General features: G+C 40.5%; 6 protein-coding genes and 1 long non-coding RNA gene across 7 annotated transcripts; 5 read left to right on the top strand and 2 right to left on the bottom strand.

The window, feature by feature from the left end:
- Window positions 1–430: 430 nt before the first annotated feature.
- On the bottom strand, window positions 431–2,966 carry LOC125378677. The gene is made up of 2 exons (XR_007220465.1): window positions 2,541–2,966; window positions 431–846 (listed from the first exon to the last, which is right to left on the bottom strand). It is a non-coding gene; the product is annotated as an uncharacterized LOC125378677 (long non-coding RNA).
- Window positions 2,967–4,793: 1,827 nt separating this feature from the next.
- LOC125371634 (heparanase-like) lies at window positions 4,794–12,363 on the top strand. The gene is made up of 10 exons (XM_048394570.1): window positions 4,794–5,023; window positions 6,020–6,150; window positions 6,522–6,695; window positions 7,652–7,811; window positions 8,247–8,297; window positions 9,454–9,651; window positions 10,049–10,160; window positions 10,761–10,870; window positions 11,542–11,685; window positions 12,135–12,363. The coding sequence occupies exons 1-10, from the start codon at window positions 4,809–4,811 to the stop codon at window positions 12,313–12,315; spliced, it is 1,476 nt and encodes a 491-aa protein (XP_048250527.1). The 5' UTR covers window positions 4,794–4,808; the 3' UTR covers window positions 12,316–12,363.
- Window positions 12,364–17,253: 4,890 nt separating this feature from the next.
- Window positions 17,254–25,113, top strand: LOC125378664 (heparanase-like). Its single transcript, XM_048394574.1, has 10 exons — window positions 17,254–17,486; window positions 18,522–18,652; window positions 19,208–19,381; window positions 20,336–20,492; window positions 20,857–20,907; window positions 22,314–22,511; window positions 22,901–23,012; window positions 23,421–23,530; window positions 24,312–24,455; window positions 24,901–25,113. The coding sequence occupies exons 1-10, from the start codon at window positions 17,272–17,274 to the stop codon at window positions 25,079–25,081; spliced, it is 1,473 nt and encodes a 490-aa protein (XP_048250531.1). The 5' UTR covers window positions 17,254–17,271; the 3' UTR covers window positions 25,082–25,113.
- A 6,723-nt stretch (window positions 25,114–31,836) lies between these two features.
- Window positions 31,837–39,536, top strand: LOC124116523 (heparanase-like). Its single transcript, XM_046477881.2, has 10 exons — window positions 31,837–32,062; window positions 33,020–33,150; window positions 33,728–33,901; window positions 34,859–35,015; window positions 35,451–35,501; window positions 36,547–36,744; window positions 37,147–37,258; window positions 37,839–37,948; window positions 38,716–38,859; window positions 39,305–39,536. The coding sequence occupies exons 1-10, from the start codon at window positions 31,848–31,850 to the stop codon at window positions 39,483–39,485; spliced, it is 1,473 nt and encodes a 490-aa protein (XP_046333837.2). The 5' UTR covers window positions 31,837–31,847; the 3' UTR covers window positions 39,486–39,536.
- An 8,155-nt stretch (window positions 39,537–47,691) lies between these two features.
- Window positions 47,692–58,637, top strand: LOC125378663 (heparanase-like). The gene is made up of 10 exons (XM_048394573.1): window positions 47,692–47,894; window positions 50,954–51,084; window positions 51,759–51,932; window positions 53,109–53,268; window positions 53,669–53,719; window positions 55,265–55,462; window positions 55,807–55,918; window positions 56,973–57,082; window positions 57,820–57,963; window positions 58,406–58,637. The coding sequence occupies exons 1-10, from the start codon at window positions 47,707–47,709 to the stop codon at window positions 58,584–58,586; spliced, it is 1,449 nt and encodes a 482-aa protein (XP_048250530.1). The 5' UTR covers window positions 47,692–47,706; the 3' UTR covers window positions 58,587–58,637.
- A 6,429-nt stretch (window positions 58,638–65,066) lies between these two features.
- Window positions 65,067–86,462, top strand: LOC124116508 (sodium- and chloride-dependent glycine transporter 1-like). The gene is made up of 14 exons (XM_048394564.1): window positions 65,067–65,136; window positions 72,479–72,733; window positions 73,180–73,311; window positions 73,866–74,157; window positions 75,010–75,142; window positions 75,848–75,982; window positions 76,579–76,682; window positions 77,646–77,770; window positions 79,097–79,209; window positions 79,916–80,047; window positions 83,915–84,014; window positions 84,481–84,581; window positions 85,392–85,562; window positions 85,691–86,462. Exons 2-14 carry the CDS (start codon window positions 72,613–72,615, stop codon window positions 85,808–85,810), a joined length of 1,779 nt encoding a protein of 592 aa, XP_048250521.1. The 5' UTR covers window positions 65,067–65,136; window positions 72,479–72,612; the 3' UTR covers window positions 85,811–86,462.
- A 3,550-nt stretch (window positions 86,463–90,012) lies between these two features.
- LOC125371721 (heparanase-like) lies at window positions 90,013–97,698 on the bottom strand. Its single transcript, XM_048394706.1, has 8 exons — window positions 97,560–97,698; window positions 97,338–97,497; window positions 96,181–96,231; window positions 95,703–95,903; window positions 92,689–92,800; window positions 92,178–92,287; window positions 91,377–91,523; window positions 90,013–90,239 (listed from the first exon to the last, which is right to left on the bottom strand). The coding sequence occupies exons 1-8, from the start codon at window positions 97,696–97,698 to the stop codon at window positions 90,059–90,061; spliced, it is 1,101 nt and encodes a 366-aa protein (XP_048250663.1). The 3' UTR covers window positions 90,013–90,058.
- Between the last annotated feature and the right edge of the window lie 3,297 nt (window positions 97,699–100,995).

Below are 100,995 nucleotides of genomic sequence, written 5' to 3' on the forward strand. Positions count from 1 at the left end.
CGGCGTTAAACAACTAACAACCAACCAAACCTAACCTATTACTCATTACAGTAATATGTGTGATTCTACAGAACTGTACATTTCAAACAAGTACATCATTCTTTGCGTTGAACATTACTGAAACCTCGCTAATGTATCTCCTATGTTTACCATCACGACTAGGAATATCATGCTGGCATATGCGTACATAAGACCATCACTACATTCCTAAACGCGAATTAGAATTCCTACACAATGTGAAACACGTCGTTGCACATCATTGCAAAGAGAACATTATGTACAACTTTCCCTTAGGAGATACGTGTATTTACCCAACCGAAACGTTAATATCCGGTCCATGTCACTCACACAAACACTGAACGCACGACATGCACAACTAACATTATTTTCAGTCATTACACCTCACCGACACAGATCAACACAAATCAACTCATTTATACACTGATTTAATAGAAACACAATGACTTCACACACGTATCCCAAGGAGGACCTTAAGCAAATGCACTATAAATGGACATGTACAGCCAGAGACGGGAGCAAAAGGACTTCAGCTGATACAATCTCGTACACCGAGTTAATAAGATATGTGACGAAGCTGTCACATGTTACAAAATATTATTATTTTCGGTGTCATTTTTCTTGAGCTTGATTCATGTTGTCAGTAAACAGGTCCAATTGAAGACTGTTGCAATACTTTCAATGGAGCATTGGAGACGATAATGCGATCTTGGCCTGAAAGGTAGCAGCTTCTCCCATAAACATACATCCATCCGGGTCCTCTGCTCCTTAGCCAAAGACACCACCAATTTAGCAGCCGGCTACTAAAATGTAAACCGGGAGTGTAATCTGAAATAGAAACAAAGACCAATAGTTTTATTATTCAAATAATCAAACGCATTTCTGTAACTGCGTTTCACTGTACTTCTACTGGATACTACTGTGATGTTTATTGCTGTTACCGGGGACAAGGGTGGCCCAGTCGTCTAAGGCGCTGTAATTCGCTGTGCAGTGTTGCGTCCCTTGGTCACGCCAGAAACGTATGATTTTGGGTTCGAATCCCGGTTCGCCCCGATTATATTTCAAGGTTTGTCAGCACCGTGCTCGTGAGTTTCGAAGTGGTAGACATCTAAGACCTGCATCACTTTGGGGTTTCCTCCTACATTATGCTGACAAGCCGCGATATAACTGGAATACTGTTAAAAGCATACCGAGATTCGAACCCACAATTTTAGGTTTCTGGCGTACCCAAGGGACAAAACTCTGCACAGCGAATCGCGGCGCCTGAGACGACTGGGCCACCCGTGCCCCCTACAATCGTGATGAACTGGACATGACACCACTTATCTTGCCATACCAGAAACGTTTGCAAGTGTCAGTAGTTCAGTCAGTGTCATTGTCTCACCACTTGCACAAAAATAAATTAAAATGGAACAAATACATTATTAGCACTTGTCAGTTGTGAAGAGTACATCGCGAAAGGACACATGTGCTGTATAAGCATCACTCTCGGTAACATGTGCCACAGTTGCTTACAATATGATCGTTTTCGAGGTGTTTCCACCCTGGGGTCCTTCTAAATAACCATATGTATTACTTCCGAACAGTTTGCTTCACCAATTAAAACACACAACTGACATCATCCTATTGTTTAAGGCGCCTTTATTTTTTCAGGAATGGACAATTAGTTGTCAATGACTCATTATTTTGAACTAACAACACAAACAGTAACTTACGCTTCGAACACACGGGATTATTACACTCGAGTGAAATTTCTAATTTTGTCGGAAAACATATTACCAGCGGGGCTCGAACCCGCATCGTATCACGTGATGTCATGTGATATGCGACGGCGACACATGACAGTGAATTGTGAAATAAACTACTGAATGGTTTCAAATATGTGTGTAAGCCTTTAAATGTGAGGTGAGGTAATATGGGGCTAAACGTCTTTCGCCTGTGTGTGCGTGCGTGCGTGCGTGCGTGCGTGCGTGCGTGCGTGCGTTCGTGCGTCTGTGTGTGTGTGTTTTAATAACACGAGTATGTGTGAAGAGTCTACTTCTCGTGGTTTTGAATCCACGAATCACGGATCACGGATGATGATGAGGAGGAGGAGGAAGAGGATGATGATGATGATGATGATGATGATGACGAGGAGGAGGAGGGTGATGATGATGATGACGAGGAGGAGGAGGATAATGATGATGATGATGATGCGGAGGAGGAGTGTATTGATGATGATGATGATGATGATGATGATGATGAGAAGGGTGATGATGATGATAACGAAGATGAGGAGGAGTGTGATGATGATGAGAAGGATGATGATGATGAGGAGGAGGAGGAAAATGATGATGAAGAGGAGGAGGAGGAGGAGGAGGAAGAGGAGGGTGATTATGATGATGATGATGATGATGATGATGGTGATGATGATATATTGCAATATAGCTTAACTGAAACAATACTAGATGTCTATAATATTACGAATAACTGGCACAAGAACAGATAAATCTAACCTAATAAATAAAATTTAATTTTCTTACCATTCCGTATTTCCGCTGTCGTTTTTTCCTCCCTGGGCGCTGGCCTCGCCACACATGTACTCAATGCAATACAACATAGAATCACAACGTAGTTGACGGGTTTCATGTTGCAAGTGTGTTACAGATCACTCTGTCCGCAACGGCGTCGGGAGTTGCAAATGGCGTCAGGCAGACGAATTCGTATATTACACATTGAGAGCCTCCAAAGCAAAGCAATTCAATTTATACAGCTGCACAAATGGCTCGATAACGTGGTTGTAGAAAAGGAACAAAGTTGGTCCTTATCTGATGTAAAGCGCATGGTATGTGTGCCTAGGCATTGACAGCCCCACCATGCAGAGCACATTCATAACTATTTGCATGAATCGTTGCTTGTCTCGACAACGCTAAGTGGTAGGGAGGTAACATTCTTGCTTACAAATCTTATTTATAGTAAGATCGTGATATAGACGTTTGTTTCATACCAGGAAGTAAAACTTGTCACGTTGACAGTATTGGGTGATACAAGAAGCATTGACAAAATTCATTGGAGGCTACGTGAAACCTCAGTTTGTATTTGCCGAGGATAGTTGCCTGAATGGAAACCCAGTACTGAACAAATGGATGTCTCTATTAAGGTACCAGCAAGCTATACACGTATGCCAAGACCATTCGAGGTTGGATTTTGTGTGTCACTTTACATATGCTACAGGTCCTATAGGAATATACAATCAATATATGTATAATCAATTTAGGGGAGCCCGGAAAAAAGGAAATATGAAGTATTTAAAATGTCATATCTGTATTCAATTACTTACTCTTAACATTTCAACTGAGACATTTACACGTGAAACACATTGTTAAAATCACAGGCAAACGTTTTTACAAATGTGTATTGTAAAGTGATCATGGTAACGTGATGTAACTGTCCACACTGAAAAGCAACCACAATGGAATTACAAAGACGTGGAAAGGAAACATGTGTACACTATCCTTGTCCTTTTTGCAGTGTTGTTTCTGAAATATAATATGTTTTCATTATGGCATGTTGTATCATGATTGCTTTTTGACAAACCCAAGTCAGAACACATGAACCTGATTGGTCTCACAGGAAAGTCCTATCTGCACTAACTGGTCATAGCATTCCCTCCCTACATTCATATTTACTTAACATTACGGACAGACCATTTTGACATTCGAGCTTATGGGGGCTCGGATTTGGTCGAAAACTATTTAGGGAGGCTTTGATTACACAGGGAACAGATAGATACACGTGGAAGCTGCAACTTTTTAATTTTCCCGCTATATAAGCTAAATTGTGGTCATGAACCTACATTATTTAAAAAAAGAGCAACATTTCAGTCATAAATACGCGCCTAAGTTAAATGTAAAGCCGTAAGTTATATTTCCATTGTCACCTTGGTATTTTGACGTCATAGTTCTCCTAAATGTTATGACGTCACGTAACTATATGTTACAACTTCATGTCTGTTATTCAGTTATGGCCTGATGAGACTCATACGTGGTACGAGTTGAAAGCGCTAGCCAGTTAAAACTGTGTTCAATCTTACTCCACTTATTCAATTATTACTTTATTGTGCCTGAGAGTTAGAACTTTACTGTGTTATATATATATATATATATATAATATAAAATATATATATATCAACGCTACAGTTGCACAATCAAAGCCTACTTTTTTTTGCGACAAAATTCCATCAGATATTTTGGTAATAAAAGCATTATCCTTTTTGCGACAAAATTCCACACCCACTACAACCCCACCAACACACCCACTCCCTCCCACACTCCCAGCCCTACCACAATATCGGTCCCTTATTCACTTTGTGCAAATTGATCTTGTTCACATCTGTCGAAACTGTACCATCACCATTCAACGACAAGGCATGCATCTGTTTGGTTCCTAAATTTTAAAAGTGCACGAGTTGTACTTAACGTTATGTAATGCGTTCCCTTTTAAAAATCGCGACAGATTAGACAGTGTTGACGAAAGCCAAACATGATGTTTCACAAGCCAATCCTTGAAGCCGAGGGGCAGAGAATCAGATGATGGGTCATGTGCTGCACAGGAATATAACTGCAACGGAGATACCGAAACAGGCACACACGAACCCGATCATGACATGAAAGCATGAAAGTTGCTGAATACTCGTGTCAAAATTTCGTTATCTGTTGTCACGGCTTGGCAACACCTGGTCTCTTCCAACACCACAGCTGACCTCCACACGTTGAGTAGTATTTAGCTTTGAAACAGTGATAAGCGACATTATGCTTCTACATTGGGTGACAGTCAGAATGTTCCGAGATGTAACCATCTTGTGGTTGTTAGGGTTGGCTTGGATACAACCGTTCAGTGTGTCCATGCACACAGAACATATCACGGTAAAAGTCGACCACGTCTTACAGGAAATTGATGATATGTTTGTTGGTGTCACCATTGACAGCAGTCAACTGAAATCCAATCTGACGACTCCAAATATCAGGTATACATCATAACATTTGTATAACTATGTGATTTGTTTGCAACGTAAATTGTTTTTTTCGGATAAGTGAAAAAAATCCTTGTCGGGAAACGAATAGATCAAATATATGTATTTTCAGAGTCAGCAGATTTTGGTAAGTTGTTTTTTTGTTTAACGCCGCACTCAGTAATATTCCAGCTGTATGACGGCGGTATGTAAATAATCGAGTCTGGACCAGACAATCCAGTGATTAATATCATGAGCATCGATCCACGCAATTGGGATTGATGACATGCTTCAACCAAGTCAGCGAACCTTACCACCCGATCCCGTTAGCCGCCTTTTACGACAAGCATAGTCAGAATGAGTTGCTGAAGACCTATTCTACCCCAGAATCTTCACCGGTCCAGAGTCAGCAGAATCCGTCAACTAATTTTTCGTGAATTCAGTTTTGTCACTGATTTATGTTATGTCTAGCTTATCCGTGACAACTTAATGATTGACAGAAATCAATTCCAATTATCACCTCTATCTTCACTGAAGACTTCGCTTACTTACAGTCTGTCGTCTCATAAGCGTGTCAGAAACATATGATTGTGGTTTCGTTTCCCAGATTCGCCAAGATATCGTTGCTGGGTTTGTTAGCATCATACCCCTGTTCGCTTATTTCACCAAAGTGGTCAACTTGCATGACCTCGGGCTTTCCTCGCACATCAAGCTGACAGGCCGTATTACCACCTGAATGCTCTTTAAAGTGGCGTTGAGCGCGACTCCTTCAACACATACTATCGCTTCAAGCGAATGGTAATGTAATGTAACGAGACGACATAAGAAATGGGGGACATGAAGCCGAATACGTCATGGGCATTATCAAGGGAGAATGCATTTTCAGCTTCTAGTTTCATATCCAAGATGTTACGGGTGGTATTATCTGCTAGATGAATAAAGTTTATTGAAGATGGTTATAGCAGTCTCATATATGAATGTAAGAATATATAAAAGAACCTTTTATAACAGGTTGCCCAAACTGGTGACTCTTGGAAAAGCCTTAGCGCCAGGGTATGTGCGAGTTGGAGGAACATCAGGGGATCGCTTGGTGTTTGACCCGAATTACCACATAGACCCTTCGCAGCAGTTTCATCTCCAAGGTGATAGCAGTATATTATACGATTTTTATATCTCCCTTGGTGTAATTGTCACCAAACGGTAAACCTAATTAAAAAGACCTGGCTAAACAATACAAAACATTCCACGTCTAAAAATAATTTATTCTTTTGGAATAACCTTTTTGGTATGATCACTCTCAGAAATTTCAGCTGCACATTGTTTCTGTTCTACTGATTGCCCAAGAAGAGTTCTTTGAGAAGTACCGGTTATATCGTACCTGTAGGGGTAAATGTTTTGGTTATTTGTTTCATGGTACAGTTATACATTTATTATTACAGTTATACATATATTATTGTGGAAAGTAAACATATTAAAACTGAACCAAAACCGACAAATTGAAACGTATTTTCAGCTAACACCTGGGATGCACTCAACGCGTTTGTTCACAATACGGGGCTGAAACTGGTGATTGGCCTCAACCTGCTGCTGCGTGATGGAACAAAGTGGAACCCATCAGATGCTAAGCAGTTGCTAAAATATTCCTCTGACAAAGGGTATCCATTTGCAGGGATTGAACTGGGAAATGGTAAGTTTGAAGGCATGTAGACGTCGCATCAACCAGACATAGACGACATATCTTTGGGCATTTTGGGTAGAAGAGGTCCCAACAATCTGTACTTGTGTTGATGAGACGATATATGGCCATGCTGGATAATTTGGATCAATGCGTGTCTTCACACCCTACCTCAATTGGATGTGGCTCATAATATCAATTATTACCTAACGGATCATAATTAGCCGAGTTAATAAATATCGTATGTGCACTAGTTCAAATATCACTTCTCGCACACCAGTGTATTGTTTCCGTCATCTAAAAGGCATTGTTGACGTCATTAGAATCTCATTGTGACGTAAGGTGGGATTAACGTCACACTAGAAATGACAACATAGCCGAAAATGGCTGACACATGTTGGTGTGATAGGACAGCAGTTGTGATCAGTGTACTTGTCTAAAGAGGAGCCCAAAAGGATAAAGAAATAGTGGGTAATAAATTTAAATTATTACACTCATATGTGTCATACTGACTTTACGAAACTCGTGTAAGAATTCATGTATTACCCTCGCTCTTGCTCGGAAATTCGTGATTCGAATTCGTGAAATCAGTATGACGCAAATGTTCGTATAATAATCTGTATTTATTAGTTTCCATAATCCAGATGTCATTATATCCAGCCCACGGTCACATAACAAACAAGACATATAAATATGGCATTATATGCTTCGTACGTTGACCGTCATTGGACTCACAAAACTATGGTGTCATACCTCTTTATACATGAATAATTATATGGTACTTTTGCGATCTGTATATGCAGTATGAGGTATATACATTACTTCAGAAAAAAATAACCCGTTTTTACATTCATTATGTTTTTCTTCATATGTGAAACATTTACCGAGCTTGATTCTCATGTTTATGTAGATATTTTTTGTTATCATACATGCCATATGTATTATCATTTTACGTATGTTTCATGAAGAACCGAACTTGTATTACCGACATCGGAATACTACTGTCAGTGACGCTCAGCTGGGGCGCGACTTCATGGAACTAAAACAAGTTCTGCAAGGAACGGTCTATAAATCCAGTCTCATCATTGGACCTGATATCGCCGATTATAACGACACGTTTATAAAAAAGTATGGATAATAAACATCGTTTACCCTATGTAGCAGGGAAAAAATAAGCTGTCTGGATTTTCTGATTGAAATTGAACGGAATCTCTGCTTACTTTGTGCTGCTGTTATTATTTCAAAATCTTAAACGAAGCATCGATTCCAGAACTAAAAAGGGGCATGGGTGGCCCAGTCGCCTAAGACGCCACGATTTGTTGTACAGTGTGGTTTCATGTAAAATTATGATGTTCAAATTCCGGCTTCCTGTATAATTATGATGTTAAAATCCCATGTTCGCCTTGATTATCTTTCAAGTTCTGAAAGCACCACACTTTTTCTCGAAGGATTCATCTGAGTCACTTCAGTCCAAGAAGCTGACATGGTAATGCACAAGTGATGCCCTGGTTCATTATAGTTATCTTCGATGAACATTTGTCCAATGTGACTTTGCATTTCCAGCTTCCTGTCTCACGGTGGAGCTAGTGTCATAAACGTCTTGACCTTCCATCAGTGAGTACCTTCCCTCAAGGCATGGGCTACCATACAGTTTTCATACCACGTGGAACACTTAAGGGTCGTTGATTACAGTCTAAAGAGTCTTCAAAAACACCGACACGTTGAACTATTAGGTAGAAGTAGCAATAGGATAGTAGCTGCTGTGGGGGTTTATGCAGAATTAGTTAAATAGATAACTGTTCACTGTGTTGAGCTTCGAGGTCAACCATTTGTTCTTGACCATTGTCAGAAAATACTGCAATTACTACTATTTTGACCTCAGATTTTCCCAGCAAAATTCGTTCACTAGACAAGCTGGATTGTCTGAAAAATGATGTAAATACTTTTTGGGGCTCTGTTTTAAAATAAAAGCAACACATCCCTTTTCCTAATCATAAGAAATCTCTGCTAAATGCAGAGTCCGTTTCATTTACGATTGCTAGTATATCTTACTATATCTTTGAAATCTTCGAAGTATGAGCAAGCCTAGATGTACCTCAGATGTTGTGAAATGTAGACAGCAAATGACATCAAACATTTGTCGTACAGAAAACAAATCTTTGAAATCTTCGTAGAAAGTGGCTGCACGACTGTACATCTAACGATGTGAAATATATAGACAGCAAATGCTTTAATATTGCTCGAAGGTAATCGGTTAGTTGGCCATAAGTGATGGACAACATATAATCGATGTACAAGAAGCATAGGTTTTTAACTTCTTGGCTAAACTGCCTATGTTGTGATGTTGATTATCTGAATAAGGTAACAGATCAGCATAGAAAAGGGCGCAGTTGATATACATGCGGTTGCCTACTTTTTCACATAGATGCTATCTATGCTATCCAGCATGTCAAATATTGTTTCTTCGGTAAATTCTAGATGACACGTGCTTTAACTTGTGACAAATTGTCTTGAACCGTTGAAGGTAGAGATGTATATATAACTATATATGTGGTCACCACATTTAGAGACAAAATGCACATGGGTCAAGAAATGATTTTTTTCTTTGCGTTTGTCGTTTCCAATTCCACATTAATTACTTTCATTTCATTAGAAATAATATCAAATAAGTGGACCAAATACTGAAACGAACACTTTGTATAGCTGGATGTCATCCTTTTTTGTACACGTGGCTTTAAAAATCCCTGTACAAATAGCTTACTCTTTTCAGATATTACTTTAATGGACGCACCGCCAAGCTGGAAGACTTTTCTAAGTATTCTATAATGAATCGCCTTACATCTACCCTGCACTCAGTGATGAATACAGTCCGAAGTCATCATGGTCTGGTGGCGTGGCTAGGGGAGACATCGTCCGGTTATGGGGGTGGCACTCCTGGCATTGCTGACAGATATGTGGCCGGCAACCTGTGAGGATGTCTACGTTACAGTGTCCAAATGAATTTGTGCTAAAGTTGAAAGTGTTCTGAATAAGTTTCTTTACTTTAAATACAACATAACAATTTCAGCCAGAGCATCAACTGGGATGCCAGCATGCGTTGATGTAAATGCAAGTTGCCTCTTCGTGCTGGTTAGAGGGTGATGATTGCTGTTTATGGTCAATTGAAGCTGGTTAAAACTAGAAACAATTGTTATTCCTTTCGCTCTGAAAATGTCTAATGTTGAAGCTCGTGTGTCCTGAAATATGATCTTCAGTACAATGGGACCAGTGAAAAATTTGCCTTTTTTGTTTTGTCTTGAAACAAGTTGAGCATTGAGAACTGCTCAGATAATTCATTAATATCATCTGTCATATCGCAATTTCAGGTGGCTTGATAAACTTGGTGTATCAGCAAAATATGGCCTAAAAGGGGTTATGCGTCAGGAAATCTTTGGTGGAAATTATGCACTCATTGACGACAACGGTGATCCTAATCCTGTGCGTGAACGTCTGTCATCTCAATTTTTTAACAATGTCATTTTGTCGAATGTCTGTTTGATCTTAGATATTGTCTCTGTGTTCATGCATATATTCATTGTCTGTTGTCTGTTTTCAAATGTGACCCAATAGACTGAGGCCCAGCATTTTGCTGTACAGAGTTGTGTTCCTTAGGCTTACCAGAAACCATTGATCGTAGATTCGAAGCCTTGGTTCACCCTGATTACGTTACTAGATTTGTGAGCACGATGCCCGTGCTCATGTGTTTCACCAAAGTTGACCTGCATCATTTTATATTTTCAACCAAATCAATATTATTGACATATCGTATGTGTACGTAGCGTTAAACTGAACTCATTCATACATGTATTTTCCTTTGTGGGAATTCCAAGTCATTATAAGTCACCTGTTCCACCTGCACTGCATATTAGGTGGCCAGGCTCAGTAACTTGTCTTATACAAACTCCCATTTCGACTATCCTACCATCAACCATCAGTTTGCACATCCAGACACATTTTACTGCTTACACTGGCACAAAATAACATGAACACCAACAGTGTCTTTCTCATATGGACACACATCACAACGTCTTTTGGCAGGACTACTGGTTGACGCTTCTTTACAAAAGACTTGTTGGCAACAAAGTATTTGATGTTCCGTCTTCATCTAACAACCTCCGACTGTATGCCCACTGTACAAAGCTGAACAAGTGAGTGGTTTCAGCATGTTTAATTCACAACCTGTCTGTACAAACATATACGTTGTCCAGCTTGCAGACTATGGACAAATACGAAGTGTAGACCTTTGATAGAGGTGGCAGGAACATACCGTCCCTTTTAAAGGACATCACATTAGAAATCGTCTAACAACCAGAATTAATACAAAGCCAATGTAACTACAACAATTGTATGTAAACAAATCCCACACGTTTAAAACTTTAATGTGCAGAATACTGTAATGATCTATATTGGTATAATAATGTGTTTATTTGACAACCCTGTCCCCGACAGGTTAGCTCAATATGGTAACGGTGAGTGTGAACAGAGCAAATGAAAAGTGACAAGATGCGACGTTACATCAACCATTACCAAACATTGAAATGTCATGGTTAAAGCGTTCGCTCGTCACGCCAAAGACCCTGGTTCGATTACCCGTATGGCTTAAATGTGTGAAGTCCATTTCTGCTATCCACCACCGTCCTATTGATGGAATATTGCTAAAAGAGGTGTAAACTCATACTCACTCACTCACTTCTTCAATGACAAGCATGCTTTTAATGAAATACGGCGACTATTCGTGTCAAATCAAATGGCTAGATTTCGAGTGATTTTTCTCTTGCATTCACTTTTACTGTTATCATTTCTTTTGTTTATGTTCCAGCGTGTACCATTACACGCCTGGCAGTATCACTGTGTATGGTCTTAACTTGCATGGAGACCACGTAACCCTAACCATATCAGAGGCGCACGGCAAAAACGTGGACATATTCTGGCTGACTCCTGAGGGAGGAGACTTGAAGTCAAAGTTTGTATATAATATGTTTCCTCTCAACCATTCAGTATAAGGATTTTGTCTTTGGTTCTTCAAGTTTCACAAGGTCATAGGTCAGTTCTTATATAACTGGTTCCTTGGCATTGTCGTCAAATGCAGCGGATAATGGTGAGACATATGTTGTCTCTGAAGCAGCAGATATAACAGAAGAGGGTAAGCATTTGATGATTTTGCTGCATTCAATCTGAACCAGACACGCGAACGGTATATGAGCAATGGTCCGAAATGACAGGTGGAAAACACACCTTTGCAAACACGACTAACTCCTAATCTATACTAAGTAACTTAAGACGAACTTGAACTTACAAACTTGTGCACATATTCAATAGTGGCAGTACAAGTTAGACAACGGTTGTTAGGTCAACGGGTGGTCAATACTTAACCTTCATACCAAAATAAACTTTGCCACATCTTTTTTTCAGAAAAGTAGAGGTCAATGGCAAAACACTGGAACTTGTCAACAACCAAATACCACACATTATGCCAAAATCTTTGGGAACTGGGACGATTGTAGTACCTCCGCACTCCTTTGGGTTCATCGTCATTCAAGACGCCAACATAGCGGCATGCAAATCACAAAGCCATGGCCCCATTATCGGATAATTGAACAAGTGTCCTGTAAGGATAAAAGCAGTAATAAATTGTTCACCATACGTTATGTTTGTTGCTTATAAATTGATAGTTAGTGTACCTGAACCTTCTGTTGGACGTGCGTTGACATACAATGGACAATGAAATATGAAAAACAAACACTCTGAAAACATTTAACTGATATTTAGACAAACAGCGTGTTTCAAAAATGGTTTGCGTGATGCAAATAACCAAGAGGAATATGTTAAGACGTTCTGTTAACCCACATCTTCAGAATGCCATTCGACAGAAAACACACTTGCGTGACACACCAGGATCTTTTATCTGACGAACGAACTGACCTACCAAGAATCATCGGTGCGTAACTAGGATTTTAAAACACATGCTCAATAGGCGAGTCTCGATGCACCTACTGTACACATCGAAGTTAGAACAGCCCACAATGGGGAATCAGAATACCAGTCATGGCCAGAATCCCAAGTACATCATGTGTTTAATTTAAGAAGCACTATCAAAAGATGACATCGAGTGATGATACGAGGTATTCGTGAAAAGGTGAGCGTGTCCTGCCCTATCAGAGTCAAGCACATGTGAAGGCAAGGGTTGCGTGTAAATACAAAAGACAAAATAATTTCCATAACCATTAGAAATCAGCTATTAGCAGAGTTCATTATACGTTCCCGACAAAATCATGAACATATGTTTATGAAATAAAAAATGAAATATCAAATGGTGGTTATACCAAGTATTCACGAAACAGTCATCGTATCCTGTGCAACATGTCGCACTATCACAAACACGTGCAAAGGCAAGTAAATTGTTCTCCAGAAAGGCATTGGAACATACGGTACAAGTCAAATAGGGTAATTGCATCAGTCATCATGCCTCACATTTGGACATATCTTCATGTCCTATCCTCTGTCTATAGATGTTAATGACATGGAAATCCATGGGAAATGTGGGAGGAAAGCCAAAAGTGATGCAGGTGTCAGACTTTTACCACTTGGGTGAAACCCACGAGCACGGGTGCTGACAAACCTAGAGACATAATCTGCGCGAACCGGGATTCGAACTCACAATTTCAGGCGTGTCCAAGGGACACAACTCTTTCTCAGCGAATCGCGGCGCCTCAGACGACTGGGCCACCTTTGCCCCCTACAATCGTGATGAACTTGACATGACACCACTTGTCTTGCAATACCAGAAACGTTTGCACGTGTCAGTAGTTCAGTCAGTGTCACTGTCTCACCACTTGGACAAAAATGAATTAAAATGGAACAAATACATTATTACACTTGTCAGTTGTGAAAAGTACAACACGAAAGGATATATGTGCTGTATAACCATAATTCTTGTTAACATGTGCCACAGTTGCTTACAATATGATCGTTTTCGAGGTGTTTCCACCCTTTTAAAAACTTTCTAAATAACCATATGTATTACTTGCGACATTTTGATTCACCAATTAAAACACACACCTTACATCATTCTATTGTTTAAACGCGCCTTTTTTTCCGGAATGGACAGTTAGTTGTCAATTACTCATTATTTTGAACAAACATTTCAAACAGTAAATCTACGCTTCGAATACACGGGACTATTATATTTTTTGACACTCGAATGAAATTTCAAATTTTGTTGGAAAGAATGTTGCCAGAGGGGCTCGAACCCACATCGTATCATATGATGACGTGTTATATGCGACGGCGACATATGACGGCGAATTGTGAATTAAATACTGAATGGTTTCAAATATGTGTGTAAGCCTTAAAATGTGAGGTGAGGTAATATGTGGGCTAAAGGTCTTTCGCCTGTGTGTGTGTGTGTGTGTGTGTGTATGTGCGTGTGTGCGTGTGCGTGCGTGCGTGTGTGTTGTGTATGATGGTTTTATTGACACGAGTATGCGTGAAGAGTCTACTTTCTCGTGGTTTGGAATCCACGAATCACCCAAGTTATGATATTTGGTGTTGTGGCCGTGGTTTCACTAAATTATTAAGTATCTACATGCTATGTCAGTTTCATCAGATATTTGCTGTGTTAAATAGCGGTGTTACTCCTCACTCAGCAGCTCACACGCTACTTGCAATATCTTATACTGTGTGGGGCGATGGCCTAAATCTATGTTGATTAAAGAGAAGAAGGGTGATGATGTTGATGAGGAGGGTGAAGATGATGATGATGATGACGAGGATGAGGATTAGGATGATGATGATGATGGTGATGAGAAGGGTGATGATGATGAGGAGGAATGGATGATGATGAGGAGGGTGATGATGATGAGAAGGAGGGTGATGATGATGACGAGGAGGATGACGAGGAGGATGAGAAGGGTGATGATAATGAGGAGGAATGGATGATGATGAGGAGGGTGATGATGATGATGAGAAGGAGGGTGATGATGATGATAAGGAGGAGGAGGGTGATGATGATGATGGTGATGATGATGTTGATGATGATGATGACGAGGAGGAGGAGGAGGAAGAGGATGATGATGAAGAGAAGGGTGATGATGAGGAGGAGGAAAGGATGATGATGAGGAGGGTGATGATGATGAGGAGGAGGAGTAGGAAGAGGATGATGAGGAGGAAGAGGATGAAGATGAGGTGGAAGAGGAGGGGATGATGGTGATGATGAGGAGGAAGAGGAGGGTGATGATGATGATGATGAGGAGGAGGAGGAGGAGGAGGAGGGTGATGATGATGATGAGGAGGAGGAGGGGGAGAGCTTGATGATGATGATGAAGAGGAGGGTGATGATGATGAGGTAATCGAACCCCGGACCTTCCGCTCACCGGGCGGATGCTCTACCATAAGACCACGGAGACCATCAAGATTGTTTGATATAAAAAATATGATTTATTTGTAATATATTGCAATATAACTTAACTGAAACAATACTAGATGTCTATAATATTACGAATAACTGGTACAAGAACAGATAAATCTAACCTAATGAATAAAATCTAATGTTCTTACCATTCCGTATTTCCGCTGTCGTTGTTTCCTCCCTGGACGCTGGCCTCGCCACACATGTACTCAATGCAATACAACATAGAATCACAACGTAGTTGACGGGTTTCATGTTGCAAGTGTGTTACAGATCACTCTGTCCGCACCAGCGTCGGGAGTTGCAAATGGCGTCAGGCAGACGAATTGGTATATTATACATTGAGAGCCTCCGAAGCAAAGCAATTCAATTTATACAGCTGCACAAATGGCTGGATAACGTGGACATACTGATCAGTGCCCTGAACACCTGGTCATTGTTAGTGCTCAAACATTTTTGAGAGTTTGCCTATGCATTTGTCGCCCCATTATTTGCATGATAGTCCACGAGCGTGACTGCCACTTGGCGTTTTGATACGCATGGTAGTAGAAAAGGAACAAAATTGGTCCATATCTGATATAAAGCGCATGATATGTGTGCCTTAGCATTGAGAGCCCCAGTACATTCATAACTATTTGCATGAATCGTTACATGTCTCGACAACGCTGAGTGGCAGGAAGGAAACATTCTTGCTTACAAGTCTTATTTATAGTAAGATCGTGATACAGGCGTTTGTATCATACCAGGAAGTAAAACGTTGACAGTATTGGTTGATACAACAAGCACTGACAAAATTCATAGGAGGCTACGTGAAACCTCAGTTTGTATTTGCCAAGGATAGTTGCCTGAATGGAAACCCAGGGCCCACACAGTTACAATCGATCTTAGGCGGCTACTGTTGACTTTATAATCACCATACAATTGTCCTATTTCACTTGCACAAACCGATCTAAGCTAAGATTGCAATCTTCAACGGTGGATGTACGAATATCTTAAACTCGACTCCTGTGTGCAGTTGTCTGCAAACGGGCATAGCTTGCTGCGCATACAATAAGTGGAACCGGTAATGACACACAACATGTACCTCCCAACATCGCACCTTGCGCAGTTTTAAGAAAGGTCCCAATTATTTAAAGGAAACGATTACTAGAATGATGGCATACATTCTTGTCGGCATTAATAATGTCGTGATTTAGGAATTATTTCCGATTGCAACTTGATAATTACCTACTCGTGTTTTTTATTAAAAGTATTGAAATACGAATAAATACATTATTCAGTGACACAATTGTTATGAAATAAAAATAAATAATAACGAAAATATTTCCGAATAACATAACACGTTAATACATGATCGTCATCTATTTGGGGGAGCTTTTCGTAAAACCCCTAAATATATCCTTCATGTTTTCGGTTCGTTGTCATAACAAAGGATCTTATGAGTACTTTAGAGTTGCTATATATATATATATGTATATATATATATGAATATGTGTATATATATATATATATATATATATATATATATCAAAGCTACAGTTGCACGATCAAATCAATTTTTTGCAACAAAATTCCATCAGATATTTCATCAATGAAAGCATTTTCCTTTTTGCGACAAAATTCCACAACCCCTACATCCCCACCCACACATCCACTCCGTCCCACACTCTCAGCCCTACCAGAATATCGGTCCCTTATTCACTTTGTGCAATTTAATCTGGTTCACAGTTGTCTTAAGTGTATCATCACCATTTAACGACAAGGCATGCATCTGTTTATCTCCTAAATGTTAAAAGGCACGAGTTGAACTTTAACGTTATGTAATGAGTTACCTTTTTAAAATCGTGACAGATTAGTGTTTACGAAAGCCAAACATGATGTGTCACAAGCCAATCCTTGAAGCTGAAGGGCAGAGAAGCAGATGATGAGTCATGTGCTGCACAGGAATATAACTGCAACGTAGTGCCGAAATAGGCACACACGAACCTGATCATGACATGAAAGCATGAAAGTTGCTGAATACTCGTGTCAAAATTTCGTTATCTGTTGTCACGGCTTGGCAACACCTGGTCTCTTCCAACACCGCAGCTGACCTCTACACGTTAAGTAGTATTTAGCTTCGAAACAGTGATAAGCAATATTATGCTTCTACATGGAGTGACAGTCAGAATGTTCCGAGATGTAACCATTCTGTGGTTGTTAGGATTGGCTTGGATACAACCGTTCACTGTGTCCATGCACACAGAACATATCACGGTAAAGGTCGACCACGTCCTACAGGAAATTGATGATATGTTTGTTGGTGTCACCATGGGAAGCGGTCAAATGAAATCCAATCTGACGACCCCAAATATCAGGTATACATCATAACATTTGTATAACTATGTGATTTGTTTGCAACGAAAATTGATTTTTTCGGATTAGTGAAACACATCCTTGTCGGGAAACGAATAGACCAAATATGTGTATTTTCAGAGTCAGCAGATTTTGGTTGGTTGGTTTGTTGTTTAACGCCGCACTCAGTAATATTCCAGCTATATGACGGCGGTCTGTAAATAATCCAGTCTGGACCAGACAATCCAGTGATTAATATCATGAGCATCGATCCACACAATTGGGATTGATGACATGCTTCACCCAAGTCGGCGAGCCTTACCACCCGTTCCCGTTAGCCGCCTTTTACGATAAGCTTAGTCACGTTTTAAGGCAAGCATGAGTTGCTGAAGACCTATTCTACCCCGGAATCTTCATGGGTCAAGAGTCAGCAGAAGCCGTCAACTAATGTTTCGTGAATTCAGTTTTGTCACTGATGTATGTTGTGTCTAGCTTATCCATGACAACCGAATGATTGACAGAAATCACTTACAATTATCAGCTCTACCTTCACTGAAGACTTCGCTTACTTACAGTCTGTCGTCTTTGAACCGTGTCAGAAACATATGATTATGGTTTTGGTTCCCAGATTGGCCAAGATAATGTTGCCGGGTTTGTTAGCATAATACCCATGATCGCTGATTTCACTAAAGTGGTCAACTTTTAAACCATGCATGACCTCAGGTTTTCCTCGCAAGCTGACAGATCGTATTACCACCTGAATGCTCTTCAAAGTGGTGTAAACGCGACTCCTTCAATCACATACTATCGCTTCAAGCCAATGGTAATGCAATGTAACGTGACGAGATAGGAAAGTGGGGGACACAAAGCCGAAAAAGGCAAGGGCATTATCAAGGGAATGATGATATTACACACTGGATAATGCATCTTCAGCTTCTAGTTCCATATCCAAGATGTTACGGGTGGTATTATCTGCTAGATGAATAGAGTTTGTGGAAGATGCTTATAGCAGTCTCATATATGAATGTAAGTATATATAAAAGAACCTTTTATAACAGGTCGCCCAAACTGGTGACTCTTGGAAAAGCCTTAGCGCCAGGGTATATGCGAGTTGGAGGAACATCAGGGGATCGCTTGGTGTTTGATCCGAATCGCGACCTAGACACTTCACAGCAGTATCATCTCCAAGGTGACAGCAGTATATTATACGATTCTTATATCTCCCTTGGTGTATTTGTCACCAGAAGGAAAACCTAAATAAAAAGACCTGGTTAAACAATACAAAACATTCCATGTCTAATTTTTTTTAATTCTTTTGAAATAACCTTTTTGGTATGATCACTGTTTCTGTTCTACTGATTGCCCAAGAAGAGTTCTTTGGGTAGTACCGGTTATATCGTACCTGTAGGGGTAAATGATTTGGTTATTTGTTTCATGGTACAGTTATACATTATTCACCCATGCCCCTTGAATCGCGTAACCCCATCTGCCGGGCATTACTACTGACGCTCACATGTGTGTAAAGAACCTTACTTCTTTCTGAGATTCGTTAGTCCCAGACATTCCGTAATCCGAGCGATTAACGGGGAAAGGTACCTTCATACACGGGTTGCCACTGAGTCTAATGAACCAATGTCTGACGGATTTCTATATTTACAAACCTTCGTCCATAAGTAGCTATTCAATATGTTTACTAAGCATATAGAAACTGAACCAAAACCGATCAATTGAAACATATTTTCAGCTGACACCTGGGATGCATTCAACGCGTTTATTCACAATACGGGGCTGAAACTGGTGATTGGCCTCAACCTGCTGCTGCGTGATGGAACAAAGTGGAACCCATCAGATGCTAAGCAGTTGCTAAAATATTCCTCTGACAAAGGGTATCCTCTTGCAGGAATTGAACTGGGAAATGGTAAGTTTGAAAGCATGTAGACGTCGCATCAACCAGAAATAGATGACATATCTTTGGGCATTCTGAGTAGAAGACGTCCAAACAATCTGCACTTGTGTTTATGAGGCGATCTATGGCCATGCTGGACAATTTTGATCAATGCGTGTCTTCACACCCTACCTCCATGGGATGTGGCTCATAATATCAATTATTACATACAGGATCATAAATAACCGAGTTAATAAAAATCGTATGTGCACTAGTTCAAAAACCACTTCTCGCACACCAGTGTATTGTTTCCGTCATCCAAAAGGCATTGTTGACGTCATTCGAATCTCATTGTGACGTAAGGTGGTATTAACGTCACACCAGAAATGACAACATAGCCGAAAATGGCTGACACATGTTGGTGTTCTAGAACAGCAGTGGTGATTAGTGCGTTTGTCTAAAGAGGAGCCCAAAAGGATAAAGAAATAGTGGGTAATAAATATAAATTATTACACTCATATGTGTCATACTGACTATACGAAACACGTGTAAGAATTCATGTATTACCCTCGCTCTCGCTTGGAAATTCGTGATTCGAATTCGTGAAATCAGTATGACGCAAATGTTCGTATAATAATCTCTATTTATTAGTTTCCATAATCCAGATGTCATTGTATCCAGCCCACGGTTACATAACAAACAAGACATATAATTACGGCATTATATGTTTCGTACGTTGACCGTCACTGGACTCATAAAACTATGGTGTCATTCCTCTTAATACATGAATAACTATAAGGTATTTTTGCGATCTGTATATGCAGTATGAGGTATACGTGACTTTAGAAAAAAATAATCCATTCTTACATTCATTATGTTTTTATTCATATGTGAAACATTTACCGAACTTGATACTCGTGTGTATGTAGATATTTGTTTGTTATGATGCTTGACATATGTCTATCATTTTACGTATGTTTCATGAAGAACCGAACTTGTATTACCGACGTAATGCTACTATCAGTGAGGCTCAGCTGGGTCGCGACTTCATGGAACTGAAGCAAGTTCTGCAAGAAACGGTCTATAAATCCAGTCTCATCATTGGACCTGATACCGCCGGTTATAAAGACACGTTCATTAAAAAGTATGCATAATAAACATGGTATACCCCATGCAGCAGGGAAAGAATAAGTTGTCTGGATTTTCTAATTGAAATTGAAAATCTTAAAGGAAGCATCGATTCCAGAACCTAAAAGGGGCATGGGTGGCCCAGTCGCCGAAGTCGCCACGATATTGTGTACAGTGTGGCTTCCTGTATAGTTATGATGTTCAAATTCCATATTCGCCTTGATTATCTTTCAAGTTTTGAAAGCAGCATACCTTTTTCTTGAAGGATTCATCTGAGTCACTTCAGTCCAAGAAGCTGACATGGTAATGCACAAGTGATGCCCTGGTTCATTATAGTTACCTTCGATGAACATTTGTCCAATGTGACTTTGCATTTCCAGCTTCCTGTCTCACGGTGGAGCTAGTGTCATAAACGTCTTGACCTTCCATCAGTGAGTACCTTCCTTCAAGGCATGGGCTACCATACAGTTTTTATGCCACGTGTTACACAAAAGGGTCGTTGATAACAGTCTAAAGAGTCTTCAAAAACACCGACACGTTGAAATATTAGGTAGAAGTAGCAAAAGGAGCGTAGTGACTGTACACCATGTGGGTGCATATGCCGAATTATATTTAATAGATAACTGTTCACTGTGTTGATTTTCGAGGTCAACCATTTGTTCTTGACCATTGTCAGAAAATACTGCAATTACTACTATTTTGACCTCAGATTTTCCCAGCAAAATTCGTTCACTGGACAGGCTGGATTGTCTGAAAAATAATGTAAATACTTTTTGGGGCTCTGTTCTAAAATAAAAGCAAAACATCCCGTTTCCTAATCATAAGAAATCTCTGTTAATGCAGAGTCCGTCTCATTTACGTTTGCTACTATATCAAAAGCATGTGTTTAGAAATCACTGCCAAACAGTAATGTGAGCATATCCTGCCCCATTGATGGCACCTGTCACAACCACATGCAGAGGCAAACCAATGTTCATGTTCTTTACCATATGGTACAACTCAATGCAGGTAATTGTATCAGCCATTATTTTGGTCACTTTCCATCACATTTGAATTCCACATGTTTGCCATAAACCTTTACGAAATGTTTACTGAAGCCTTTAATATGTAACCCTTATTAAAGTCTTTAAAATCTTCGAAGTATGAGCATGCCTGGCTGTACCTCAGATGTTGTGTAATGAAGACAGCAAATGGCATCAAACATTTGTCGCATGGAAAACAAATCTTTGAAATCTTTGTAGAAAGTTGCTGCATGACTGTATATCTAAAGATATGAAGTATATAGACAGCAAATGCTTTAATATTGCACGAAGGTAATCGGTAAGTTGGCCATAAGTGATGGACAACATATAATCGATGTACAAGAAGCATAAGTTTTTAACTTCTTGGTTTAATTGTCTATGTTGTGATGTTGATGATCTGAATAAGGTAACAGATCAGCATAGAAAAGAGCGCAGTTGATATACATGCGGTTGCCTACTTTTTCACATAGATGCTATCTATGCTATCCAGCATGTCAAATATTGTTTCTTCGGTAAATTCTAGATGACACGTGCTTTAACTTGTGACAAATTGTCTTGAACTGTTGAAGGTAGAGATGTATATATAACTATATATGTGGTCACCACATTTAGAGACAAAATGCACATGGGTCAAGAAATGATTTTTTTCTTTGCGTTTGTCGTTTCCAATTCCACATTAATTACTTTCATTTCATTAGAAATAATATCAAATAAGTGGACCAAATACTGAAACGAACACTTTGTATAGCTGGATGTCATCCTTTTTTGTACACGTGGCTTTAAAAATCCCTGTACAAATAGCTTACTCTTTTCAGATATTACTTTAATGGACGCACCGCCAAGCTGGAAGACTTTTCTAAGTATTCTATAATGAATCGCCTTACATCTACCCTGCACTCAGTGATGAATACAGTCCGAAGTCATCATGGTCTGGTGGCGTGGCTAGGGGAGACATCGTCCGGTTATGGGGGTGGCACTCCTGGCATTGCTGACAGATATGTGGCAGGCAACCTGTGAGGATGTCTACGTTTCAGTGTCCAAATGAATTTGTGCTAAAGTTGAAAGTGTTCTGAATAAGTTTTTTTACTTTAAATACAACATAACAATTTCAGCCAGAGCATCAACTGGGAATGCCAGCATGCGTTGATATAAATGCAAGTTGCTTCTTCGTGTTGGTTAGAGGGTGATGATTGCTGTTTATGGTCAATTGAAACTGGTTAAAACTAGAAACAATTGTAATTCCTTTCGCTCTGAAAATGTCTAATGTTGATGCTCGTGTGTCCTTAAAAATGATCTTTAGATCAATGGGACCAGTGCCTTTTTTGTTTTGCCTTGAAACAAGTTGAGCAATGAGAACGGCTCATGTAATTCATTAATATCATCTGTCATATCGCAATTTCAGGTGGCTTGATAAACTTGGTGTATCAGCAAAATATGGCCTAAAAGGGGTTATGCGTCAGGAAATCTTTGGTGGAAATTATGCACTCATCGACGACAACGGTGATCCTAATCCTGTGCGTGAACGTCTGTCATCTCAAATTTTTAACAATGTCATTTTGTTGAATGTCTGTTTGATCTTAGATATTGCCTCTGTGTTCATGCATATATTCATTGTCTTTTGTCTGTTTTCAAATGTGACTCAATCGACTGAGGCCCAGCATTTTGCTGTACAGAGAGTTGTGTCCCTTAGGCTTACCAGAAACCATTGATCCTGTCATTATAAATCACCCGTTCCGCCTGCATTGCATATTAGGTGCCCAGGCTCAGTAACTTGTCTTATACAAATTCCCATTCCGACTATCCTACCATCAACCATCAGTTTGCACGTCCAGACACATTTTACTGCTTACACCGGCACAAAATAACATGAACACCAACAGTGTCTTTCTCATATGGACACACATCACAACGTCTTTTGGCAGGACTACTGGTTGACGCTTCTTTACAAGAGACTTGTTGGCAACAAAGTATTTGATGTTCCATCCACATCTTCCGACCTCCGACTGTATGCCCACTGTACAAAGCTGAACAAGTGAGTTGTTTCAGCATGTTGAATTCACAACCTGTCTGTACACACATACGTTGTCCACTTTGCAGACTACAAAGTGTAGACCTCGGACAGAGGTGGGAGTCGAACATACCGTCCCTTTTAAAGGACATCACATGAGAAATTGTCTAACAACCAGAATTAATACAATATCAATGTTACCAGAACAATTTTATGTAAACAAATCCAACACGTTTAAAACTTTAATGTGCAGAATACTGTGAGCATGTCACTGAACAGTAATGCTGTCAGTAGAGATGCACATGACGTAACGATCTGAATGTTCCGTACATTTATCCATTGACTTATGTAATGGCTATTTCACTTCAAGTTCGCAAGTTATAATGATCTATATTGGTATAATAATGTGTTTATTTGACCACCCTGTCCCCGACAGGTTAGCTCAATATGGTAACGGTGAGTGTGAACAGAGCAAAGGCAAAGTGACAAGATGCGACGTTACATCAACCATTACCAAACATTGAAACGTCATGGTTAAAGCGTTCGCTCGTCACGCCAAAGACCCGGGTTCGATTACCCGTATGGCTTAAATGTGTGAAGTCCATTTCTGCTATCCACCACCGTCCTATTGATGGAATATTGCTAAAAGGGGTGTAAACCTATACTCACTCACTCACTTCTTCAATGACAAGTATGATTTTAATGAAATACGGCGACTAGTCGTGTCAAATGAAATAGCTAGATTTCGAGTGATTTTTCTCTGCATTCGCTTTTAATGTTATCACATCATCTGTTTATGTTCCAGCGTGTACCACTACAAGCCTGGCAGTATCACTGTGTATGGTCTCAACTTGCATGGAGACCACGTAACCCTAGCCATATCAGAGGCGCACGGCAAAAACGTGGACATATTCTGGCTGACTCCTGAGGGAGGAGACTTGAAGTCAAAGTTTGTATATAATATGTTTCCTCTCAACCATTCAGTATAAGGATTTTGTCTTTCGTTCAAGTTTCACAAGGTCATAGGTCAGTTCTTATGTAACTGGTTTTTTGGCATAGTTGTCAAATGCTGCTGATAATAGTGAGACATTTGTCGTCTCTGAAGCAGCAGATATAACAGAAGATGGTGAGCATTGGATGATTTGCTGCATTCAATCTGAACCAGACACACGAACGGTGTATAACATGAGTAATGGTCCGAAATGTCGGGTGGAAAACGCACCTTGGCAAACACGACTAACTCCAGGACTATATTCAGTAACTGAAGACGAACTTACAAACTTGTACACATATACAATAGTGACAGTAAAGGTGAGACAACGGTTGTTAGGTCAACGGGTCATCAATACTTTACCTGCATACCAAAATAACCTTCACCACATCTTTTGTTTCAGAAAAGTAGAGGTCAATGGCAAAACATTGGAACTTGTGAACAACCAAATACCGCACATTATGCCAAAATCTTTGGGAACTGGGACGATTGTAGTACCTCCACGCTCCTTTGGGTTCATTGTCATTCCCGACGCCAACATAGCGGCATGCAAATCACAAAGCCATGGTCCCATTATCGGATAATTGAACAAGTATCCTGTTAAGATAAAAGCAGTAATAAATTGTTCACCAAAACGTTATGTTTGTGGCTTTTAAATTGATAGTGAGTGTACCTGGACCTTCTGTTGGACGTGCGTTGACATACACTAGACATTAACATCTGAAAACAACCACTCTAAACACAATTAACTGATATTTAGACATACAGAGTGTTTTAAAAATGGTTTGCGTGTTACAAATAACCAAGAGGAATATGTTAAGACGTTCTGATCAGAGTTATCCCGCATCTTCAGAATGCAATTCGACAGAAAACACACTTGGGTGACACACCAGTTTCTTATAACTGACAAACGAACTGACATACCAAGAATCATCGGGGCGTAACTAGGCTTTTAACACACATGTACAATACGCGAATCTTGATTCACTAATTGTACACATCAAATTTAGAACAGCCCACAACGTTGAATCAGAATATCAGTGATGACCAGAATCCCAACTACATCATGTGTTTAAGAAGCACTATCAAAAGATGACATCAAGTGATGATACCAGGTATTCGCGGAAAGGTGAGCGTGTCCTGCCCTACCAGAGACAAGCACATGTGAAGGCAAGGGTTGTGTGTAAATACAAAAGACAAAATAATTTCCATAATCATTAGAAATCAGCTATTAGCAGAGTTCATTTTACGTTCCCGACTACATCATGAACATATGTTTATGAAATAAAAAATGAAATATCAAATGGTGGTTATACCAAGTATTCACGAAACAGTCATCGTATCCTGTCCAACATGTCACACTATCACAAACACGTGCAAAGGCAAGTAAATTGTTCTCCAGAAAGACATAGGAACATACGGTACAAGTCAAATAGGGTAATTGCATCAGTCATCATGCCTCACATTTGGACATATCTACATGTCTTATCCTCAAATTTAACATAGATGTTTGCGACGAGGAAATCCATGGGAAATGTGGGAGGAAAGCATGACTGATGCAGGTATCAGATGTTTACCACTTGGGTGAAACCCACGAGCACAGGTATGGTGCTGACAAAGCTAGAAACATAATCGGGGCGAACCGGGATTCGAACTCACAATTTCTGGCTTGTCCAAGGGACACAACTCTGCTCAGCGAATCTCGACGCCTTAGACGACTGGGCAACCTGTGCGCCCTACAATCATGATGAACTGGACATGACACCACATATCTTGCCATACCAGAAACGTTTGCACGTGTCAGTAGTTCAGTCAGTGTCACTGTCTCACCACTTTGACAAAAATAAATTAAAATGGGACAAATACATTATTAGCACTTGTCAGTTGTGAAGAGTACAACATGAAGGATGCATGTGCTGTATAACCATCACTCTTGGTAACATGTGCCACAATTGCTTACAATATGATCGTTTTCGAGGTGTTTCCACCCTTTTAAAAACCTTCTAAATAACCATATCTATTACTTCCGAACATTTGTGTGTGTGTGTGTGTGTGTGTGTGTGTGTGTGTGTGTGTGTGTGTGTGTGTGTGTGTGTGTGTGTGTGTGTGTGTGTGTGTGTGTGTGTGTGTGTGTTGTGTGTTGTGGTTTTAATGACACGAGCATGTGTGAAGAGTTTGATTGTCGTGGTTTTGAATCCACGAATCACCCAAGTTATGTTACTTGGTGTTGTGACCGTCATTTTAGGTTTCACTAAATTACTAAGTATCTACATGCTGTCAGTTTCATCATATATTTGTCGTGTTAAATAGCGGTGTTAGTCCTAAGTCACTAGCATACACGCTACTTTCAATATCTTGGCTGCATTGTAACTTAAGCTGTGTTGGCTGATGGCCTACGTCTATGCTGATTCAACAGGAGGTGGAGGAGGGTGATGATAATGAGGAGGGTGATGATGATTATGATGAAGAGGTGGAGGAGGAGGAAGAGGATGGTGATGATTATGAGGAGAAGGAAGAGGATGATGATGAAAAGGAGGAGGGTGATGATGATGATGATGATGATGACGACGAGGAGGAGGAGGACGAGTGTGATGCTGATGATTATGTTGATGATGATGATGAGGAGGAGGAGGAGGAAAAGGATGATGATGATGATGATGAGAAGGGTGATGATGATGAGAGGGCGATGATGATGAGGGGAAGGGTGATGATGATAATGAGGAGGAGGAAGAGGATGATGATGAGAAGGGGGATGATCATGAGGAGAAAGGTGATGATGATGATAAGGAGAAGGGTGATGATGATGATGAGTGAGTGAGTGGGTGAGTGAGTTTGGTTTGTTGCCGCTTTTAACATTATATCACGGCGTGTCAGCTTAATGTGGGAAGAAAGCCCGAAGTGATGCAGGTCTCAGACGTTTACCACTTCGAATTCCGCGAAACCCACGAGCATGGGTATGGTGCTGACTAACCTAGAAACATAATCGGGGCGAACCGGGATTTGAATCAACAATCATAGGTTTCAGGCGTGCCCAAGGGATACAACTCTGCACAGGGAATCGCGGCGCTTCAGACGACTGGGCCACCCATGCCCCCTTGATGATGATGATGAGGAGGAGTGTGAAGATGATAAAGAGAAGGGTGATGCTGATGATGATGATGATGATGAGGAGGAGGAGGAGTGTGATGATGATGATGATGATGATAATGATGATGATGAGAAGGGTGATGATGATGATAACGAAGAGGAGGAGGAGGAGGAAGAGGATGATAATGATGAGGAGGGGAAGGAAGAGGAGGGTGATGATGATGATGATGATGATGATGATGAGGGTGATGATGATGATGATGAGGAGGAGGAGGAGGAGGAGGAGGAAGACGATGATAATGATGATGAGGAGGAGGAGGAAGACGATGATAATGATGATGAGGAGGAGGAGGAAGAGGTGGGTGATGATGATGATGATGATGATGATAAGGTTTATGATGATGATGATAAGGGTGATGATGATGATGAGGAGGAGGAGGAGGAGGAGGAGGAGGAAGACGATGATAATGATGATGATGATGAGGAGGAAGAGGATGATGATGATGATGATAAGGTTTATGATGATGATGATGACAAGGAGGAGAAAGAGGATGATGATGAGGAGGAGAAGAAGGAGGAGGAGAAGGAGGAGGAGAGGATGATGATGACAATTAGGAGGGCGATTATGATGATGATGATGACGACGACGAGGAGAATGGGGGCATAATGATGATGAGAAGGAGGAGGAGGAGAGGATAATGATCATGATGATGATGATGATGATGATGATGACGAGGAGGAGGAAGAGGATGATGTTGAGGAGGAGGAGGAGAGGATGATGATGACGATAAGGAGGGGGTGATGAGGAGAATGGGGAAATGATGAGAAGGAGGAGGAGAAGGGTGATGATGATAATGAGGAGGAGGGGTGATGATGATGATGAGGAAAAGGGAGATGCTGATGATGATGATGATGAGGAGGAGGAGGAGTGTGATGATGATGAGGAGGAGGAGAAAGGGGAGAGTGATGATGATGATAAGGGTCATGATGATGATGATGACAAGGAGGAGAATGAGGATGATGATGATGATGAGGAGGAGGAGGAGGAGGAGGAGAGGATGATGATGACGATGAGGAGGGTGATGATGATGATGATGATGATGATGATGATGACGACGAGGAGATTTGGGGAAATTATGATGATGTCGGAGGAGGTGGAGGAGAGGATGATGAGAAGGAGGAGGAGGAGGAAAGGATCATCATGCTGATGAGGAGAGTGATAAAGATGATGATGTGAATGATGATGACGACGACGACGACGATGATGGTGATGATGATGATGATGATGATGATGATGATGATGATGATGATGATGATGATGATGATGACGACGACGACGACGATGACGACGACGAAAGTGGGGGAAATGATGAGGACGAGAAGGAGGAGGAGATGATGATGATGATGATGATATTGATGATGTGGAGGAGGAGGAAGAGGATGGTGATGATAAGTGAGTGAGTGGGTGGGTGAGTTGGGTCAATCCCGCTTTTAACAATATATCACGGCATGTCAGCTTAATGTGGGAGGAAAGGCCGAAGTGATGCAGGTCTCAGACCTTACCACTTCGGTGAAACCCACGAGCACGGGTATGGTCCAGACAAACCTTGAAACATAATCGGGGTGAACCGGAATTCGAACCCACAATCATAGGTTTCTGGCATGCCCTAGGGACGCAACTCTGCACAGCAAATCGCGGCGCTTTAGACGACTGGGCCACCCGTGCCCCCTTGATGATGATGATGATGAGGAGGAGTGTGATGATGATGATGAGAAGGGTGATGATGAGGAGGAGGAGGAGGAGTGTGATGATGATGATGATGATGAGAAGGGTGATGATGATGATGATGAGGAGGAGGAGGAAGTAGACGATGATAATGATGATGATGAGGAGGAGGAAGAGGATGATGACGATGAGGAGGAGGAGGAGGAGAGGATGATGATGAAGTTGAGGAGGGTGATGATGATGATGATGATGATGATGATGATGATGATGACGACGAGGAGAATGGGGGGAATGATGATGATGATGTGAAGGAGGAGGAGGTTGGAAGAGGATGATGATGATGATGAGGAGGAGAGGATGATGATGACGAGGAGAATGGGGGAAATGATGATGATGATGTGAAGGAGGAGGAGGTAGGAAGAGGATGATGATGAGGAGGAGGAGGAGGAGGAGAATGAGGAGGAGAGGATGACGATGACGATGAGGAGAGTGATGAATATTACGAATAACTGGTACAAGAACAGATAAATCTAACCTAATAAATAAAATCTAATTTTCTTACCATTCCGTATTTCTGCTGTCATTGTTTCCTCCCTTGGCGCTGGCCTCGCCACACAAGTACTCAATGCAATACAACATAGAATCACAACATAGTCGACGGTGTTACAGATCACTCTGACTGCAACGGCGTCGGGAGTTGCAAATGGCGTCAGACAGACGAATAAGTATATTATACATTGAGAGCCTCCAAAGCAAAGCAATTCAATTGATACAGCTGCACAGATGGCTGGATACCGTGGACATACTGATCAGTGTCCTGAACACCTGGTCATTGTTAGTGCTCAAACATTTTTTAGAGTTTGGCTATGCATTTGTCGCCCCATTTCGAGCGGATTATTTGCATGATGGTCCACGAGCGTGACTGCCACTTGGCGTTTTGATATGCATGGTAGTAGTAAAGGAACAAAATTGGTCCATATCTGATATAAAGCGCATGATATGTGTGCCTAAGCATTGAGAGCCCCAGCACATTCATAACTATTTTTGCATGAATCGTTACATGTCTCGACAACGCTGAGTGGCAGGAAGGAAACATTCTTGCTTACAAGTCTTATTTATAGTAAGATCGTGATATAGGCGTTTGTATCTCACCAGGAAGTAAAACGTTGACAGTATTGGTTGATACAACAAGCATTGACAAAATTCATTGGAGGCTACGTGAAACCTCAGTTTGTATTTGCCAAGGACAGTTGCCTGAATGGAAACCCAGGGCCCATTTGCACAGAACAATCTTAGTTACAATCGATCTTAGGCGGCTACTGTTGACTTTATAATCACCATACAATTGTCCTATTTCACTTGCACAAACCGATCTAAGCTAAGATTGAAATCTTCAACGGTGGATGTACGAATATCTTAAACTCGACTCCTGTCTACAGTTGTCTGCAAACGGGCATAACATGCTGCGCATACAATAAGTGGAACCGGTAACGACACACAACACGTACAGTTTCAAGAAAGGTCCCAATTATTTAAAGGAAACGATTACTAGAATGATGGCATATATTCTTGTCGGCATTAATACTGTCGTGATTTAGGAATTGTTTCCTATTGCAACTTGAGAATTATCTACTCGTGTTTTTAATTAAAAGTATTGAAATACGAATAAATACAATATTCACTGACACAATTGTTATGAAATAAAAATAAATAATAACGAAAATATTTCCTAATAACATAACACGTTAATGCATGATCGTCATCCGTTTTGGGGGAGCTTTTCGTAAAACCCCTAAATATATCCTTCATCTTTTAGGTTCGTTGCAATAACAGGGAATCTTATGAATACTTTAGAGTTGATATATATATATATATATATATATATATATATATATATATATATATATATATAAATGTATATATATATATATATATCAACGCTACAGTTGCACAATCAAATCAATTTTGGCGACAAAATTCCATCAGATACTTAACTAATGAAAGCATTATCCTTTTTGCGACAAAATTCCACACCCCCTACACCCCCACCCACACATCCACTCTCAGCCCTACCAGATATCGGTCCCTTATTCACTTTGTGCAAATTAATCTGGTTCACAGCTGTCTTAAGTGTATCATCGCCATTTAACGACAAGGCATGCATCTGTTTATCTCCTAAATTTTAAAAGTGCACGAGTTGAACTTTAACGTTATGTAATGAGTTACCTTTTTTAAAATCGTGACAGATTTAGTTGACGAACGCCAAACATGATGTTTCACAAGCCAATCCTTGAAGCTGAAGGACAGAGAATCAGATGATGAGTCATGTGCTGCACAGGAATATAACTGCAACGTAGATACCGAAACAGGCACACACGAACCTGATCATGACATGAAAGCATGAAAGTTGCTGAATACTCGTGTCAAAATTTCGTTATCTGTTGGCACGGCTTGGCAACACCTGGTCTCTTCCAACACCACAGCTGACCTCTTCACGTTAAGTAGTATTTAGCTTTGAAACAGTGATAAGCGACATTATGCTTCTACATGTAGTGACAGTCAGAATGTTTCGAGATGTAACCATATTGTGGTTGTTAGGGTTGGCTTGGATACAACCGTTCACTGTGTCCATGCACACAGAAGATATCACGGTAAAAGTCGACCACGTCCTACAGGAAATTGATGATATGTTTGTTGGTATCACCATGGAAAGCGGTCAACTGAAATCCAACCTGACGACCCCAAATATCAGGTATACATCATAACATTTGTATAACTATGTGATTTGTTTGCAACGAAAATTGTTCATTTCGGATAAGTGAAAAAAATCCTTGTCGGGAAACGAATAGACCAAATATATGTATTTTCAGAGTCAGCAGATTTTGGTTAGTTGGTTTGTTGTTCAACGCCGCACTCAGAAATATTCCAGCTATATGACGGCAGTCTGTAAATAATCGAGTCTGGACCAGACAATCCAGTGATTAATATCATGAGCATCGATCAACGCAATTGGGATTGATAACGTGCTTCACCCAAGTCGGCGAGCCTTACCACCCGTTCCCGTTAGCCGCCTTTTACGATAAGCTTAGTCACGTTTTAAGGCAAGCATGAGTTGCTGAAGACCTATTCTACACCGGAATCTTCACGGGTTCAGAGTCAGCAGAATCTGTCAACAAATGTTTTGTGAATTCAGTTTTGTCACTGATTTATGTTGTGTCTAGCTTATCCTTGACAACCGAATGACAGAAATCAATTCCAATTATCACCTTCACTGAAGACTTCGCTTACTTACAGTCTCTTAACCGTGTCAGAAACATATGATTGTGGTCTCGGTACCCAGATTCGCCCAGATAATGTTGCTGGGTTTCTTAGCATCATACCAATGGTCGCTGATTTCACCAAAGTGGTCAACTTTTAAAAAATGCATGACCTCGGGCTTTCCTCGCACATCAAGCTGACAGGCCGTATTACCACCTGAATGCTCTTGAAAGTGGCGTTAAGCGTGACTCCTTCAACACAGCCGAATACGTCATGGGCATTATCAAGGGAATGATGATATTATAAACTGGAGAATGCATCTTCAGCTTCTAGTTTCATATCCAAGATGTTACGGGTGGTATTGTCTGCTAGATGAATAAAGTTTGTTGAAAATGGTTATAGCAGTCTCATATATGAATGTAAGTTTATATAAAAGAACCTTTTATAACAGGTCGCCCAAACTGTTGGCTCTTGGAAAAGCCTTAGCGCCAGGGTATGTGCGAGTTGGAGGAACATCAGGGGATCGCTTGGTGTTTGACCCGAATCGCAACCTAGACACTTCGCTACAGTATCATCTCCAAGGTGATAGCAGTATATTATACGATTCTTATATCTCCCTTGGTGTATTTGTCACCAGAAGGAAAACCTAATTAAAAAGACCTGGCTAAACAATACAAAACATTCCATGTCTAAAAATAATTTATTCTTTTGGAATAACCTTTTTGGTATGATCACTGTTTCTGTTCTACTGATTGCCCAAGAAGAGTTCTTGTGTAGTACCGGTTATATCGTACCTGTAGGGGTAAATGATTTGGTTATGTGTTTCATGGTACAGTTATACATTATTCACCCAGGCCCCTTGAATCTCGTAACCCCATCTGCCAGGCATTACTACTGACGCTCACATGTGTTTAAAGAACCTTACTTCTGTCTGAGATTCGTTAGTCCCAGACATTCCCTAACCCGGGCGATTGACAGGGAAAGGTACCTCGATACACGGGTTTCAACTGCGTCTTCTGAACCAGCGACTGACGGATTTCTTTATTAACAAACCTTCGTCCATAAGTAGCTATTCAATATGTTTATACCTTTGTGGTTTGAGAAAGTACTAAACATGTAATAACTGAACCAAAACGGATCATTTGAAACATATTTTCAGCTAACAACTGGGATGCATTCAACGAGTTTATTCACAATACGGGGCTGAAACTGGTGTTTAGCCTCAACCTGCTGCTGCGTGATGGAACAAAGTGGAACCCATCAGATGCAAAGCAGTTGCTAAAATATTCCTCTGACAAAGGGTATCCTCTTGCAGGGATTGAACTGGGAAATGGTAAGCTTGAAAGCATATAGACGTAGCATTAACCAGACATAGATGACATATCTTTGGGCATTCTGAGTAGAAGACGTCCCAAAAATCTGCACTTATTTGTGTTTATGATGCGATCTATTGCCATGCTGGACAATTTGGATCAATGCATGTCTTTACACCGTACCTCCATGGGATGTGGCTCATAATGTATTTATTACCTACAGGATTATAAATAACCGAGTTAATACAAATCGTATGTGCACTAGGTCAAATATCACTTCTCGCACACCAGTGTATTGTTTCCGGAATCCAAAAGGCATTGTTCACGTCATTTGAATGTCATTGTGACGTAAGGTATGAATAACGTCACACTATAAATGACAACAGCCGAAAAAGGCTAACACATGTAGGTGTTCTAGAACAGCAGTGGTGATCAGTGCATTTGTCTAAAGAGAAGCGCAAAAGGATAAATAAATAGTGGGTAATAAATATAAATTATTACACTCATATGTGTCATACTGACTTTACGAAACTCGTGTAAGAATTCATGTATTATCCTCGCTCTTGCTCGGAAATTCGTGATTCGAATTCGTGAAATCAGTATGACGCAAATATTCGTATAATAATCATTATTAATTAGTTTCCATAATCCAGATGTCATTGTATCCAGCCCACGGTCACATAACAAATAAGACATATAAATACGGCATTATATGCTTCCTACGTTGACCGTCACTGGACTCATAAAACTATGGTGTCATTCCTCTTAATACATGAATAACTATATGGTATTTTTGCGATCTCTATATGCAGTATGAGGTATACGTGACTTCAGAAAACAATAATCCATTCTTACATTCATTATGTTTTTATTCATATGTGAAACATTTTATCGAACTTGATACTCGTGTGTGTGTAGATATTTTTTTGTTATCATGCTTGACATATGTATTATCATTTTACGTATGTTTCATGAAGAACCGAACTTGTATAACCGACGTAATGCTACTATCAGTGAGGCTCAGCTGGGTCGCGACTTCATGGAACTGAAGCAAGTTCTGCAAGGAACGGTCTATAAATCCAGTCTCATCATTGGACCTGATACCGCCGGTTATAAAGACACGTTCATAAAAAAGTATGGATAATAAACATCGTTTACCCTATGCAGCAGGGAAAAAATAAGCTGTCTGGATTTTCTGACTGAAATTGAACCGAATCTATGCATACTTTGTGCTGCTGTTATTATTTCAAAATCTTAAACGAAGCATCGATTCCAGAACCTAAAAGGGGCATAGGTGGCCCAGTCGCCTAAGACGCCACGATGTTGTGTACAGTGTGGCTTCCTGTGTAATTATGATGTTCAAATTCCGGCTTCCTGTATAATTATGATGTTAAAATCCCATGTTCGCCTTGATTATCTTTCAAGTTTTGAAAGCGCCTCACTTTTTCTCGAAGGATTCATCTGAGTCACTTCAGTCAAAGAAGCTGACATGGTAATGCACAAGTGATGCCCTGGTTCATTATAGTTATCTTCGATGAACATTTGTCCAATGTGACTTTGCATTTCCAGCTTCCTGTCTCATGGTGGAGCTGGTGTCATTAACGTCTTGACCTTCCATCAGTGAGTACCTTCCTTCAAGGCCTGGGCTACCATACAGTTTTCATGCCACGTGTAACACTAAAGGGTCGTTGATTACAGTCTAAAGAAACTCCAAAAACACCGACACGTTGAAATATTAGGTAGAAGTAGCACAGTAGTGGCCATAGGACAGTAGTGGCTGTACACCGTGTGGGGGTATATGCAGAATTAGATTTAATAGATAACTGTTCACTGTGTTGAGCTTCGAGGTCAACCATTTGTTCTTGACCATTGTCAGAAAATACTGCAAATACTTTTTTGACCTCAGATTTTCCCAGCAAAATTCGTTCACTAGACAGGCTGGATTGTCTGAAAAATAATGTAAATACTTTTTGGGGCTCTGTTTTAAAATAAAAGCAACACATCCCTTTTTCTAATCATAAGACATCTCTGCTAAATGCACAGTCCGTTTCATTTACGATTGCTACTATATCAAAAGCATGTGTTTAGAAATCACTGCCAAATAGTAATGTGATGTAATGCTTTAATATTGCTCGAAGGTAATCGGTAAGTTGGCCATAAGTGATGGACAACATATCATCGATGAACAAGAAGCATAGGTTTTTAACTTCTTGGCTAAAGTGCCCATGTTGTGATGTTGATGATCTGAATAAGGTAACAGATCAACATAGAAAAGAGCGCAGTTGATATACATGCGGTTGCCTACTTTTTCACATAGATGCAATCTATGCTATCCAGCATGTCAAATATTGTTTCTTCGGTAAATTCTAGATGACACGTGCTTTAACTTGTGACAAATTGTCTTGAACCGTTAAAGGTAGAGGTGTATATGTAACTACATATATGTGGTCACCACATTTAGAGACAAAATGCCCATGGGTCAAGAAATGATTTTTTCTTTGCGTTTGTCGTTTCCCACTCAACATTAACTACTTTCATTTCATTGGATATAATATCAAATAAGCGGACCAAATTCAGAAACGAACACTTTGTTCAGCTGGATGTCATCCTTTTTTTGTACACGTGGTTAAAAAAATTCCCTGTACAATTAGCTTACTCTTTTCAGATATTACTTTAATGGACGCACCGCCAAGCTGGAAGACTTTTCTAAGTATTCTATAATGAATCGCCTTACATCTACCCTACACTCAGTGATGAATACAGTCCGAAGTCATCATGGTCTGGTGGCGTGGCTAGGGGAGACATCGTCCGGTTATGGGGGTGGCACTCCTGGCATTGCTGACAGATATGTGGCAGGCAACCTGTGAGGATGTCTACGTTTCAGTTTCAGTGTCCAAATGAATTTGTGCTAAAGTTGAAAGTGTTCTAAATAAGTTTCTTTAATTTAAATACAACATAACAATTTCAGCCAGAGCATCTTCTTGGAATGCCAGCATGCGTTGATTTAAATGCAAGTTGCCTCTTCGTGCTGGTTAGAGGGTGATGATTGCTGTTTAAGGTCAATTGAAACTGGTTATAACGAGAAAGAATTGTAATTCCTTTCGCTCTGAAAATGTCTAATGTTGAAGCTCGTGTGTTCTTAAATATGATCTTGAGATCAATGGGACCAGTGAAAATTATTCACGTTGATTTGCCTTGAAACAAGTTGAGCATTGAGAACGGCTCATATAATTCATTAATAACATCTGTCATATCACATTTTCAGGTGGCTCGATAAACTGGGTGTATCAGCAAAATATGGTCTAAAAGGGGTTATGCGCCAGGCATTCTTTGGTGGAAATTATGCACTTCTTGACGACAACTATGACCCTAATCCTGTGCGTGAACGTCGGTTATCTCAGTGTTTTAACAATGTCATTTTGTCGAATGTCTCTTTGTCTCTGTGTTCATGAATATATTCATTGTCTGTTGTCTGTTTTCAAATGTGACCCATTCGACTGAGGCCCAGCATTTTGCTGTACAGAGTTGTGTCCCTTAGGCTTACCAGAAACCATTGATCCTCGATTCGAATCCTGGGTTCACCCTGATTACGTTACTAGATTTGTTAGCACGATACCCGTGCTTATGTGTTTCACCAAAGTTGACCTGCACCATTTTATTTTTTCACCCAAAATTAATATTACTGACATATCGTATTTGTAAGTAGCGTTAAACTGAACTCATCCATTCATGTATTTTCCTTTGTGGGAATTCCAAGTCATTATAAATCACCTGTTCCGCCTGCTTTGCATATTAGGTGGCCAGGCTCAGTAATTTGTCTTATACAAATTCCCATTCCGACTATCAACCATCAGTTTGCACGTCCAGACACATTTTACTGCTTACACTGGCAGAAAATAACATGAACACCAACAGTGTCTTTCTCATATGGACACACATCATAACCTCTTTTGGCAGGACTACTGGTTGACGCTTCTTTACAAGAGACTTGTTGGCAACAAAGTATTTGATGTTCCATCCACATCTTCTGACCTCCGACTGTATGCCCACTGTACAAAGCTGAACAAGTGAGTTGTTTCAGCATGTTAAATTCACAACCTGTCTGTACACACATACGTTGTCCACCTTGCAGATTATGGACAAATACAAAATGTAGACCTCGGATAGAGGTGAGAGTGAAACATACCGTCCCTTTTAAAGGACATCACATGAGAAACAACCAGAATAATAAAAAGTCAGTGTAACCACAACAGTTTTATTTAAACAAAACCCACACGTTTAAAACTTTAATGTGCAGAATATTGTCAGCATGTCACTGAACAGTAATGCTGTGAGTAGAGATACACATGACGTAACGATCTGAATGTACGGTTATCCATTGACTTATGTAATGGCTATTTTGTTTCAAGTTCACAAGTTACAATGATGTATATTGTTGTAATAGTTTGTTTATGTGACAATCCTGTTCGCGCAAGGTAATCTCAGTATGGTAACGGTGAGTGTGAAGAGAGCAAATGCAACGTGACGAGATGTGACGTTAGATCAACCATTACCAACCATGGAAACGTCATGGATAAAGCGTTCGCTCGTCACGCCAAAGACCCGAGTTTGATTACCCATATGGCTCAAATGTGTGAAGTCCATTTCTGCAATCCACCACCGTCATATTGATGGAATATTGCTAAAAGAGATGTAAACTCATACTAACTCACTCACTTCTTCAATGACAAGCATGTTTTTAATGAAAGTCGTGTCAAATCAAATGGCTAGATTTCGAGAGATTTTTCTCTTGCATTCGCTTTTAATGTTGTCATATCTTCTGTTAATGTTCCAGCGTGTACCACTACAAGCCTGGCAGTATCACAGTGTATGGTCTTAACTTGCATGGAGACCACGTAACTCTAGCCATATCAGAGGCGCACGGCAAAAACGTGGACATATTCTGGCTGACTCCTGAGGGAGGAGACTTGAAGTCAAAGTTTGTATATAATAGGTTTCCTCTCAACCATTCAGTGTAAGGATTTTGTCTTTGGTTCAAGTTTCACAAGGCCATGGGTCAGTTCTTGTATAACTGGTTCCTTGGCATTGTTGTCAAATGCAGCGGATAATAGTGAGACATATGTTGTCTCTGAAGTAGCAGATATAACAGAAGAGGGTAAGCATTTGATGATTTTGCTGCATTCAATCTGAACCAGACACGCGAACGGTATTTGAGCAATGGTCCGAACTGACAGGTGGAAAACTAACCTTGGCAAACACGACTAACTCCAAGACTATACTAAGTAACTTAAGACGAACTTGAACTTACAAACTTGTGCACATATACAATAGTGGCAGTACAAGTTAGGCAACGGTTGTTAGGTCAACGGGTGATCAATACTTAACCTTCATACCAAAATAACCTTTGCAACCTCTTTTTTCAGAAAAGTAGAGGTCAATGGCAAAACATTGGAACTTGTCAACAACCAAATACCACACATTTTGCCAAAATCTTTGGGAACTGGGACGATTGTAGTGCCTCCGCACTCCTTTGGGTTCATCATCATTCCAGACGCCAACATAGCAGCATGCAAATCACAAAGCCATGGCCCCATTATCGGATAATTGAACAAGTGTCCTGTCAGGATAAAAGCAGTAATAAACTGTTCACCAACACGTTATGTTTGTGGCTTTTAAATTGATAGTTAGTGTACCTGAACCTTCTGTTGGACGTGCGTTGACATACAATGGACAATAAAATCTGAAAAAACACTCTAAACACATCTAACTGATATTTAGACAAACAGCGTGTTTCAAAAATGGCTTGCGTGATGCAAATAACCAAGAGGAATGTGTTAAGACGTTCTGTTAACCAACATCTTCAGAATGCCATTCGACAGAAAACACATTTGGGTGACACACCAGTATCTTTTAACTGGCGTGCCAAGGGACGCAACTCTGCTTAGCGAATCGCGGCGCCTAAGGCCCTACAATCGTGATGAACTGGACATGACACCACTTATCTTGCCATACCAGAAACGTTTGCAAGTGTCAATAGTTCAGTCAGTGTCATTGTCTCACCACTTGGACAAAAATAAATTAAAATGGAACAAATTCATTATTAGCACTTGTCAGTTGTGAAGAGTACAACACGAAAGGATACATGTGCTGTATAACCATCACTCTTGGTAACATGTACCACAATTGCTTACAATATGGTGTTTCCATACTTTAAAAACCTTCTAAATAACCATATGTTTTACTTCCGAACATTTTGATTCACCAATTAAAACACACACCTTACATTATCTATTGTTTAAACGCGCCTTTATTTTTTCAGGAATGCACAATCAGTTGTCATTATTTTGAACCAACATTTCAAACAATAATTTACGCTTCGAATACACGGGACCTTTTTTTTTGGGGGGGGGGGGGGGGGGGGGCATTCGAGTGAAATTTCAAATTTGGTCGGAAAACATGTTGCCAGCGGGGTTCGAACCCGCTTCGTATCATGTGATGACGTGTAATATGCGACGGCGACACATGACAGTGGATTGTGAATTAAGCTACTGAATGGTTTCAAATATGCGTATAAGCCTTAAAATGTGAGGTGAGGTAAAATGGGTCTAAACATCGTGCGCCTGTGTGAGTGTGTGTGTGTGTGTGTGTGTGTGTGTGTGTGTGTGTGTGTGTGTGTGTGTGTGTGTGTGTGTGTGTGTGTGTGTGTGTGTATGAGTTGTGGTTTTAATGACACGAGCATGTGTGAAGAGTTTGATTGCCGTGGTTTTGAATCCACGAATCACCAAGGTTATGGTATTTGGTGTTGTGACCGTCATTTTAGGTTTCACTAAATTACTAAGTATCTACATGCTGTCAGTTTCATCACATATTTGCCGTGTTAGATAGCGGTGTTACTCCTAAGTCACTAGCTTACACTCTACTTGCATTATCTTGGCTGCATTGTAACTTAAGCTGTGTGGGCCGATGGCCTACTTCATGCTCAGTATAGAGGAGGTGGTGCAGGAGGGTGAGGATAATGGTGATGATGAGGAAGGTGATGATGAGGAGGAGGAGAAGGATGGTGATGATGATGAGGAGGAGGAAAAGGAGGTTGATGATGATGATAAGGATGACGAAGAGGCAGGTGATGATGCTGATGATGATGATGATGAGGAGGAGGAAGGTGATGATCATGAGGAGGATGAGGAAGAGGAGGGTGATGATGATGAGGAGGAGGAAGAGTAGGGGAGGAAGGTGATGAGGGGGAGGAGGGCAAGAAGGAGGAGGAAGAGGTGGCTGATGATGATGATGAGGAGGAAGGTGTTGATGATCATGAGTAAGAGGAGGAGGAGGAAGAGGAAGAGGAGGGTGATGATAATGAGGAGGAGGATGAGGAGGAAGGTGATGATGATCACGAATAGAAGGAGGAGGAAGACGAGGGTGATGATGATGATGAGGAGGAGGAGGACAAGGATGGTGATGATGATTAGGAGGGTGATGATGATGAGGATGATGATGAGGAGGAGCAGGAAGAGGAGGGTGATGATGAGGAGGAGGAGGAGGAGGAGGAGGAGGAAGAGGAGGGTGATGATGAGGAGGAGGAGAAAGAGGAGGGTGATGATGATGATGAGGAGGAGGAGGAGGAGGAAGGTGATGATGACCATGAGTAGGAGGAGGAAGAGGAGGGTGGTGATGATGAGGAGGGGGAGGGTAGAGGAAGAGGAGGGGATGATGATGAGGAGGGGGGAACAGGAGAAGGAGGAAGAGGAGGGTGAAGAGGAGGGTGATGATGATGAGGAGGAGGAGGATAACAACACCCATCATGAGAAAGATTTTATATAAAAATTATGACTTATGCGTAATATATTGCAATATAGCTTATCTGAAACAATACTAGATGTCTATAATATAACGAATAAATAGTACAAGAAGAGTGAGTGAGTTAAGATGTAACGTCACATCGGCAGTATTTCAGCCATATCGTGACGAGAAGTATATTTATTATACATAGATTTAGACTAAATAAAAACTGTCAACGATGGACAGTGCAATAACTAGAATATCACAGATTCAATTTAAAACTAGTTTTGAATATATAAAAGCCATAAGTATCAGTGAACAACACATTATGAAAATGGGCTAGAGATAGTCAGTAACTAATGGGAGATCACCATACCAGGGACCATGGGGACTTACAGTGCCTTTGCTTTCTGCATGGACCCCGGCAGGATTTATATCATCCCTTCAGTCACCGGCGATAGTTGACCAGTTAAGCCTAAGATTAAAATGACAAAAATACTACGTTATAAAAGTCTGGTGTGCATAAAAATACTTCGAATGATTTGGGACTTACATACCCTCTCAGGGGGACAAACATTTTACGCTACTTCAAACCCCGTTGAGGGTACAGCCACTCACAATCTATGTTATTAATTAGCACCACCATTTATAAAATAATACATTCAGTACATCAAAATTTATGGACAAGTTCGATTTCTTTTAACAACATAATATTAAATGCGAATTAACATCTATGAAAAGGTCCTTAACTGTTTTGACACCGACATATTTATCCCTTGTGATGGAAAGATCACTGCAGTCAAGCAGGACATGCTTGAGCGTGATTCTTTCATCACAAGGGATTCAAAACGGAGGATCCTCACCTTTTAATAAATATGTGCGTATCTCGAATGGCCAATACGACATCGTCGCATAATGACCTCTTCAAATCTGGACTGACAGCCTAAGTAAGTGTAACCGATATTTGGTTTAATTTGATGTAATTTATTCATACCCACTTTGGTGTCCCACTTCTTCTGCATGAGATCTCTGATGTAACATCTAATAATAGATTTATAATCACTGTATGGTATAAGAAGTGGTGTTATAGATTTGTTGAGTGCTGCCTTTGCAGCAGCATCAGCCATTGTGTTACCAACAATTCCAACATGGCTGGGTAACCAACAAAAGACGATGTCATATTGGCCAGTAGCAAGATCATTGTATAATTCAGGAATTTCTATTAAAATTGGATGTTTGCAAGACTGATTTTGTAGTGCCTGAAGAAAGGATAGAGAATCTGAAAATATGATAAATTGTTTATGTTTTGGTTGCTTAATAATGTACTCTAGTGCTGTTAATGTAGCATGTGATTCAGCCGTTAAAATGGAACAATTATCCTGTAATCTTGATGATAGAGTCCTGGATCCAATGACGGCGGCGCTGGCAACTGCGTCACCATCCCTGGATCCATCAGTAAATAGAGATTTGTAGGTATCATATGTGCTTCGTAATTCATTGTATTGTTGTTGATGAATGAGTTGATTTGTATCAGATTTCTTTAGTTTAGTTAATGTTATATCCACCTCTGGCTGTACCAACTGCCATGGTGGTGAAGACAGGAGTTTGGTTGGGGCTATGTTTTCAAGACTAATCTGAGAAGCAGAAATATGAGATTGAATTCTGATTCCTAGGGGTGGAGTAAGAGATGATTTTTTGTTATAGGGTTGTTTATATGGAGGATTAAAAACACAATCGTGGATAGGGATGACAAGAATGCAGTTTAGAAAGATACTGTGAAGATAATTTCATGCGACGTTGTTTAAGCGATGGTTCATCGGCTTCTGCATACTGGCTATTGAGAGGTGGCTCCAAGGCAAAGCCTCAGGCCTTAATGATGAATACTATATCATAGTTTTAAGTCACATTTGCAGGCTCCACCATAAATGAGCCATAATCCAGTTTAGAGCGGATAAGTGCCCTGTACAGTTTGAGGAGGGTTTTCTGATCTCCTCCCCACTTTTAACTTGAAACGACTTTTAGAAGGTCAAGGGCCTTCAGGCATTTATTTTTCAAATATTTAATGTGTGGTAAAAAGGTCAAATGGTGATCGAAGATGATGCCAAAAAACGTGGCCAAAAACAAGTTCTGGGTCCTTATGAGATTTGTATTTTCTGCAAAAAAGAATACAGTTCGTTTTAGATTTTGAAAATGTAAAACCATTTTCCTATGACCATTTATGGATTTTATTTAGACACAATTGCAGTTGCCTTTCGACAGTATTCATATTCTTACCACGACATGAAATATTAAAATCATCCACGAATAAAGATCCATCCATTGAATCTTTTAAAACCTTAGATAGGCTATTTATTTTAATACTAAAAAACGTAACAGATAAAATGCTGTCCCGTGTACACCCTGATCCTGATTATAATGATCGGACAGGGTAGAACCCACACGGAATTGAAATTGTCTGTCATTTAAAAAGTTGGATATAAACTGAGGCAAGTCCTGTAAATCTTTTAAAATACCGTGCTTCCATGCAGGTCATATACATTTTCTAGATAGACATTGCATGCTGATTGTTAACAATGGCATTCTGAACAAATGACTCCAGTCGAACTAAGTGGTCAGTGGTATTGCGATTTTTACGAAATCCACATTGGCTATTTGTGATTAAGTTATTGGATTTTAAGTACCATGTTAATCTATTATGGACCACACGTTCCATGGTTTTGCGAACGCAGCTGGTCAATGAAATAGGACGATAATTGGAAGGATCAGCATGATCACGTCAAAGTTTAGGTACCTTCACGCCATGAAGATGGAAATTCTCCTGACGTCCAGAATTTATCAAATATGATCGAAAGGGTTTCTGAACAGGATTGCGGTAAATGTTAAAGAGTTGATAATGTATATCATCAGACCCCATTGCAGTATCATGAGCTTGCCCAAGGGCAGTATCGATCTCATGAATGGAAAATTCTTCATTATAATCTTCCCCGTTATCTGAAGTAAAATTTATAGGTTTCTTTTCTTGCTGCCTTTGATATTTTTAGAATTTAAGGACATAGTTCGAAGAGGAAGAATGTCTAGAGTTTCACCAAGTCTGTTTGCAATATCTGATTTATTAGTTAACTGTTGAACTCCATCTTTAAGATGGTGTATGTTTGATTTAGTACCCTTACCATTTATTTTCTGAATCATATTCCAAACCTTGGAGACAGGCGTCCTTTAATCTATCTTAGATACATAATTTTGCCAAGATTAGCGTTTGTTTTGTTTGAAAGTGCGCCTGGCTCTAGCATTTAAGTTTTTGAATTTATTTAGATTATGTACCATTGGATGGCGACGGAAATATTGTTCAGCCTTTTCCCGTGCCTTCCTAGCTTGTTTGCAGTCATTGTTAACCGTGGTTACATTCGTCAGCTAGGTTATTAAGTTCATCGGCAAAAAGTTGTATAGGGTCATCAAAATCTTCAGGTTTTAGTTTGATTGTACAAAGGATGTCATATAACGCCCAGTTGGCCTTAGTAAAATTCCATCTTGATGACGGAGGAACATCAGATGGTCTTACAAACTTCAAAAGGGTAGGAAAATGGTCACTTCCACAGAGGTCATCGTAGATTGACCATTCAAATACCATAAGTAAATTAGTATCTATAACTGATAAGTCCAGACAAGAGTACATGTCTCGACAAAGCTTAGTAGCAGGAAGGTTACCGTCCATTCTTACAAGTCTTTTTAATAGTGATATAGGCGTTTGTATCACACCAGGAAGTAAAACTTCTCACGTAAACAGTATTGGTTGATACAACAAGCATTGACAAAATTCATTGGAGGCTACGTGAAACCACAGTTTGCATTTGCCGAGGATAGTTGCCTGAATGGAACCCCAGGATGGATGGAACAGTAGAATGTCTGAATAAGGATTTTTGGATGGTTTGTTGTTTAACTCTGCGCTCAGCAGTATTCCTGCTATATGACGGCTGTCTGTAAATAATCGAGTCTGGACCAGACAATCTAATGATTGATATCTTGAACATCGACCCACGCAATTGGCATCAATGTGTGAATATGGTACCAGCAAGCCAAATACGTATGCCAAGATCATTCTAGGTTGGATTTTGAGTGTCACTTTACAGATGCTACAGGTCCTATAGGAATATACAATCAATATATGTATAATCAATTTAGGGGCGCCGGGGAAAATAAAGAACAAAACAAGTATTTAAAATGTTGATCTTATTTCTGTATTGAATTACTTACTCTTAACATTTCAACTGCGACATTTACACGGGAAACACATTGTTAAAATCACAGGCAAACGTTTTTACAAATGTATCTTGTTAAGTGATCATGCTAACGTGATGAAACTATCCACATTGATAAAGGAACCACAACCGAATTACAAAGACGTGGACGGGAAACATTATCCTTATACTTTTTGCAGTGTTGTTTCTGAAATATAATATGTTTTCATTATGGCATGTTATATCATGCTAGCTTTTGGACAAACCCAAGTCAAAACACATGAACATGATGGGTCGCCCAGGATAGTTCTATTTGCACTAACTGGTCATAGCATTCCCTCCCTACATTATTCATATCTATTTAACATTACGGAAAGACCATTTGGAATTACAGTGTATGGGGGCTCGGATTCTTTATCTATTTAGGTTCAACGATATGTGCCTATTTTGAATCAAAGTATTAACATGGGGAAGATATTGAGCAATTGCAAGTTAAAGCAAACAACCAAAGACAACCCAAAGATCTTAGAAAGATATAAAGTTCTAAATTTGATTCTGTTGTCATCACTCCAAAGGTTTCTTAGTGCGGTGACACAACGTTGCCTTACTTGCAGCAATTGTAATTGAAGGCTATTCAGTCCAAATTACAAAGGACACTAAATTTACTGTAAAACAAAATATGACTTGTGATACTAGAAATATTATTTACTTGATTGTTTGTAGTGGATGCAATGAAAAGTATATCGGAAAGACAGAACTTAAATAAAAAAGAAGCATGAATCTTCACCGTTCACAAATAAAGCAGCCACACAACCGCACGATTCCATTCAGGCAACACATAGGTACACGTGGAAGCGGCTACTTTTTAGTTTTCCCGCTATAAAAGCAACAGTTTGGTCATGAACCTACATTATTAAAATAAGAGCAACATTTCATTCATAAATACGCGACTAAGTTGAATGTAAAGACGTAAGATATTTGTCCATTGTCACCTTGGTATTGTGACATAATAATTCTCCTAAATGTTATGACGTCACGTAACTAAATGTTATACTTCATGTTCTTGTTATTCAGTTATGGCCTGATGAGACTCGTACGTAGGAACGAGTTGAACTCGCTAGCCAATTATTTTTTACTGTGTCTGGTAGTTAGAATTTTATGCTGCTGATTTATGTTAACGCTACAGCTGCATAATCAAAGCCTAATTTTTTTGCAACCATAGATATTTTATTTATATCCTTTTTGCGACAAAATCCCAGACTCCCTACATCCCCACCCACCCCTCCACTCCCCACCCCTCCCACACTCCCAGCCCTACCACAATATCAGTCCCTTATTCACTTTGTGCAAATTGATCTGGTTCACATCTGTTTTAAGTGTATCATCGCCATTTAACGACAAGGCATGCATCTGTTTAGTTCCTAAATTTGAAAAGTGCACGAGTTGAACTTTAACGTTATGTAATGAGTTACCTTTTTTAAAATCGTAACAGATTAGTGTTGACGAAAGCCAAACATGATGTTTCACAAGCCAATCCTTGAAACTGAGGAACAGAGAATCAGATCATGAGTTATGTGCTGCACAGAACTATAACTGCAACGTAGATACCAAAACAGGCACACACGAACCCGATCACGACCTGAAAGCATGAAAGTTACTTAATACTCCTGTAAAAAATTCGTTATCTGTTGTCGCGGCTTGGCTACACCTGGTCTCTTCCAACACCGCAGCTGACCTCCACACGTTGAGTAGTATTTAGCTTCGAAACACTGATAAGCGACATTATGCTTCTACATGGAGTGACAGTCAGAATGTTCCGAGATGTAACCATCCTGTGGTTGTTAGGGTTGGCTTGGATTCAACCGTTCACTGTGTCCTTGCACACAGAACATATCACGGTAAAAGTCGACCATGTCTTACAGGAAATTGATGATATGTTTGTTGGTGTCACCATTGAAAGCGGTCGACTGAGTTCCTTTCTGACGAACCCCAATATCAGGTATTCATACATCTGTATAAATATGTGATTCGATTGAAACGTAACTGGATTTGTTAGAGTAGTGAAACAAATTCTTGTCAGAAAATGGGAAACGAATAGACCAAAAATATATATTTTTAGAGTCAGCAGAATCCATAAACCAATTTTTAGTCAATTCATTTTCGTCACTGATTTACGTTGTGTCTAGCTTATCCTTGACAACCGAATGGTTGACAGAAATCACTTCCGATTACTGACCCGTGAAGTTCCGGTGTAGAATAAGTCTTCAGCAACCAATGTTTGATGTAAAAGGCGACCATGTTTGTCGTAAGAGGCGACTAACGGGATCGGGTTTATGCATGTCATCGATCCTAATTGCATGGTTCGATGCTCATGATGTCAATCACTTGATTGTCTTGTCCAGACTTGAATTTTTACAAACTACCATCATATAGCTGGAATATTGCTGAGTGCGGCGTTTAACAACAAACCATCCAACTTCCAATTGTAATGGTAAAGAAATGTAATGTGACGACATTACAAAATGGGGGACATGAGGCCGAATGAGTCAAGGGCATCATCAAGGGAATGATGATATGATACACTGTATAAGCTAGACTTCTTAATAGATTATACTCTTGTTGATAAATTGGTTGATTGGTTTCGGATTTCTTTAGTTTGGTTAATGTAAAATTCACCTCTCGTTTTACAAACTACCATGGTGGAGATGACAAAAGCTGAGTGGGGGCTATAGAGTCAAGATTTATTTTAGCAGCAGAAATATCTGCTTGTAGTCTTATCCCATTGGTGGACTAAGAGAAGAATTTGTGTTGTAGAGGTTACAGTAAAGGGGATTGAAAACACAGTCAAACGCTGGATTGGAGTCATTGGAACGTAATTTAGAGATATATTGTAGAGCTAATTTAATGCGACGGTGTTCAAGGGATGGTTCGTCAGCTTCCACATACAAGCTATGAATAGGAGAAGTTCTGAAGGTTTCAAGGGAAAGCCTCAGGCCCTGGTGATGGATAGTATCAAGTAATTTTAAATTGTTCTTACAAGCCCCACCATATATAATGGAGCCATAATCAAGTTTAGAGCGGATAAGTGTTCGATATAGTTTGAGGAGTTTTTTTTATCCCCTCCCCACTTTGAATTGGAGACAACTTTAAATAAATGTAAGGCCTTCAAGCATTTATTCTTTAAGTATTTAATGTGGGGCAGAAAAATCAAATGATGATCGAAAATGAGACCCAAGAATTTGGCTTCCTTTACAACTTTATTGGGAGTGTTATCTAAAATTGAACATTTAAAACCCTTTTCTAAAGACCATTTCTGGATTTTATTTAAACATAGCTGCAGTTGCCTTTCAATAGTGTCCATGTTTTTGCCATGACAAGAAATATTAAAATCATCCACAAAGAGCGATCCATCAATCGAATCATTTAAAACTTTAGATAAACTATTTATCTTAATACTAAACAATGTGACAGACAAGATACTGCCTTGTGGGACACCCTGATCCTGATTATAATGATCAGACAGGGTAGAACCCACGCGGACTTGAAATTGCCTGTCAGTTAAATATTCGAATATAAATTGAGGCAAACGGCCTCGTAATCCCAAATCATAATAAATCTTCTAAAATACCGTGTTTCCATATTGTGTCATATGCCTTTTCTAGATCGAAAAAGATAGACACTGCATGATGTTTATTTATTATTGCATTTTAACAAATGATTCTAAGCGAGCCAAATGGGCGATGTTAGTGTTCAGGTGTTAGTTTGCCTGTACAGAGAATGTCACATAGAGGCCAGTCAGCGTTTGTAAAGTTCCACCGAGATGATGGGGGAACATCAGATGGTGTAATAAGGTTTAATATGGTTGGAAAGTGGTCACTACCATAGAGGTCAGCGTGGAATGACCACTCAAATTTATTCAACAGGTTGGAATCGGTAACAGACAAATCCAGAGAAGAGTATGTGCCTGTACCAGGATGTAAATATGTTTTTGAATTATCATTAAAAATACAGAAAGTATAGTTGGAGATAAAATCATCTAGGATTTGGCCTTTACTACTTGTATTATCAGTACCCGAAAGTGGATTATGACCTTTAATATCGCTCATATCGCCCATTATAATACAAGGTTTAGGAAGCCGGTCATAGATAGCTTGAAGATCGGATTGTTGAAGAGATGCAGATGGAGGAATGGAAAGAGAGCACAGAGTAAAAAGAATGTGCATTGTGATACGAACTGCGATAGCTTGTTGAGGGGTATTAAGAGGAACAGGGCTATGAATAACACCCTGCCTCACCAAGACTGAAAAAAACCCATCGCCAAAGCTTCAAATTGATTATGAACCTTAACAGTGGTGGACTGAGAAGAAGGCACCCCCATGTGTTAGAGGGCCCTGGCTGTTTTTGAGTTTCTTTTTTCTGTTTTTGTTAAATGAATATCTCCTTGAAATTGTGTTTTCAAAACCTTAACATAAATATAACACATGTACAGCAAAATTAAGAATTGGAGTTATTATGCGCAGGGCTTGGCATGACCAGCCCATCCTACCACCCTTCTAGGTGAAGTCAGGGTCGAAGTGGTGTGTTAGACAATAATCCTTTCCTCCACCGACACAGGTATGAAACCCACGGGAAACGGATTGCCCAATTTGGTCGCCTTTTACAACAAGCAATTGGGTGCTGAGGACATATTCTACCCCGGGTCCATACGGGGGAAGAGCTATTAGCGTTACCCAGCGCTCACCACGGGGAGGTTGCTCTTCACAAGAGCCCATGTACATGTGTTACGGGTGGTATTATCTGTTAGATGATATATAAAGTTTGTTGCAGTTGGTTATAGCAGTCTCATACTGTAAGTATATATAGAATAACCTTTAATAACAGGGGACGGTTGGGGAGTTTTGTGGTTAAAGCATTCACTCGTCAAGCCGAGGACCTGGGTTCGATTCCCGACATGGGTACAATGTGTGGAGCCCATTTCTGGTGTCCCCCGCGGTGATATTGCTTGAATATTGCTAAAAGCGACTTAAAACCATACTCACTCACTCACTTTTATAACAGGTCTCCCAAACTGGTGACTCTTGGAAAAGCCTTAGCGCCAGGATATGTGCGAGTTGGAGGAACATCAGGGGATCGCATGGTGTTTGACCCAAATAACAACATAGCAACTTCCCAGCAGTTTCGACTCCAAGGTGAGAGCAGCATATCATAAGAATCCCTTGGTGTATTTGTCACCAGAAAGAAAACCTAACTTAAAAGACCTGGCTAACCAATACATAAAATTCCACTTCTAAAAATATTTTATTCTTTTGGAATAACCTTTTTGGTATTATCACTCTACGAAACTTCAGGTGCAAATCGTTTCTATTCCACTGATTGCCCAAGAAGAGTTTTTTGGGTAGTAGGGTGGCACTGTCGTCTAAGGCGTCGCGATTCGTTGTGCAGAGTTACGTCCCTTTGACACACCAGGAACCTATGATTGTGGGTTCGAATCGTACATGTTGGTGCAAATGATTTAGTTATTTATTTCGTGGTACAGTTTAACCTTAATCACCCAGGACCCTTGAATCTCGTAACCCGATCTTCCGGGCATTACAACTGATGCTAACATGTTTACAAAGAAATCTTACTTCTTTCTGAGATTCGTTAGTCCCAGACATTCCGTAATCCGGGCGACTAACAGGGAAAGGTACCTCGATACACGGGTTGCCACTGTGCCCAATGAACCAGTGACTGATGGATTTCTTCATTTACATAACCTTTGTCCATAAGTAGCTTTTCAATATGTCTATAACTTTGTGGTTTGACATACTATTAAAACATATGCAGACTGAACCAAAACCGACCAATGGAAATGTATTTTCAGCAAACACCTGGGACGCGCTCAACGCGTTTATTCACAAGGCGGGGCTAAAACTGGTGATTAACCTCAACCTGATGCTTCGCAATGGAACAAAGTGGAACCCATCAAATGCTAAGCAGTTGCTAAAATATTCCTCTGACAAAGGGTATCCTCTTGCAGGGATTGAACTAGGAAATGGTAGGTTTGAAGGCATGTAGACGTCGCATCAACAAGACATACATGACATATCTTTGGGCATTCTGAGTAATTTGGGCAATCTGTACTTGTTTTTTATGAGGCGATCGATGGCCATGCTGGATAATTTAGCTCACTGGGTGTCACTTCCATCGGTTGTGGCTCATAATATCAATTATTACCGAGTTGTGCACTTGTTCAAATATCACTTCTTGTACAACAGTGTATTGCTTCCGTCATCCAAACGGCATTGGGGGGCATTGGTGGCCCACTCGTCTAAGGCGCCGCGATTCGCTGTGCAGAGTTGCGTTCCTTTGGCACGCCAGAAACCTATGATTGTGGGTTCGAATTCCGGTTCGCCCCGATTATGTTTCTAGGTTTGTCAGCACAATACCTGTGCTCGTGGGTTTCACCGAAGTGGTAAACGTCTAACCTGCATCACTTCGGGCTTTCCTCCCACATTAAGCTGGCACGCCATGATATAACTGGAATATTGTTACAAGCTGCGTTAAACCCAACTCACCCACATTCGAATCTCATTGTGACGTAAGGTGGGAATAACGTCAAACTACAAATGACAACAAAGCTGAAGATGGCTGTCGTCATTCGACAAATGTTGGTTTTCTAGGACAGCAGTGGTGATCAGTGCATTTGTCTAAAGAGGAGCCCAAAAGGATAAAGAAATAGTGGGTAATAAATATAAATTATTACACTCATATGTGTCATACTGACATTACGACACTCATATAAGAATTCATGTATTACCCTCGCTTTCGCTTGGAAAATACAAGAATTCATGACATCAATATGACGCACATGTTCGTATAATAATCTCTAATTATTAGTTTCTATAATCCAGATGTCATTATATCCAGCCCACGGTCACATAACAAACAGGACATATAAATACGGCATTATATGCTTCTTACGTTGACTGTCAAAGGTCTCACCAAATATATTGTCATCACGCTTAATTCATGAATAACTTTATGGTATTTTTGCGATCTGTTTATGCAGTATGAGGTATACATCTCTTCAGAAAAAATAATCCATTTTTACATTCATCCTGTTTTTATTCATATGTGAAACATTTACCGAACTTTATACTCGTGTGTATGAAGATATGTTTTGTTATCATCCTTGACATATGTATTATCATTTTACGTATGTTTCATGAAGAACCGAACGTGTATTACCGACATTGGAATACTACTGTCAGTGAGGCTCAGCTTGGGAGCGACTTCATGGAACTGAAGCAAGTTCTGCAAGGAACGGTCTATAAATCCAGTCTCATCATTGGACCTGATACCGCCGGTTATGTAGACAGGTTTATAAAGAAGTATGTGCACGACAAACATCGTGTACCCTATGCAGCAAGGAGGGATAAGCTGCATAGGGCACTGAAATTTAACCGGACCTATGCCTACTTTGTGGTGTTGTTATTATTTCAAAACCTAAAACGAAGCATCGATTCCAGAACTAAAAAGGGGCATGGGTGGCCCAGTCGCCTAAGACGCCACGATATGTTGTACAGTGTGGCTTCCTGTATAATTATGATGTTCAAATCCCATATTCGCCTTGATTATCTTTCAAGGTATGAAAGCACCATACCTTTTTCTCGAAGGATTCATCTGAGTCACTTCAGTCTAAGAAGCTGACATGGTAATGCACTAGTGACGCCCTAGTTGATTATAGTTATCGGCGGTGTACATTTATCCAATGTTTCTTTGTATTTCCAGCTTCCTGTCTCACGGTGGATCTCGTGCCATAAACGTCTTGACCTTCCACCAGTGAGTACCCTTGGCTACCATACAGTTTTCATACCACGTGTAAACTTACGGGTCGTTGATTACAGTCTGAAGAGTCTTCAAAAATACTGACACGGTGAAATATTAGGTAGAAGTAGCAATAGCACAGTAGTTGTACACCGTGTGGAGGTATATGCAGAATTAGATTTAATAGATAACCGTTCACTGTGTTGAACTTCGAGGTCAACCATTTGCTCTTGACCATTGTTCGCAAATACTGAATATACTATTTTGACCTCAGGTTTTCCCAACAAAATTCGTTCATTCGTTCATTAGACAATAATATATATAAAAAAAATGTAATAATATATTTGCCTCTGTTTTAAAATAAGATAAACACATAAAAGCTTTTCATGATCATAAGAAATCTTGATTTCGTTTCATTTACGATTCCTACTGTATAAAAAGCATGTGCTTAGAAATCACTGCCAAATAGTAATGTGAGCACATTCTGCCCCATTGATGGCAGACCCGTGAAGATTCCGGGGTAGAATAGGTCTTCAGCAACCCATATTTGCCGTAAAAGGCGACCATGCTTGTCGTAAAAGCCGACTAACGGGATCGGGTGGTCAGGCTCGCTGACCCAATTGCGTGGATCGATGTTCAGGATGTCAATCACTGGATTGTCTGGTCCAGACTCGATTATTTTTACAGACCGCCGTCATATAGCTGGAATATTGCTGAGTGCGGCGTTAAACAACAAACCAACCAACCAACCATTGATAGCACCCGTCACGTAAAGGCAAATCAATGTTCACCTAAACAAATTCTTTAGCATACAGGTAACTGCATCAGACATTATTTTGTTCACTATCTATCAAAGTTTGAATATTTCTTCAACATGTCTACCATAAACCTTGACGAAATATTCACGAAATATTCAGCCTTTAATATGTAACCCTAATTAAACTTCGTCACAAGACATTCTTTAAAAACACTTTTGTGTACGAAACAATTTTTTGAAATCTTCGCAGAAAGTGGCTGCCCGATTGTACAACAACTGATGTGAAATATATAGACAGCAAATTCTTTGATATTGCTCGGAGGGAGTCGGTTAGTTGGCCATAAGTAATGGACAACATATCATCGATGTACGAGAAGCATATGTTAAACTTCTTGGCCAATAAAGTAACAAATCAGCAAAGACAGCAGCGCAATTGATATACATGTTGTTGCCTACTTTTACACATAGATGCTGTCTATGCTATCCAGCATGTCACATATTGTTTCCTCAGTAAATTGTAGATGACACTTGTTTCAATTTGTGACAAATTGTCCTGCACCTTTGAAGGTAGAGATGTAACTATATATGGTCACCACATTTTGAGACAAAATGCCCATGGGTCGAGAAATATATTTTTCTTTGCGTTTGTCGTTTCCCACTCCATGTTAATTATTTATATGTTATTGGAATGTTTTTCAAAATGAGTGGAATAAATACTGAAACAAACACTTTGTATAGCTGGATATCTTTTTTGATACAAATGGTTAAATGATTCCCCGTACTAATTAGCTTACTCTTTTCAGGTATTACTTTAATGGACACACCGCCAAGCTGGAAGACTTTTCTAAGTCTTCCATAATGGATACTCTTGTACATGAAATACACACAGTGATGAATACGGTCCGAAGCCATCATGGTCTGGTGGCGTGGCTAGGGGAGACATCGTCTGGTTATGGGGGTGGCACTCCTGGCATTGCTGACAGATATGTGGCAGGCAACCTGTAAGCATTTCTACATTTCAGTGTCCAAATTAATAACAACCCAGCCCAGCCCAGCACCTTCTGGGAATGCCAGCATGCGCTGATGTAAATGCAGATTGCCTTTTCGTGCTGGTTGGAGGGTGACGATTGCTGTTTATGGTCCAGTGAAACTATTTATAACTAAAACAATTGTAATTCTTTTTGCTCTGAAAATGTCTAATGTTGAAGCTCGTGTGTACAAAAATATGATCTTGAGATCAATGGGACAAGTGCAAAATATTCACGTTGATTTGCCTTGAAACAAGTTTAGCATTGAGAATGGCTCATATAATTCATTAATATCATCTGTCATATCACAATTTCAGGTGGCTTGATAAACTGGGTGTATCAGCAAAATATGGCCTAAAAGGGGTTATGCGCCAGCAATTCTTTGGTGGATATTATGCACTTCTTGACGACAACGCTGACCCTAATCCTGTGCGTGAACGTCGGTGATCTCAGTGTTTTAACAATGTCATTCGGTCGATGTGTCTGTTTGATCTTAAATATTGTCTCTGTGTTCATGCATATTATTATAATGTGGTCAGTTTTCAAATTTACCCATTCGTCAGTGTTGAGGGGGGCACGGGTGGCCCAGTCGTCTAAGGCGCCGCAATTCGCTGTGCAGAGTTGCGTCCCTTGGGCACGCCAGAAACCTATGATTGTGGTTTCGAATCCCGGTTCGCCCCAATTATGTTTCTAGGTTTGTCAGCACCATACCTGTGCTCGTGGGTTTCACCGAAGTGGTAAACTTCTTAGACCCGCATCACTTCCGTCTTTCCTCCAACATTAAGCTGACACACCATGATATAACTGGAATACTGTTAAAAGCGGCGTTAAACCCAACTCACTCACTCACTCACTCAGAGTTGAGTCGCTTAGGCTTTCCAGATACCAATGCTCCTAGATCCGAATCCTCGATTCACCCTGACTATGTTTCTAGATTTGTTAGAACGATGACCGTGCTCATGTATTTTACCAGAGTTGACCTCCACCATTTTGTATTTCCCCCAAATCAATATTACTGAAATATCGTATTTGTAAGCGGCGTTGGGGCGGTCGGGTAGCCTAGTGGTTTAAGCATTCACTCCTCACGCTGAAGGCCCGGGTTACATTCCCGGCATGGGTTCAATGTGTGAAGTCTATTTCTTGTGTCCCCCGCTGTGTTATTGCTAGAAATTGCTTAACGTGGCGTAAAACATACGCACTGTTCACCTGTAAGCGGCGTGAAACTGAACTCATTCATTCATGCCTTCTTCTTTGTGGGAAGTTCGAGTCATTATAAATCACCCGTACCGTCTGCATTGGATATTGGGTGGCCAGGCTCTGTAACATGTCTTAAACAAATTCCCATAATGACTATCCTGCCGTAAACCATTGGTGTGCACGTACAGACACATTTAAAAGCTATGATAGTGCTTACTCGTACATCGGCACAAAATAACAACAGTGTCTTTCTCAACTTGACACACATCATAACCTCTTTTGGCAGGACTACTGGTTGACGCTTCTTTACAAGAGACTTGTTGGCAACAAAGTATTTGATGTTCCATCCACATCTTCTGACCTCCGACTGTATGCCCACTGTACAAAGCTGAACAAGTGAGTGGTTTCAGCATGTTTAATTCACAACCTGTCTGTACACACATACGTTGTCCACCTTGCAGATTATGGACAAATACAAAATGTAGACCTCGGATAGAGGTGGGAGTGGATCATACCGTCCCTTTTAAAGGACATCACATGAGAAACAACCAGAATTAATGCAAAGTCAACGTAACCACAACAATTTCATTTAAACAAAACCCACAGGTTTAAAACTTTAATGTGCAGAATATTGTCAGCATGTCACTGAGCAGTAATGCTGTCAGTAGAGATGCACATGTCAAAACGATCTGAATATCATTGACTTATGTAATGACTAGTTCACAAGTTACAATTATGAATATTGGTGTAAAAGTTTGTTTATGTGACAATCCTGTTTGCACAAGGTAATCTCAGTATGGTAACGGCAAGTGTGAAGAGAGCAAATGCAACGTGACGAGATGTGACGTTACATCAACCATTACCAACCATGGAAACGTCATGGTTAAAGCGTTCGCCCGTCACGCCAAAGACCCGAGTTCGATTACCCATATGGCTAAAATGTGTGAAGTCCATTTCTGCTATCCACCACCGTCATATTGATGGAATATTGCTAAAAGAGGTGTAAACTCATACTCACTCACTCACTTCTTCAATGACAAGCACTGGTCGTGTCAAATCAAATGGCTAGATTTCGAAAGATTTTTCTCTTGCATTCGCTTTTAATGTTATCACATTATATGTTTATGTTCCAGCGTGTACCACTACAAGCCTGGCAGTATCACTGTGTATGGTCTTAACATGCATAGAGACCACGTAACCCTAGCCATATCAGAGGCGCACGGCAAAAACGTGGACATGTTCTGGCTGACTCCTGAGGGAGGAGACTTGAAGTCAAAGTTTGTATATAATATGTTTCCTCTCAACCATTCAGTACAAGGATGTTCTCTTTGGTTCAAGTTTCACAAAGCCATGGGTCAGTTCTTATATAACTGGTTCCTTGGCATTGTTGTCAAATTCTGTGGATAATAGTGAGACATATGTTGTCTCTGAAGTAGCAGATATAACAGAAGAGGGTAAGCATTTGATTGTTTGCTGCATTCAATCTGAACCAGACAAACGAACGGTGTATAACATGAGTAATGGTCCGAAATGTCGGGTGGAAAACGCACCTTGGCAAACACGCCAGGACTATATTAAGTAACTAAAGACGAACTTGAACCTACAAACTTGTACACATATACAATAGTGGCTGTACAGGTTATACAACGGTTGTTGGGTCAACGTGTGATCATAACTTAACCTTCATACCAAAATAACCTTTGCCACATCTTTTTTCAGAAAAGTAGAGGTCAATGGCAAAACATTGGAACTTGTCAACAACCAAATACCACACATTATGCCAAAAGCTTTGGGAACTGGGACGATTGTAGTTCCTCCGCACTCCTTTGGGTTCATCGTCATTCCAGACGCCAACATAGCGGCATGCAAATCACAAAGCCATGGTCCAATTATCGGATAATTGAACAAGCGTCCTGTTAGGATAAAAGCAATAATAAATTGTTCACCAAAACGTTATGTTTGTGGCTTTTAAATTGATAGTGAGTGTACCTGGACCTTCTGTTCGACGTGCGTTGATATACAATAGACAATAACATCTGAAAAAAAAACACTCTAAACACATTTAACTGATATTTAGACATACCGAGTGTTTTAAAAATGATTTGCGTGTTACAAAAAAATCAAGAGGAATATGTTAAGACGTTCTGATAAGAGTTATCCCACATCTCCAGAATGCCATTCGACAGAAAACACACAAGGGTGATACACTTAACCCAGTATCGGATAACTGACGAACGAACTGACATACCAAGAATCATCAGGGCGTAACTAGGATTCTATCACACATGTACAATAGGCGAATCTTGGTGCACCTGCTGTACACATCGAACTTAGAACAACCCGTTCCCACAATGAGGAATTAGAATATCAGTCAATGCTACAATTCCAATTACATAATGTGTTTATGAAGCACTATGAAATGATGACATCAAGTGATTATACCATGTGTTCGCAAAAAAGTGAGCGAGTCCTGCCCCTCCAGTGACAAGCATATGTGATGGCACGTGTTGTGTGTAAATAAAAAAAAAGACAAAATAATTTCCATAACTATTAGAAATAGTCGCCGACTATATCATGAACATATGTTTATGAATCACTATCAAATAATGATTATACCACGTGTTCACGAAACGGTCAGCGTATCCTGGCCAACATGTCGCACCATCACCAACACGTGCAACGGCAAGTAAATTGTTCTCCAGAAAAACATAGGAACATATGGTACAAGTCAAAAAGGGTAATTGCGTCATGCCTCTCATTTGGAAATATCCAAATGTCTTATCCTTAAACTTAACATAGATGTTTTCGACGAGGAAATCCAATATTTCACATATTGTTTTGTCAGTAAATGTCACATGACATTTGCTTTCACTTTTTAACAATTATCGTCCTGTGGTCATCAAGTTAAGTGACAAATGAGAAATGAAAAGTTTGTCGTCTATAATAGGTGTGTGCAAAGTTGACAAATGAAATGTATTGACATAATTGAACTTGGTTCTATTCTGATATTGCAAAACACCAAACAATTCCGTTGAGGTTTTTTATAATTCACATGGCATTTCACTTGTCTCACATAAGTATCGTTATTGGCGGTGGAAACTATTATACATATATCTGTAATGATTATCAAATGATGAGTAAATGATTGAACTACTAGTTAAAGATATCAAGTCCTGACAGAACAGCAAGTAGAGTTTTCCAGATCGTTCAAATATGTGTACAGTGTACACCACTCCAGGCCTTGCATTCGTACAGCAGCCCGTCGGAGTATCTCCCACTCAGGCTGGCTACCCCAGACCCGTAAAGATTCCGGGGTAGAATAGATCTTCAGCAACCCATGCTTGCCGTAAAAGGTGACTATGCTTGTCGTAAAAGGCGATTAACGGGATAGGGTGGTCAGGCTCGCTGACTTGGTTGATGCATGTCATCGATCCCAATTGCGTGGATCGATGCTCATGATATATCAATCACTGGACTGTCTGGTCCAGACTCGATTATTTACAGACCGCCGTCATTTGGCTGGAATATTGCTGAGTGTGGCGTTAAACAACAAACCAACCAACCAACTTTTGCATTAAAAGATTGGGAGGATGATGAATATGCGATATTAAAGCTGTTACATTAATGACTCTCTTACTCCACTTCCTCGACTATCACGTCCCATCACCAGTAAAGGCCTACACAGGTAAAACCATTTCTTTAAACATAAAACGCGTCATTTACAATTACTCACGATGACATCAAAGGTTACCGTGTCAATATTAATTTTAATCACGGGATTTTACCATTCCTGTGTTTGACACTTTTCATTTGCTTCAAAATAGGATTCCAATTTAAGGAACTGTTAAGTATGCAGGAGAAACCGCAGGTCTCTTAACCTCAGGTGATTTCTTTTTAAATAAATTGGTTTACAGATCCGCCTACCCTAGATTTTGCAAAAGAGGAAAAAAATAAAAGCATACCAAGCCACCTGTTTTATTATCGCCAAGTCAAATATCAAAGTATCTGCCCCAAATGAAAAATACCCAACCCAAGCAGATTGAGTTCATAGATGTTCTAAATCGGTTTCCCCAAGCAACGCCATAATAATCGGCTCAAAACATCACTATTGACTTTATACATGAAGGTGTTTGTCAGATCTGACTAGTTTATATGGACATGATAGGCATATTTGTCACCGATTTAGGCCATAACAAACGTTCTGAGAGCAAACTATCTAGCAAACTACAGTATACTGAATACAGACCTCCTATTATATTTAACCCCTACCTGACAACAAGCAAGAAATTGTCACATATTGCAAAAAAGAAATATGTTGTATTTCTTTTTAAAGTTCTATTTTATTTATATTATCTCCTCTGAGTTTTTTAGAATAAATCCGTAAACCACATTCTACTCCGCTTCTTTTTTGTCGAATGGTTTACAAGTACATGGTGAGTGAGTGAATTGGATTTAACACCGCTTTTAACAGTATTCCAGTGATATCAGCTTAATGTGGGAAGAAAGCCCGAAGTCATGCAGGTCTCAGACGTTTACCACTTCGGTGAAACCCACGAGCACGGGTATGGTGCTGACAAACCTAGAAACATAATCGGGGCTAAGCTGGATTCGAACCCACAATCATAGGTTTCTGACGTGCCCAAGGGACGCAACTCTGCACAGCGAATCGCGGCGCCTTATACGACTGGTCCACCCGTGCCCCCTACAAGTACATGGACTTCCTCATAGGACATCTATGTGAAATGTAAATATTTGACATTCAGACAAGAAGAAGACATCCAAAAGGGCACAAAAGGTGCTCTATTCCTTCTTTATGCATATGATCCAGAATACAATGGATTTCGTTTAATATGCTCTGCCAAAGCAAACCCACACACAAAAAAGAAAAAAATATTTTAGATGCATATTTAATATATCATGTACATTATCAACAAAAATACTAATCGATTGGTCAAAATTTGCAAACATTATCATCACTGACCGAGGTTTCATAAGGCACATTGTCCAGTGTGTCTGAAAACGGTACCACAGTCTCGCAAATGTGCTTGGTGCTACGTGGAAAAGGCTGGCTTCAGCTGAAGATGATTCTCTTGTTTGCAGTCGGCCATGGTGTTAGGCTTCCGTCAGTCGCGGCATGCTCTCGCAGTTCATTTGCTGTAAGAATGTGACGGCATGTAAATGGTAGGTCAGAGGGGATTTAACGTGCGCTTTCCGACATACTGCGTATTTCGCGCATTCTGCAAATGCAAATGAAAGTTCAACGATTTTATAGCCCCACAGGTGTTGTTGCAAGTGCACCTCATGTTGGTGTGTTCGGCTCCAGGCTTTTATGTGCTTGTGGTTTTGCGATCTTTTCACAACATTTCTGCAGTACCTCATTCGTTCCACAGACCCGTGAAGATTCCGGGGTAGAATAGGGCTTCAGCAACCCATACTTGCCGTAAAAGGCGACTATGCTTGTCGTAAAAGGCGACTAACGGGATCGGGCGGTCAGGCTCGCTGACTTGGTTGATATATGTCATCGATCCCAATTGCGTGGGGACCCGTGAAGATTCCGGGTTAGAATAGGTCTTCAGCAACCCATGCTTGCCGTAAAAGGCGACTATGCTTGTCGTAAAAGGCGACTAACGGGATCGTCTGGTCAGGCTCGCTGACTTGGTTGATGCATGTCATCGATCCTAATTGCGTGGCTCGATGCTCATGATATTAACCACTGGATTGTCTGTTCCAGACTTGATTATTTACAGGCCGCCGTCATATAGCTGGAATATTGCTGAGTGCGGCGTTAAACAACAAACCAACCAACCAACCAATTGCGTGGGTTGATGTTCATGATGTCAATCACTGGATTGTCTGGTCCAGACTCGATTATTTTACAGACCGCCGTCATATAGCTGGAATATTGCTGAGTTCGGCGTTAAACAACAAACAAACAACAACGACATGATAAAACCATTTCAACAAAGTATGTCTAATATAATCAAAAGCATTACAAAGCGGAAGAACTTGTTACTTAAAAACTTTAAACTTACAAAGCAGAAAAAAAGATATACATGTATGTTCGTTTTTGCAACATAGAACATTTACCTGCGTGCAACTGAACAATCTACATGTTTTCTGTTGATCATTTCCTCATCACACTTTACCCATGTGTTTTCCGGAGAACCGTATACATAATCCCGAACTGTGGGTACGTGGTCATATTCAAACATTTGGATTACATTACAGTGAGTGAGTTTGTTGTGTTTAACGCCGCTTTTCACAGTATTCCAGTTATATCGCAGCGTGTCAGCTTAATGTGGGAGGAAAGCCCGAAGTGATGCAGGTCTCAGACGTTTACCACGCCAGAAACCTATGATTGTAGGTTCGAATCCCGGTTCACCCCGATTATGTTTCTAGGTTTGTCAGCACCATACCCGTGCTCGTGGGTTTCACCGAAGTGGTAAACGTCTAAGATCTGCACCACTTCGGGCTTTCCTCCGACATTAAGCTGAAACGTCGTGATATGACTGGAATACTGATTAAAGCGGCGATTAACGCATCTCACTCACTCACTCACTCGTCCTCTGTTACGAGAAATATTGCACACATATAATCCCAGTGATGAGAGATGCAAACGAGCAGGCTTTACCGTCAGGTGTAAACTGAGTCGGTATCTGGAACTTGACACACAAACAGATCAATATTACTTTTTATAAAACCAAGTTACATTTCAGCAGTAGAGGGCCAAGTCCACAAAGTTCTTCCCTGTGAATACACACATATGATACCATTGTCCAGTTATGTGTAAATGCGGTCGTGACTGGTGAGAGGTGAATGTTTGTAAATGCCATTATTTGTAAACTATATCGTATTATTACAGCATTTGATGTTATGGTGTTACCACTCTCACTGTATTGTGCCGATGTTGGGGATTGTGAATGTATAAATATGGTTGAGCAAGTTCATTTACAATTCCTTAAATTAGCGTCTGGTTTAAAATTATCGACTCCTTCTTGTATGCTGTAATAATACAATCGAGTTGGAGACTGATATTTCAAGATTTCTCAAGGAGACAGTACATACATTTGCAAATAAACTGTAACAAATAAATAGATTTAAAGTTTTACAAATGTCAGTAAGCCTTTCACCATGATTCTTCGAGCATATGTTTATCAAACATTGTATTATCGCTTAGGTTTCTTGTTCAGCCAGAGTTTAAAGAAGCGGAGAACATTGACAGTATAGAACGTTCTGGTTGGTAAAACAAATCGTCCGAACAGAAATTTGATCCTTCTGGGGGCAGATACACCACTCCTAAATACACATCACTGTCAATTCCAAACATGGATCTTAATAATTTAAACCACATACAGAAATAATTTACCTCTTCAACTTGAGTGATGTATTTATAATAATGATCCTATCCCGTAAGGCCAATACCTCCTGATCTTCTTCCTTCCGCTGTTCTATATTGCAAAAACAGCTTTTAGCTTCAATTTGCATATGATCCTATATGTATAGGATCATATGCAAATTATCGTTTCTTGAAAGCCTATTATGTCATTAGTGTGAATAAGATTTCCAAATTCGGGGAATTCAAGCCGTCTTCTGAGACCACATACACTAAGACTTGCGAGACGAACAACATCAAGTCCATTTTCACCGTCAGTTATACTGTCAGTGATTAATTTAGTGAGGTGAGGTGAATTGGGGTATTACGTCGCGTCCAAGATTTTTTGTACTTAAATAGCGCGCGCGTGTGTGTGTGTGTGTGTGTGTGTGTGTGTGTGTGTGTGTGTGTGTGTGTGTGTGTGTGTGTGTGTGGCTGCTTGTACTAGTCCGGACTAATGCCGATTTATAATGCTAGCTCACTGAGATACCATGCCCCAGTTTAACATGAATACCCCATTCAGACACAGAATACTGACTCCGAGCCGACCAGTCCTTGTTTTAGTTCCTCTATGCCGTGCGCCAGACAGGGTAACAACAAGTACCATCGTTTAACGTCTTTTGACATGACGCGGCCGGGGATTGAAACCCGGACCTTCCGCTGTACCACTACCGCTCTACCACTAGGCCACGGAGGCGGTCAATTAAGTTAGTACTATCATCACTGATACTACGGTGACTTCTTTGAAAATCAACATTGCATGCCGGAAGGTATTGCACGGATCAGTACTGGCACCATCGTGATTTGGCTTGTCACGCACAGAGTCTAGATCTGTAATGACGAGGACATTGTTGTCCAAATTTTGGTCACTATTTACATGTACATAATCAGTAGTGTTTATAATATTCTGAGCATTGGTAATACAATGCTCATGACCTACATCAACGAGGTTTGATGGATTAACATTAACCTACCTGACGAGAATAACAAGTGGTTATTCAGTCATTCAGTGACACTAATGTCGTGATTTGATTCTCACCAACAAATGTGCTGCTGGAAGCTACTTTGCTTTGTGAGGGTAAGTTTATCTCTTTAGATTTAACCATAGACTTAAAGTTGTCAGTTAAACGTGATCCACGTGATTACAAATTGCTTGGTTTTCTTTGGTTTGTGTGAGAGAAGAATTTATAGCAACTCTTCTTCGCACCGCATGCGGGGAACACACAATACTGAGTTACTGTCGTTATCTAAGCGTCAGCTTTGGGCATGTACTCACAGTACTTGAAGATTATGACTGTCTGTGATTCTTTGGTGTGTCAAGTTTGGTCCTAAAAATTGGGGAATTCTCTCCAATGTTCCAATCCTGAGATAGTGTGTGGCAGGCCTCGCTACCCCGACCACCCGTGTGTTTCTATGAGAGCATCAATCTGCTGTCTTCCGGTCGTCTGTTCTGGGCCACTCTGTAGGGTGGCGGTGAATGGCCAGTATGCAATGCATTCTAGATATACAATTTATCATCTGACATTGAAGCTCTCTGACCTTTGTTCCTCACATCTCCGAGTAGAGGCATTAGAGTATCCTTCGGTATTGTCGGATTTCCTCCGGCAATTGTTCTATGATTTGGAATTTTTCCTTTTATTTCCTTCCCCTGGTACTGTACAAAACCCCTCTCCGTCATGTAGATTAACTTAGCTATGACAGATCTCCTGACAGGCCTGACGATCTATGAGCACCTTTCTATGTACTCGTTTAAAGTTAAACATAGTGAAACCATTTTGAGGTGAGGTGAAATTGGGTTTAATGTCGCATCCTAGATTATTGCACTTATATAGCGACGTGCATGTGCGTGTGTGTGTTTGTGTGGCTGCTTGTACTAGTCCGGACTGATGCCGATTTATAGTGCTAGCTCACTAAGATACCATGCCGCAGTTTAACATGAATACCCCACTCAGACACAGTATACTGACTCCGAGCCGACCAGTCCTTGTTTTAGCCCCTCAATGCCGAGCGCAAGACAGGGTAACAACAAGTACCATCTTTCAACGTATTTTGGTATGACGCGGTCAGAATTCGATTGTTTACGGGCTGCTGTCGTATGGCAGGAGTTCCAGGTCAGGCAAATTACTTTAATGGCTAGTTTTACCTGTGGAGCAGGGCATTCTTATCCTTTTCGGGAACACCCGCTGTTATCAATCAATTTAGATAATGTTCACCGCTAATATATGACCTTGCACGCTCTATGAACTGAAGTAGCTAAGTTTCAGCTTAAGCTCAATAGCATTTAGCAATTATGCTGAGTCAGCACCAGTTTGAAACTGCTCGAGCCAGGCCTCTCAATTCTCGTTGTCTGGCGTTGACGTCTTATGCACACACAAGTGTAGCACTTTGGTGCAGATTGTATGCAGGATATTTTTTGACGTATGGAACGATTTTGACCAGTCACCGTAGGGACTTCCCGCGCTACATGTATTTCGATTGTGAAAACGTTATGTTGACATTTAATCGTCAAACTTCCTCAAATATGACTTTTAGCGGGTCATGGTACGGCATTTATGATATGTGTATCCATTCTCTTGCAACTAAATTTCATTTCAATGCGTCAATAGCGGTAATCTGACCGTGGTTGCTGTTAATAACGGTGAGTTCTGCGATCTACCGATCACTTCGTATACGATTTCGCCAAAATAATTTTAACATAATTATAATTATTGAATGAAATTTTGAATATAATTAAAAAAATATTTATTGCAAACATTAGTCCAGATAATGTCCAATGAACATTTTTTTAATATCACCAGATATTGTAATAATAGGATTAAATTTCGTATTTCAGTTTGGATTTGTTGACTGGCATTTCCGGTATTACGTGATCGCGGTGATAATGTTTTCTGAGATGGGGGAAAACATCGTGTCATTGGAATACTTGACTTTATTGAAAATGTTAGTAAATTTTGGGAGCCATGCTTTACCGCGCGCTATAACCGAGTTAGCGCTGTATTGAAGGGCGCAATAACGAGGGAACACTGTACTCTCTACCCGACCGTAACTCGTGTTTTTTTAGTACTTGTGACACAGTGTGACGTACAACGAGTGAGAACGAAACTTTTCAAAGTGTACACTTCATGTTGAGTTATGTAATAGCCGTACGCGAATAAAGTGTAAGATTGAAAAAGACCAATGCTTGAGCAGACACAGTGACAGATTGTCTTGCTTTAGGGGCGCCTACTTTCTGTTGGCTTACATAGTAGCTAACCTACACACTCTCAGTATCTATCGATGGGAATAAAGAACTTAGATTTATTAAAATTAAGTTTGAGCACATACAGCGTCTTCATTTGTCTAAAGTCTGTCATAAATAAGCATATTGTGTTTTCAATCCAGACCTGGATTACTTATAGATTTAACCGAGCTAAAGGGTATCGTAACGTCTCGTATGACGTCTACCAGTTGTCCAAAAATATTCGCTTGCATTACCAGTCTCCTTTGATGCTTAATCCGTAGTGAGCGTCTACTGCTGCTACAACTTCTAGAACTACCAATATTACTGTATATGTATGACAAGGTAGACACAATTTTATGGATAACAACTTCTTTAAAACTGTAAAAAGCGACGTTTCGGTATAGATCCTTATACCGTTGTCAAGCAAGACTGAATGAGGGACTTTGTACAGAATATATATAGTAGGTGGAGGATTAACAGTAACAACAATTGCATACATGAGTGGGATAATATGAGTAAGTGTTGACAACAGAAGGATAATACTGTCACATCATGATGGTCAGAGAACACATAGGTGGAAGCCAATAAAACAGGGTAAGTGATTATTGCTTGATGAGTTCATAGAAGGTGGATGGGATGATATACAATGTAGCCTTGATCTCTGTTGATTGATGGCTTGTGGCGGCGAATGTGGACTGCTTCTGTTAGTTTTCTTTTGTTGAAATCATTGAGGTTGTTGGAGAGGATTTGGAGTTGTCCCAGTTGATGTTGTGATTAGGACAGTTGGTGAAATGTCTGATTTGATGGCTGATGAACGTTTCACCTACGTAAGTAATACCTATAAAACAATTTGTCACGTCATGCACAACACGATAAAGGACAGCCATATATATTCAGAATGTTACCGGTCATGTTTAAAATTAACCCTAAAGGAAAAAGACGTTCGGACATGTTGATCTCACACAAGGTACAGTAAGGGGTACGGTCATGTGAGATATACGGCTTTGGCGTTTGGATTGTTTGGTGTTGTTATTAATTAAAACAGCCAAAGTTTCAATGCCTGCAGAATCAACAATGAGGGCAGTTTCATCAGCATACAGAGGGGGTAAGAAACAGACACATAAATGTACATGCACATCGTTCACATCGCTAATTTTAACACTCGTTCATCCGTCTTTCATAAGGCATTTTTTCAAGATTATTGATAAAGAGACAAAATAGACAAGGTGATAGATTGTCCCCTTGCCGTACGCCTCAATAACACGGGAAATAATCTCATTCAACACCATTCAATGACACATGATTTTATATTTGCAAGAATAGTTTGAACTAACCGTAAGAATGTACCCTTATGATAGCATTTTAGTACTTCATGCCATAACTGAACTCTCCTCACCTAAAAAACATTCAAGACCCGTGAAGATTCCGGGTTAGAATAGGTCTTCAGCAACCCATGATGTGCCGTAAAAAGGCGACTATGCTTGTCGTAAAAGGCGACTAACGGGATCGGGTGGTCAGCCTCGCTGACTTGGTTGATGCATGTCATCCATCCCAATCGCGTGGATCGATGTTTATGATATAAATCATTGTCTGGTCCAGACTCGATTATTTACAGACCGCCGTCATATAGCTGGAATATTGCTGAGTGCGGCGTTAAACAACAAACCACAAACAGTCATAGTTTAATCACCTCGCGTGTGGCACGACTTGACTGCAACACAAAGCTACTCGAAATACCGAGTTTTATCTGACAGTTGTGTCTTTTCAATTACACTTGAAAAGGTTCACCATGACTGTATAGTCCCTCAGTGTATACCTACAATCAACCCACATTCATCGAAATACCTGAACACTGCGAGCATACAGAAGACACCTGCATTGACATGTATTAAATTCAAACAGGAAGTCTCTCTCATGAAATGGAAGCTAAATATATACATATAAAGCATAAGACAAGAAACTGTGATAACTATGGAACCCTAGAAGGGACATGGTTGTCGCATTGTCGCCCTCACAAATACAAGCAAACTGTGTCAAACTTTACCAAAGCGCGTCCATGCGACACTGTCCCTGCTAGGATTGCATACATAACACAGCGTCGAGCTAGACCCATTGACAGACGTACCCTATATGTTGATGGGAGCAGCTTGTTTCAAACGGATGGGGAGACTATGAAGGCTGATGTCTACTGTGTAAAACAAGGTAATTTTGAAACAGCTCGCAGATACTCTCTCTGTGCCACTTTCTGCTCTCCCCTTCCTCCTTTCTCTATCTTACTCACTGTCGCTCTGCATAACATTCTTGCTTGCCATAAGAGGCGACCTACGGGATCGGGTGGTCAGGCTCGCTGACTTGGTTGATGCATGTTATCGATCCCAATTGCGTGGATCGAACTCATGGTGTCAATCACTGGATTGTCTTGTCCAGACTCGATTATTTAGAGACCGCCGTCATATAGCTGGAATATTGCTGAGTGTGGCGTTAAACAACAAACCAACCAACCACTATCGCTCTGTCTGTCTTTGTCTGTCTCTCTCTCTCCCGTTTCTCCTCTCAGCATGCGAGCATACCTGAATGTACAAACATGGTGTGATGTGCCATAAATAACACAATTAAACATATAAACTGTGAATAGTGACACTCTCTTATATTTATGAATCAATAAATATCAATGTTTTTGAGGAACTAACACAAAAACAATCGAGGTATCATAGACGAATAGCCCATTTCTGGTGTCCCCCGCCGTGATATTGCTGGAATATTGCTAAAAGCGGCGTAAAACCATAGTCATTCACTCACTCACTCATAGACGAATAACGACGAAACAAATTTCTGATAATGGATGTAATGTCATCAACGAACATTTTCCCTTGAACCTTTTGAACTTACTCTTATAATTGTTAACTGTTAATGAATATGCATAAACCGTACTGAAGTGATACAAGTTCTGGCTTGAATGATATGCTTTGACACGAAGGGGCACGGGTGGCCCAGTCGTCTAAGTTGCGTCCTTTGGACACGCCAGAAATATATGATTGTGGGTTCGAATCCCGGTTCGCCCCGATTATGTTTCTAGGTTTGTCAGCACTATACCCGTGCTCGTGGGTTTAACCGAAGTGGTAAACGTCTGAGACCTGCATCACATCGGGCTCTCCTCCCACATTAAGCTGACACGCCGTGATATAACTGGAATCCTGTTAAAAGCGGCGTTAAACCCAACTCACTCACTCACTCTATGATTGAAATTATGGGCACCGTAGGGTCGCATCGTCTGGGTACGAAGACAGAATTAACAATGTCCATTGTTGTCCAAACAAACTCCATGAAGCTCATACGGCACATAAAACCATCAAAATTCTGTCGTAACATTGTGGTACATTTACCTGTACAACCTGTGTTTACACATTGATTAACGCCTATATTCCTCGTATGTTATCTTGAATAAAGAAAGTCTGTTAAAAAAATAACTTGATTGTTGCGTTTGGCAAGTGTTTGGTATGATCAGTGGTCTAGTGTTACGGAACAACAATCAGAATCCACTCAGGAGGCTGTGTAGTTTCTTTTAAAAGTCCTTATAACTATTTGTTGTTTTAGATCAGTTGCATTTTTAATATCTTGATATTAACAGCTGTGTCTAACTTATCCTCTACACAATGTTATTACAAAATATTGACTTCTTGATTCTCTAGGGGCGGTCGGGTAGCCTAGTGGTTAAAGCGTTCGCTCGTCACGCCGAAGACCCGGTTTCGATTCCCGACATGGTACAATGTGTGAAGCCCATTTCTGGTGTCCCCCGCCGTGACATTGCTGGAGTATTGCTAAAAGCGGCGTAAAACCAAACTCACTCACTCACTCACTGATTCTCTGTCACATTACACACCACATCACTATTTCTCAAAAGTGACTGTAGGCGAAATTGGACCTAATCATACTAAGCTGCAAAGACATTCTTCGATCACATTGTGGATATGATCGAAGCAAGAAAGATAAATGTTTAAACGCAATCAAATGTTAGAAACTAAATAGGCTCGATTGCAGTTTGGTATCTTGAACTCTTATAATTACAAGATGAGGCGATTTATTTGTGCTAATGTTCTTATTTCTCTCTTTTTTGAAATCACATATGTGCCGTTCTTTATTTATCTTGTGGATATTAATCATCTGCTGTCATCATGTGGCATGCGTCCAGCGTAAGTGCATGTACATGGAAGGTATTGTGGTAACTTGATCCCAGCACATTCGTACCACTGGAGGACATAGTTGTAAGTCAAAGCACTATGCGTGTATCTGATCTCTTATTGTATGTGTTTAACAAATGCGTTAATAAAATACACTGACGCAAGTATATTCTAATCAACTCAATTGGATACTTGAATATGCTTTCTTGTACATATTACATAACATCACTATCACTTAGTATGACCCACGAGCAAACCCCCTCCCCCTGTTCTCGCTGAATCCTTCACTTCAATCCGGTATATGTTCTAGGTACGTGTGCCTGATTCCACTAGAATCTTGTAACACATGTTCCAGTACATCTCTTGAAGTACTTCTTAACATGTGATGTTACCAGTTGCAAATGATTTGAAACAAATTTACTCTCATAATATCAGAGTAGGATACCCAATATTGCATTTTCGGCCCAGCTATATGGTATTCCCCACGGACGGTGTAATTGTAGAAACAATTATATCTCCTAACGTAACAAACAACACATACATAGTTTATTTACCTTATCTTAAACGTGATGCCTACTTTAAACCTGAATCAATGTCATTGTCAACACCTATGACAATCATTTATCAGTTACGATATTTACATTCACTGGTAAATGTATCTTCGAACGTGAATGGTCATTTCTCTTCTTGTTAAGGTTAATGATACCATCCTATTTTATAGCCACGATATATCCGTTTCAACCCAATGATTGTGTATGTTGAAAACTGTTGGGTATTATATACCAAACATATTCCAAGCTGTTCCAAGTTTTAAAGACGGGGTTATTGTTCTCCAATTTTCTCCATTTTGTGTACAACAGACAACGAACAAACAACATGTTTGATTCTTTATATTCGTATTGCTACGGCACTGTAGCTCAACTGGAAATGTTGTGAGAATTGTCAATTGGTTGGTGATAAAAACTGGAAATTTACTTGAACAACATAGTACTTTTTAAAAAGAATATTCTACTTTGTCTCAGAATCAACAACTCCTGCCAGACTCTTCTTGTGATGCTGATGCTGCAGTGATATTGGCCTTGGAATTTGTTGCCAGGGAACCCTGAATCCAGTGACACCATATTAGTTCTTGGAATTACTGTTGGTGTAAGCAAAGATGGCGACAAAGCGAGAGAACTGGTCCAGCTGGCTGGATTATTTCCTATCCATCATCGGTTGCTTGGTCGGACTGTCCAACATATGGAGATTCCCCTACGTCTGTTTTCAAAGTGGAAGTGGTAAGCATTTTAATTTATAAAAGACAAGGTTTGAATATTATTAATTAATTCTTCATTCAGCACAGTACAGGGCACAGACCCTTTGCACAAAATGTTTAGCATATTTATGGCAACAGTCACAATGATAAAATACGTGCTCTCTCTTCTTCACTCTGATACAGATATTTAGCGATATTAATCATCAGCTTTGTGTTGGTTGTAGATAAAAGAACATTAAACTTATGGACATTTGGTAGAAGACAAATTTGAAGGAGTATAGGAGATGGCGTAGGTGAATACATGCAGGGCACATACATTCTCAATGTGTCCTGGACGTTAATAATGGATATATGTTTCAAAGGAATATTCACTCTTTTCGGGTAGGGAGTTAAAATCCCAACGTACTCACAAATTGTTTGAATCGGACTATAAAACCTGATGTGCTGTAACCATGTGCTTCCTCACAGCCGCCTTCCTCATCCCTTACTTCGTGGCCATGTTTGTGTGCGCAATGCCCGCCATCTTGTTGGAAGTGTTATACTGTCAGTATTCCAACCTCGGTCCTGGACGTGTGTGGATTATCTGCCCTTTGTTTCAAGGTAAGACAGGCAATGTCTGGAACGACATGGGCGCATGTTTCTGATAAACAGATAAACGTTAATCTGATTAGTTCTGGAAGTCAGATAATGAGATTAACAATGACAAACTGATGTGAAAAGACGCCGCTGATTATGACTCTAGGCTTGTCAGCAGTATTTCTTGTCTAAGACATGCATGAGTTCGGGCTTTTCTCCTACAATGTGCCGTTATAAAACGGGTATACTGTTTAAAGCGACGTTAAAACTAGCTCTGTCACTCAGTCAACGGTCTGAGCAAGAGTGACTGATGCAGTTAGACTTGTACCATATGTTCCGTTTGTTTCAGGTGAACAGTTGACTTGCCTTTACATGTATTTGTGACGGGTGCCGATTGGGCAGGACACAATCACCATTTCGCGAATACCTAGTATCATCACCAGTTGATAGTGATTCATAAACATATGCTATTTGCATTTGTCAGAGGTTTATTATAATTATTGAAAACCTTCTTTGTCGCTTTTATTTATATATGTGAGTCGTTATCATCGCTAACATTGAATTTCGCTGTGTTCAAGGCATAGGATATGGCATGGTTGTCCTCACCGCTATCGTCAGCGTCTACTACAACGTCATTCTCGCCTGGACCCTCTACTACCTCGTGCAGTCATTTAGTTCAGTCCTTCCCTGGAGCACCTGCGGTAACGAGTGGAACACTGACCTGTGTCAAAGCGCGACCAATCAAACACATTCGTCTCTTCTCGCCAATGAATCATCGTATTTGAGTGCTTCATCAGGCCGCGTCAATGTCACAACTCTGTCAACTAATAGCACAATCCAAATGGTCTCGTCTTCTGAAGAATACTGGAGGTTCGTTATTGCACACATTCTGTTAACCTTGCATTTAGGTAGGATAAACTGTTACAAATATAAGGTAATCATTCACTGTGCCTTGATTTACGTTGTCTATGATTAATTTTTATGTATGTTCACGATAGGCTTACGTTTGCCTGGCATTCCAGGCCCCAAATGCACGTTCTTTTCATGTCTGTCACAACATAAACATGTTTTGTGACATGTATAGGCAAATATCATGTATCAACAATGTGTTTTTCATGGTTAATTTAACAAAACATCTACCTCATGTAGATCACATTGGAAGGAGTGGTCATTAGCCTCATCAGAGAAATGGGATTATAGTTCATAAATGATTACCGGTTGATGAGGTATATAGTTACACATATCCAGGAACGAATAATCTTTTGGGATTTCTTTTACTTTAGAAAAAAAGTGGCAACCACGTCCATAGCAATTAGAAATCTCCAGTGATAATACCAGACGCGGGCGAAAAGAAGACCACATCCTTGCCCACCGGTGGCACCCGTCACAAAACACATGCAAAGGCCTGTCTTAGATCTAATGTCTTCCAAAAAATATCTTCTCAAAACCTAAAAGGAGTTAAAGTCTTCTCCACTCGTGAACTACTATCCCCTATTGGCTGGTAATAAAGTAAGTGGGTTTTGTGGTTTATTCATACTGAACTGACTTCGTCACATGCCTTTATGGAGGTGGAAACGTCGAAACCGGCGCGCACACCATGTAAATACTCTTGACATGTCGTGACACTGGATGGGTGTTATCGTACATGTAGCTGCAGTGGCCAGTGAAGTGAATAACACGTTTTATGTAATTGAACGGTATTTGTTTGTATGCACATTTCAGCAATCACGTTCTTCAGATGTCCTCAGGAATCGGTGAAGCCGGAAGCGTCCGGTGGCAGCTACTTCTGTGTTTACTGGGAGCCTGGTTGATAGTGTTCCTCAGTCTTATAAAGGGCATCAAGTCCTCGGGCAAGGTATTGTCATTACAATAAGTGAATACTGTGTCTGATCATGATGTGGTGGCAGCTACTTCTGTGTTTACTGGGAGCCTGGCTGGCGGTGTTCCTCAGTCTTAAAAAAAAGGCATCAAGTCCTCGGGCAAGGTATTGTCATTACAATAAGTGTAAACTATGTCTGATGCGGTGGCAGCTACTCATGTGTTTACTGGGAGCCTGGCTGGTGGTTTTCCTCAGTCTTTTAAAGGGCATCAAGTCCACGGGCAAGGTATTGTCATTACAATAAGTGTATACTATATCTGATGCGGTGGCAGCTACTTCTGTGATTACTTGGAGCCTGGCTGGTGGTTCTCCTCAGTCTTATAAAGGGCATCAAGTCCTCGGGCAAGGTATTGTCATTACAAGAAGTGTAAACTATGTCTGATGCGGTGGCAGCTAATTCTGTGTTTACTGGGAGCCTGGCTGTTGGTGTTCCCCAGTCTTATAGGGCGTCAACTCATCGGGCAAGGTATAGTCACTGCGCGATTGCTCGTTTTATGTGTTGTTATGTATTATAATTTAGTTTTGTTGGGAAGTTTGTTCTAATCATTTAACTACCTAATAATTACCAATATAACACCAATATAATTAGCACTATCCTTGTAAGACCTCGGTGTAAGATCCTCGGTGTAAGATTTATATATGTCTTTGGCACATTGATGATTAATGTATATGCTATTGCAGGTTGTGTATGTTGCAGCCACAGTTCCGTATTTGATTCTCATAGCTCTGCTTATTCGTGGATTGCTGCTGCCGGGTGCTGTGGAAGGAATCAGATACTATGTTATACCTCAGTGGGAAAAGCTTTTGGATATTAAGGTGTTATTTTCTTTTTGAGTAAACATTATGCTTCTTGTGTTTGGTGAGGTGAGGTGAAATGGGGTTTTACGTGTGTGTGTTTGTGTGGCTGCTTGTACTAGTCCGGACTAATGCCGATTTATAGTGCTAGCTCACTAAGATACTATGCCGCAGTTTAACATGAATACCCCACTCAGACACAGTATACTGACTCCGTGCCGACCAGTCCTTGTTTAAGCCCCTTAATGCCGAGCGACAGACATGGTAACAACAAGTACCATCTTTTAACGTCTTTTGGTATGGCGCGGCCGGGGATCAAACCCCGGACCTTCCGCTCTCCATGCGGACGTTCTACCATTAGACCACGGAGGCGGTCATTCTTGTGTTTGAATTCCATTTGATGAATTACATGTATGTGGTGAAGTAAAAGTGCACATAAGTTGCCACCCAAGACGTCCCCTTGACTGAAATAATACAAATATCTAGACAAAAACAAGCAAAAGTTTTCTTTGGTAAATTGCTTTGCAAATAAGTGCGAATCATCAGTAGGATGTTTGCCATGGTACACAAGGTGGGCTATTGAGAACTACAGAGGTGTTATTAACATTGCGTTTAAGGTATGGCGTAATGCCGCTGCCCAGGTGTTCTTCTCTGTGGGTATTGGATGGGGAGGAATATCTACCCTGGCTAGCTACAACAGATTCCACAATAACTGTTACAGGTATGGACATTATTATGTTTCAGGCGCGGTCGAGTAGTGGTTAAAGCGTTCGCTCGTCACGCCGAAGACCCGGGTTCGATTCCCGACATGGGTACAATGTGTGAAGCCCATTTCTGGTGTCCCCCGCAGTGACTTTGCTGTAATATTGCTAAAAGCGGCGTAGAACCAAACTCACTCACTCGCTATTATGTTTCATAAGTGCTCATTTTGTTTCATCTTCGTTGACGTCTGTATTGCAGCATATCAGTCACATTGACCATCAACACGTTTTGTGAACACTGATGATGACGATATGCAGCTTGTGTATTGTGTCATCTTGGAGTTTCGTATTTTAAACCATCCCAACCCAAAACTATGTAGTTGTTTCCTTGCTTGGATATACAGCTTTTTAAGTTATCTTGTTCTCCGAAATTCTTCAGCTTGCAAGAGAATATGTCCATTACATCTCAGTCACAACTCTCAAACTCAATGATATCTCAGCAAATTGTTTGAGCGGAAAGAGGCTTGAAGTAGATCGTATTCATTTTTTTGTGGAAGTTTGCACCCGTGAAGATTCCGGGTTAGAATAGGTCTTCAGCAACCCATACTTGCCGTAAAAAGACGACTATGCTTGTCGTTAAAGGCGACTAACGGGATCGGGTGGTCAGGCTCGCTGACTTGGTTGATGCACGGTCATCTATCCCAATTGCGTGGATCGATGCTTATGATATCAATCACTAGATTGTCTGGTCCAAACTCGATTATTTACATACCACCGTCATATAGCTGGAATATTGCTTAGTACGGCGTTAAACAACAAACCAACCAACCAACCAACATAACAAATTTATATGATACCTTAATAACTTTAATTTTCCTTAAGACATACAACATCGATGGTTGATGATATAATATCACTACGCGCTGCACAAACAAGGTACATCTTGGTCCGTGTTTCTACATTGGTTTCATTTTTCCTTCTAGAGACGCTCTAGTGATCCCAGTGGTGAATTGCCTCACCAGCTTGTTTGCAGGATTCATCATCTTCGTGTTCCTGGGCTACATGGCCAACCAATCCAACCCGCCCATCTCCGCTGTTGTCAAAGAAGGTACGTGTGATCCATAACATAAAGAAGCAAAAATACCGCAACAGCAATAATATTGGAACAAAAAAGGTCATGGTTCATCTCATGATACTATTTTTTTAGAAGTTTAAATAAGGCATAGCCTGTACGCTACGTTACAACATAAAATATTGTATTGCATTGGTCACTAACACCAAAGACCTAAAGTCAACGGCAGACAATAACCAGTTTCGATTGTAAGCCATTTCGCAAATGTACAGCCAAGACTAGTCAGACACACTTCCCTCGTAGCATGGTCGCATAAACATGCATGAAGAATTGTATAGCTGAAAAAGTCATTAACGTGAACAGACCACCACCCAGCTCACTCCATCTGCACGTTGCATATTTGAGTGTTCCATGTTCATAGCAAGTTGCTAACACTGTTTTCCTTTTTGCACCCACAGATATCTGTTACGGCAGATAGTCGAGACTGATTGTTCTCTTGGATTGACGTTTTGAACAATGCGTATAACTACAATATGATTTGTTACGATAAATCGGTGTAATTGTAGATTACAGCCAATAACAGTTTGATGACATGTGATGGGTTGGTAATAATGTTTCCCAGTGTGCCTAACATCACCACGAGCAGGTGCAATAAACAGTATTGGAGAGAGAGTTTGTTTCGACATGTTTATGGTGATGTCTATGGAACATAAACCATCATGACAATATCTCTCAAATGCAACACGAGTGAGTGAGTGAGTATGGTTTTACGCCGCTTTTAGCAATATTCCAGCAATATCACGGCGGGGGACACCAGAAATGGGCTTCACACATTGTACCCATGTCGGGATTCGAACCCGGGTCTTCGTCGGGACGAGCGCACGCTTTAACCACTAGACTACCCGACCGCCCCCAAATGCAACACGAACCTTCGTCATAAAAACGTGACTAACTGTTCAACTGCAATCAGATGGTGGAGACCGCCTCCATGGTCTAGTGGTAGAGCGTCCGCATGGATAGCGGAAGGTCCGGGGTTCGATCCCCGGCCGCGTCATACCAAAAGACGTTAATAGATGGTAATTGTTGTTACCCTGTCTGGCATTCGGCATTAAGGGGCTAAAACAAGGACTGGTCGGCTCGGAGTCTGTGTCTGTGTGGGGTATTCATGTTAAACTGCGACATGGTATCTCAGTGAGCTAGCACTATAAATCGGCATCAGTCCGGACTAGTACAAGCAGCCACACAAACACACACACGTACATGCACGTCGCTATATATGTGCAATAATCTTGGACGCGACGTTAAACCCCATTTCACCTCACCTCACCTCACCTCAGATGGTAGATGTGTTATTGACCGCAGGTCCTGGTCTGGCATTTTTGGTCTACCCCGACGCTGTGGCGACAATGCCGGTGTCTCAGCTGTGGTCCGTTCTGTTCTTCCTGATGCTGTTCCTCGTCGGTATGGACAGTCAGGTAGATTCTAAGACACTCCATTGATTTCCAGAAAACGAAAATAGAAGTTAACATAGGAACACGCTTGACACGCCCAGACATCAAGATTTGGCTTTGCTTTTCAATCAGCGAGCTGAGTCTGTGCCTTATCATGAGAACTGGTCGGTTAACTCCATTGATGATGGAGGTCTACAAACACTTAACTATAAGACAGACATAGATGAGCGTTAACGGGCCATCAAAATGGATAGTACCTGAGCGTTTTATGATTCAAGATTCTTCAACATAGTTTTGACATGTGTTGAATTGTGGTGAGTGAGTCGCATCAGCACCATGTCAGCCATTCACATAACAAATATTCACGTTACAATAACGTTTGCCTTTATATTTGAAAGAATGTTGGTGACATGAAAACCTTGATTGAGTATGGTTTTACGCCGCTTTTAGCAATATTCCAGCAATATCACGGCGGGGGACACCAGAAATGGGCTTCACACATTGCTCCCATGTCGGGAATCGAACCCGGGTCTTCGGCGTGACGAGCGAACGCTTTAACCACTAGGCTACCCGACCGCCCCGAAAACCTTGAGCATGAGACGTGATTAGAGCACTCGATCCTTTTACTTCAACTATAATAACGACAATGAGATCACCTTAACGTGCATGACCCTGAATAACATTTCAACAAGTTTATATATTAAGGTTTTTAACTCTTTTCATGCTTCAGTTCGTTCACGTTCAGACGATAGTCTGTGCCATCACAGACGCCTTCCCAAGATCTCTAGGACATCGAAAGTTACCTATAACAGCTATCGTATGTGGTGTAGGCTTTCTCCTGGGATTTTCCTGTGTCACTCAGGTGAGCTATGTCCAACCCTACACGAATACCCCATTACTCAGGTGAGCTATGTCCAACCCTACATGGACATCCCTTCACTCAGGTGAGCTATGTCCAACCCTACACGAACATCCCTTCACTCAGGTGAGCTATGTCAATCCCTACATGGACATCCCTTCACTCAGGTGAGCTATGTCCAACCCTACACGAACATCCCTTCACTCAGGTGAGCTATTTCAAACCCTTCATGGACATCCCTTCACTCAGGTGAGCTATGTCCAACCCTTCACGAACATCCCTTCACTCAGGTGAGCTATGTCCAACCCTACATGGACATCCCTTCACTCAGGTGAGCTATGTCCAACCCTACACGATCATCCCTTCACTCAGGTGAGCTATTTCAAACCCTACATGGACATCCCTTCACTCAGGTGAGCTATTTCAAACCCTACATGGACATCCCTTCACTCAGCTGAGCTATTTCAAACCCTACACGAACATCCCTTCAACCAACCAACATAACAAATTTATATGATACCTTAATAACTTTAATTTTCCTTAAGACATACAACATCGATGGTTGATGATATAATATCACTACGCGCTGCACAAACAAGGTACATCTTGGTCCGTGTTTCTACATTGGTTTCATTTTTCCTTCTAGAGACGCTCTAGTGATCCCAGTGGTGAATTGCCTCACCAGCTTGTTTGCAGGATTCATCATCTTCGTGTTCCTGGGCTACATGGCCAACCAATCCAACCCGCCCATCTCCGCTGTTGTCAAAGAAGGTACGTGTGATCCATAACATAAAGAAGCAAAAATACCGCAACAGCAATAATATTGGAACAAAAAAGGTCATGGTTCATCTCATGATACTATTTTTTTAGAAGTTTAAATAAGGCATAGCCTGTACGCTACGTTACAACATAAAATATTGTATTGCATTGGTCACTAACACCAAAGACCTAAAGTCAACGGCAGACAATAACCAGTTTCGATTGTAAGCCATTTCGCAAATGTACAGCCAAGACTAGTCAGACACACTTCCCTCGTAGCATGGTCGCATAAACATGCATGAAGAATTGTATAGCTGAAAAAGTCATTAACGTGAACAGACCACCACCCAGCTCACTCCATCTGCACGTTGCATATTTGAGTGTTCCATGTTCATAGCAAGTTGCTAACACTGTTTTCCCTTTTGCACCCACAGATATCTGTTACGGCTGATAGTCGAGACTGATTGTTCTCTTGGATTGACGTTTTGAACAATGCGTATAACTACAATATGATTTGTTACGATAAATCGGTGTAATTGTAGATTACAGCCAATAACAGTTTGATGACATGTGATGGGTTGGTAATAATGTTTCCCAGTGTGCCTAACATCACCACGAGCAGGTGCAATAAACAGTATTGGAGAGAGAGTTTGTTTCGACATGTTTATGGTGATGTCTATGGAACATAAACCATCATGACAATATCTCTCAAATGCAACACGAGTGAGTGAGTGAGTATGGTTTTACGCCGCTTTTAGCAATATTCCAGCAATATCACGGCGGGGGACACCAGAAATGGGCTTCACACATTGTACCCATGTCGGGATTCGAACCCGGGTCTTCGTCGGGACGAGCGCACGCTTTAACCACTAGACTACCCGACCGCCCCCAAATGCAACACGAACCTTCGTCATAAAAACGTGACTAACTGTTCAACTGCAATCAGATGGTGGAGACCGCCTCCATGGTCTAGTGGTAGAGCGTCCGCATGGATAGCGGAAGGTCCGGGGTTCGATCCCCGGCCGCGTCATACCAAAAGACGTTAATAGATGGTAATTGTTGTTACCCTGTCTGGCATTCGGCATTAAGGGGCTAAAACAAGGACTGGTCGGCTCGGAGTCAGTATACTGTGTCTGTGTGGGGTATTCATGTTAAACTGCGACATGGTATCTCAGTGAGCTAGCACTATAAATCGGCATCAGTCCGGACTAGTACAAGCAGCCACACAAACACACACACGTACATGCACGTCGCTATATATGTGCAATAATCTTGGACGCGACGTTAAACCCCATTTCACCTCACCTCACCTCAGATGGTAGATGTGTTATTGACCGCAGGTCCTGGTCTGGCATTTTTGGTCTACCCCGACGCTGTGGCGACAATGCCGGTGTCTCAGCTGTGGTCCGTTCTGTTCTTCCTGATGCTGTTCCTCGTCGGTATGGACAGTCAGGTAGATTCTAAGACACTCCATTGATTTCCAGAAAACGAAAATAGAAGTTAACACAGGAACACGCTTGACACGCCCAGACATCAAGATTGGGCTTTGCTTTTCAATCAGCGAGCTGAGTCTGTGCCTTATCATGAGAACTGGTCGGTTAACTCCATTGATGATGGAGGTCTACAAACACTTAACTATAAGACAGACATAGATGAGCGTTAACGGGCCATCAAAATGGATAGTACCTGAGCGTTTTATGATTCAAGATTCTTCAACATAGTTTTGACATGTGTTGAATTGTGGTGAGTGAGTCGCATCAGCACCATGTCAGCCATTCACATAACAAATATTCACGTTACAATAACGTTTGCCTTTATATTTGAAAGAATGTTGGTGACATGAAAACCTTGATTGAGTATGGTTTTACGTCGCTTTTAGCAATATTCCAGCAATATCACGGCGGGGGACACCAGAAATGGGCTTCACACATTGCTCCCATGTCGGGAATCGAACCCGGGTCTTCGGCGTGACGAGCGAACGCTTTAACCACTAGGCTACCCGACCGCCCCGAAAACCTTGAGCATGAGACGTGATTAGAGTACTCGATCCTTTTACTTCAACTATAGTAACGACACTGAGATCACCTTAACGTGCATGACCCTGATTAACATTTCAACAAGTTTATATATTAAGTTTATTAACTCTTTTCATGCTTCAGTTCGTTCACGTTCAGACGATAGTCTGTGCCATCACAGACGCCTTCCCAAGATCTCTAGGACATCGAAAGTTACCTATAACAGCTATAGTATGCGGTGTAGGCTTTCTCCTGGGATTTTCCTGTGTCACTCAGGTGAGCTATGTCCAACCCTACACGAATATCCCTTCACTCAGGTGAGCTATGCCCAACCCTACACGAAGGTCCCTTCACTCAGGTGAGCTATGTCAAACCCTACACGAACATTCCTTCACCCAGACGAGCTATGTCCAACCCTACATGGACATCCCTTCACTCAGGTGAGCTATGTCAAACCTTACACGAACATCCCTACATTCAGTTGAGATATATCCACACCTACAGGAACATCCTTTCACTCAGGTGATCTATGTCCAACCCTACACGAACATCCTTTCACTCAGGTGAGCTATGTCCAACCCCACACGAAGTTCCCTTCACTCAGGTGAGCTATGTCCAACCCTACACGAACATCCTTTCACTCAGGTGAGCTATGTCCAACCCTACACGAAGTTCCCTTCACTCAGGTGAGCTATGTCCAACCCTACACGAAGTTCCCTTCACTCAGGTGAGCTATGTCCAACCCTACATGAACATCCCTTCACTCAGGTGAGCTATGTCTAACCCTACACGAACATTCCTACATTCAGTTTAGATATATCCACACCTACACAAACATCAGGTCACTCAGGTGAGCTATATTCACAATTACATGAAAATCCCTTCACTCAGGTGAGCTATGTTCATCCTTCAAGAGAATTATTAATTCAGTTGAGCAATGTCACAGACACAGACATCCCTTCATTCGGGGGAAACATTTTCACATGTTACATCCCAAAACGCGGGAAAGTATTCGTTGATGTTATTCTTACGTGTCAGTAATCAAACTGTGGATTATAATACCAACCATATACAACGTTAACAATGTTCCGTCCAGGGAGGTATCTACGTGTTGACACTGATGGACTGGTACATCGGGAGTATCTCAGTCATGGTGCTGGCGATGTCGGAAATGTTGGTTCTAGCGTGGATATATGGTAAGACAGCTTTCTACATGAAGCCAGTTGCGTGTTTTGTGTAGTTCTATGTAAACCAAGACTCCCAGTCTTGTTATATCAAAAATGTTAGTTTCCCTTATATATACCGCTATACAGTAAACTACGGTTATAACAAACTCAAGGGACTACTAATTTTAGTTCGTTATAACCGTAATTCGTTAGAAGCATATATACAGCATAACTACAGCATATAGTCGGGACTAAAAAGTTAGTTCGTTATATCCGTTAGTTCGTTATAAGCGTGTTCGTTATAACCGTAGTTTACTGTATATACTTTCATTGTATTATTGCCCGCAGATCTGTTCACATGGATTCTCTGACATACAAAAGAAGGCAAATTTTGATGGCTAGGAAATGAACCAAAGCATGATGTTGTCATAACCTCACACGCTTACACGTTACTTGATCAGAATATGTTCTTAACCGTTGTTATCTTCTGACACAGGTGTAAATCGCCTGTATGATGATCTGACGATGATGATTGGCTATCGAGTGTCTCCTGTATGGAAGCCCATGTGGCTCGTCGTTACTCCCCTGTTAGTCTTTGTGAGTTGCCATTTATTTTAATTGTTACAAATGGAGTGAGTGAGTGAGTGTGGTTTTACGCCGCTTTTAGCAATATTCCAGCAATATCACGGCGGGGGACACTAGAAATGGGCTTCACACATTGCACCCATGTCGGGAATCGAACCCGGGTCTTCGGCGTGACGAGCGAACGCTTTAACCACAAAGCAACCCGACCGCCCCATAACAAATTTAGAAGTAAATAACTGAGTGAGTGGGTGAGTGAGTTTGGAACAACGTCTCTGTGAGCAGTTTTTCCGAAGTATCGCAGCCTGTTAGCATTTTGTAGGTGGAACGCCCGACCTGATCCAGGACTTAGCTTAGGAATGATTGGCTTAGAACCAATGGGCACAGGATGGTTCTGGCAAACCAAGAAACATTATCTTGGTGAAGTGAGTGAGTGAGTAAGTTGGGTTTAACGCCGCTTTTAACAGTTTTCAAGTTGTATCACGGCGTGTCAGCTTAATGTGGGAGGAAAGCCCGAAGTGATGCAGGTCTCAGACGTTTACCACTTCGGTGAAACCCACGAGCACGGGTATGGTGCTGACAAACCTAGAAACATAATCGGGGGGAACCGGGATTCGAACCTACAATCATAGGTTTCTGGCGTGCCCAAGGGACGCAACTCTGCACAGCGAATCGTTGCGCCTTAAACGATTGGAACACCCGTGTCCCCCATCTTGGTGAAGAGTACATGACGTAATACAAAACCCTCCTTCTTGTGATGCAATTCTGACATTCCAGTAATATCCCATATCGTACATTTATTTAAATTTGAATTTTCCATGACAGACGTTGCTGATAGCAGGACTCATAAACTTTTCGCCAGTCACACTTGGTGGGACAGGCTATCCGGCATGGGCTCAAAGTATTGGATGGATCATCGCCACGTGCCCCGTTCTTCCGATTCCATTTGGAATGGCGTTTGCCATTTGGAAGGAACAAGGTACCACTTTAAAAGAGGTAAGGAAAATTATTGTTCTGTAGCTCATGTGAGTAAATCTTGATTTAAGTTGAATCGAAAGGGGTCTATTTTAAGGTTAAAATGAAGACAATACAAAGCTTTGATATCTTTGATAATTACTCTTCAGAGGCTGATCAATACTACAAAGCCTAGGAAGGAATGGCGACCAGCACTTGATGAAACACTTACCAACTACGAGATTAAGGAGACAACAGCAGATGTATTACTTGACAAAAGTTGCACATAGAGCTACTATCGTCAGTAAAATTGCCAGATGGATGTTTATCATTTGCGCAGATATAAAACGTCAATGACAGATAATAACCAGTCTCGATCATTGGATGAAACTATGTATATAAACACATTGGGTGTAGCAAATCGCGTTATTTAGGGACCAAGGGTAGGGAATTGAATTCGGCCAGGGGCATCCGTTGGTTAATTTTAAACAGAATTTGAATCATCCTATAAATTTGATATAAGTACGGAATGTGTATGTATGTTGTAGTCACTTGTCGTTATAATTACGGGGGCGGTCGGATAGCCTAGTGGTTAAAGCGTTCGCTTGTCACGCCGAAGACCCGAGTTCGATTCCCGACATGGGTACAATGTGTGAAGCCCATTTCTGGTGTCCCCCGCAGTGATATTGCTGGAATATTGCTAAAAGCGGCGTAAAACCATACTCACTCACTCACTCACTACGATTACGTGTTGGCCGTAAATAGTCCTCCAGGGTCATTGGGTCTTTTGGTGTTTTCCTGCTTGAGTGCCCGAGCCGCGTGTTTATCACGTTGTATTTGCCGCGCGTCATGATTTATGGTCTGCGAATCATAATATTGTTGGCTAATGGCCGTCAGCCATAGTGGTATATAAGGACCTGGTACTGCAGCATTCAGTGGCGTAAAACCATACTCGCTCACTCACAAACGTACTTGGGGAAAACTTGGTTTGAGAATGGGTAGATTTAGAGGTAGGTATATTTAGTTAATAGATATTTGAGAAAAGATGCTTTCTTCAGTATGATTGGTGAGTCTGTTTATTTAATATTGTGTAAACTGTTTTATCGTTGGTTATTCATTGAATTCATTATATTCTCCACAAGACTTTGTGTCATCATTTACCCGAAGTCTGATGCATGAACCCAAACCCCGGAGTCTCACGGGAGTGTTCCAGCTTGGTGAATCCCGCCTGAAACCACAAAATACCATCAATTGTTATACCTCCATTAAGAAACTTGCAATTTCATTGGTTCATCCGTACCACGTGACGAAACAATACATTTCAATGTAGATCCCCGAATCACGTGACTGACTCTAACCTTGATTAAAGTTCCATGAATAATATCGACTTGTCACAATTGAATATTGAAAACAAGATGGTTTATGGTTCACAGCTAGATCACTTTAAGGAAATCAAGGACTATATAAAGGCTTCATTACCTTTTAAGTGTATTTCGGTGTAACGAAACGAATGAAAACTCTTGACGAGGTCAATTTGACAAAACAAGCACCCTTTGTACCAGACGCCATCTTGTTTTCTAGCAGACGAGTCAATATCTATCACGTGACAGGATGAGTCAATGCTCGAGGTCAGTGTCAGTAACATGATATTTGGGTCAACATCCAAACGTATTGCTTCGTCACGTGGTACGGATTAAGATTCTTAAAAGAGGTATAACAAAAACCGTTCAGCAACATAAGCCTTTCAGTTGCCATAAAGCTACCATGTTAAATGCAGTGTTGAGAAAATTTACTACTGCACTTGATTAAGTACTCCATTAATAATGCTTTTACCACTATTTTGCCCTTTACGCCAAATGGAATCTGTATTATGAGTTTAATCTACCTTGGCCTTGTGAGTACAGAAAAGATGATCTTGTTCATGTAGATAAAACAAACAATTCCATTTTGTTGGTCATGACAAATCCATGCCTCCGTATACCTAGTGACAACAATTTAACTCAATCTATATCGAGGAGCCAAAGGGAACACGACACAAGAACCTTTGACAGTAAATTAAATTTTGTCTGAATTTTTTTTTGAACACACGTTATGGTTGAAACAAAGTCGACTTCTCCTGTCGGACTCTTGATGGTGTGAGGTTTCTGGTCCGAGGATGAGGCTTAACTCCCTGGAGCACCTGTTGTAGATCACATGGACGTACCATTTCCGAGCTCTTTTCCTGCAATTGGATATAAGACGCTCAGCAATGGAAGGGTTCCATTTCGGATCATTATTTTTTACAAAATGTTCGGCGTATAAATCATCAAGAGTTAAGTTTGAAGATGTTATTTGACATATGTTTTCAAAGTGGGTCAAAATATGTTTGGGAGTTTTTAGATTATTCAAACAAATTAAGGACCAAGCAGGTAGCCATGTATTACCGTATTTCAGATGTTTATTTAAAGTTGTTAATGTCTGCAGCAATGGAGGAAGCCAAAGTGTTGTTTAATAGCTCAAATGAATAATCACTTATTATTATTATGTACAGATTAAAATTAAAAATGCATCAAAGAGGCATGAGTGATCCTGGCACAGGTTGGTTAGGCTCATCATCATTGAGGTATGAATCGAAAAACCGATGTGCAAACCTTTTTCAGAATCCGCTAATTCGCCAAAGTAAAGCATGTTTTATCTACAATAGTTTAACCAAAACACAGTTGTAGATATCAAAACAGACGATTGATAAACATTCTAGGTGTAGGAATACATACTGTGGCGTGACATGAATCAGGTTATCGTTTAATTTATGCATATAACTTGACACGCCTATACAGTCAGTAGCCAATCAACTGAGAGTATTATGAAAACAATGTTCTTTGGACCTGTCATTTACGGCAAGAGGCGAAAATAACTGCAAGTGTCATACTGTAACTAGCCGGAAGAAATATGTCCGGGAGAAGGCAACTGTTTCAAATAACATGGTCAGTTACCGCCAAATTCAAATTTCCCTGTTACAGTAAAACACAGTTGGAAAGATGCCAGTTAGAAATGAAACCCGAAGACATGAAAGTTGAACAGGGAAAAAAACAAGTGAGCGAGCCTGAACGCTTGCTGTTTCATGCTTTCTCGGCCTTCGGTTTCAAAGGGTTGTTTGGACAATGAATATGCATGACAGTCGCTAATGTCCTGTGCATGACGATGCACGTGAGCAGAAAGGGAATTCCCTCGACTGTAATATTGGGATTCCCCGACATTCTGCAATAATAAAAGTAGTGCGACTCGGTGGGCGTGGCTTAATTTTTTTACATCCATTGGGAAATGAATGCAATAACACGTGACCAATTCAGCTAATCAGAATGCAGGAATTTCAATGAACACAACGAAAATTTAATTTTTTGGGATTATAAGGAACAACCACAGGAACCTCGATATATGATAGGAATGAACAATACCCTACTTATGAACACACAATACCTTTTAGGAAGTGGTCAAACACATGTTTTATTTGGGATAACACTTTCTAAGTAAAGTACAGAATAAATTACTCTGGTTCTCGTATTTTTGGGGTTGAATCTCATGCGGGATTCGAACATGTTTTTTATAGAAATAGTAGATTACGGCATACATCAAGTCATGAACATATATGTGCCTGTATATAAGTCATAAGGTTTTATCACTTTTACACTGGATAGTCATATTTGAACAGTTTGCATTATAGCCTGATTAACACGTATGCAAATCATGATTCACGTAACTGCCAGTTACAGTATTTAAGGATATTTCTTCATTGCTGTCATAGACGAATCATAGATAAGCGGGAACATGTGGCCCAGTCAATTAGCTGTGCTGAGTTCTTTTTTCAAAGTTTTGTCAAAAAGAAAGACAATGCTATGAACTTACACAATTTATTCACCAGGTCACCTTCACGCTAAGAGCAAACTGATATTGATAAACCACATTTTGTACTGCGCATAGCTTTCTGTGAAAAGAGACAGACGTATGTATTACTATTTGTACTCCTATATACGTAGGGGGCACGGGTGGCCCAGTCGTCTAAGGCAGAGTCGCTGTGCAGAGTTGCGTCCCTTGGACACGCCAGAAACCTATGATTGTGGGTTCGAATCCCGATTCGCCCAAATTATGTTTCTAGGTTTGTCAGCACCATACCCGTGCTCGTGGGTTTCACCGAAGTGGTGAACGTCTAAAATCTGCTGACACGCCGTGGTATAACTGGAATACTGTTAAAAGCGGCGCTAAACTCAACTCACTCACTCACCTATATACGTCTTCTGACATCAGACTCAAGAGCATTCTGTACTGAGACTGAAAATATCACAAGCTGTTTGTACTGAGGTACGTACATTGAAGAATATCAAATTTGGTTTTATTGTTTGGTAGTGGTTGAGGATTGCATTTCATATTTATTTATTCGATGTATTTTTCCGTGTTCTAATTATCTGGTCATGGTGGTCGAGCACCTCTATACATGTACCTCCAATCAAACTCTGAATAAGTAAGACAAAATATTTATTGTAATAACAATTACAATTGCACTGTTAGCCAATAATGGGGCCGTGACTTTGCGATTTACATGCTGCAACATTAGCGTCAGGCATTACGATGAAGCCGAAGGACTTTCCGGGGGCAGTCACTGACCCGGTTGTGGCAGTTTTCGGTGACAGTTGAGGTATCTGGCTGTTGACGAACGCCAGTAGTTTTCCATTGAGATGAACCTTCCTGAAATGGAGGTTAATATAATATGTATAAGTGAGTGAGTGAGTGAGTTCGTGCGTGCGTGCGTGAGTGCGTGAGTGGGTGACGTTTTACGCCGCTTTTAGCAATAATCCACCAATATCACGGCGGGGGACACCAGAAATGGGTTCACATATTGTACCCATGTCGGGAATCGAACCCGGGTCTTCGGCGTGACGAGGGAACGCTTTTACCACCAGGCTACCCGACCGACCCTGTATGTCAGTGACTTAGTTGATAGAGTGTCTCGTACCCCGACCGTGTGGATCGATGTTCCATACTAATTTCCCCATACTCAAGTCATTTACATATCGCCTTCACGTAGCCGGCATTATTGCTTGGTGCGAGGTCAAACATCAAACAAACACAAACGTCATAACATGCACACATGTGTAAATATAATATTCTCACATTCGTACCACAGATCGTTATCTGTTTTACCACATATGTCATAAAGCTATGATCCTCTGGTCGGAAAGCCATTGACACGAATGACTGAACGAATGATTGAAAGCATGAGCAGCGATAGATCCTGAACAGATGAGATGACTCAAAATGTGCCAGATAAATATAGATTGACAATGCAAGAGAATAACCAGTCTAGATTATCCGCCAAAACAGATGTCATTTGGAGTAATTAAAGGGCACAATCGATGGGAGAATTATATGAATGGACCACTGAAAATCAGTGATGACACTGGTCGCTAAAAAGGTATACATGTCCTGCCCTACCGGTAGCACCCGCCATTCTCTTAATTTGCACCAACAAGTAAGTAATTTTTTTCCCGTCTCCGGATGTACAAATGACCCAAGATTAAGTAGGCTCTTTTGAGGATCAGAGTGACGTTGAGAATTCGGATGTTCAAAAGATTGAAGCGTACTAAGTGATTGAGTGAGTATTGTTTGATGCCGTGTTTAGCAATATTCCAGCAATATCACAGCGGGGGACACCAGGAATCATCTTCAATCGTTGTACCCATGTGGGGAATCGATCCCGAACAGTTGAACCACAAGGCTACCCCTCGGCCTCCAAAGCGTACAAGCAAGGGGGCCCCCATGGACTATAACTGTCCGACCAACACCAGTGTTGTAAATACTACGTATGGTCCTGAGTGTACGCACCCTGCCTCCACATTCCCCCCATCAGGTGTGAGCCAGAAGACGTCCATGTGATGCTGGCTGTGTAGATGTGGGAAGTGGAGTTGTGCTGACGCCGTGTTCACGTTCAGGACATACACCGTTACACTTCCTGGTTTGTAGTTGTACATGCTGGAAATACAATGAACCAAACGTTTCAGAAACATAAACACGCATTTACACACCTGCACACACGTGCTTGTATAAATTAACTGGTTTTTTTAGCTTTCATCTTGTGCAGTTATTTATTACGTTGTCATGTCATTCGAATAGCTGCATATACAGTAAAACATTTTAGTTCACAGCCCTACAACAAAATATCTGCAAATACAGTAAAACATTTTAGTTCACAGTCCTACAACAAAATATCTGCATATACAGTAAAACATTTTAGTTCACATCCCACAAACAAAAAATATGTTTATTCAGTGAGCATTTTAGTTCACAGAACACAATCAAAATATCTGCATATACAGAAAAAACATTTAAGTTCACAGCACACAAACAAAATATCTGCATATGCAGTAAAACATTTCAGTTCAAAGCAAACAAACAAAACATCTGCATATACAGTAAAACATTTCAGTTTAAAGCAAACAATCAAAAGGTTTCCTTTATGAATTGAAAAGTAAGTGAGTGTGCAGTCATCGGTCATCTTCAAAGTGCTCCAAGAGGTAGGCTCAGTTAACTGTCCATGTTATGTACTGTTCTGAAAGATACTGTAAAACTATGTTTCCCTCGTGTTTTACCAGACAAATGTTCGCTTGATATATCACTTGAACTCACTTCGTGTGTTTGGTGCAGTGGGCATAGATCCGGAGGTTTTTAGTTGAAGAGGGAACATCAAATACTTTGTTACCAACCAACCTCTTGTACAGAACCGTCAGCCAGAAATCCTTAATATACAATACCAGCATCTTATATGTATATATAATGTAAGATCAACCATACTTGAAGATATCAGAGTATTAACAAGTAAAATGCACATTTAAATTAACATTATGTTAGTTCCAAATGTAAGAGGAATACGGTATGCACATCTTAAAATATAGTTTAAAAAATAGAAGCTATAATTACTCTACCAAACGTTCTTAAGCAAATAAAAAGGACAGCAATATTAATGCTTTCAGCAAATGCACAAAAAATGAATTGCATATTAACCAATACGCCAAAGTATCGAACACAATTAAGATATCAAATGTTCTTATAAGTACATGGCATCTTTTATGAGCAAAATACATATACATACACCTTGGATGGCAGTGAAATTAATAAAAGTATTGTCAATTAAACTTACAGGTAGGGGATCGTTGGAGGAGCTTATAAGACCATTCTGTCCGCCGAGGAGGACCTGTCGCAATACGCCTTTAATTCCATATCTAGCCGAGACGCCAAGTTTATCAAGCCACCTGAGAACAAAAGGTCAATGAACCTGTTTTTAGTTACGTCAATATCGCTAGGCCATGCCACAAGTAATGCTTGTTATTAATGCCACGAGATATAAATATAATTTTCCCTACTAAATATAACACCAGAAAATACACAGAAGCTACCGGCATTATACAGCACTTACCTTTAGCGACAAAAAGACAAGATTTGATGAAATAACTTGATGAAGAATATTATTTTGTCTTTAGCATTTGCTTTCCACAAGGGTAATACATATGGCTCAGTCGTCTCAGTCGCCCCAACTCGCTTTGCAGAGTTGCGTTCTGTTTTGTGCGCCAGGAACCTATAAAGTCCTTACAAATACATTCTCTACAAGCACTTTGTCAAAGCTGATTCTCATTGACTATGAGGGGTAAATGTAGTATAAATACCTACTACCCCTTACCATGCACTTTTGGGAAAGCCATCCATTGCCACCGGCACGGTCAACGTTACAATAACGTCCTACCAGACACCAGTCACTCGTCCCTTATATTTTCGCGAGATCTGTCAAACCGATATTTATCATCCAAAACTGGCTCCCACAGGAGATATCGCTTGGATGAGATCAAGCGATATCTACACTGTAGATATTGCTGCAATGAAATTACATCACAATGCTTTGCAGACCATTGTGACGTCACTGGTTACCATGACGTCACAATCAAATGACATCACAAATGGCTCTGCTACTGAAGCTGTTTGCAGTACTTTTTACACTGAAGACACTGCCTACAAATTGAAAAAGTTGAAAGAATGATGTTGGGTGATAAATAAAATCTCCCCCTCGTGTCTTTTGATATCAAATATATCAACACTAGTTGATAAAAGTGACAAAAATGCTCGGCAAACCTCGGAATTTTTCCACTTTTATCAACTCGTGTTGATATATTTGATATCAAAAGACACTCGGGTGAGATTCTCTATTTATTCTACTCTATGATACAATATATACGTAAAATGGTAGATTGTATGGGAAATCTCCTGGTGAAGATGAAATCCCTCCAGAATTTTTTAAACTTTCAGAAACAATTCTTATTAAATACTTGAGACCTTTATTTAATAAAATATTAGATACCGGTATATTTCCTGAAGCATGGAACATTGGACTTATAATACCTATACATAAATCAGGTGTTACCTCTGACCCTAACACTTATAGAGGATTATCCCTGCTAAATGCAACTGGGAAATTATTCACGTCAATACTTGAAAAAAGACTACGATCATGGATGGATATAAACGATTTAATACATGAAGCACAAGCTGGATTCAGATCCAACTATTCAGTAACAGACAACATTTTCACACTCCAGGCCCTTTGTACTAAAATATTTAACAAAGCGAGGGGGGCGAATTTATTGTGCTTTCATTGATTTCAAGAAAGCCTTTGACTTTGTGGAAAGGAAAAAACTATTATATTTGCTCTTACAAAAAGGTTGCCATGGCAAGTTGTATAATGTCTTAGCTAGAATGTATTCTGCTGTTAAGGCTTGTGTAAAAACAGACAAAGGTAAAACAGATTTGTTTACAACTAGATCTGGTGTAAGACAAGGCTGTATCTTAAGCCCACTTCTGTTTATCTTCTTTATTAATGAGCTTGTAACTGACATTTACAAAACGTGCTGTCATGGTGTGTATGTTTCAGAAAGTATTGAAGATATTATGCTACTACTTTTTGCCGACGATGTGACTATGTTCTCATATACAGTTATTGGTCTACAAAGACAATAAGATATCTTAAGAAAATTTTGCACTACCTGGGGCCTAAGTGTGAATCTTGATAAAACAAAAATAACTGTATTCCGAAACGGTGGTATTATACGAAAAAATGAAAAATGGTCCTATGGTTCTAAAAAAATGTAAAACTTGTCACTTACTACAAGTATCTTGGAGTATTTTTCTCCTCAAGGCTAATCTGGTCAATGGCCTGTAAAAGCCTAGCATCACAGGCTTCTAATGCCACGAGAGTCATTTATCATGCTTACAAAAGAAATAGCTACATGTATATAACATTCGAAACAGCTTGTACAATGTTTGATTGTAAGATTGCTCCTATATTACTTTATGGGGCTGAAATCTGGGGGGCAAAATTTATGAACGTATAGAAAAAGTACATACATCCTATTTTAAAAACTATCTTTGTATCGGAAAATATGCCTCTAATAAAGCTATTCTTGGTGAAACTGGGCGATTAAATATGTTCGTGTTTAGCAAAATAAAGGTACTTAAATACTGGTTGAGATTGCTATGTATGAATCCATGTCGATATCCAAAACTATGATTTAAGATTAACATGCTACGAAAGTCAAAACATAAAAATGAAGACTTGAGTTTATATCTATGTACCCACTGTAAAGGGAGGCAATTAGAGGATGAATTTCATGTTTTGTTTTCATGTTCAAAATATTCTCCTGTCAGAAACCACTATTTGCCTTGGTTATCCAATGTCCATCATGATAATCACAGTTTATGTAATCTACTCAACTCCAAAAATATCGACATTGTAAAGGCTTTGGCCTTATACTTAAATCATGTATTCAATGTGAAAAAAGACTACTTGTATTTATTCTACTGACATCACGCGACACAGCAATTATTGTAATTGTAATTGAACTCTAGGCCCAAAATACTGAATAAAGAATCTTGAAATATACGGAAAATGGTAGATTGTATGGCTTGGCAGTGTCGGAATCGTCCAATGGATTTAATATAGTTGGGATCACAATTGAGATATCCTCTGACGTTGGAAACGGCTTTGGTGATTTCATTTGCTTGCGTCAGCATTTTCGAATGCGGTGGATAACGTACAGGAATGCCCTGATCTTACTGATATGCGTTTCAAACCCACATTTAACCCAGGTCACTCACCCACTCACTTACAGGAAACCGGAGGCGTATCTATCAGAGGCGTTGGGGGTTCCTCCCTTGTAAGCTGATGCTGTCTCCCCCTGCCATACTGGCTTTCCTGGCGCAACAGCATGCACGGCGGAAATAGCGCTCTTTACCAGTCCAACAAGACTGTCAAGTGTTGCAGGATTTGAGAAATCAGAAACCTTCGAGGTTTCACCATTGACGTAATAGCTGGAAACCAATGACAAACGATTACAACACTACTACGACTACAATTACTACTACTACTACTTTACGACTACAACATTACTACTACTCCTAATAATAATTATAACAATCAGTTTGCCTGGGTGAGGAATTATTGACCATCTCGTGGAAAGTCATGATTGATGCTTAAGAGTAAGTGATGCTTCATTGTTTGCGAGTTTGCCTATTTAGTGGTATATACTTGATGGAATTTGATAGAAAGTGAAAGGGAGAGCTTGTTCCTGTATGTTCCCTTACTTACTGATAGAAGCTCACGACATCAACGGCGCTTGCCCCACCATGAGAAAAAAATCTGCAACACAAAGAATCAGAAACTCTGTATGGAGGCGTTACCACATCCCAGGTCTAACATGCTCGGAACAATTACATTGGAATTGTGTTCTACGGGTGTATATATATATACATATATATATATATATATATATATATATATATATATATATATATATATATATATATCCGTAGAACACAATTATATGTATATCTGCTGACAGATTAGTCGCTGGATACCGTTTGCATAGCAAGGGAGCATTGTGCCTATGTTGACTGTGTATTCTGTTTCCGGACACTTTCATGAATGTATTAAAATTACAAGACAAAATGCAGTCAACCAGCTTGAGACAAACACGGATCTGTCATTAAATACATATAACGGTGTTAAAGCAATGTTTTATTAAAATAATGAAACGTAAACAATCATAACAAGCATTGGTGGAAAGGAGACTACGAATTTTATTATAATAAGGATTCTGATTATTATTCAGTGACACCATATGGATTGTCAGACAAAGGTGAAAACGTTTCACCCCATCTTCCTGATGCAAGAGAGTTAACTGACTTTAAAAGTCTAGTTTCCACCCTTGCCGAACTACGCTGGAATTCCTGGGCTCGATCGTAGCACCACCACTGGCTATTACGAGTTATGTCCCTTCTGTCCCTCTCCTATGGACCAATCAGATTCCACCTCACGTATCACATGCATTTGCTTCAAACAAAACGGGGGCGCCCAGTCAAGAGGATCTGATGGATAATCAAGATCTGTATATTGTGATAAAACGAGTCTTACATCGCGAATCGATCACATCACGTGAGCACCTTAATTAAAAACATGAAAAGCTTTAGAAAATTTCCGCTGACAATGATTTAGCGGTGAACATGTTTTGCAAATCCTGCAATCGGCCGTATTTACGAACCGTGTTTCGTTTCGGAGCACGATTGTGATTGGAGACTCGTTAGTCCAGCCAAAATGTAACTCCATAACACCAGCCAAGTTCGGCAAGGGTGGAAACTGGACTTTTATAGTCAGTTAACTCATTTGCCTCGGGAAGATGCTTTCACCCACGACGTGATATAACGTCTTCTGCCATGTAACCACCAGTGTAAAACTGAGACACTTACCCTTTTACCCCAGATGCATGAGTGACAGTCACATCTGGTCCTACGATGAGGCTGGACTTATACGACGTACCTTGGAGGACCCGCTTCAGCTGTGCAAAGTCATTGGCGAGTTGGGCGTCCGATAATGTGATGTTTGCGTTGTGATGAAACACATTTGATTCTAGGAAAAACGCAGATACGTACAAGCTAACAGTGGAAGAAGATGGACATCGTCTTACTCACCCTGATGCTTTGGGTTCTTGATTATAGCTTCATCCCATTGTTGCAGTAGAGTTCGACAACAAACCAAATTTTGTATTGCTGTTCCCACTATGTACTGTCGCAAGGGGCCGTTAATATATGACCCTGCGTAGTTCTTCATTTTGTACAGTCATGTACAGTAACACTTTTTTTCATCAGTTTTTTTATTGGGAGAAGGTTTACACGATCTTGTTACAGTTCTCAGCATAAATATCATACAGAATGCATTGCCATTTATATACTAGTAATTCTATAGGCAATGAAGTGAATGTTTCTAATGATTTATAGTTGTTCCTTTCTTATTTATTATAGATTGTGGGGGCACGGGTGGCCCAGTCGTCTAAGGCGCCGCGATTCGCTGTGCAGAGTTGCGTCCCTTGGCCACGCCAGAAACCTATGATTGTGAGATCGAATCCCGGTTCGCCCCGATTGTGTTTCTAAGTGTGTTAGCACCATACCCGTGCTCGTGGGTTTCACCGAAGTGGTAAACGTCTGAGACATGCATCACTTCGGGCTTTCCTCCCACATTAAACTGATCATGACACGCCGCGATATAACTGGAATACTGTTAAAAGCGGCGTTAAACCCAACTCACTCACTCACTCACTATTATAGATTGTAAGGATTTTGATTAAGCTGTGTCTGACCATTTTACTAACAATTGGTGAGTGAGTAAGTGTTTTGCTTGATTGTTTAACGCCGCACTCTGCAATAATCAAGCCGTCTGTAAATAATCAAGTCTGGACCGATAAACCAGTGATTGACTTCATGAGCATCGATCTACGCAATTACGATACGCTGACATGCATCAAAGTCAGCGAGCCACACCACCCGATCCCGTTAGTCGCCAATTCTAAACCATATCTTCACGGGTCGAGTGAGTGTGTTTTACGCCGAGTTTAGCAATATTCCAGCAATATCACGGCGGGCTTCACACGTTGTAACCATGACGCGAATCAAACCCGGGACTTCGGCTTGACGAGCGACAACGTTTTAACCACTAGGCTATCCCACCGTCCCTACTGGGAAATAGCCCAACGTGTCAGGTGAGGTGAAATGGGGTTTAGCGTCCAAGATTATTGCACTTATATAGCGACGTGCATGCACGTGTGTGTGTGTGTGTGGCTGCTTTTAATAGTCCGGAATGATGCCGTTTTATAGTGCTAGCTCACTGAGATACCATGCTGCAGATTAACATGAATACCCCACTCAGACACAGTATACTGACTCCGAGCCGACCAGCCCTTGTTTTAGCCCCTTAATGCCGAGCGTCAGACAGGGTAACAACAAGTACCATCTTTTAACGTCTTTTGGTATCACGCGGTCGGGGATCGAACCCAGGACCTTCCGCTCCCCGGGCGGACGCTCTACCACTAGACCACGGAGGCCACAGACATGCTGCTACTTCTGAAGACGTAACCTACCATTTCCCAGTTCGAATCCAGCAATATGGTAGCCTTTCTGTGACGAGTATTTAAGCAACAATTCAGCATTCGATGGGTCCCACTTTCCTTGCTTCCGCAGTAAAATATTAAGGTCGAATATAAGCTTCATCCCCGTGTTATGAACAAACTTGTTAAGAATATCCCAGTCTTCAGCTGCAAGATGAAGTACAAATATCTGAAGGGATCAATGCATAAAGCGAGAACACAAAAATGTCATCAAAATACTCCTTGACTTGACTTCCATTAATTGTACATTACAAGCTCAGTACATAACCAGAACAGGTGACACAATGGCACACGGTGATATCAAGTATATTCTTCGCAATGAGACAGACTATTGTACCACAACTGTCTATGACTGGTTCTTATTTGTTGAGGTGAGGTGAAATTGGGTTTAACGTCGCGTCCAAGATTATTGCACTTATATAGCGACGTGCATGTACGTGTGTGTGTGGCTGCTTGTACTAGTCCGGATTGATGCCGATTTATAGTGGTAGCCCACTGAGATACCATGCCGCAGTTTATCATGAATACCCCACTCAGACACAGTATACTGACTCCGAGCCGACCAGTCCTTGCTTTAGCCCCTTAATGCCGAGCGCAAGACCGGGTAACAACAAGTACCATCTTTAAACGTCTTTTGGCATGACGCGGCCGGGAATCGAACCCCGGACCTTCCGCTCTCCGGGCGGACGCTCTACCACTAGACCACGGAGGCGGTCTCTTATTTGTTGAAGAGTCAATTCATCCAAGTTTATTGTATTCAGGCAGTATACCGATATGATTATCAGATGTTGTTGACAAAATTGCTATAACATCGTGTCAAAAGCACATATTGAAATCTAACCGACTTATCGATGGCATTGACAGCGTTATATGTGTTTGAATGTCATTGCGAGCGTGAGTTTGCACTGCAGTCTGGATCGGTGTCCCTTTCCACAAGGCATTCGAAGCTTTACGATCGTAACGATATAGTTTATCACAGTCTTACAAATGTCGTAGTGTAATTTCTTTAAAAACATCACTTTGCATTTTTTGTCTTGACTATAAGTAATATTCCTTATTGGCTGAAGTTCTTGTTTTCACTTTATAACTATTAGCACACATGCAGCTATCTTCGTCAACTACTTATTGCGATATTTCGTGATTCTATGTTCAGTGGCGAGGGCAATAAGGTATTTTACTACAGAGGAAGGACACAGGTAACAGAAATCGTCAGGTCTCCTTCATTGATTTAGTATATTGTTAATGATACGAATAGTTATTTAAATGTTATAAAATACTAGGTCAAGCTATTAAATATGCTATCTTCAAGATATGTTATAATATGATGCTTCTCTACGATAGCCATGGGAAGCAAAATTGGGCGACAAAAGTCAAAAACATGTTATACGAAAGTGGATATGGTTATATTTGGTTACAGCAACATGTAGATATGCCACAGCATTTCTTCTCCCGTTTGACACAGACCTTAAAAGATATGTACATCCAAAAATGGCATGGTTCTTCGTCCAGTTCTAGAAAAGCAAATTACTACACTACATTTAAGACTACTATTATACTAGAACCTTATCTATTAAGTGTAAATTTCTCTTTCTCGATTTCGTCGTGGCTCACATGATCTATTTATTGAAACAGACAGATATGAAGGCATTGCAAGAGAACATAAACTTTGTAGGATTTGTAAAACTGATTGTATTGAAGATGAATATATCACTTTTTATATGTATGTCCAGTGTATAAAGATTTACGAGCAAAATATCTAAATAACTATTTCTACCGTAACCCAATCGGTAATAAATTTGGTAAATTAATGACTTGTGATTGTACAGAAACTATTAGAAATTTATCAATGTTCATTTATCATGCTATGAAACTAAGAAAATGTATGAATTTGTAACACGCCCCAGACAATGTACTATATGCCTTTGGCCTCATAAGTACCGTGAATAAAGATTGATTGATACGAATCT

This window comes from Haliotis rufescens, unplaced genomic scaffold (assembly GCF_023055435.1).
Source record: "Haliotis rufescens isolate VD_foot unplaced genomic scaffold, xgHalRufe1.0.p SCAF_13, whole genome shotgun sequence".
NCBI classification, from domain to species: Eukaryota; Metazoa; Mollusca; class Gastropoda; order Lepetellida; family Haliotidae; genus Haliotis; species Haliotis rufescens.

What these genes read in the sequence shown, in the direction of transcription:
- LOC125371634 (XM_048394570.1), top strand. Translation starts at nt 4,809, where the DNA reads ATGCTTCTACATTGGGTGACAGTCAGAATGTTCCGAGATGTAACCATC. An exon ending in GCAGCAGTTTCATCTCCAAG is followed by an intron (nt 6,151 to 6,521) that starts GTGATAGCAGTA and finishes ACGTATTTTCAG; the next exon opens with CTAACACCTGGGATGCACTC. An exon ending in AGATATGTGGCCGGCAACCT is followed by an intron (nt 9,652 to 10,048) that starts GTGAGGATGTCT and finishes TCGCAATTTCAG; the next exon opens with GTGGCTTGATAAACTTGGTG.
- LOC125378664 (XM_048394574.1), top strand. Translation starts at nt 17,272, where the DNA reads ATGCTTCTACATGGAGTGACAGTCAGAATGTTCCGAGATGTAACCATT. An exon ending in CTGACGACCCCAAATATCAG is followed by an intron (nt 17,487 to 18,521) that starts GTATACATCATA and finishes CTTTTATAACAG; the next exon opens with GTCGCCCAAACTGGTGACTC. An exon ending in ACAACGGTGATCCTAATCCT is followed by an intron (nt 23,013 to 23,420) that starts GTGCGTGAACGT and finishes GTCTTTTGGCAG; the next exon opens with GACTACTGGTTGACGCTTCT.
- LOC124116523 (XM_046477881.2), top strand. Translation starts at nt 31,848, where the DNA reads ATGCTTCTACATGTAGTGACAGTCAGAATGTTTCGAGATGTAACCATA. An exon ending in CTGACGACCCCAAATATCAG is followed by an intron (nt 32,063 to 33,019) that starts GTATACATCATA and finishes CTTTTATAACAG; the next exon opens with GTCGCCCAAACTGTTGGCTC. An exon ending in GGAGGAGACTTGAAGTCAAA is followed by an intron (nt 38,860 to 39,304) that starts GTTTGTATATAA and finishes CTCTTTTTTCAG; the next exon opens with AAAAGTAGAGGTCAATGGCA.
- LOC125378663 (XM_048394573.1), top strand. Translation starts at nt 47,707, where the DNA reads ATGTTCCGAGATGTAACCATCCTGTGGTTGTTAGGGTTGGCTTGGATT. An exon ending in CTGACGAACCCCAATATCAG is followed by an intron (nt 47,895 to 50,953) that starts GTATTCATACAT and finishes CTTTTATAACAG; the next exon opens with GTCTCCCAAACTGGTGACTC. An exon ending in ACAACGCTGACCCTAATCCT is followed by an intron (nt 55,919 to 56,972) that starts GTGCGTGAACGT and finishes CTCTTTTGGCAG; the next exon opens with GACTACTGGTTGACGCTTCT.
- LOC124116508 (XM_048394564.1), top strand. Translation starts at nt 72,613, where the DNA reads ATGGCGACAAAGCGAGAGAACTGGTCCAGCTGGCTGGATTATTTCCTA. An exon ending in GCATCAAGTCCTCGGGCAAG is followed by an intron (nt 75,143 to 75,847) that starts GTATTGTCATTA and finishes ATGCTATTGCAG; the next exon opens with GTTGTGTATGTTGCAGCCAC. An exon ending in AAGGTACCACTTTAAAAGAG is followed by an intron (nt 85,563 to 85,690) that starts GTAAGGAAAATT and finishes ATTACTCTTCAG; the next exon opens with AGGCTGATCAATACTACAAA.
- LOC125371721 (XM_048394706.1), bottom strand. Translation starts at nt 97,698, where the DNA reads ATGAAGAACTACGCAGGGTCATATATTAACGGCCCCTTGCGACAGTAC. An exon ending in GATGTCGTGAGCTTCTATCA is followed by an intron (nt 95,904 to 96,180) that starts GTAAGTAAGGGA and finishes ATTGGTTTCCAG; the next exon opens with CTATTACGTCAATGGTGAAA. An exon ending in GGGGGGAATGTGGAGGCAGG is followed by an intron (nt 90,240 to 91,376) that starts GTGCGTACACTC and finishes CCTCCATTTCAG; the next exon opens with GAAGGTTCATCTCAATGGAA.